The sequence below is a fragment of the Lissotriton vulgaris genome, unplaced genomic scaffold (assembly GCF_964263255.1).
Source record: "Lissotriton vulgaris unplaced genomic scaffold, aLisVul1.2 SCAFFOLD_5947, whole genome shotgun sequence".
Lineage (NCBI taxonomy): Eukaryota > Metazoa > Chordata > Amphibia > Caudata > Salamandridae > Lissotriton > Lissotriton vulgaris.
Window position 1 is genome coordinate 1 of NW_028245129.1, and position 112,000 is coordinate 112,000.

The 112,000-nt window shown below is 44.6% G+C and overlaps 1 protein-coding gene across 1 annotated transcript; it reads right to left on the reverse strand.

The window, feature by feature from the left end:
* Positions 1-56,231: 56,231 nt before the first annotated feature.
* VPS25 (vacuolar protein sorting 25 homolog) lies at positions 56,232-110,387 on the reverse strand. Its single transcript, XM_086949016.1, has 6 exons — positions 110,234-110,387; positions 92,344-92,489; positions 69,364-69,417; positions 62,535-62,623; positions 59,891-59,966; positions 56,232-58,652 (listed from the first exon to the last, which is right to left on the reverse strand). Exons 1-6 carry the CDS (start codon positions 110,278-110,280, stop codon positions 58,540-58,542), a joined length of 525 nt encoding a protein of 174 aa, XP_086805142.1. The 5' UTR covers positions 110,281-110,387; the 3' UTR covers positions 56,232-58,539.
* Positions 110,388-112,000: the final 1,613 nt, after the last annotated feature.

The window sequence follows — 112,000 nt, forward strand, 5'->3', positions numbered from 1 at the left end:
CCTGCCCACCCTCTCCATTCTGCCCTCCCTCTCTATCCTGCCCTCACTCTCCATCCTGCCCTCACTCTCCATCCTGCCCTCCCTCTCCAGCCTGCCCTCACTCCCTCCTGCCCACCCTTTCCTCCTGCCCTCCCTCTCCATCTCTCTCTCCCTCCTGCCCTCTCTCTCCCTCCTGCCCTCCCTCTCCCTCCTGCCCTCCCTCTCCCTCTCCCTCCTGCCTCCCTCTCCCTCCTGCCCTCCCACTCCCTCCTGCCCTCCCACTCCATCCTGCCCTCCCACTCCATCCTGCCCTCCCACTCCTCCTGCCCTCACTCTCCTGCCTGCCCTCACTCTCCATCCTGCCCTCACTCTCCACCCTGCCCTCACTCTCCTGCCTGCCCTCTCCCTCCTGTACACCCTTTCCTCCTGCCCTCTCTCTCCCTCCTGCCCTCTCTCTCCCTCCTGCCCTCTCTCCATCTCTCTCTCCATCTCTCTCTCCCTCCTGCCCTCCCTCTCCCTCCTGCCCTCCCTCTCCCTCCTAACCTCCCTCTCCCTCCTACCCTCCCTCTCTCTTCTGCCCTCCCTCTCTCTTCCGCCCTCCCTCTCTCTTCTGCCCTCCCTCTCTCTTCTGCCCTCCCTCTCCCTTCTGCCCTCCCTCTCCCTTCTGCCCTTTCCTCCTGGCCACCCTTTCCTCCTGGCCACCCTTTCCTCCTGCCCTCCCTCTCCATCTCTCTCTCCCGCCTGCCCTCTCTCTCCTTCCTGCCCCCTCTCTCCCTCCTGCCCTCACTCTCCCCTCCCTCCTCTCTCCCCCTCTGCCATCTCACTGTGTGTGTGTCTGTCTGTGTCAGCCTTCAGCTTCCTCAGCGCACACACCCAGACAGCCGCACCAAAGTACTTAGCAGGTCTTTAAAAGACCATTTACATGTTATTGAGGCTTTGTTGAAGCGCCCCTGCATCTCCACTCTGACCATCACCTCTCGCCCGGCCCCACAGAGCAGAGGCTTTGTCGTATTTCACCTCTTAGCGCCCCTGCATCTCCACTCTGCTTTATGGGGGCCCTGGGAGCAGTGATTGTCAGAGTGGAGATGCAGAGGCGCTAAGAGGTGAAATACAACAAAATCTCTGCTCTGTGGGGGCCGGGGGAGCGGTGATTATCAGTCTCGGAGCCGTCTTAGTCAAGCGCTACTGATTATCAGTCTCGGAGTCGTCTTAGTCAAGCGCTGCTGCAGCGGTGTTTGCTAACATTATTTTTTTAAGCACAGGTATGATTGCAAGGTCCACGGGCCGCCAAGGAAGGCTTGCGGACCGCTGGCGGCCCGCGGGCTGTACTATGAGTACCCCTGCTCTAGAGAATCCTTAAAACTGCTGAAGTTTACTTTGTATGCCATGTATTTTCTTTCCTTATCATTAATGGGATTCCTGACAGTGGTTGAGTAAAAACTCATAGATAAAGGCACATTTCATATCTGCAGGGTAGGGTTTTGCCAAAAAAGGTTAGGTTAATCTCAATATGTGAACCATGATTAGTGAGAACAATAAATAGATCTTTGAGCACTCACCCAGCCCCCTCTAAACATAGTGGTGTAACACAGGCCCCCACAGGCCCCGTGGTGCTGCAGCCCGCAAGCTGCAGGGGGCCCACTCAGCACAATACTCTGGCCTGCGAGCTCTGGTGTGCACACAACATAAAAGAAAATAGCTACTAGCTTTTTTTAAACATACTTTTATTGGTTTTATTCATGTTATCATTACAATCGAGCATAGCATTATTATAGGTTTCAGGAATCATCAACATAATACACAGTACACAGTTGGTCTTCCAATCTTACATTCAGTGACATATGACTTTTCCATTGTACTTGCTATAGTCAAACAGTTCATGTATGTATTTTATGTATGTATTTGGTGTATTTCAATGTAGCTTTCCAATATAGGATGGCTGTTTTGAGCAACAAGGGTATTTTAGAGACAGGCAAAAGCAGTCTGTGCTTGCTCCCATACCCCCTGGCTGTGCTTGCTTCCCCGCCCCCTGGCTGTGCTTGCTTCCCCGCCCCCTGGCTGTGCTTGCTTCCCCGCCCCCTGGCTGTGCTTGCTTCCCCGCCCCCTGGCTGTGCTTGCTTCCCCGCCCCCTGGCTGTGCTTGCTTCCCCACCCCCTGGCTGTGCTTGCTCCCCCGCCCCCTGGCTGTGCTTGCTCCCCCGTGTGTGTGTGTGTATGTGGCTCTGGGTATGTGTGTGTGTGTGTGGCTCTGGGTATGTGTGTGTGTGGCTCTGGGTATGTGTGTGTGTGTGTGGCTCTGGGTATGTGTGTGTGTGTGTGGCTCTGGGTATGTGTGTGGCTCTGGGTATGTGTGTGTGTGTGGCTCTAGGTGTGTGTGTGTGTGGCTCTAGGTGTGTGTGTGTGTGTGTGGCTCTAGGTGTGTGTGTGGCTCTGGGTGTGTGTGTGGCTCTGGGTGTGTGTGTGGCTCTGGGTGTGTGTGTGTGTGTGTGGCTCTGGGTGTGTGTGTGTAAATGCAATAGGTCATGCATTTGCGAGCGATTAACCTATTGGCATTGCAAATGACAATGCCATTTATTTAACGAGTAAGCTATTGGCGGTGTAAATGACAATGACGTTTATTGAAGATTAAAAAAATAAAAAAAATGTCATGAGCAATGCCAATAGCTCTACCTTTAATAATGCCGAGACCATTGCATTGTAAATGCTTGTTCTTTCTGATGCCTGGCAGCTAGAAACCATGAACGTGAATGAGGATAAAAAAAATATATATATTCGGTGGCCTAGGTAGAAATAAAATGCATAGCTCGGGTTACCACCAGCAGTGTAGCTAAATGTATGGATGCCATATTGAATGCCACATTTTGTAACATTTTTTCCATTAAATGGCACCAGTGTGGAGAAAAGACTGAAGGAAGGTGATGAGGGAGTATGTGCGGACCAAGTGACGGACCTCTGCTCAATGCTAAATTTCAGTATAAACAGATGTTATGAGATAATTTACATGTTTTACACCTAGTAGGAATTCACAAAGAAATTTCTGGCAAGCATAAACTCATTTATGGGTGCAGATCTCTCTGTCGTCAGTACAGAGCGCTCTATAGCCACAAATCACACTCAAGTAGTGTAACGTGGTTGGTCCAAGCAGTGCTTTGCTACAGACTTTGGAGACGTCCACAAACTTGTATGTTTGTGGGTCTTTGCAAGAGCTGATCTATCTTCTTTTCATCATGGAATGGTTTGGAGATTTACCGCAGCACCAGTGTGGTGTAGATCCCATAACAGTGTGGAAAGGCAGTGGATCACCCCCAAATTTGCTGGGGCTGTAGGAGAAGGGCTTTGTTAATAGGAAAACATATACCTCACTGTGACAAAGGTGCATTTGCACAGAGGAACCCATTGCCGCTGTGCAGAGTTCTCCTATATAAAGAACTCAGCACAGTGGGAATAGAAGCCCATATAGAAAGTCACATGGCCTTCCCACGGTTAAACCTGGGAAGGTCATGTGAAGATACAGTTTTCTCCTGGGAATGTTTGTGAATAGTAAATTGTCTGAAACATATATTCAGGCAGAGGTGCAAAGCTATGCCTGTATATGCACTACATTTTTGTGACTCTGGCCCTCACTCCCCAAGTGACAATGGACCTGGTACCTCCTAAAGTACTGCGAGGAGAGACAACCTTCACCAGGGTTTGTCTAAATTTGAATAGAATGGGGAATGTTGCAGAAGTGGGCGACAAGATACTCGGAATTAAAGTACAATGAAAAAAGAATGAAGCAAAAAAGAAGCTGGCTGGCTGTCATCTGAACGATCTATTGGGAGTGAGCATTAGAGGCAGGAAAAACATGAAATTGCAACTAACCACTTTCGTCACAAATTGCAAATGTATTAGTTGTGTATTGTAATGTGCAATGGACGTGTCCGTAATATTAGAAGAGTATCTTTGCTCAGAGAGGAAAAAGATGGTATAGGTTTTTGAAATGCAAAGTCTCCCAGAGCATGGAAAGAAATATAAAAGAATAGTAAATAAGGGATAATTTAATCAGAAGAATATTAAGCTGCCTTTTCTAAAATGACAGTTTTTAAATTGGGTCATTTTGCTTGACCCACCTTCGTAATTAAACTGCATATGTGTGTATTGTTTTCTGTATGTTTAAAGGAGCGAAGTGCACCACTAATGTTTCCTACGAGGAAAATTGACTTGTAATAAGTAGATTCAATGTAGGGTGGGTGCGTCTGTGAATATTTTTCGTCGTGCATGTGTCTGTTGGTTGCTGATGGAAAAAGATTGGACACATTGACTGCAACGCTGTGTATGGCTGACTGTGGCAGGCATACTTTAACCCAGATCTTCGCTCTGAAAAATGGGCAATCCCTTTCTTCCTTCCGGGCGAGCAAGCGAAGAGGTAGGTGGAGATACCTAACACTACAAAGAGAAATATTTCATGCCTCAGTCTTGACACAGGTGCCTGCTCCGACCGACCTAAGGAGAACAGTCCTTAAAATAGGAAAGAAAATAACAGCAAAATGTTTACCCTCTACTATTCTTATCATTCACACTACTATGAGGGTACAGGTCAGTAATCAATTGATACCTGCACCCCGATTCTCCAATCCCTTAGTTAGTTAGTTAGGGTAGGGATAAGATTTCTCTTTTACAAAACCATCCCCGGTCCTGATGAAATGCCATGGATCCCTCCTGGACCATTAAAGTGTGGCACATGTTGATCCACACCACTTGAACTCACCACTAAATTGTGTTTCCTCATTGTTGGGAATTTACAATTTAGATATAGTTTTTAACCTTAACAGGGGGACCCAGGGTTAAATCTCACCCGCAGGGTACCTCTGTGGTATTTTATACCCACTGACTCACTTGTTCCACACATCTGCACTCACCATTACGGCGTTCTACTAAAACATCTCCACCAAAGAGCCCTCTTGCTGGGGCCCGTGGGGTATTGCAGCACCGACCCCAAGAGGAGAAAAACGCCCAACGATGAAGCATGACGCCTTCACAGGTGGGTGAGGGCACAACACCTACAAAGGAAGATCCTCCCCCAGTATCAACATTCTTCCTGTATTATGTCACTTCTTTAGGAACAGCTACCCCCGTGTGTGCTACAGATCCCTTTCTTCAGCCTTTGTAGATTGGAGACTGATGTTGGAAGATGCCCTTGAAAAGAAACCACTTCTGGTAGAGGAAAAAGCAGATGGGACCAAAACCCCTACATATGACAGACCAGTAGAGGCTGGACTCACAGAGAGGATCCAAGGGACCAGATCTGGGGATTCCTGGGTGATAATATCGTGTTAACAAGCAGGAAACCCACAGGAGGTTACTGGGAGCAATTGAAAATGTTGCAACACATTCCCCTGCTGGCCCGTCTCCCTTATATACGAAACATAAACTGGAATGGGATATTTAGCTGCAGCAACAGGGGACTTGGAAGCAGTGTTTTACTTGCGTAATTCAGAGGGTGAGAGCATGTGGTGGCCACTTTTTAAAAGTAGTGGTAGGACGGGGGGAGGAAGAGGGGCTCAGTTTAATAAACAAAAAAATGTTCACTTACCTGTAAAGGTCCGCCACCTACCCTCCATCATCCTCTCTTCCTGGTGGAACTACACAGTCTCCCAGACTCCCCTAAGCCAATCATGACACTGCAGCAGCAGCATGACAATGCCGTCGTGATTGGTCTGTGTGGCCAGGTTCAGCGCTCAGACAGGGATTGGGGGCCTGTGCATGTTTTCTTTACCCGGCTGTGCAAAACAGCCAGGTGGAGAAATGCTAAAAGCGCATGGCTGGTTAGCCCGCCCAAGACGGCATGCCAAACCGTCATGTGCACTTAGTGTGCACATTATACCACTGCTCCTCCCTTTCTTTGTGACACAGCCCAACCCTGCCCTGCCCTAACCTGGCTCGGACTCCATACAGAGGAATAAAATTATAATAACGTACTGTTATAAACGTTGTGTTATCTTTTTTTCTTTTCTTTTAGACTCAGTGGGATGACGCTCCTCTGCCTTAGCGGAGGAGCTGCTGCTGGTGAGAGCTCCAAAAAGTTAGTCCTTGGACTGCGAATCATAATAAAATTCAAAATGGCACCCGTACGACCAAAATGCAGAACAAAAAGGAAAAACAGGACCCAAACAGCAGGCCTCCAGCTCGAGTCAACCTGCAACATCCCTGAAGGCAGCCACCACCACAGAGATAAGCTCTGGCACTAGACCTGTGCCCCACTTTCCTCATCATGGCTCAAAATCTCAGCACGCAGTGCATGCACGGCAGAGATGCTGTAACAAATACTTTCTATATAAATTTGCTTAATACAAATAATGACTCACTGTATGAGAAATGACTTCCATTTTAAGTTAAATTAAAGAATCAGGCTGTAATGACTGAAAGTTTAAACACATTGTATTATTGGTCTTAGGTAAGAGAGTTACCTGAAATGGGTTTGCTTTTTATCATGTTTTATCTAACAATGACATTTTATACAGACTAACCCTGGGTGGAGTTCGCGAAACTCAGCAAAGTGAAAAATAATATCTGCTGCACTACGTGGAGCTCCGCAAGTGGCGGAGTACAATACAAAAATGCTGTTCACGTTGATTGAACAGTGCTGGATGCTTGTCCGCACTCTGCAATCATTGCGAATGGCACCATAGACAGTGCAAGTGGTCCCTGCTTTCTTTTTCTGCTGCTCGAGTAGATTTTTACTCGAGCAGCAGCTTTCTCAACGCAAACAGGCAGTTTCTTAACGCGAGGTGTCGCGAGCATTCGCAACCACTCGCAATGAGAAACCTGACCACCCCCGGGTTGAGAAATCTCGCCGAGAGGTTGATTTTCCATGCTCGCGCTCACCAACTTGACATCGATTTCGACCGAGGAAAGATCTCACCAGAATGTTGATTTTCCTCGCTTGCCGTCGCCAACTTGACATTGATGAACATGAGCGAGCAAAAAAAATTTGCTTCGCAGAGCGGAGTGGAGTTTTTCTGAACTCCACGAGCTCCGCGTAATGTGGAAAACTCTGCGAGCAGAGCAGAGTTCTCCACCCAGGACTGTCACAGCGATTCCAATGCTGCCGACGGATGTGTCATTGAACCACCGTCCCGGACCAATTTCATTCATGATTTTTGGTACACATGCCACAGGTCGTACAGAGTATCAAGCTGAGTCCTACCGGCCATGATTCCTCAACTGTCCACTGCACCCCTGTCTTGAAAAAGACCCGCTGTGACCTCCAACTGGGGCACCACAGGGTCGAAACATCGACGCTCCTTCTGGGGTCCAGCTCAGCCAGGATTCCGACAAGAAAAATAGGAACCCTTGGTCAAAAATCACTAGCTGGCCTCCTAAACTGTTGTATATATTTGTACATATGTAATTGCCTACACTGTATGTACTTTTGAGCAATTGTAACTCTATTGTCACTAAACTGCACTTTTTGCCACACATGTTGACAGTCTACCATGTATTGTGAAAATATCATTGAATGACGTAATTCTGATAAAGTGATACAGTATAGTCAAACAGATGATCTTCTGTTTTATTTGTTGAAATTCTATTTTTGCAAATCAAGGTGTATCTGAGAGCTTCCGTCCTAGAGTGCAATTTATAGCAGTTGTAAAAGCAATTTTGTTTTACCCAACAGAACCAACTTTTCGCTTAATCGCATACTACCCAGGTTCTGAGGAACACAGGGTTACCCCTTTTCTTTAATCATACAAACCATCCAGACCTCGACAGCCCGGCTCTTCCTGATGCTCCCACACAAAACTCGCATCACACCACACCTCAGGGATCTCCACTGACACCCTGATACACAAACGCACTCATTTCAAACACACATTCAAGGCACTACACAACTCAGGCCCCACCCACCTTAACAGTTGCATTCATTCCACCAACAATCCACCAACCATTCAGACACCTCCACAAGACTCCTACTTCCACACAGCCTATGCATGTGCAGAACCAGATCAGAAGGATGGACGTTCTCTTACATCGCTCCTACGCCACTGAACGACCTCAAACTGCACACCAGAGCCACCTCCACTCGTCTTGGATCCCCTAGAAGCTGAAGACCTGGCTTTTTAATCAATCAACCTACCCTAGGCAGGGCTGGGTAAACACACCTGCTTAGCATCAGAATACGCTCGCGGAGACAATGCACTTTACAAATACAAATAACATAACAGATTAATCAAAATTAAAATCTTTCTGGCGCCCTCCCCTCCCTCCCATGACCTCCTCCTCAAGGGATTCCCTCACTACCACCCAGCAAAAGGGCCCCTCATCTCTCCATACACCCTCTCTCGCATACATTTAATTTGTTTTAAAGCGCTAGTAAAGGCTGGCTTTACTAATCAACTCAGCTATCGACAAAAAATACATATCTGTTCCTTGCTGCAGGCACATTAACCCTCTGTGCTACTTTATAGTGAGTCAAAGCTGCCACGAGACAAACTTCTGATCTCTCTCTGTGGCAGGATCATTACCACAGGAGTCATCTTGACATTTTTATTGCTGCCTGACATCTGGATGCACAGGACATTCTGCATCAGCTGCTTTTAAATCGGTAGTTACTGCTACACACAGCGCACCCATTCGAAGTCAGTTCCACCAAAAAAGGTCAGCGCCCATTGCGGCCGCACCGGTCGCACTGCCCTAGAGTTGACCCTGCCGAGCTGACCATGTTCACCGTAATAGCACCAGGAAACAGCTGCTCCTTTGCCTCGATAATGCGCTATGCTGCGGAATTCAAGCAACAGCTCAACTAGAATAAAAACACTTCTATTCTCACCTCGCGACACCAATCAAACCAAAATCTAGGCTAAAAGGGGGTTCAGTCTTTCCAAATGAGGTCGCACACTGCTCATCCCATCAGCGTGTGACACCGAGCATGATCAGGCTGCTAACCTTTCTCTGAGCAGGCAGTTCAGGTTTGTGGACGCTGCTGTATGTTTGCCACTAACCATCACACGCACGTGTAAGTGCTGCTCTTTGATAATAATTACTATAAAAGCAGCAATACAATGATAATAATAATTAGCGCGCGCGCTGTAAACAGAACTGCTATTTTACCCACTCTAATGGTGCCTCGTTTATTGACCGCTGAGTCAGTGAGCGAACTTTGTGACCTGCAGATCCGCCCAGAGCCATCCCAGAGGTGAGCAATGCAGCATGGAGGCACAGCGCATTAATTTCACAGGATCGAGAGAACAAGCTTCGATTAAAAGGAGTTTTTGTCACACAGACCTGGGAAAGTCCAGGTAAGAGTGGCAGGACAATTATTAGGGTGGGTTTGTGTGTGTGGGGGAGGGGAGGGGGTGGGACGGGGGGGGGGGGGGCGGGGATAGCCTGGGGACGTTTGTATCAACGCAGCCCTCTGATGGTCCAGGAGAGCAGAGTCACAGACTGTAGGGAACATGGAAGTTACCTACTCAACATGATGGTGCTTTACTGCCGAAATTTACAAACCACGATAAACAAGTGTGAAAGTTAATAATCCCAGAGAATAAAGTAACATTCTATAAAAGAAAAAACAAAAACTGCAAAACACCACTAGTTTAAAAGTATCCTTTGATGGATGGGTCTCTCACTGCTCACCTCCTATTCTGTTGAGAAAACACTGCTGGAGGAAGCTGACAGCACCTGGGGGGCTTAGTGGAAGAAGTTCATGGTAAAGGAGTCTGCTGCCACTGAGAAAGCACTGCCGAGGAAGATGCCACCATCTGCCATCCAGAAGCACCGAGGAGGAATTCATGCGGAAAGGCCACGCTGCAGGGACCCCCTGGCACCGGGAAGGCACTGCCGAGGAAGATGCCACCATCTGCCATCCAGAAACACCGAGGAGAAATTACTGGGGAAAGGCCACGCTGCCTCATCATCCAGTGGATGCGTGTCTTTCTGAAAAATAAATATTTTTTATATATGTACATCTAAAGGTCGATGGAAGAATAAATGAGTAAGTAAGTGTCTAAATAGATGACTTTTTTTTTAAATTGATTGTATAACTGACTGATTAATTGTATCTTTTTTTTTCTTTTCCAAAAACCTTTATTGCACCTGTAAAATACACTGCGGAATGCCTACAACCCTGTGGACCGGCCGCTAAATCAACTCGTGAATCACAATGCAACAGCCTAAAATTTTCATTGAGTAATCAGTCTGTGTACAAATCAAAGATGGCAGTTGCGAAAGTAAGGTGCATCACATGTATCTGTATCAACGTTAGTAGTGGTTTTTAATTTTACCTTTTTTCCAAAGACAACAACAAACAAACTTAAACGTTAGGAATAGTAACGTGATCGTGCGTTGAGCAATACAGTCCGAGTTGCAAATACCACCTTCGAGTGTCCTACTCTAGTCCCACACCCACTCACTCAAGGGGTCCCAGAGGGTCATGTGTATGCACGGGTACAGATCACTCTTAGCCAATCGTACCATGTGATCCATCCCTTGCCTCCCCTCCCAGCAACAGCAAGGAAATCCCTCATACTATCCTTGGCTTTCCCCCTCCCAACAATTCGCACGCAGCTTTATTCCACTTCCTCTTCCTCGTCGGACTCATCTTGGTCATCCTCCAGCAGAGGGTCGCAAATCTCCCCTCTGTACACATTCCATTTCGTCCAGATTTTATTCCACTTCCCCGGGCAGGCACGGTTGGAATACACTGCTCTTTCTGTTATCATCACCCTGTCCATGTTTAAACACCATTGTGACTTGGTCGGCAGTTCCGCCGCACCCCAGCGTTGTGCGATGTCTCGTTTTGCTACCATCAGCCCTACTGTAACCCAGAGCTGCCCGTGTCTAGAGAGATCAGTAGGTTCCCATATGTTTAGTAGGCACCTCTTTGGTTCGGGCAATAACAACATTTCTAGTGTTTGTGAGACTGTGCGTAGTATTTGTCTCCAATAGTCCTGAATCCTGGGGCAGTCCCATATGGTGTGGAAAAACGTACCTTCCTCCCCACACCCGCAAAGACAGTAAGGATGTGGTATCCTGCGTATGTGATGTAACATAGTCCTAGTGTAGTAAACCCTGTGTAGTATTTTCAGTTGCACTAACTGTAGCCGGGCCGAGATGCCTACTTCTTTAGGGGACCCAAGTGCTTCATTCCAATCATGCTCGTCCATTTCACTAGTGTCTCCCTCCCATTTTGCCTTCAATGAGAGTGTCGGATCTGGGAAGTTGTTGAGCAATTTTCGGTACGTCAGCGATGTTGCACGTTCCAACATAAAGTCAGTGAGGAGGCGGTCCTCCAATGGCGAGGACTCAGGCAGTTCTGTGTCCGGGGGTAAGGCTGTGAGTAGTGCGTGCTGTATCTGGATGTATCTATAAAGCTCCCTTTCACCAAGTTCATACAATTCTCTTAGTCGGTCAAAGGGTAAAACCCCATTCCTTTCCCAGAGATCGCCCACTGTGGAAATCCCTATAGTGTCCCAGTGTGAGAATCCCTTACTGTTTCTCATGTTGCCTAACAGTCGAGAGTCCCATAGTGGGGTCATTTTGGTAATTCTCCCCTTCCATCCTAGAGCAGCCGTTGCTGTATGCCATAGCTGCACCGTTAGTCTAGTGGGCCCCAGTAAGGCGCAAGTTTTACGGTGGTCGTATAATGGACCCAGTAGGCTGTTTGTGCCTAATTGTGCCCTATCAGCCTGGTACGCCGGCTCGGTGTGTGATGCGTGGAGCTACTGGTTGATGGGCTTAAGGTGTGCTGCCCAGTAGTACAGTTTTAGGTTAGGTAAAGCGATACCACCATCATACCAGCCTCTGTGCAGTTTGGATTGCGCTATGCGTGCAGGGAGGTTTCCCCATAAGAGGTTAGAAACTAATGCTGCAACCTTCTGGAAAAACCTAGGGGCTACCGGGTAGGGTGTATTTTCAAGGACATACAAAAAACGCGGCAATGGCATCATTTTGTAGAGTGCAGCTCTCCCCAAGAGTGTTAGTGGTAGACCCGACCAGAATGTGACATCTTGTTTAAGTCGTTCTAGGTGAGGCTTCAGGTTCTTTTCCATAAATTCCGTTGGATCCCTAGTGACCTGTATGCCTAGGTATTTAAATGACGAGCCCGCTATCGCCAGGGGGCACTCCGCACCGAGAGTCGGGACCTGTCCCTTCAGAACATACAGCACCGACTTATTCCAATTTAACGTATAGCCGGAAACTTTGCCGTGCGTGTCACAGATATGCAGTAAAGCCGGTACCCCGCTTTCTGGATTTGTTAGATAAATCAACATGTCGTCTGCATATAGGGACAGCCGGTCTTCCCATCTGTCCCTCCATGATATGCCCCTGAGGGGGGGCGAGGTCCGTATGAGCGTAGTGAGGGGTTCCAAGGAAATCGCGAACAGTAAGGGCGATAGGGGACAACCTTGGCTCGTGCCCCTTCCCAGAGGGAACGTCTGCGAGATATGTCCGTTGGCCACCACATGGGCCATCGGGTCAGCGTACAGTAGTTTGACCCACGCGAGAAAGCGGACCCGAATCCCAAGCGCTTCAGTGCCTCAAATAGATATGCCCATTCTACGAGGTCAAATGCCATCAAGAGCTAATATCACCGCTTGCGTGGCGATTGAATCTGCCCTAGCCAGCACCCCGTGCAGCCTGCGTAGATTCAGCGCTGTATTTCTATGTGGCATAAATCCGGACTGCTCCGGGTGTATAATTAATGGTAAATGGGGCAGGATTCTTGTTGCGAGGAGTTTGGCCAGAATCTTAACTTCGGCATTCAACAAGGATATGGGCCGATAAGAGGCGCATTCATCAGGTGGTTTACCCGCCTTGGGAATGGTTACTATGGTCGCCACTCGCTGGTCCGGCGGAAGGGAGCCCTTCTCTAGACATTCCTTAAACATCCCCAGTAGATGTTTACTGAGGGTCTCGGGCACTCCTTGATACCATTCAATGGGTATACCGTTGGGTCCCATTGCTTTACCTGGGTTTAAAGCCCGAATCGCCAACTGGATTTCATCGGCGGTAATGTCCGCTTCCAGCTCACTCAACACTTCTGGCGATAATGTTTGGACCTTGATCGGAGCTAAAATGTCTCTGGCCATCTCGGGTGTAACCACATGTTCCGGGGTGTATACCCGTTCAAAGTGGGTCGCGAGTAGTTCAGTGATACGTCCCGGGTCCGTGTGTACCCCTCCGCGGTCGTCCTTCAAGCTTTGGATTCCCCTAGAATTACCTTCCCTTTTATCGAGCCACGCCAACATTCTCCCAGCCTTTTCACCCACCTCGTAGATCCTATTTTGAGTTTCGGTTATGTGCCCTTTTACTTGGATGCGCAGGTGATCGTTATACAACTGTTGTTGAATGGCAAGTGCGTGTAGAGTGGACGGAGTGGGGTGTTGTTCATGAGCTGTGGTCCGTTCCTGTAAAGCCATTTCCAGGGTAACTAGCTCCTGGGACTGCTGTCTCTTATGGCCCGTGATGGAGTTAATGGCTTGTCCCCTTAAGACCGTTTTATAAGCTTCCCATAGTATCTCGGCGGAACGCACTGAATGGACGTTTTCATGAAAATATTGTGTCGTTTTTTTCAGAGCCTTGCGGACCTGGGGAACCCTAAAATAGGTAGCGTGTATGGGGTATATGCGTTTGCGGGATCGTGCCTGAGAGGAAAGTGTTAGTGTAAGTGGCGAGTGGTCCGAGATCCCTCGAGGGTGGATTGCCATTGTATCTATATGTTGTAGACCGTCTCCCAGTGTTAGGAAGTGGTCGATTCGGGAGAGACTGCCATGCACTGCGGAGTGAAAAGTGTATTGTTTCGCACCGGGGTGGAGATGTCTCCAAATATCAGTTAGTCCCATGGCTGTTAAAAACCGATGGAGGTGGGGGACCCCTCCCGTGCGAACCGGTGTGGGGAATCTGTCGAGTTGTGTGTCCAGAATTGCATTGAAGTCCCCCCCAAGGATGACCTCACCCTCAGGGAGAGTCAGAAGGAAGTCACCCAGTTTTGGGAAGTGTACCGAGTGTAATGCCGGTGGGATGTAAACTGAAACCAAATTGAAAAGTTTTCCCTCCCATTGCCCCTGCAGGGCCGCAAAGCAGCCCTGGTCGTCAGTCTTAGTCTGTAGGGGGATGAAACGTGCATTTTTCTGTATCAGGATACCGGTCCCCCTGGAACCGGACGTGAACCCAGAATGGACTATCATTTTATAGCCTCGTCTATCCAAGGCCTTGGTGGCCCCCCCTATCAGATGAGTTTCTTGCAGTAGCGCTATGGTGGGTTTCTGCCTCTTAATTGCGGTTAACACCAACCCCCGTTTAACCTTGTCCCCAAGTCCTCTTACATTCCAAGACATTAGACGCAATGAGGGGCAATGGGACTCAGGGTCTTCGTCACCCCTTTCAGGGATGGGAACGTTGGCCATTAGCTATTATGGGATCCATAGTGTGTTAGCAATAAGTGTATCATGTGTGTTGGCTACGCAAATGCGCAGCAAAGGGCTGAGGGACCTCACGGAGGCATATGATCATTGTCCGTTCCACCCATCTTGTATTGACTCATGCGGGAACCTGGACATTGGCTTCGACCATGTACATACATTCCTAACTGTAACAGTGCAACCCCCCCCAATCCCCCTCCCTGCTACCCTGCCTAACGGACTTTCAACTGCCCGCCCTCCCAACTGAGCAGAGTGCTTGACCCATCCCGCAACCAGAGTACTTGCGTGTAGGGGGGAGAGCGTCTCCCCAAGCAGGCGGCATCCCTGCATGCCTTCAGGGTGTTCATGCCAGTGTCCATATGCAGCAGTTAAACAGTGTGTGAACGATCAGCGATTGCCCTGTCATCAAAAGCCGGAGTATGGGGTTCATTCTTCACCACCTGCCCCCGCAAAACCACGGGATGGAGAGCCTTCCACCCCTTCTCGACCCGACGTCTGTGAGCCAGTCCTGCTGTCACCTCTTCGATCATGATTAGACCTGTGTTGTCTCCGCTGCCGGTCCACAGTGTGCCATCCCTCAAGCCAGTCCCGGGCTGCGTCCGGGGAGTCGAAAAACCACACTTTTTTATCCGCCACCACTCGCAGCCGAGCCGGGAAAAGCATCAAGTACGGCAGTTCCTTTTCCCTCAAGGTTTTTTTCACCTCCAGAAATGTCCTTCTTTTCCTAGAGACCTCTGCCGTGTAGTCTGGGAAGAAGGCAATTCTCGAGTTCTGAATTTGGATGGCTGGCGCAACTCTTGCGGCCTGCAAGATGGCGGCGCGGTCTCTAAAATTGAAAAGCCTCGCCAGTATTGGTCTAGGTGGCCCACCTGTCTTAGGCTTGCCCCCCGGCACCCTGTGGGCCCGCTCCACCGAGAAAAAGTTCGAGAGGCCTTTAGGCTGGAGTCTGGTTTTGATTATTTCTTCCACATAGAGGTCCATTGCACCCGTGTCTTCAGATTTCGGCACTCCTAAAATTCGTACGTTATTGCGCCGGGAGCGCCCTTCTTGGTCATCCAACTTTTCTCTGAGCAGTTTGTTATCAGTCTGTAGCCGTTCCATCGCCGTTTGTAATTCGGACACATCTTCGACCAAGGATTTGGTGACAACCTCCACCTGTTTTACCCATTCATTCATTTTCTGGAGGTCCGCCTGTATCAGGGTGACCTCCGTGGCTGTTGCTCCCACCGTCGCCTGCACTTGAGCCAGTGCCGCCAGGACGTCCTCTAGTGTGGCCTTCTTCGCCCCCTCGGTTTCGGTCGCTTTCCCCGCATTCTTGCGCTGGTCTTGGGGAGGAGTTTGCCTCTCATAGGCGAATTTGTCCAGTTTGGCTAGGTAGTGCTATTCTTGGGGCCTCTGTTGGACATGGCCTTGTTCTTATGGTCGCCGCAGACTGGCGTAAAGGGTCCGTGGTCGAACCAAGGAGGGCTAATCCTTCGCTGTCTTGCCTCCGTCCGTGGGCCGGACGCGCTAAGTGATTCCTCCCGGGTGGGTGCTCCCGCGGGGGTGGTTGCTGCAAGATCCCGGGGCACGACGCGCAGCCAACTCCCAAGATGGCGGGTCTGGTTTTTCGAGCTTCGGCGTTATCCGCGGCGCTTCTGGGCGTGTTCCCACGAATGCTCACTGTCGCTGGCTGCCACGGGGCCCCGCTTGTGTCACCGGGCCGCCGGAGGATGCTGACAGGCTGTTCAGGCAGTGCGTCCCAGATACCGGCACATCCGGCCAATCGCTGCCGCTAAGAGTCTATTTCCGGCCGGTTCCAAGTTGTACGCAACTCCGCTGCCTCTAGGAGAACAGTAGGCCCCATCTCACACCGATCTCTGCCTTGCGATTTCGAGCTGCGCGAGGGCCTTCGCTGCTTCAAAACTGATCCGCCGGATGCTGCACGGACTCTGGGTCCGATCCACCCCTTCAAGCACCTCGAAAATCAGGATAATTATAACGGATTTCAGTGGGAAGCCGCCTTGTCACGGGAGCCTCTCTAAGCTGCGGCCGCCATCGTTGGCTGCTAGCCACGCCCCCCGATTAATTGTATCTTAGTGAATACATGGGTTAGTGAGTAACGTTTAAATATGTAAATATCTGTATCAGTCTTACACATTTTTTGAATAAGTGGCTGCATGGGTTGGTGAGTAGCTACATGAGTGTCTATATAGGTTATTAGTTGGTGTCTGAGTGTTTATATGGTTTGGTGGGGGATATTACTTAGCACATAGATGCATTAATGAGTGACTCACTGCTTATATGTAGGCTTTCCTGTTTTCAGTTTCTATTCTTGGTAAATTCTGGTGGTGTTTTTTCAGTGTTTTCCACTGATTTCCATACCTCAAAAAAACTGTGCTTTTCAGTGTTTACTCATTTTCGCGCCATAAAAAACAACTGAAACGGTGTTTTGCCGGTGCTTATGGAACGTTTTGCTTTTATTATTGCTTGCTTTCTGCACTGATAGTGCATGGTATAATGACATTGTACATACCGTATATATGTGGCCCAAATACATTTTTACAAATAAAACTTATTGTAGCACACCATACTATGCGTCTTTAGTGAGTATTTGGTCATGAGTGCTTGCTCTTTCCTTCCCATAGGAACTTTTATATGTGAAAGGGCCCTCTCAACATTGCCACTTGAGATGGGCAACGCCAAAACAGCCAGAACACAAATTAAAGTAATAATCAGCTCTTGTTTTTATTTGTTGCCCTTCTCCTTTTATAAAGTTCAGATCTTGAACCCTTTTATATCTTTGTGGCTTAGCCACTGCAGTGCTCCGTAACTCAGTCTTACAGATTGTCCCCTTCATTCTCTTTAGCTGGTCATAAACTCTGGGCCCAGAATGGTGTTGGATCCGGCCAGAAAAGACCATGCAACTCCTGCCTTAACTTCACTACACTGGCTCACTGTTAAACAACAAGTATTTTTCAAACCCCCATGCTTGCTACATGAAACCTTAAATGTTATGTTGCACGCTCCCCTCAGATTGTGTGTAACCATGTACTACCACCCTCGGGCTCTCAAGTCATAAACAAAATGTATCCTTCAAATCTAAAGGGTGAGGATAGAATTGCTAGGTGGCTGGACCTTTTCAGTGATGGTAACTTCCCACTAGTGTAAGACCAAGTTTCTGAACTTTTCTAAAGCACAAAAGACCTTGTTTTATCTTGTTATAGGAGTCTTAGAAAACAGTAAATTGAATTACTTCAAAACTAATTTGCATTAATACATTTGATGGCAATAGTATTACTAAAGCAAGGTTAAATCTCAGGGCCGCTGTGAAGTAGAGGCTGAAAATTGGCTCCCAAGGTGGGACTAGGTGCCTTTTATCTACTGCCACATTTCATGTTTCTAGGAGAAATACATCTTCATAGAAGGCTGGGCTGGCAGGGATTGATGCATAACTTATTCTAGAAAGATTTATGCTTCACGTTCTTTTATTATTTAATGGCTGATGGGGAAAAACATTTGAAGTGAAAGGAATGGTGTGGAAGCAAGACTGATGCATTCCTTAGTTTCTCCACAGAGAAATCACTACCACTGCATTATATAATAATAATTTTTTTTGCACATCGAACCCTTGCTCTCTTTTAAATGATCACCCCAGGTAACAATGAAAAGCACCCTCCATGCCCATCCCATTATTGGCCTCTTTCATAGCGTGCATTCTGAATGCCCATGCCATCTTTTACTTATATGCTGTAATAATAGACATGTAGCACTACCATTCGGATCCTGCATCACTCTGGTACGAACATATTTCACATTGAAAGTATTCCCGTAGTTCCTCATTCACTGAAAATGTATCTATTCCTGGGATTTCCTTTTTTGTAAACAACGTTTATCAAGTGTATTATTCTGGTGCAGTCACATAAAATTAACAGACTCTGCAGCTTTGATCCAGTTTGGAGCTATTAATGGTTGTAAGACCGTTTGTGCACCAGAGCAGATTGGTTTTCGCACCCCAGTGGTTCTTCAGTGACAAAGGTGAGTAACGTAACAAAACAGTCTTTTCGCCTTTCCTAGTAGTCTCAGCCTGTGACAGAAACACTGGGAATATGTATGTCATTATTTTAAACTTACAATACACACAATATAAGATAGGCTGCCACACTGAGCACAAAAAGATCTAGGTTTAAGATAAAAAAGTGCTTACAAACTATAGATCTGACTAATATGCAGATTGCAACTAGTGTAATTGTTTTATAGCTGTCAGTTACAAGCAAGCTCTCCACAGCTCATCAGGTCACCTTATAATACCTCTCAAAAAGAATAATCCTCAAGTGCCTCCATCAATTAAAGAGAATACCGGCTTCCAAACAGCCTTTACATTTACACATTAACTAAGTGCACACATTTACGTTTCTTTCAAGCAGCAGACACCTTGGCAAGATGGCTTGTTTCTTGTTCAGTTGTCTGTCTCTCCCTCTGCACCAAAGACAAGAGACTCTCTCTAACTCTCTCTTCAGCTGAAGCATTTCAAAAGACTGAATTAACCGTCCAGGGACGGTTGGCTTTTAACATAAATTTGGGGAACTGTTTATGTTAAACTTAAGAAAGTATGGGTACGTTGTGCTCCTCAGATCCCGCCCACTTCGTCCTCTGGATACGAACGAGGCTGCAATGACAAAAGTTTGGTCAGCATAGGTAGACCTAGTGGGCTTAAACGAGCCTATATTTTGATAGCATGTATTTATGTGGTATTGAAAGGGCACGCGCATAGCCAAAAGGCAGCTTGCCTCTGTACTGGATCAAAGGCACAGGGAAGAAAGGTTGACGCCAAGAGTAAATCTGGTGTGCAGAATGGGTCTTTCTAAAGTTTGGAGGGCCTGCACATCTCGTTATGCGTAGGTAATGATTTAAATTATTCTGTGACGTTGAAGGGTTGCAGCAGGTTTCTAATCTAGAAGTTGCTTAAAGCCCTATGCATCCACCACCTTACAGTTACTTCTGAGCAATGTACATTATCGGGTTAGAAAAAACAATCGGGACTTTGGTGGGTAGTATTGCAGTATATATATATATATATATATATATATATATATATATATATATATATATATATATATATATATATATTAAACGTGCATAGTAATACACAAGCACAGATTTTCGATTAGCCTATATGAAAAGGTTGAGAGTACTTTAAACTGAATCACTCCAGCCAAGGTAGGGGGCGTTGCTGGGTGTAAGACATTTATGCAAATTGTTCTTTTCACCGCTCTGAAGATTGGCACCTCGGCACAGCTCGCCCATGCCATGCCAAAAGCCAGTCCAGTCCATTCTTAATGTGCTGCAATCAATGTCATTTAGCTCCCATTCACCCCCTACCTAGCCCTCCCATCAACCCCTCACCCTCTGCCGCCACTGATCTGTGAAAAAGGCATACCAGCAAGGGCGGCCTATTTCCTTCGGTCCAAGGGAGTGATCGGGCCGTCTCTGTGTGCACCTCTCAAAATGGGACCCTGTGCGTTTTTTATGTTTTAAACAAAAGCTCCGTATTGTTAACATAATTACATAATTTAGCATCTGCTGCATTATAATTTGATTCTTTCCAGTTTCATGAGATGCAAAGAACGCGGCACTGTTGACCCTTTGTTTTTGATAAGGCACATGGTTGTGCAATTTTCAGCTATTGCTTGCTTCTTTAAGTAATTAAGCAAGTATTAAAAAAGCAAAATCTTTTTTCAGTCACATTATATAAATGCGTGTTTAAGAAAAAAAATATTGCTACAGAAAGAGCCTCTATCAGCCACATTCTTTGAGCATTTGGGGACAATTGGCAAGTTAAAAATTCTGTTTGTTCGCAGCAGTGTTAGCCTTAATGACAACAGTGACCTCCGGGCAAAAACGTCTACTAAAGATGTACTAATCTGATTTAAATGAGTTATTGGATGAAAGCAGCTGCTCAAATACGGCGATGAGAAAGGAACATGTAGGTGAATCTGCCAGCATTGATGAAACATGAGTGAACTCGTCAAAAGGGCAAGGTAGGAGAGTGTGTTAACTCCCGATTTGAGATGCCTGCTTCAGATTCTCGGGGGGGAGAGGGCTCTGAGGACTAAGCCCCCCACAATCCTACCTGCTGGGAGGTGTGCCACTGCTACAGCGCTGACTGGGCACATTAAACACATCGCATCAGCCCATTCGCAATATGTTTTGCACTGCTTTGGCGCCCTCAAGTGGCCAAGCAGTGCAACAACTATAAATGCAACAAATGTAAAAAATCAGCGATACTCGGTTTAAACCGAGTCAGCTGATTTTGAGCCGGTAGGGTACAGTCGGGGACAATCGGTTTTAGCCGAATTCCGGACAGCCTACTTATATGTGTTTTTAAGACAGCATGTGTGCAGGACTGTATGGGTGGATGAGTGTGTGTATAGGTGTGTTAGTGAGTGAATGACTGTCTCAATACTGTTTTGATGACTAAGTTCATATGTGTTAAACTACTATGAGTATTGGTCTATATAAGTGAGTATATATGAGAGTTAGAGATTTGAAGAGTTCCTGTATAACTAAGTATCTGTTTCTATAAGTGATCGTTTAAGAGAGTCAGTATATGTAGGTTTGTGTGTATAGCTGTATATGCAAGTACATTTGAGTTTATTTGCATGTGTGAGTAAGTGTGTAAGTAACTCTATGGATGAGTATCTGTGTGTAATAGGATGTATAGGTGTATGAGTACATATGATGATTGAGTACATGTATGAGTGACTATATAGAACTGTTGGTGAATGAGTGGATGTGGAAGTAGATGTTGGAATAGGTTGTTGTAACTGGTATTGGTATCTCCATTTTCTTGAAAATATTTGTTTCTATTTTTAAATGTGTGTATCGAAGGTTATATTAGAGTGAGAGGAGGTCTGCCACTCTTTCACAAGGATGATGTCAGGAGTGATGTCATTTGAGATGTCATGAGTGATGAACTAACTATAACGGGGGAATTTCAAAGGTTTTGTATGAGTAAAATGACCAGCTAACTATAACTTGTGTGAAACCCATGGTTTTTTCAGTGAATTTCAAAGGTTTTTAAAATGCTAATTCCTAACTATAACGTGTGTGAAACCAATGTTTTTTTCAGTGAATTTGCAAGGTTTTTTAAATGCTAATTCCTAACTATATTGTGGCTGAAACCTATGGTTTTTTCAGTGAATTTCAAAGGTTTTTTAAATGGTAATTCCTAACTATAACGTGGCTGAAACCTATGGTTTTTTCAGTGAATTTCAATGGTTTTGTAAATGATAATTTTTAAATGTATTAATTGTTATATATTTTATACTGATTTACTACATTATTTGGAATTATTTATTTTTAGATATTTTATTTTTTAAATTACATTACATATTTTTAATATAAATTGAAAAAAAATGTTTTTACACCTCTCTTCAACGCAGCCCCCTGACGTGTTTGAAGAGGGGGAACTAATTCCACTTGCATACTGGGGGTCCCTGGGGGCCAACTAGCCCATCTGGAACCTCCAGTATGCGCCAGGGGGCTGCATTGCAGAGAGGTGTAATGAGGCTACGCCCCTTTTTACACCTCTCTGTAACGCAGCCCCCTGGCGCGTTTGCAGAGGGGGAACTAATTCCCCTTGCATACTGGGGGTCCCTGGGGGCCAATTAGCCTACCTGGAACTTCCAGTAAGCACCAGGGGGCTGCATTGCAGAGAGGTGTAATGAGGCCACACCCTTATTTACACCTCTCTGCAACGCAGCCCCGGGCGCGTTTGCAGAGGGGGAACTAATTCCCCTTGCATACTGAGGGTCCCTGGCGGCCAACTAGCCCATTTGGAACCTCCAATATGCACCAGGGGGCTGCATTGCAGAGAGGTGTAATGAGGCTATGCTCCTTTTTACACCTCTCTGCAACGCAGCCCCCTGGCGCGTTTGCAGAGGGGAACTAATTCCCCTTGCATACTGGGGCTCCCCGGGGGCCAACTAGCCCACCAGGAGCCTCCAGTATGCACCAGGGGGCTGCCTTGCTTTGCCCCGGGGGGTGGCGGTCCCCGGGGCAGTGTGGGGGGGATTGGGGCCTCCCCACACTTCTTTATCACTATGCCCCCGTGATTTGTTCCCCCCAGGGGGTAATGTGAAAAAAACAGACCGGGTTTTAAAAAAATAATAATTTTGGGCCTTGGTGGTCCTTGTGGGACCCCCTGAGCAGGCCTAAAGGGTCAGGGTGCTTCTACCCTGCCCCCTTTTTGAGCTCTACACATTTGTTTTTCTGCTTTCTTGTGCCTCGGTCTACCGAGCACAAGATGGCTGCCAACACTTCCTGGTTTGAAGTGTTGACAGACAGTTGACAGCCAATTAGCATTCAGCTTGTGCTCAGAAAGGTACAAAGTACAGTAAGCTTACTGTAATCTTACAGTAAGCTGCTATATATATATATTTTTTCTCTTTTGATTTTCTCAGGAACTACTGGAGGAATTTACACCATTTAAACAAAAGGCCCTACTGCGTACCAGGCCCTACCATTTTGCCAAGTTTGGTGTAATTCCGTTTAGCGGTTCGGGCTGTAGCCGCGACTAATTGTCCTATGGAAATTAACATGGGGAAAACATGTTTGGGGACCCCCCTTTTTTCTCGGCCCCCGCTTGACGAATCCCCCCGACACTTTCAGTGAAGGAGCGGAGCGTAACGGGCCATCTTCTTTGAGAAATTCACAAAGATTCATCCACCGGCGCAAAAGTTATTCCCAATAGAATGTTGTGGATTACCTATGGAAACTAGGTCCTAACTATATATACCTACTGGCGACCGCCAGTAGGTGATATATATCTATATATCCATACTAATATAATAAAGAGAGAGCCCAAACCTTTGAGGCGGGTAATCTCAGGAACTACAGCACCAATCACAACACCCAATACAGCGTTGGAAAGGGCAGTTGCAGCAGAAGGACATAGACTATGCAGACGCCCACCATATACATTTAAAAGGTAAAAGGACCGTGCCAGCAAATTAGTCCCTTGTGGGCGTGTCTGCGTTGTGCTGTGGGCGTGTGCTGGGGGCGTGACAAACGTTGGGGGCATGTGGAACGTTCCGCCCTTCATGCCATGTCTCATATAGTGTGCTAATCCCACCCTGCTCCCTTTAAATACCCCTGCACCCCATAATCATAACCCACCCTTACTCCTTAAAATACCCCAGCACCCTTAAACACTAACCCATCTTAACCCAAAACATATATCTCAGTACCCCAAAACATATACCCCTATACCCATACTTACCTTATCCAAACATTAAAAAAACATGCTTTTACCATTCATGCATTTACAACGAATTTCATTGTAAATGTATGCGTGGTAAAAGCATATAAAATGTAATGCCAGGCGTTATAATGGCATTGCGGAGTCATGGTACTTTTGTAATGAAAGTATGCAGAGTGATGGTATACGGAAAGAAAGTTGCAGAATAATGGGTGTTTACCCTCCCCCGGTAAGTACATTGGTGGCACGGCGGCCCACATCTCCAGCAAGATACTCCTATTTTTTCAGCATCCATTTGAAAAATACACAGATCTCTCTCATTGATGGCCAGCACCGACATACACTTTTAGACACACCTCCCGCCACAAGTTCTAGAATTGCGAACTTTAGAGCTGGAGAGCGTCGTTCGAATCTCGGCATCAGCTCAACATCCTGCGATTCCAGGCAAATCGCTTTGTCTCCCTGTGCCTACCACAAATGAATGTGTTCTTCTGTAATGTAAATTGTGCTCATGCCATGTTGTCGAGTTTGCGCTATATAATATTGCAAGGAAAAATAAAGTAGGGAAACTCGAGTTCACACACTACTGAACGCGCACTCTTAAGTGCATCAGCAGTGCACTGTGAATCGGAGCGTTTCACAGGCCTGTCACAGATAAGAAATGCTATCAAAACGAAATCCTACAAAACAATATACTACTGGCCGGCAGCAATTCATACCCGGACAACGTCAGGACGGGCTGCTAAAATATATATATATAAATATATATATATATATATATATACATTAAGCAAATTTGGTGGCAGCGATTGGACCCAGAACAGCTACGGATCATGGAGCATAGGCATTTAGCAGGAGGGAAGATAAAACAACCATCGATAGGGAAACACAAGCTGTGGAAGGGTATAGCACAACAAATGCGTAGGAGCCCAATACAGTGACAAACTTAGTTAAAGTGGGAGCCATTTAAGAAGCGGAAAGATGACAAGCACCATCTAGCTAATTCATGGCTCTTTTTATAGTGACCAGGTGATTCTGCACTCCCTGACCTGGAAATGTCTGTTCTTAATCCTCAATGAGCCCTGAAGGGGGTAGTGTAAACCTCAACTTCCACAGTAAACTAGTGAATAACAGGATTGGTATTACTAGAACACATACAATTTTATTCCATTACAAAATATTTGTAATCATAGGAAGATTAACTCATTGAGCTCTGATATTGTATAAAACTGAAATTAAAGCAGTGTCTCCTTTAAAAAAATGGTTTAGTGAGAGTGAGGTAAGTGAGTGAGAAGTGCGCTAGTGCTATCCAATATATACATTAATAGTGACTGTGGAGGATGCACAGTTGTTTGATATAAACTTTAACATAGAGTTGCCGACTCCTAAATTACATAATCACAGTACACTATTATGGTGTCAACGCTTTGACCCTCGATAATTATTTGTATCGGGTCATTATCAGGACGAAGAATGGGAAACACCCATTGGATGGTACTCATACAGCAAATGCCAAACAGATCATTCAGGAATGGATCCGCAAATCACAGGTCACAAAATCTAAAAACAGAGAAAAGTCTGATTTAAATATTGGAGAACTTGGTGGGAGAAGGGTCCATTAATGGTCCATCGACTGTGGAATGAGTACCAGGATTATAGGGTAACTTCTTTTGGTACGCACAGAAAACGCAAACATCCGAAAGGATGTGGTATGCTTGCAGGTTTCAGTTTAAGGTCTTGGGGAAGATACCCTAATCAAGGTAAAATCACCATAATATTCTCGGTGCGCTGTGACCCAAGCCAAAGGATCGCAGACTTAATGCGGATTGAATAAAATAAAGAACATTGTATTGTTTGGACCTATCTCATAATTTAGAAGAGCACCACTTCTGTAAATGTATGCAATAGCTGTGGGCAAAACGCTGACAAAAGTGTCCATGCTGCTGGGATGCATTTTACCTTGATTAGGGTACCTTCGCAGAGACCTTACTCTGAAACCTGCAATTATTATCCAATGGATGTTTCCCATTCTTCGCCCTGATGATGACCCTGAACAAATAACCCCAGAGGGTTGAAATGTTGACACAATAATGGTGCCTTATGTTTATCGAATTCATGAGCCTGAAACTCTGTGTTGGAGTCTAGATATAATTATTTTGTACTGGAATAAGATTGTACGTGTTCTAGTAAAACCAATACTCTGATGGTTATTCACTAGTTCACTCTGTAAGTTGAGGTTTACACTTCCCCCTTCAGGGCCCACTTTTCCCTTTATCATTATACTCTGCAGGTCCCAGGGTTACTGGGTTTCCCCTTGTTTTACACATATGTTCTTAATCCTCAGCATGTGAGCCAACCCTCAAGAGCTATTATCCTACAGTTTCCAATCACTACAGGTCTTTTGTGATATTCTAGCCCCAATGCAGGTACACTGGCACTTGTGTCTCCTTCCCAGCCTGTTTCTCAATGAAATCCTGGCACCTACCCTCCAAACCTTGGAAGAAGAGCCCCTCTGGGATTAGCTCCTGAGCACTGTCTGCCTCCCTTTTTTTCTCGGGGGTTCAAACTTTCCATGCTTGTGACAGTGTGACTTGTCATTAACACATGCAGATTCTGTCCCCACTATTACTTCTCCCAAGAATAACCCTAATCACTTCCAGATGGGCTTACTGTGTTAGGAAGTATTTGATGATTCTCCTGCTGGTCTCTTGGCCCCACTATTTTGTAACTGTACTTTAGGTCAATGTTCGCTTGTAGTGTGCAATACAGTGAAGCACTACAGACTTACACTTTGAATGCCCAGTCCAATTACAAGGCCTGCACAGGCTATAACTGATATATTAACCCGTTGGACGCTCATGACGAGCTCAGCTCGTCATGAGCCACGGTGTTCGAGTGCTCATGACGAGCTAAGCTCGTCATAACGGTCCGAATGCTCGCACGCGGGGCTAATTCCACCGCTGTGCTGAACGTTCTATGAAAACGGGTGTGGCCATGACGAGCTGAGCTCATCATGAGCACACGGCCACCATGGCTCATGACGAGCTGAGCTCGTCACGAGCACCGGGGCGCTGTGCGCGCCCCACCCCCAGCACAGCGGGGGAATCGGCCCCGCGGCCAACGGGTTAAGGATCCCATTATCAGCAGTCTACTTGTGTGCAGATATCGGACTGAGTTAGATGTGCTGCAGCCCAGAGCCTCTTACCCCAGCTGCATCCTTTATTTTAAAAGACGGGCACTGGCAGCAGGAAGCTCTCACTCAGAGTCCATTTTAACAGAGGTTACAGTGAGTGAGATTCGGTTATGAGGCACACTCACAGCAGTGGTCAAAAAAGAAAAAAACCTGGGGAAACTAAATGGACTGGAACGCACCGTCTCACAATTACATAATAGTTTTATGTTGGATTGTGGGAGGAACAAGGAGCCAAATAACATCCTTCAAGGTCAGAGATATGTGCTCAAACTTCCTTGGTTAGTGATTATTGGAGCTGTTGCATGAAGAAATGTTCTATCTGGTGTCAGGCTCTGGAGCAAGCAACGCGCTATGTTATCTCTGTCAAAGGCTGACATGACAAGTGCCTGCACTGTCAATTGAACGTTTGTAGAATTGAGGAATTAATTCGTTTTGCTCAGTTATGAAAGCAGGGACCAAGTTGTCTTTTACTTTTTCTGGATCTTGACTTTGATGTATAGTTAGTGGTCAATGAGAAAGAAGCCAATTATTTGGCAGAGGGAGCAAGGTGTTGAAATGACAATCTAAAACAGCATTGTTGAGCCACTCCAGAAAAGGGGGCTTGTAGATTCCTCCTCCTAATCCACCAAGATCAGTCTTTGATAGATTTAGTTTCAAATATACTCCAGGTATCAAAGACTAAAGTAGCATCTAAGGTAATGGCTCGCTACCTGGTGACACTTTGAGATATATTTAGGTGTTGTCAGGGTATGTATGGTTGCAATGTGCTGTCAGTTAAGGAGAATTTCAAGTGGCTCCATGCAAATAGTAAAGAAGTGAGTGGGGTTTGAACCTTGTGGAACACCACGCATGACCAGAACTGGTAGAGGTCTGGAGGATTTCAACATGACAAAGTGGCTAAGAAAGCGCAGTAGGCAAAAGGATTGATTTTACAAGGATTTATAATTTTAAAGAGAGAAGTCTTCTTTTAGTATAGTAGTGACACCACCAATGGTGTGACTGTAGTATGCTCCTAAACAAAGTTTGTTGAATTCTCAAATTGGTTTACATTAGACCACCACTGGTAACCCCAGTTGAGGATTTGCCAAACAGAGAAGCTGGGCCTCATGAAGTAAATCTAAGTATGTAGACAGCTGTACTCACCTCCTCCTTTCACCGTAACATACTGCATTTTAATAAAAGAAATGGCGGCAGCAGCCTTTCTGTATTGCAAGACCTAGCTAACAGATTTAACAAATTGAGAGTGATGGTGATTCCTCTGAGGGAATCAGAGACACACCCTCGGTCATTAGGAGTTGGAAATGCAATGCTCTTATAGTATCCCATGCCTGGTGTGAGTCCTTCATGGAGCTCTGGTTTTGTTTATGCCTTCTGGTACTTGTCGTCCTGCATTTAGAATATACAAAAATTAAACTACAACCATCAAAATGCAAATAAAGTAGAATCAGGATTGTGTGAACTATCCATATTTGGATGGGACATTTGGCATTCCCTTAACTCAAATAATATGTTTGCCTACATACTGCATACTGCAAATCGAATTGCTAGAAAGGGTACAAAGGCTGGAAGTAATTTAATCAAAGGAGGCAGCTAGAACTCAGAACTTGATCAGCTTTTCCAACGTTTCCAATAAGGCTCGGAGTTAGGTCCTACGAAGTGAACCTACAAGGAATTGTTATTGACACTCTAGAGACTCTCTGACAACACTAAGGTGTTATCAAGGCCCTTCCGTTGGCAGACTCAACAAAAGGAATGTGCTGACTGGCAAGTGTCTGCAGAAGGCACCAGTCACAGCGTTCCCTGGGTCTACCCATCTTCTTATAATTCAGGTATTGTGGCAACAACAATTGTGAGTGCTAGTGGGGATCAGGAAGTGGAGGCGAGGGCTGGACGGTGTAGTTACGTTTGAGCCTTTCAAGAGTGCAGTGGTGTTGTAACAGCAGCCAGGCATCAAGGTAAACTACCATGTGATTTTGGGGTGAAACTGACAAGAAGGCTCTTTTCTGTGTTGTTGACTATGTGTGGTGGCCTCCTGTTTTCTGTGGCCTCCCAAGTATGTATTTCTGATCTACGTACCATCGTTTTCAGAGGGCAAGAATGGAGTCAGGCAAGGGCGCTGGTGCATTTGGCCATACGGATGATCAGGTGAATATTCTTTGAAGCAGTCCAGATTTGGAACGGGGCATAAGGCCGAAAAGACAGATCCTAGGAACGTATCGAATGTGTCTCTTCGTAGGAGCATAAACAGTATCCATAACTGAGTTCCAATACTCTTGAAGGACAGGGCATGCCTAAGCCATGTGGAAGAAAGCCGCCTCTTCTGCACTGCATTTGGGGCAGGAATAAGGGATTTCCATATAATAGAGGTACGCTCCCTTAATCAACGCAACATCCTACAATGACTTCAGATATTCCTGTTCCACAAGCCCATGAAACCAGCACATCTGAGTCAAATCCAAACACTGCTCTAGGGCAGATGAAAGTACATATTTCATCATCAATGCTTAGCTACTTTCAACAGGGTGGGCCATGATGGGCCTGGTCTGTGGCCATCAAACAATACAATCCAGGAATAGAGACGGCACTGAGCAAGCTTTTAATATAGCCTCCACCTGAGTTCTCACCCAGCTCCAGCAATTGCAAAGCCTATTGAACTTGTACAACTAGGTAATATTTCTCAAAGTCGGGTGCTCTAATGTCACTCTTTTTAATGGACAAGAATAATTTACGCAGCGTGACTCTACAGCAGCCTGGCCCACAGAAGATGTTGACTAATAAGGCATTAAACTTAAAGAATACGTTCTGCATCCAACTATTTCAGTTGTGGAAGAATTATTATTTTAGATATGGTTAATTTTCAAAACATGGATGTTGGCAGATGCTTCCAAAAACTATCATTACATTTTTCATTACATTTCCTGCTGCAGCCTCGTCCCTGCCACTGCAAACCTGCACTCCTAGATATCTAAAGGTATGTAGCTCCCACTTCAAGAAAGTATAAGCAGGCAGATCTGCTGAGCTGTGATAGTTGAGAGGAAATAGGAGTAATTTGTTATTGTTAACCACTTGACCTCACACAGACCCAAACTTTGTGAGGGCCATGGTGATCTTCAGAAGTGGGTTGTCAGCCATTTCAGTCTTGACAAGCCTCATTGCATGCTATAAAGCTACCAGTTGCCCAAAGAAAACCCTTTCCAGGCCCCTGAAGTAATCGTAATACAGATATCACTGATGTTCACCTTAAATGCTTCCCATTCAATTAATTCATCCCCTGCTGTGCCAATGTTAGTTCAAAATTAAAAAGCAATCTCCTCCTTAATCATGTCCTTGTATACTGTGCCTCTGAGGACAGTGGTTTTCAATCTCCAAGTAGGGACACAGGGGAAGGGGCACTCCTACTGAATCGTGATCCATAAAAGATTGTGATCCAACAGTGTTTTTGCATTGTTTACCAATTGTGGGGACTGCCCGAATAGGTGTGGAGAGCAAAGGAACATATCAGTTCTGGTGTGTAGGTTATGCATGGGAGAAAAGGATTATTCCACTTTAAAGGCTATGTGTCTTTCCATAAGTAAGTCAGCTCCAAGCCCTCTAGTCCACCAGCTAGTGCTGCTGGAGCAGTGCCCCACTGGCAAGTGTGACTTATCCGAGAGCTGAAGTCTCCTCCCACTAGTGTTGGTAAGTTGGAGGTTACTGCAAGGTATGGAGTAAGAATTCCCATGAACATGGCTTGCATGGCATTCAGTATGTATGCTCCTAATAGTAATTGGGGGCTCCCATCCAGTGCACCTCCATCAACACCTTCAACACCTTCCTCATCAACGTGTTCCCTAGAGACTGCAAAAGGGGCCCGGTCTGCCTACAAATGGACCCATCTTCCATACTTTGAGTCTGCTGTGCAATTACACCTGATCCCTTCATCTACGTTTTAGACGAGCACTCAGCTTCAGTCAGCTGTCTTCCCTGCAAAAAGATGAAGTGAACCCATACCTTCTAATGAGTATTTATATATTGTGCTATGTGGATGCCTAGTGCCTGCCTCTCATATTCCAGGTCATGGACACATATTCATGTGATCTACCCGTCTCCATGTGGTGAGGGGGTTTGGTGGACAATAGCCTTGGTTGAATCTCCCAGGGCTGTAAGTAAACTGGGTGCCTAGATGGAAATGTTGCTTAATGTTATTACACTGGATATGCAGAGTTTACCCACGCCTGTCTGAAAATGAAATCTAAACCAAATAACTGTCTCAGGCAGATTGAACAAACTCACACATCAACCAGTCTTGGTTACTGACTATCGGTTCGAGAGTGAGAAGATGTCTTTTAATGATATGAAAGTTAAGATATTAGCAGGGGTGTCATGATGGCATGCTCACGCCTTTGCCATTCACCTCTTAGACATGGAGTACTTGGCATTGAGTAAATATCCATTTACATACACACATTTTACCCACCAATTCACAAGACACCTTTGTAGTGCTAGACCTCATGTCCGGCTGCACTTGCTTTTGTTATGAAAGTACTTGAGATAATATCATCAGCGATTCTTTGTTTAAATGTCAGCATTTACTGTTCCTCTGAATCTGGAAAGACTGATCTAGAGCCCTACCACCCATTTCCTCACCCAGTGATGGGCTTCTCTGGGATCTGTGAAGAAAATAGAGCAATTTCCGGCCAGTATTTTCAGCTTTGCTGGGAACAGCAACATATATCGCGGGTCTGTCCTGCAGGGTTTTAGTTTCACCTCTCAGAAGGAATTGCGTTGATGCTGGACAGCTGCTGTGAAGTCTGGGAATAAGCGCAAATTCACATTGCGCAATTCAAAAGAACCATCTCTGAGTGCTCAATGCAACACCAAGTCAATCCTTGTAGCTAAATAGTTTATTTATCATGTGTCGGCCTGGGTGGTCTGGTGTCTTCATCAGGATCCTGTTCTATTATGAAAAAGAAGGAAACATAGGAAGCCACCACCGTGCTGAATCAATTTTCAAGCAATGATACAATGCTTTAGTCCCTCACTCAGACAGTGCCACATCTCTGAGATAATAATGCCACTCGGTATATTCTGCACGGCACTGCAGGAAACGGATCCGCTCTTGTAGGTGACTGACATTTGTTTTCAGTTCCTTGATGTGGGACTGGAGTGTGATTAGATGGGACTGCTTCAGTGGCTCTGCTTCAGCCACTCTGTCTGACAGTATTCCCAGGTGAGCTCGCAGATGCCTCAGGTCTATACTGACGGCATCTATCTTCTGCTCCAGGTTGTGTATGTTATCATATATAGCAGTCAGAATGGAGTGATGTTTATCACAGGGGTAGTGGATTTCAAGCATAGGTAGTCCCAGGTGGATGTTGCCATCTGCGGTTTGCTGCTCATGATTGTCATTGTCATCTGGCCCTGCACTGAATGGGGTGTGTCTTTCATCAATTGTGGCTAGAGGCCAGTGTGACAGCGTTTATAGGGCAGATCACCACCAGATGTGGTAGAGGTGATAGGACTGCTTGTGGTTATTGAGACAAAGGGTCAGCGAATATGAATCATGGGTGTGGTGTGCGTTGCTTTACTATTTCTGGGACTGGGATCTGGGTTCATAATGGTACCCATTGAAGTGCCATCCCTTGTGCCTCTAGCATACTCAGTACTAGCACTCAGCTGCCCAATGGTGTGGCCAGGCACTATCCACTCCCAATGTTAAATGTTCCGCACACTCAACCAGAGTATTTGCTTTGGTTGCATGTGCCCCTCCAGCGAGCTATACTGTAGAGGTCGCAGCTCAGCATCTTGCTGGAGCATCATCTTGGGTACCAACAGCCCATCCTACATGTCGACTCTAGCCTCCTCCGCGGTAGAGTCACCATAACTCCATGGCCCCACCCATAGCCTCAGGTTGGCAAAGTTGGCATTAGAGATGGTGGTGGAAGCACTGTGGCTCTCCACAGCTGCGCCCCCTCCCCCCGTTCTCAGTTTACATACCATTGGGGTCTCCAGGGTCGAACATGCCACTCGCTGGGGCAGCCATCCTGCTGGTGTCCATGATCTATGTGCATCGATGTTGGGCTTTTCTGAGGCCTCAACATGCGTGCATCAACCGTCACTATCAGCAATCAGGGCACTTCGGGCAGGCTTCATGCATGAAGAATCATCAGCACTACAGGAAAACTGAACTGGTGAAGGGAGGTTGTTGGTGGAGTTGAGCTCGAGCACGTCTCACTTCATCGACCTCAGCTATACCACCAGCAAAACGATCAATGCCCGCACTCAAACTCTGACACAAGCAATAAAAACAAAATCTGCTGCTGTGCTTCGTGTATACAGTGCATTGATGAGATAAATGATGAAATGTTTGATAACAGAGCGTACTTTTCAGATGTAAAATAGTCCCTTATGCTTTCCGATGGCAGAGGAAGGATACACTCAACGGCCTAGAGAAAGAAAGCCAGATTGAAATTCTTCCTATGGACTCAGCCAAGGTGTGATTGACAGTGTCTCAAGACAGTTGCTCAAGTTCCCTGAATCAAAGAAGTCAGTGGCTGAAGAGGACTTTACCAAAGTCCCTTAAAGTATGTACAGAATACAGTGATCCCAATTCACGAAAATAAGGGTGGAGAAGATGTATGTCTCTACCTGAGCGTACTTTTCCATTTATTTCTGATTCCCTAACATACAGGCTGGTACTCCTGGAAAATGAACAAGGCACAGATTCCAGGCAACAGGATATCAGGTGACTTTTTATAAAGTTTCATTTTCTTCTATGTGGAGTTTTGTACAGCAGAGAAGTCCACACAGGGTAAATGTATCCCTTTGTGCAAACACAAATTGTTTCTTTTTTTCTCCTCGGTGAACACCTTTTCCCCTGTGCAGAGAGCACCGAAGGTAGGGATAATCTGTTCTTCGTGCTTTTAAGAGACTCTAGCCCTATTCTGGAGTAAATCTCGGACAATTCCCTGTGTAGAAAGGAGGCGAATTTAAAAATGCCCACAAACGAAAGTTTGCAAATATTCCCAAACTTCAAAGGTAATCCATGACGGGGAACACCCACGTCCCACTCCTTAAGTGGGATTTTTGAGTGAGGATGCCTTGCAGACACGTAGTGGAGACAGCCACGCTCATTCATACACGGGTGTCCTCGTGCTAAGATTTCCTTTGAAAATTACTTGCAGGCAGAAAAACGGAATCACTTTTTTTTAACTTAATTTACCTTTATGAAAAGGCCTCAGTATCTTCACCTTGAATGGCATAAGTGCTATTACACATAAAACCTAAAAAGACATAATTGGGGCTGCACCTATGTGAAGTGAGGATCTCTGCAGTGTCTGTTCTGACACGTTTGTCTGAATGATGAGTGTTCAGTCAGACCCTCAGGGCTTTTTCCTTATTAAATATCAACCAGAAGGCAGCTATTTGGTGGAGCCTTTTCCCCCAGCAGCTTCAACTAATCAGCAACATGCACAGCGGGGCAACTTTTACGCACAGCCATTCGGCTTAGCACCTTCCCGCCCATGTGTTGTGGATTCCACCCACGACTGCAGTCGTTTTGGGGAGTAGTAGTCGGTAGCATGTGGATATCTGTTATTGGTCATTAGAGTACATTAATTTGTGGGGGTGGTGATCTAATAGGATGCTTTTAATGTATTACCTGAGTGTGTGCTGTTTAGCTTTACATTGCTGTGGAGTTTGTACGCGTGTGAATTGGAAGTATTTTTTTTTATGCTAATATCCACCCACTGGCGTTATCTGGACTATGTTAGATGGGTGTCAGGAACTCTGTTAGTTATTTACAGGTATTCTGCAAGACGACAATAAGGCGACCTTTAACTACTTGTGACATTCATAAATGTATCCGACTTGCTGGTCTCTGAATCTAGCAGACAAAGATGGACGACAAAAAACACAAATGTGTGTCAGCAATAGATGCCCAAGATCAAAAGCAGTTATCAGCGAATGTTTATTTTGCCTACAATTATAAAACAAAACATCAAAAGGGGAAAGAAAATAAAAGGCATTAAAGGCGGTTTTTCTCATTGTTGTCCTAAGCTCTCCGGATGTGCGCAGATTCACAGAAATAGATTCTAGTGTGTCCTCTTGCTTAACTATTTCTGCACCAGCAGGCCAGCCTTAGCACATTCAGGCTAACATTACATTCACCTATCCTTAGACACAACTTTTGTTTGCTTCCGCCGCTTTGTCCAATGCTGCATTTCCAAGTTACTCTGCACAGCACTGATTCCTCTAAGCCAAGAAGAGGGAAACTGACTGCCCTCATGCATCCCAAATAGGGGGTGCCAGCTTCCTACTCACACTGTGACCTTGTTGAAACCTTCCAGGTCAATCGATCAGTATAAATCTTTATTCGATCTTAAAAATATCATAAAAGCACAAGATAAAAACAATGCAATAAAACATTGAAAGAAAAGCACAATATCAAAATTTCCATTCTGCAAGGTAAACGGGAGTTTCGTACATCGTAGCAAGGTCCCTTTCTTGTGGAAACAACGCAACAAAGCGGATTGTTGCCAACTCAGCTGGAGCTCTTGTGGACTTAGAGGATAAGAGGAAACATTAGATGATGACGATGACATGGAGGGTGGTGATGACTTGGGTGAAGAAGATCTGAAAGAGGTAGAGGTGAGGGATTACAGTAGACAAAGGGATGGAAGTGGTAATATTTTTATTTTTTAGCTGTTTTATAACGCGCTCTGTTACTACCAGAGTATCCTGGCTAGGACAGAATGGGAAGGTACATGGACATGGTCAGCTGCTGGAGGCATGAGGTAGTGCCAAAGCGCACTCCATTAGCAGGAGTGTGAGTTTGGTGTTTTGCACCAGCAGAGCTTATTGAGGGCTTAAGGAGGGGTGCTAGTGGTAGAGAAATGATGCAGAAAATGGGGGCAAAGCTTCAAGATGGAGCTAAGGTTTGTCTTAAAAAAACTTGGGAAGAATGAGGGAGCTTTTGGGAGGATGTAGTTTAAAAGTGATGGTGTGGGTGGTGCAGATGGTGTTAAGTTGGGTGGTCATGGTTTGGCTGGCAGGCGTTTACGGAGGACGTAGAATGAACCTGAGGAATTAAGAACCATTGTGGTAACGTTGCTGAAGCTCATAGAAGTGCATAGGTAGGAGAGATGTTGACACATGTACAAGGAAGAAAGATGCTGAGGAAAAAGTAGCAGAAAGGGAGATGGATTCAGGGGACCAGGCTAAGAACAAAAAGGAGGGAAAATGTCACTAAATGGTCGAGAAGCATTTGAGGCACATTTGATGGGTCAAGGTAAAGAGTAAAGTTTCCATATCAAGATACAGCACAGAGAGATTAGGTCAAATTAGGGATCAACGGAAGAAAAGTGGGATTTGTCATGGAGACCAAGGCAGCAGAGGCCCCCCATTAGGGGCGAGGAGTGTCACCCCTTTTCTCCCAGTGCAGCAAAAGTGAAAAATAAAACGCGAATAAAATGAATTACTGGTTTCTTTTTTACCGTTGCCAGCCCGAACAGTGTTTGCGGGCGAGGCTGCTGCTGACTGTCAGCAAGGGAGAGGTGCTCACTCCACCAGTTTACACTGTGCAAGTCACTTTGGCCTGCTGTCTAGAGACTGCCAGCCTGACTCGTGCAGTGTAAACCACTCCAACTAACTGTCTCAGACAGCAGGGTAGAGAGCAGGCATAGGCCTCCTGTGCCTGCTGGAGCGTCGAGGCAGCCTGCTCCAGCCATTCCTGGCTCTGCTGTCATGCTGCTCATCTGCAGCATGAGAGCAGCTTTGGGATTTGCAGAAGGGGCTTGCCTAAGGCTGCATGAGGTGCAGTATACAAATCAGTATAGACCCTGCTCCAAAGGGAAGAGTCCAGCCCGAACTCCCAGGCCAGGTCCTCCCTGAACCGGAACACAAGAAACCCAGGACTCGTTTTGCCCTAGTTAATGATGGACTAAGATACATCACTTTTTTGTATACCCAGTTATGAAGCTAGGCTTCTGTTGGTGCAGTGTGGGGTACCTGGGCAGTCAGGAAGGGACTGGGCTTTCAAGGCTGTTGGTGGGCAAGGATCCTACTGAGGTTAATGCCTCTCGCAGCTGTTATTGCCTGCCGTGACTGTGCTGTGCTTTGTGTTGCCTGCTCCAGCGGAGGAAAAAGGAGTAAAGTGGCACTCGCATTGATTGTACCTGAGGCAGTTAGACAGGGGCTGGGACTGCGAGACCCAGGCTTCAGCGCGTGAAGACCGGAGCGCACCTGGTGTCTCTTCCCGCCCCTGCTCCGCCCTGTTTGCTGGCTGCTCGCTCCGCCTTGATTGCCTGCCTCGAGTATTTACAGCTCGCGGCCCCCGCTCCGCGGGTGCCGCTCGCAGCTGTTATTGCCTGCCGTGACTGTGCTGTGCTTTGTGTTGCCTGCTCCAGCGGAGGAAAAAGGAGTAAAGTGGCACTCGCATTGATTGTACCTGAGGCTGTTAGACAGGGGCTGGGACTGCGAGACCCAGGCTTCAGCGCGTGAAGACCGGAGCGCACCTGGTGTCTCTTCCCGCCCCTTGCTCCTCCTATTTAGGACACGCCCTTCACGTCAAGCGGGACGCTTGCGGGACGCCGGTCTAAGCCCGGGCAAAGGGCGGGCCCTCTGTGGCCCTCAGTGGCCGAGGTAGGCTGGGCTGGGCCCGGTTATTTTCATCGTTTGTATTATTGTACTAAAAGTGATTGATCCTTTCTCCTACTGGAAATACGCCTGACTGTCTGCGGAAGAAACCATTCATCTATATTGACTGTTAGCTTCCTCGGACTTTATTGACTTTATTTTCGGACTGCCTCTGTCGCATCTCCAGGACTATTTTATCTTTGTGGTATACTGCACTATTTTTATTCACTCATCCGGAGGAAATTCATCGTTACAACATAAATTTGTGGTCACATTGTCGAAAATATGTCTAAGAAACTCCGTTCTGGAAGGGAAGTGGGTGGTATGCCTAGTGCAAATAATGAAACTATTCGCACGAGAAACAAATCGGTAAATAATCCCCCCCTTAAGGGTCAATGCCATTTGTATGAGCTCTGGGCTTTGCCCTCCCCTAAGAACGCTAATTTACCTTCTAATAAAGCCTCCTGCGCCTCGGCCCAGGAGGTTCATATGCAACCTAGTACATGCCTGCAGCTTTCTTCGTCTCAGCTCGCACTACAATTACCTGTGCCAGTGGTGTCTTCTTCCCCTGTTTTCCTTGAAGGGAATGGGGAAAGCAAACTCTCTTCTTTAGTACATGAGAGGGAATCTACGAATCCTCCATCTATGTCTCAAACCACGTTGAAGGATAAGTTGGATGGTGATTTATCTGCATTACTTATTGATCATGAACTTTGCGGCCGGTATGTAGAGATAGCGAATAGGGAGTCCCCGGCCCCTAATAAATCCCTCGGGGGTGCTACCCCATCTGGTTTAATGTTGTATAGTAGTACCCCCTCATTGAATGATCAGGATATGTCCGATTTGTTAGTCGCTTCCGGGACCCCGGGCCTTAATCTTTCTGGCATCTGCCGTCCATTGGAAGCATGTGAAAAACCTATTTCTGAATCCATGGTTGCTTTGGAACAATTACTAGCCTCTATTCTATCTCTTTTAGGGAAATTTGTTGGCAATTCGGATTGTATTTTGGAATCCGTTACCCAAATACTGAAGACATTGTTACAAAAGTCACCGGATTTGAGGAATGTTCCCCTCATGACCGAACATGGTCGGCCAGGGGGGGAAATAAACGTGGCTTCAGTGGAGCTTGACACGAAAGTTGGGACATCGGTTTTGATACCACATACTGCGGCTACCCCCTTAACTGCAGTGCCGAACTGTATAAATAACTCAGTTCTTGTGATAATGGAGGAAAATAAATCCATGTCTGACCCTAAAGTGGTTCAAGACCTTTTTCCCATCTTCATGTCGGAAAATAAAAAAGATTCTCCCGATGTTAAAGATGAGGCTAAGGCAAAAAATGTGAAATTTAGAAGCAACAAGGGGAATAAAAGGAAACCAACTCGTAAATATAGGAAGAAAAGGCAGCGTCGGATAATTTTCCAAAACTCAGTCTCTGCACTGGAGAATGAAGTGATTGATCTGGAGCCATCTTCTATATCTGGAAAGGCAGAAATTGATACTGAACGGAATTTACCCATTAGTACCTTTTTTAAGGTAGAAAGTGATGTGTGTCCCCCAATGTCTTTGGATTCCATCTCTCAAAGGGGGGCCCTCCTATCAGTCTTCCTCAACCATCAATGACTGAAGTTTCTATACAAAATCCATCTGGGTCCCTTAACCCTTTGGCCTCTCCGTTCTGTGTAGCTTCAGGGAATGGAGATTGCCATCTCCCGGATCGTCCTTTAACAACTTTAAACGCTCCACTTGAAACTCTTGTGTTAGATTTTTTACCTTTATTTGACGTTGACTTGCCTTTAAACAGAGCTTGGCTTCTTAAGCGTTTTAGTGAGATTGATAGTCTACATCATATCCAAACTAGGGATATTGAATTAGTCTCCCTGTTTGGTGAAGTCAATGTAACGAGTATAAGGGTGAAATTTTATTCTCCTATTATTGTAAATCTGATACTACAGCAAGCTGAGAACTTCCAACGTATAGGCATTGATATTCTCCCGATCTTTAACCTTGGAAATAAAAACTCGGCGTTTGGGGAGGTACCCAGAAGGGAGGAACAAAATGGGGTAGCCTCTCCTCTTAGGGACCTGAAGATTTGGGTAGCTAAGGGAAAACGCTTGGTTTCACAAGTGAAGCCACTTCCGCTGACTCAGAACTCCTCTCTGGTAGAGGACAATAATCAGTGGAACTGGCTGCAAAGTGCCTTATCCACTAAATCAAAAGATGATCCAAGATTGTTTCGGCATCTTTAACACCCCACTAAATATTATCTCCTGGAACGCCGCAGGGATTCACAGTAGCCCAGAGAAGTTTGAGTTGCTTTTTTCTCTAGGAGCAAATGTGATCTGCCTACAGGAAACGTGGTGTATTGATTCGCTGAAGGTCTCTTAGGATTACTATGTCCTGGAAGTTCCCGCCGTCCCCTCTAAGAAAGGCCATGCCAGGGGCGGGATTGCTTGCCTATTATCTAATAAATTACATTGGAAATTCAGCCATTACATGGATTCTAGTAAATTGTTCCATGCCATAACCATCGACAATTTGTTTAATAACGGGATAAAATCCCCTATTGTAATTGTGAATGTTTATATTCCTCCGGAAGAGTGTTTTAACGCGATTCTAAAGCAGGTATTTCGATACATTGATCTAATCAAAAATGTCCCATCCCCTCCGGACATTTTGTTGGTAGGAGACCTGAATTGTAAAATTTCTAATTTTAGCCTGGATCTATTTAGGAATAAACCTAAAGAAGAGGCGTATTTTGTTCCGCAGGCACTCTTCCCTGATAAATTAGTGACAAATAAAAGAGGGAAGATTCTGCTAAATGAATTAGAGGCCGTCGATGGACTTATATTAAATGGGAGATTTCCGTCTGACGTGCCTGCAAAATTTACTCACAAGTCTCCGTTTGGGTCCTCTATCTTGAATTATGTTATTGCAGACTACGGTTTGTTTCCTCTTGTTCAGGACCTTAAGATAATATTTACTCCTTTGAGCGACCATAGTATATTGCTTGTTACTATTTCCTTAAAGCCTCTGACAATTGCACCTTGGTCTCTTAAGGGTAGTGATGTCGCTTTTCACGCCACCTCGGGAAGATGCTATTGGAATCCCACCGCCATTAATGGGGTACAGGACTTTCTAGACGAGACCCTATTAATTTTAAATGAGTGGCATGGGAATGAAATAGCATATTTTGAAGAATTTGTACGTAATATTACTTCTTATGCCCAAAAAAATTTTCGACCTAGAAATAGGGTAGTGGTCCCGAGTATATTGCGTAGCCTGAATAAGGAAATAAACAAACTGGTTCGCAAACAATATCTTGATAGAATCATGGATCGTGGTAAAGAAATATCAAGGTTAAAAAGAAAGAGAAGCAGATTCCAGTTAAAATTAAAAAAAGTAAGGGAGGACAATGTATGGATTAATTTGAGGGAATCGGTGGTCCATGGTAGGACTAGAGATTTTTGGACAATAATTGGTAAGGGGTGTGGGTCTAGACTTGGCCCCTCCCCTATCCCTATAGCGGAAGAGGACTGGATATCCTATATTCGGGAACTCTATGCAGGGAATGGGATTTTAAGTGACGATATTGATACCAGTGTTAATTTAGGCTATGATATCGCCATCAGTGTTACTCCTCCGGGTCTTATTAACTACCCCGTTGAGAAGGAAATTGAGATAGCGATAAAAAGCATGCGGGTCTCCGGGGCAATGGGACCCGATGAACTCCCTATGACGGTCCTGAAGTCTGACCCTGTAAGGTGGAGTAAAATTCTGTTTCCCCTGTTCAAAGCATGTTTTATGACGAAAATGGTCCCTGCTTCGTGGAGGGGAAGTATCCTGGTCCCTATTTTTAAGAAGGGAGTTAGGGACAGCCCCAGTAATTATCGTCTGATTGCTCTCCTCGACTCCATCGGAAAAGTGTTTGCGAAATGTCTACTAAAAGCCCTCTCCGGTTGGGTAGAGGAGAATAATATCCTGCCGCTTGAACAGACTGGCTTTCGTAGGGACCACGGTACGTTAGACAACCTTACTGCACTTCATGTGGTTACTGATAAGTATGTTCAGGTGAGAGGTGGGGTGGTGTATGCTGCCTTTATCGATTTCTCCACAGCGTTCGATAAAGTGGACCGCGGAACGCTGTGGAGAAAATTGGCAGTGCTTGGTCTCCCATCCTACCTGTTGGAGCTGGTGCGGGCTCTACATACAGAGACCTGGTGTAGGGTGTTGATGGGGGGCGAAAGGGGTTTATCGGATATAATTCCTTCTTTGAATGGCCTTAAACAAGGCTGTTTGTTGGCCCCCCTCTTGTTTTCCCTGTACACGGTTGACCTACCCGCTGCCCTTTCTTCTAGTGAGGGCATTGCCCCGGTGCTCGGGGGGTCCCCTATATCTTGCCTGATGTACGCCGATGATGTCCTTATTCTTGATTTAACCCCTAAAGGACTTGCAAATCGGCTAAATGCTCTTCATATGTTTGCTGTGGCACATCATATGAAGATCAACATTACTAAAAGTAAAGTCATGTGTATAGCTGGTACGAAGAGGTGCCGCTCTGTTGGTTTTGGTTGGTCTATAGGGGGCCAAAAACTTGAGGTGGTAAAGTCCTATACTTTTTTGGGGAAAATTATTATGGCTAACTTGAGTGAGAAACTCCACATAGAGCATTGTACACGCAAAGCTATTGCCCATGGCAAAGGTTTAAACTCCCTATACCATTCAACGGGGAAACGGCACTTTCCGATTTTATTGGAAGTGTACAGATCTAAAATCCCCGCAACAATATTGTATGGTATTGAACTTATAGATGTGAAAAAGTGGGACTTTTGCCATAAGATAGAGGGTAAACTTCTAAGATCTCTCTCTTCCCTAAACACCGCGTGCCCTTTAGCTGCCTGTAGGCTTGATTTCGGCCTCAGGAGTAGTTGGGTACAGGGACTATCGGCCCTTGTTAGATGGGTGGCCCGCCTTGCAAGATCTGAGGTAGGGACAATGAGAGCTATCCTCAAAAGTGAATTATTGGGTAATTTTAATGAGTTTTCTCAACTTGTGCGTAATTTTAGAAAAGCTGTAATCCTCTTAAAATTAGATGAAACTGCCTTGTTTTTGTATTCTTCTTCACAGTTAAAATTTGTTTTAAAAGCAGCTTCATGGGACTTGTGTTTCCAGACGGATAAAAAAGTAATTTGTGGAAAAAGGAAGGTAGATCATCTCCTTGATTCCTATCTGTGGAAACTCCCTCAACCCTATGTAAGATGGAACCTACCACATGGTATCCGCAGATTTTGGTTTCTTTTACGTTATGATTTATTACCGTTAAACCGACTGTTATCCAAATGGTATGGCTCCTCTCCTCTGTGTAATTTTTGTAAAGTAAATATCCAGGACTGTATGCATGTGTTGCTGATTTGCCCTGCGCTTCGTAAATTGCGCTCTAGATGGTTAAAAGTTATCTGTCTGGATCTTGGCATTGTCACTTTGAACGATTTCCTGTTTGCACTTTATTGCCCTCCCAATGAAATGTTCTGCTTCCATATTTTTAACTTTTTTAAAGGATTTTTAGCTATTTATTAATATGTCTCTGGAGATGTACCTTGACCGTCCGATTTCTGTAGTTTTTTTATATATCAGGATGTTTTAAGGATATATTTTTTCTTTCTTTCTTATGCTGCTTTTTGGAGCAATGTAACTGTTGCGTTGTAATTGTTGTGTGTTAAATTCTGTATATTTTATGTGGCCCTCTTTTGAGAGCCAAAACATAATAAATAAAATTTAATTGAGGTTAATGCGGGCAGATTGGGGCACTAGTTGCTTTATTAGCCAGATAGGTTGTCAGCTGTTGTATTGTGAGAAGGTTTTAATTTGATTTTTAATTGGACTTTAATGCCCTCCGGTGAAGGGATAGCAGGACAATTTGAAGTCGAAACAGGAGTGGCTACAGGTGATGAGGAGAAAGTTAGACATGAAAACAAAGGAAGGGAGATCTGCTGTTTCACTTTATGAGTGGCCGTGTGAGGAGTTGATTGTGTCTCCGTTTGAGGTAGTGTCCAAAACAGCAGAGTTTAGCATAATCCAACACTTGTATTGGTGAAGGCCCACCCTAGTAATCATTTAATTGTGAAGGAGGGTAGCCCTGTCAGATATGCTATGGTTGAGGATGGGATGTTGGTCAGGAGTTGTGGGGCACGAGCAGAGATTAAATCCACTTTTAGTTTGCTCCCCATTCAGCTGGATGATTCTCAGTTTGTTAGATATACAATTTGATGGTAAGATTTAGATAGACCAGATGCTGCCTTTGGTGTGCACAATGTCATGCAAGCCGTTGGTGCCTTTCACCTCTTTTCTAATGGGTGTTCATTCCCAATAAGATCTTGGATGCTTTGTGTGTGGGAAGGTGGCACAGGAGTATGTAGAAGTGTTGTGGCATTTCAGGATTTCATGGATGAATTGGGAGTGTTGTTGGTGCAAGAAGTCCTAGTTCAAATGTTTTTTTATATTGAGCGCAAGCTGGTAAGAATAGCATGTTTGACTGTGGATGAGGAATAAATGCTGTTGCAGTTGACCGCAAGGGTTTATGCATCAAGTAGGTGGAGCTGAGAATGTTGTAGCTTTTGGTGGACCACTTATATTTTGCATATCAAGTAGTGCACGAATGTAAGACGTTCTGTAGAAAACATTCTGTAGAAAGGTGACTTTGGCCATGTCTGGGGCAGTTTTACCACACCACGGGTTTAGATTAAAGGCAGGCCTGTTGGTGTGGGCGGGATTTCTGCAGATTTTAATGGCGCCATTGTGTGGACATTGGGGTATGAAGAAGAATGGAGTTGGAGTGTTCAGATCTATTCAGATGCTGCAGATGCAAGGGGGCTTTGGTTTGCACTGGCAAGGAAAATAATGTGTGGCGCTTCGGCTGGAGGAGTGACAGGCATTGGTTGTTCCTGATTTTGTGTGGATAGACACTAGCAAACAAGGCGAGCTTCAATGTAGAAGACCTGGTGAATAGAAAGATGGTAAGGGATGAGAGGGCGTTAAAGGTCTGGTGTCTGTTTATTGTGGGGTGCATGATCCACAGTATCATTCTTTGTTGTTTGCGGGAATAGAGGATGAAACAGTTGGTGCATTATCTCGCTCAGAGTGTAGGAGCTCTGCGGTCTGGTGCTGGGTCTGAGTAGTAGACTGCTGGGGTGCGCTGTTTGAGCAAGGGTTTTAGAAGAATCCATGTGGAATACATACAGGGAGGTGAGATGGGAATTTCTTCTATTGTCAAAGAGTCCCCCCTTTAGCTTAGAGCCAAGGAATATATGTTTGAGATGTGGATACTCAGTGGTCCTTCATCACAGTGGCAGGGCGGGACCCATCATTTTATGTTACACCACGAGTTCTGAATGAAAGGGTAGGCAGGGAAAATTACTGGGTAAGAGTTTTCCTGTGTGGCATTTACAGTTAGGCCTGGGCAGAGTTCATGACGTTTTACTCCACGGAACTCTGCCGCACTCCGAGGAGTTTCGCCAGTGGCTGAGTCCACTAAGTCACACTACTCACACACATTTTTAGCTCTGAAAGTTTGTCCGATGCTGTAAAATCAGCGTGAATGCATTACAGGCCATGCCAGAGGGTGCTGCTGCTTTCTGCCACTCCAGTAGACATTCTACTCGAGAGGTTGCTTCCTTAAAGCAAGCGCCAGATTTCTCAACAAAAGTGGTTGCAGCCTGTCGCTACCGCCAGAGTTGAGAAATCTCGCCAGATGGATTTCTAGCACCCGATTATTTATTGCGAGTGCTCGCCAGCTTAATGTTGGCGAGCCACTCGAAAGAAAACCCCCCACTTCGCAGAGTTTTGCAGCGCTTCGCACGGAGTGGGCAAAACGCTGAACTCCGCCGGCAGGGGGGGAATTTTCCACCCACCCCTACTTGCAATGCAGAAGGATTGGGGAGGATCCTGGATTGATGAGCCAACACTAGGCAAAATGGGGGAACAGGGGTCGGGCGTGAAATGTGAGGCTCTGAGAGGCTGGAAATAATAAGGTTGGAAGAAAGGGACGAGGATGGGTAAAGACACAGGGAGACCGATGTTTAAGGGTTTTATAACAGTGGGCAATGTGTTGGTGTAATGATGGAGGAAGTAAGCACTATTAATTGCATTAGCGTTTGTTTTCCAAAAACTACTATAGCTTCTTACCTTAAGGTAGAACTTTCTGTATGTCTATCCAGAGTACAAATTCTCAGATTGAGCCTGGACCGGTGCTAGCATATGGCAGGGGGGAAGGGTGAGCACGGGTTCCTTTAAGACAGAGGTCCCTAAAACATTTTTGCTCTGAGCTCCCCTAAGGAAAATGTTTTGAAGTCAGGCCACCCTCCAAAACTTTATGGCAAGACTTGGGGGAGCGTCAGTGGTAAGGCTGAGCACAGGGGGCACGGAGTACGAGATAATTTCAGGCGCACTTTTCTATAGCTCAAATTCTGCACTAAATGTGAGCAGTATAAAAAAGAAAATAAATTACACAAAAACAAAATTGCCTCAAAACCTCTGCCTGCTAAACTAAGGTGATATGAGCCCCTCACACTCCTGAGCCCCCATTGAACTGTACCTGCTGCACTAATGATAGGCTAGCTGCACCCTGAGTAGCAGCCTGCCTCTCTGCCTTTCTCTCCATGCCTGGTCGTCACTCCAATCCTGAAACAGACTATGTCCCTTCAGAAAAAATGAGCCTTTACATGTTGCCCCACTTTTCTGCAAAGGTTTCCTCAACTCTGATGCTAGCAAGACCCCATGCCTTTTTTTGGAGATTAGGAGTTATGATTTTGATGCAGTGGACCCCTCAAAAACCTGGAATCCATTGCCACCTTACCTGATGCACTAATGATAGCTACTGCCTTGCGAAACAGGCAGTCTCATCTGCCCTTTCTCAAAAACATGGCCCAAGTCTTGTCCCATATCCCTTCTGTCATCTCTCTGTGGCCAAAGCGAAAGCGGTCTCCACCTCTTCAATATTCACCATGGAGAAGTGTGGCTCACTGGTTAGAGGAGGCAGACCTGGAAGCAGAGGTCAGCCCGGGACCAGGGTTCAATTCCCGGCTCGGCGGGTCTTGAGTCCTAAAATGTCCACGGACTCGACAATTCTCGCTCCGGTGCCTACTCGATTCACGGGTTCACACTCTGCGACTCTGGGCAATAGCTTGCTTAATCTCCACAACGGCCCCTCGCAGTGGGATGCCTGGCTTTCACCACCCTTTTTACCACCCTTGGGCCATTTAGATGAGGCCAAAAACACTGGCACAGCAAGGGTGCACTGGGGCCTAATGCAAAACAAGGAAGGATAGTATAAAAAATATAATTAGGGTTTAGTTGGCCCTTCACACCCCTGGGCCTCAGTGCCATTGCATCTGTAACACAATGATACCTACAGCCCTACGAAACAGGCTTTGTCTTCTGCCCACTACACAGAACTATTGCACTAAGGCCAGAGGCACAGAGTAGGTTGTCCACCCCTTTGTGCAAAAAAAAAAAGGGAACAAAGAACAAAGCCACACATCTCGCCATCCACCCCCCCCCCCTCTTTCCCTGGTGCTGAGGTCCCATTTCCTGTGCTACAAGGGTGACCTTGGCCCCAATACTAGCATGGAAAATGGGCCTCCACTCCACTTTTTGGTAGTAAGACAGTATAATTGGGGAGCAGTGGCCCCCCCACACCGTTGGTCCCAGTGCCACCGTCCCTGCTACATTAATGGTAGTGCTGGCCCTTTCATAAAAAACAGCCCCCATATGTTACCACCTTCCTCAGGTCATCTCTCTAAGAAGGATCTGTGTCTGTCCATTTGTAGATTGAAACATTTGCTCCCACATAGCACTTCTCCTATGGGCCATGTCTTTTATTCCAGTTTATTCAGACAGATATACAACAAGCAGATATAGAAACACACATTGCACATTTCATTACCATTCTGACATCTAACATGGGGGAACCCATAACAGTAAGCTATGCAGTTCAATCACGGTATACATATGTAAATTGCAGGGATCGAATGTGTCTTCATGTATATTGGAATAGTCCTATAGGCAATTGCCTTAAGGCTTGAAAACGACAAATGTAAGCCGAGTGGCCTGGGGGTGTTATGTCGCCGGAGCCAAGGAGAGAAAATATCTTTCGGTCGAGATGCCATAGGCATGAGGTCCCAAAAAGTTGCCAGCTGCTCTTGACAGTAGGCTATGTCTCGGATTCACTCAGGGAGGGTACCTAGGGGCTCCCCAGTGTATAGCCAATCTACGCTTTGCGAGCAGTAGCAGCATAGCTGTGAGGCGGCATGACTCAGGCGGGATCTCCTCAACATAGCCAAGCAGTGCCACTAATGGAGAACATGCCAGCCACAGTCCGGTGATGGCATGTATGGTGTCATACACCTCCCATGGGGCATGTCTTTGATGATATCCATGTATCTTTCTCTCTACCTCTTTCTCCTGGGCCATTACTTGGAAACCCCAGAGGTCCGGATGATCAGGGCTCTGCTTCTGAACGCGACCCTCCCTTCAACTTACCTGAAAATACATCTGCATGTTGAAGTGGGCAGGAGCTATCGGGACCAATGTGCCTGTTTTTTTTCTTTCAAAAAAACAGTCCCCATAACTTTTTGTTAAACAAAAATCCCTGGATAATGAATGTGGACCGTGTGGTGCCTCTGGCTGAAAGTGAAAGGGGATGGGGCTTCCATGTGCTGTGAAGCCGAGCGCGGGACCGAGACCAAGTGAGCAATTGGTTAATCACCAAATGTAAGGTTGCTTGGGACCCAGTATAAGCCTTAATAGATGGAGCCACTTCAAGTTTCATGATGACCAGCGGCATAAGGGTGTCTAGTTATGGAAAGTGTACTTTAAATGGATTCTTACAAAAATGCTGTCACTAGGTACCGTCTGATTACATATTACTTAATATATGCTTTGAAAGCCCTTATTTTATCTTTAAAACTAAACCCAGAGCCACTGTTATACGATTGTGGCTTTTTTTGCATAAATATCGATCTGCCACATAATCCATTGTCTGGTGCATAAGCTGCAGATTTGAGAGAAATAGTTTCTAGCTCTAACAGATCAAACCCCCTGCGGACCGGAATTTACCACACATTTTCCGTTAAACATTTTATTCCTGTGAGTGGTTTGTTTGTTTGTTTTATTGTTTTCTAGAGCGCGAACTTGACCCGTTAGGGTATCAGAGCGCTTTACATGTGTTTACATTTAAATAGCTCCAGATAAGGCCCCAGACCCTGCCCCCAAGGCTGATGCAATGTCTTATGAACCAGGCAGTCCCCTGTTTACTTATTTATTTGAGTTTTGTATAGCATCGAAGGTATCAGAGTGCTTTACAACAGTAAATGTTCACATCAAAGATAACAGTCTATACAGAGCATCTAAGTCCGAGCGCTCTACAACAGTAAATATTCACAACATAGATAACACCTATATGAACGGAGCCTCATGCTTTACATTCGTACTCCTCCCACGTGCAAAATCTAGGAGCCGGCACATACTGGACCAGTAAGGACCAGCAGTCTCTCCACGTACAAGCGGGCTGGACCCCAGCGCTTTCCAAACCCTTGACGTTAAGGAAAACAAGCATTTACAATGCAATGGTCTCGGCATCATTAAAGGTAGAGCTATTGGCATTGCTCATGACATTTCTTTTTTTTTCTTTAAATCATAAATAAATGGCATTGTTATTTACATTGCCAGCACACACCACTCTGCACTCAACAGCACACACCACTCTGCACTCAACAGCACACACCGCTCTGCACCTGCACTCACTGCTCTGCGCACTCACCACTCTGCACCTGCACTCACTGCTCTGCACACTCACCGCTCTGCACCTGCACTCACTGCTCTGCGCACTCACCACTCTGCGCCTGCACTCACTGCTCTGCGCACTCACCACTCTGCGCCTGCACTCACCACTCTGCGCCTGCACTCACGGACACGGAAGCTTGACGTTGTAACAATATTAAAAATGTATAAATGCAAATGTTATCGCAACGGCACTATTCTTTTTCACCAATACAGATGAAATCTAGGCTGTAACCTTGTGGTACGTGTGCAGTGTCACTGTAGAGGGTTTCACCCCAGCGTTACCCAACAAAACTATTTGCATGAAGAGATGGTGATGTCTCTCTCCCCTTCTGTCTCTCAATCATTCTTCTCACATATCAATCCACTCGTACCTCCAATAACTCTTTCATACTCCTCCATCATCCATTCAGCACATCTGCATTTATCCATCTAGCCATATACTCAAGGATGCATCCATCCACTCATTGATCCATCCAGCCAAATCACTCCTGGCCCACCACACATTCGTGCACTCATTTTATGTAAGCACTCACACATCCAGCTATACATCCATACACAAACCAGCCGATTCATCCATATCTCTCAACATCCATCCCTCGATCTAATCTCACGACCATCCCCCAGTCTCTTACACACACATTCAACCTTCCAGGTACTCATTCACCAAGTCATCCATTTAGCCGCCCATCTATCTAACTTCAAGTGCTCATCTATCTAACACCAGGCAAAGCACTAATGGGCCGAAAGACTCATTAGCACTGCTCAGGAATAATTCCATTTGTATTTCGTTTTAATTGCATGCAGTAGGTGTCCTTTAAATGTTTGTCCCGTGTGCATTAGATCCAACCACGGCTCCTCGGTGCAGTGGAGTACATCGAACTACAGTGACTGCCCCGTTAAAATCACGGCTCTGCGCTCTGTGGAGAGTGTGACCGTGTGCCAAGAACCCACGGCTGCGCTCGACACTACAGCCCAGATCTATCACTGGAGGCGGAGGGAGCCTGCGGGTAGGGCAGAGGGAATGGAGGGAAACGGCTCGTTAGCATATTCGGCCCCCTTCGCTGCTTAGCCACACATTGCCTCTTTCCTCGCAAGCACCAAGGTTAGGATAAAGCCCCTCCCCTCTTTCCTTATCGCTGTACAAACACTGGGCCGCTGGGATTCATCCACCGCGGAACACGAGAGGCAGAAGGACAATAGGCAGCGCGGACAAAATGGGGGCGGAGCCGAAGCAGGCGCAGGAGTCTTTGTCTTCCGTCTGCTTCAAGGGGCTGGGGCCTAGAAGGCATAGACACGCACAGGCATACTCGAGGTCCGAGGAGGCGTACACCATGGGTTCACGCAGTCACAAACATACAAAGACGTGCAGGCACACTCATGGGTTCACGCAGTCACAAACGCCACATGGATGCAAACAGTCACACGCATATGCACAGACTTGAGACCCACACACATACGGGTTAACGCAATAATAAAAACGCACATGGGAGCATGCAGTCACAAACACATAGATGCGCGCATACACACGGTTTCAGGTAGTGATAATTATGTGGATGCTCATGCAAAAGCGCACATAGGCGACAGCAGACACAAATACACACTTACATACACATGAGTGCACAAAAACCTTTGAAAACAAAGGAGCCGGCCCAGTAGCGAAACAGGGGGGTTTGAATACACATCTCCAGCTGGCTCCATTTTAGAAGGCTTACTGGACCCAACAGAGGCTCACGAATCTTCTGTGGTGATCGCCACACAGGGACTGCCAGGTGAGGGGCCCAAAGGTCTTACACAAAAGGCTGGTACCCTAAGACCCTGCAGACATAGGTTGGTCCTTTTTTGTACTTAGCCGATTACCCATTAGGCATCGTACATGTGCCCGAACCCCACAAACAATCTGATTTGTGAAGGGCCCCATGGCTGAACGTGTTACCTGGGCCTCTGACACTGGGTGCAGAGTACTGTGGGGAGGGCAGAGCAGGACGACGGAGCTGCGGGCGGAGGGAAGGGGGGGGGGGCAGAGCAGGACGACGGAGCTGCGGAGGGAAGGGGGGGGGGCAGAGCAGGACGACGGAGCTGCGGGCGGAGGGAAGGGGGGAAGGGGGGCAGAGCAGGACAACGGGGCTGCGGGCGGAGGGAAGGGGGGCAGAGCAGGACGACGGAGCTGCGGAGGGAAGGGGGGGGCAGAGCAGGACGACGGAGCTGCGGGCGGAGGGAAGGGGGGAAGGGGGGCAGAGCAGGACAACGGAGCTGCGGGCGGAGGGAAGGGGGGCAGAGCAGGACGACGGAGCTGCGGACGGAGGGAAGGGGGGGGCAGAGCAGGACGACGGAGCTGCGGGCAGAGTGAGGGGGGGGCAGAGCAGGACGAAGGAGCTGCGGGGGGAGGGAAGGGGGGGCAGAGCAGGACGACGGAGCTGCGGGCGGAGGGAAGGGGGGGCAGAGCAGGACGACGGAGCTGCGGAGGGAAGGGGGGGGGGCAGAGCAGGACGACGGAGCTGCGGGCGGAGGGAAGGGGGGAAGGGGGGCAGAGCAGGACAACGGAGCTGCGGGCGGAGGGAAGGGGGGCAGAGCAGGACGACGGAGCTGCGGGCGGAGGGAAGGGGGGGGGCAGAGCAGGACGACGGAGCTGCGGGCAGAGTGAGGGGGGGGCAGAGCAGGACGAAGGAGCTGCGGGCGGAGGGAGGGGGGGAGCGGGACCGGGACGAAGAAGGGCTGCGGGCGGAGGGGGACGGAGCTGCGTGCGGAGGGAAGGACAGAGCTGGACAAAGGAAAGCGGAGGGAAGGGGGGACGAGCAGAGCAGCTCTGGAAACAACCACCGTCTTTCTCCGAGGCAAAGCAGAAATGCCTCGGAGAAAGCATGGTCATTTTCGCATTTGGGGGCGTGTTTTGCTGTTCTGAGTGACGGACAACGTCACTGTCTAAAGAACGCAAAAAATCACGCCCCCAAATCCGAAAAGGACGGGGCTACATTGGAGTGACTGATCTCTCCTCCAATGGCTGGCCTCCGTTTAGGAAGCCAGCCAATGAGGAGAGGTCAAGTACAGAGGCGGGTTCAAGCTCCGTACTCAAAATCATTAATTCTCTGACCGGAAGCTGGCAAGCCAGCTTTTCCGGTCCGAGACCTAAAAATGCTCATGTACCCTTCAACCATACTCCTCAAACAACACTCACGACGCACGCCTAATGCAACGGCGCCCTCTACTGGATGAACGGGTCTTTTTGAAGTTCATGCAAGTCAGAGTTCTGTCGTCACTGATACAACCTGTGGCGCAGGAGGCCAAGGCTTCACTCTCCTATTAACGCTATTTAGCTAGCTCAGATACAAGTTACCTCCTTGGCAGAGATCTAAAATTCAAGTCTGAAAAAGTTAGACTATTATTCAAACTTCTCAAAAAGATTAAACCGAAAGATGGATTTGATATCATAACAAACGCAACAAGTGATAAAAGACAATCAATACCTCTGAAATGTTAAAAAGGCCATGACATCTATCTATGGTGGAAACCCTGGGACAAACAAAACCTCTTAACACCGCTTTGGTCAGCCTTGTGAACTCTTTCAAGAACTTGCAAGAACTTGTTTCAATTAAAAATATATATTATATTGCTTCTCTTTCAAAAATCTAAAGACCATAGAGTGAGTATATGTTGGCAAGTTTGATAAGCTAACTAGTTTGCCCCCACAACCCCCCGCCCCCAAGGGCATGTACGAACACAACCACCTTGCACATTTTTCTTTTGTTAAGGAGTGACCTCATACTGATGGTAAGACACAGGTCAGGTGTACCCCCGATGACCAGGCCCAAGACATGGATGGACAACGTGTGGGTCGATTACTGCCATCAGCTGATGGCACAACACGGATGGCTTCCACTGGAGCGCTGAAGGTTGAGCTATACCATCTGAAGAAGGCAGGGTATGGATGGAATACGCAGAAAACGAGTAGATACGGACCCAGCCACACAATCAGGGGTTAGAGCCAGCGTGTGGAGTTTGATGTCAGATGTATTGTTCTGCTGTAAGCAGGGAGCTGGTGAGGCAAGCATGCGTGCAAGTCTTGTGAGGTAGGATGCCTCTATTTTCTCTTTGTACTGCACACCTGTGAACAAGGCTGCTTTTTCAAACATTTATAGAAGCAGGCTCCAGCCCTGCCAATACGTCAATCTGGAAAGGCTACAAGACTCCACGCACACTTTGTATCTCATCGTCGTAAGTGGTGTGAACGTTTGTTCCTGAGGGTCACAAGAAAGCTATGAAGACTGAAACCCCCTACAAGCTGAGCCTTACTGATAGCTGTCTGGAAAGAACTACACAATGACACTTTCATTATATTTGAAGCAGTCCGTCATAGGCGGCCAAAACAATTTGAACTTGGGTTACTAAGAGAAGATGGGGAATTTTTATGAAAAATGTGAGATATTCCAGATTAGACTGAAGGTACCGACATACTTGTATAATGCGAAAACAGACGATCATGTTTAAACAGAAGAGCACAGAGACATTGAAGGTAAATAGATGCAGGACAAAAACCTCACATATACTAGTCTCTAGGTCTGCAGTTGGAAATACGGACAGGCAATCAAGACCAGGGTGTTAATATATGCAGCTAAATTCTCAGAGACAGAAATGAATTGTGTAGGAATCAACAATTTAGTGTTAGGAAATGGAGCCTGAACTTACAAACTGTTGTAGTTTAAAGGAATCACAGATGATCATTGAATAAAATTGGAGTAAAGGAGGGATGAAAATTCATGGTTAGGATAACAAAGAGCAAGTACTGTGCAGACAAGGGATTGAGCAACAAGGCAGATAAGTATACAACAAACAACAAAAGTCGGTGGCAGTGAGAACCCAGACAGAATTCCATGGGTGGGGGATATACTGTTACGAGAGGTGGAAATCTTTTAGTAAAAATCAAGAGTCGTTCAAAGCTTAGTTTTAACATCCAAGACACAAACATAAGGAACATCCTCAAACATGTCGCCATCTGAGAGCTTGCCGTTTGGTTCAAAGAATTTCTTAAATTCCAGTATCCATGAAAGGCTATTTCTCAGGCATCCCACTATCATTGCTAAACATGATTCAAACCTTTAATGTTAATGCAGAAACCAAAAGCTAGATTCACAGTGCCTTAAGAAGCACATCCCGGCCCCTTACAAGGCATGAAGGAGGTTTGGGCATCAATGTGATACTTTACAGTGAGGGATGGCTGGACACCATGTACCTAGCATTGATCAAGTCCTCATTCACTAAGGAATATGCTGCAAACGTAAGATGAATAGAGAGCACATATTGCTTTTACTATGAGCCAATGAAAATAAGCTCTCCTGTCCATCTAATCTATTGCTCTTGTGGTTTTAGGCTGGCCAGTTCCTTTGAATGGTTTCTTATTTGTAGAACAACAGTTCGCAAATGTATCTAAGGTATCTCTGAGCTGACGGTGAAAGGAAGGGCGCCAGTTTTAAGAGCTGGGTAACGCTGTGACAACACGCAGGGTCTCATTAGCATGCAAACCCACCTTCCAAACTGAAACTGTGGTTGGCTCTTTTTCAGATGTGTGGAGCGCTGTTCTCACTTGCACTCCAATAGATATGCGACACCACCCACCCACACAACTTCTACCAACACCATAGCAACCATGTCTCTATATTCCCAAAAGCGTCAACGCTTTTCCACCTCGGGCAGCTAGTGACCCATTAGACATTTCAACACTTCTGCACATATCAGAACTCTTTTGAAAATATCTAAACCTAAAGTTAGAACTTCAGTTCTCACTATAAATATTTTGAACAGTGTCATTTTTGATAAAGCTTGCAACAAACTGCTGCTGACAGCTAGCTGCTTCTCATCCTTTCCAATGTACAAGTGACCTGCTTGTTGGTGGCAGTAATCTGTCAACTGCACGATTTGAAAGTTTCAAAGTGATAGATTGTCTCACTCTCTGAAAAGGGAAGAGTTTAGGTCAGTCTATCCTCATTATTCAACCTATGATGTGTTACTTACTGCAGTTTGAGTCGCTTTTGAAAACTATTCCTTCATTCCTCCAACAGAGATCTCAGCTTTTCCTCCAAGTTATTCAGTTTCCAACTCAACCGAATTCGCCTCTCTTCTTCTTATCTTGAGACCGGCCTTTCATTTTTATTTCCATTACTAACCATCGACCTTGTGGCAGTAGAGAAGGAGCTGCTGAGAACATCCCAATGTCCTTGTATTTTAGCAGAGTACCATGGTCGTCGCACTGGCTGGAACCCTGAAGTTGAGCATTTAAAGTGAATAAACGAACAGCCGCTTTCTGGGTTTCAAATTGTATCTGCAGTTGAGTAAAACTTTAGATATTATTTCTAAAAGGCTGTTATTTTAATGCAATTAAAATAAAACAGCAAACACAAAAAGATAAAGAATAGACCAATCACAGACTCGCTATTGTAGAGGCAGGGATTCGCGACTGTACTAAGAAACTGAATTTAAGCTCACAGCCCCTCACTCTTCCGTCATTTTTAGGTGGCGATTGCATCTCAAAATATATTGCCTTACAATCGCTCTCTGTAGCTGTTACGGCTTGAAACCCAAATGCCATTCTCTTGCTGGTGTACGAGACATTTTGATGTTTGCATACATACCCCTTTGTCCACATCACTTGACTGATTTTTATAGGGTTGTCATCATATGGACTGCCTTCTGAACTAGACTTCACTCAAAAATGGTTTTAAGTACACTTTATTGTAAACAGCCATGTGCCTTCTTTACGTTTTTGGTTTCAATTGCAATTTAAATCCATATGACGGCACCAATCTAGAATGAACGAGACACACAAACGCGTGCATCTGACAACAAGAACCCTTATTTGTGATTGTATAGCTTTCATGGGATGTGTAGAACATGTACATTATGACTGACACACATATGGAAGTAAAGAGATAAAGCAATACGTCTAACCTTCTCTTATAAAAGTACTATACACTGTGTAACTTTCAGAAGAGGTAAACCATTTTATTTTTTTAGCCCTACACAGTAACATTTTATGTAAAAGTGCACATAGGATATACAGTATCAAAAGAGGAAAGAACAAGTACAGGTCCTTTCAGTTGAGGTTTGAAAAGCTTTAAAGCAAAAGTCCGAAGTCCAGCTTTGAATCAATGTCCAATGTTAGCCTCAGTGAAGGAATGTGACGGTGCTTTTATGATGGCGTAGAGGTAAGACGATGGGCTCAAGTAAAGACAATCCAGAGTTGCTTCAGTCACTCCAGCCCATCATTCCCAGCTGATTGTTTTACTGCTAGAAATGTTAGGAGGAGAAACTCTTTGTGTGAGTAGACCAGCCAAAAGGTCTGACACTTTTCATTCGTTGGTTCGTCCAATCATGCCACTGGAAGACCACCAGAATAGTGGCGGTGTCATCTACTTTTCTTCTTTGACCCAGATGCAAAAAAGAAAGGCTGGCCTGCTTTTACATGATAATGCATTCTCTACCGTACAGTGGCTACTGTTTATTATTTTGATAGACAAATGCATTATTAAACAATTTAGAAGTCTGGCTGAATTCCAAAATGAGGGCGCTGCTGTCCAACATATTACTGTTGAGCTGATGAACACTGTACACAATCGGAGTATGACTAGGACCAGGTGAAGAGTGGGTACAGTAGCAGGTCAATCCAATAAAAATAATTCAGATAAAAGTTCAGTTTTGTATCTGGGTTCAACAAATGCCTATTTCTGCAATATATCTTCCTTTGATTATTACCTTTCCCATGATTACTATGTCGAGAAAAACACACAAACACAGTGCAGTAGATGTAATAAGATGTCCTTATTGTTACAGAGAAGTAGGCTTTTCAAGAGCTTCTTCTAAGAACAGAAAACTCCATTGCTCTAGTTCTTCCAGAGCCCTCTAGGGACAAACACAACCACTCAGCTCAAATTTAAAAAAAGGAGGGGGGAAGACACTACGAAAATAAAAGTCTTTACCTCCCCCCAATACCCTGTGTAAAATATTATTTTGTCACTCTTTTATGTTTTCTCTCTTCAAGTAGTGTACAGTCCTCAAGACTCCAGTAACTGCACAATGTATGCATTTTTCTTTTTTTTACAACACGCTATTTAAATATATACAATGCAATGGATGGACATTCAGTTTGTAAACAACAATTACAAGGTAGTATCAAGTACCTGACCCTTTCTTTGCTATGGTGGAAAACAGGTATAAATGTAGAGATATTGTACATACTGACAGCAGTTACAAAAAGCAAGGCAAGTAGCAGCCGGGGAGCCTCCTGTTTAGCATAGAGGACTTGATCTTCATTACTTTGGGTCATGTGAGAAAATGCTTTAACCTATGGATGTTCAATGCAAGTAGAGGAGGGGCAGCTCTAGGGAACATTCTCAGGACAACAAATATGAGTTTAAATTTACTGTACGTAAATGTATCGTTTGTGGATATCCTGACTGTGTAATGGATACAGCCCTCCAAGAAGTATGTGGGATATCTCTACTTTACATCTTGAGCAGGGTTCTCACAGTTCTTCAACCCTTTTCGCATCTGTCATATGTATTTCTGATTGCTCAAGCTACCATCAACAACAGATACTGACTCCCCGATGAAAGCCTTACAGCTCCACAGTTCCAAGACAAAGTAAGAAGACAGATACAAACATTTCTTTGATCCCAAAATTTAGACCCTGGGCATTTTCTCAAGAAGAATTGCATGTTAGAGCACAGAGACCTTGAAGCATTTCCTACTCATGCGTGCCTGGCTGGATGGGTCCTCTGCCTTCCTGTGCACACACTTTGAAACCACACCTTTCACATGCCATGTCTCACTTCAAAATACATGTGTAAAATTGTTCAGGATTCGCTTCTCATCTGCATCTTGCCCTGATGGTCAGGAATCCTGATTCCCGAAAAGAACAGAATCCGTCAGATCTAGATTTTGAACAGAGAAAACGTCGAAAACAACAATCTGAAGAATTCTACTGCGCTAGACATTTTATTTTATTTGTGGAGTCATTACTTGATTCTTTCATACAGCAGTTATAATCTGCAGACACGCACCCACAGACACAACCAAGGGGGAAAGAAATATATATATAAAAACAGAGGACCTTTGCGAGTGTATGCACAGTAACAACCTTCAAAGGGCTCAAATTTATGCCCCATTCTTATTAATGCCAACATGTGTAAATCACACCACACACCCCTGGTCCTGATGCATAGTCTTCAAAGCTATAAAAAGTATATTTTCTTTCACTGGAACAGTCACAAGAGAAATGTCCATCCATCAAAAGAACTTGACCCCTTTGCTGTCATTGAGCATTATGACTTCGGCCTTGTGTTCCAGCTGGAGGTTCTGCAGAGATCGAAGTAGCATAGACTCGTCTAAGCCATGGAATTCTGTGGAGCGACAAAAAAAGGTGTCAACGTACAGTTGTGCAGGTGCTCGATCTGTGTGTGAGGGTAGACAAGGTGCTTTTCAATGTCCTTTTGTTAGCACATATAATGGCGCTACTTCAGCCAGTGGCCATCTGCTCTCATGTCCTCTCTTGCAAACTGTTAAGTGATGCACTGTTTCAATAGGACTTACAACAAACATGGCAAAATGTATGATGTGACTCGCAGATGGCAACGTGTTAAGTTGTATATTGGAGATCAACAAGATCTGGTGTAAAATGCTGCCCTCATTCTGTAACTCAGATTCCCTTCTGGGAGGGAGACAGTCAAGTAACCTAAATGACTAAAAATGCTCCATTGTTGCCGGTGTTCAAATGTGGGTAGCCCAATATACTGCCATAAAATTACGTCGATTAAACCCTGCAAAGAATGTTCAAATATGTTGCTAGAAAATATTCTGCTCAATTAGGTATCAGTTTTTACGACTGGCACAGCAAAAACAGTTCCAACCAATAAAAGCACTGTTACTCAACACTTTCAAGTATATAAGACATCTTTGTGCCTGCTGTGCCAACTGCAGTGTCTGACGTCGGAGACAGGCTTATGCCCACAGAAGCCTTTCTACATATCTACCATCTTTCTCAGACACACCCTCTCACAACTCCCACCACACCCTTGTACGATGAAACGTCCATATCTTTTAGGTTAAGATATAGTGAACTTTGAAATGTAGATATTGTCTTGTAACTGATTTATAAACCGAAAAAGACCCTTTGACATTCACCTTGTACCCATGTCACCGAAAGACAATGCCTATCTGTAAAAACCTGCAATAGTTGCACTCATGTTTCAAGAACCGTCATTGCTGTACGCAAACACTGGATATATTGTACTATTTGCTTGAGATTTGACCTGACAAAACTACAGAAACAACCTAGTTAATCGTAAGATAAGAGCAGCAGATTGGCATGCATCATATTAATTCATATTTCTTTTTACACTGCTGCAGATGAAAAATACTTATAGTTCCCAGAGCTTCTGATCTGAGTCCTTCTGAAAAGAAAGGATGTTCGGTTGTTGCCCTGTGAAAAAATATCTTGTAAGTGTATAAGCAGTCAATTTCTTGCCTTAATCTCCAGACATACATGGCTTTCAACAAAATGTTAGAGTTACAATGAGCTTGAGAGATGCAGACAGGAGCAAATAAATAAGGCTTGAGAAAACGTAGCCAGGGGCTTTACCTTCTTTTTCAGTGTCATCACCACAGGTCAGCTCGTAAAAGGTGAAGACGGAGTTTGCCATTCCATTCTTTGAAACCTAAGGAAAAAAATGCATTCAGAAAATGGCTTCTATAGGCAATGACTCAGTATTGTATGCTTGCTTGTCACCATGGAGTCTAGATAACACACTTGACTTCTCTGAGACCTCTGCATTGACAGTGAAAGATAGTGTAAAATTTGCGGTCTGCTAGGCTTCAAGGAAGGGGATAATCATCACGCTCCGGCAGCCCAGTCCTTAGCTCATGGGTATACAAACAGGGAAGGTTGGTTTTGGCATGGCTGAGTCGACCACCTTCGTTACTTTAACAATAGCCCATAAAGATTCACTTAAATTAGCTAGATGAACAGCACACTAAAATGCGAGATCTCGCTGAAGGGCTATCTTGTTGTCAATCAGTCACTCTTTCGAAGTGCTTTGGAATATGTGCCTCAAAAAACGAATAAATGGGTCTCTCTACACAGACAATTATCATAAACATGTAAATGGTTCTGGAATACATTAGAAAGATCTGTGCCTTTTCAGTCCTATTTCATGTTTGTACTGTCTGATATGTAGTCAACAGGTGCTTAGCTCATAGGAGCAAGCTTCACAGCTTTTGGGCTTTAATACGTGATGCTCCTTGTTAGGGTCATATATTTGGCCCACAAGGACCTTCAGGGCAACACACCATTTTACTAAGGGCCATATTAAGAGTTTGGCAGTCCATGGACTGCCGTACCCACAGTTGTGGTCCGACTGTGGCATTACGAGATGGACAGATTGCATCCGGAAAGACCGTGGCTGAACTGCTGACACCGCCAGCACACCCCCTGGGTCGTAGAAGAGCAGCTTCCATAGGGCAGTACAGGGGCATTTTACAGTCGTCCATATTACGAGTTGGCTGTTTGACAAGCTGACTGCTGTGGTTGAACTGCCAGTTTGAAGTCCGCGGAAACTAAGGATTTGGGGTGCGCACTAATCCATTTCCTGTTCTTTCGGTCAGAGTTCGATGTGGATCCCTTAGTTCAGGTCCCCACTTCACACCAGCATCTTCATCCCAAGGACTACGGCCCTATTTGTGGTGATATACACATGAGTACTTTTTGTACCATATACCCAATGCCTGGACTGCCCACATGTGGGACAGACTCCGGCAATGAGTAGGTGGTATTTTTCCACATGTATCATGCATATGTGTGCATCCGACACTTATGCAGTTGAAATGCTCACACAGGCATCGATACATATGGAAAAGTAATCACCACTGCCACAAGATCTCTGCAGCCTCATCACGGGCACCGTGGTGAACTCGAAATACGGCAGTCGGAAGAGCACTGGTGCTGCGGCTTCTAGAGACAGCAGTCGCAGTGGTCGGGGAGTCAGACCGCCAAACTCTAATAAGGCCCTAAATCTTCTCTGCAAAAGGATAGATTAGCTATTTGAGGCATCATTTGTACAACTATTAGTAAACCCTCTTACAATGTTATAGTTTTAAATGCCTGCTGCCTACCTCCATATATCCATTTAATTTCTGCACATGAAAAACAATCCCACAGCACCACCCAATTATCGGCATTATGTGAAACTAAAGAAACAATAATCAAAAAAATATGACCACAAATCAAAATTGAAGGAATCCTATTATCAACAAAAGTATTATAAAGCAATAACACAATGTTCATTTTCAAAGTTAAAAAAGACAAGGCAATGTAACATTAATTAACAATGACTAGCAAGGTCAACAGTACTGGATGCGTTTTGAGATCTGGCTAATGCTAGGAAAAGGCAAAATAAGCAAGCAATGGAGAAGCAAGCAATGGAAAAGCCAGCAGGTCAGGTGCCGGCTGCAAATGTTTGGTTATGACACCGTTTCTGAAACGTTTTTGTAAACATGTTCAAGTGGGCTACTTATTGTGTGTATGTGCACTCTGTGCAAGAACAGAATTCCGTCACTCCCAGGGGGGTAACCCAACAGGTGAGGTGGACGACCCTGTGCTTTACGCTGTGTGTTGCTGTGGGCATAGGAAAAATGTGCATGGTACACTGACAAACCAAAACCTGAAAACAGCTGTCTGAAAGACCTGTAACTGAGTATATCATGTATATTATTTTATTAAAAATCGAACAGTTTTAGCTAATGCCAGACTTAAATATCATTGTTTTCTCTATACAGTGTATCTACAAGTTAAAGAATGTAGTCCTTAATAGATTTGTGTACTTTTAAGCTGTAAGACAGTCTCCCAAACACTGCAAAGGAAGAACTTTGTAGGAGGTGCATGGTAGAATGTTAGAAATAGTATATGCCGAGGCGTTAGCATGTTCTGTTAGGGGTTTGAGTACTTTGTTGGCAAAAGTTGCTGGATGCTGCTGTAGGGCCCTTTGGGAACTTTCTCTTGAAGTGAGTGAATAATCAACATTTGACTCACAGTAACTCTCAGCTTCAATATATCCTAAATACTCAGCCCTCACCACATGCAGGAAAAAACTGGATCTCCAGAAAAAAAAGCTGAGTTGCCCACAAATGCAATAATTGGAGAATTCCAGAGACCTCAGGTTATAAGTAATGAACGTTCTGCATGCAGAAATTGTACCACTGTACTACACAAAGGGACTACTTGCTCTTACCCATTGATAAATAAGTTTGCCCCATTCTTCTGGTCTCCGCCACATGATGAGAAAGCTGCTTTTAGTTTTATCTAACCACTCCAAATTTCCTGAAACAAAACAAAAAAATGTTTACGCCAGAACACACAAAGACAGACCAATAACAACTGTAACGAATGTGAAACAAGAAGGTTTTAAAAAAGAAGAATTACATACTTATCCCTGGGCAGAACATATTCTAAATCCTTGAGCACAGCAAAACCATTCATTCATAAGACAAAATCAAGAGATTAGTGGGCACCTCGTTTTCTCTGAATCGTACAGCAGTTCTCAAGAGAAATAAAAGTAAATGTTTCCTAGGTAGAACAAATAAATGTCTGGACCCAAAAGCAGTCAGGCGAGCACACAGGCCATTTACAGGATCTTTAAATCTAGAAAACAATGCTTGCAGTATCTTGTCACATGCCAAGTCTGATGACTCCTCAACAAAGCCTGAAAATAGTCCCTAGAAGATATAAAATGCTGAGGACGCAGCTAAGGTGGCAAGACTGCGCCCTACATGCACCATCACTATTCAGATATGTTCGGATCTGACCATCCTCAGCACAGCGCCACTAAAATGGCTCTGCAATTGTGGTCCTTTATTGAACGAAGATGGCTTTGAAGGAAGAAAAGAAAATGTTTCACTTACAGGACTTCCCAGCTATAAAGATTACCACATGCAACAACGTTTTTAAAAACGGAATTATTTCACTCCACTAAAATTCAGCTTTGGAAAGAGGGGTTAAAATCAGAGGACGAAGTATGTGGGACTCAACAGGAGCGCTCCTACTTTCATTTTTTATTTTTCTATATTTCCACTACTTTTTGCAACCTTTTTCAGTTCCAGTACTTTTCACGACTTAACCTTTTTGTTTCACAAATTTCTCCCAAAATGATTCTCTCTCACACTGGTATAGAGTCCCTGTCGCTAGCTAAACTGATGTATGACTAGTACACTTTAGAGGCTATGCCAAGACCTTCTTTTAACCACATGGCTGCTGCGGGGATTTTTGCGCTGTGCTGCAAATTCCTCTTTTTCTGCTTTCATGACGAGCTCAGCTCGTCATCAGCACACGACACCCGTGGGTGATGACGAGCTGAGCTCGTCATCAGCATCGAAAGGGCTAACAAAAGGTGACAACAGCACCACAAGAGGATAAGTGCCAAGCATATGGTTGACTTCTTTAAATAACTCCCTAAAGAGCCTTACTCGGACCTAAATTAATTCACTCTCCCATAACTAGCCACAGTAATCCCCCTGGCCACTTGCAGTGCTTGTACACTGCACAGACTCAAAGGAAGGCCACTGGTACTGAGGACCATCAGACTGAATCTCACGGTCTTCTGAACGTGTCACTAGAAGCATATCTATTGACTAAATACAGCACCTTGCTGCTCTTGGCGTTTCACCTGGAGGGTTCAGAGTCCACGAGGGAGGGAAAATGTTAACACAATATAACATCTGACAGCATCTTAGAGCTATATAAAATAAACACACTCGTGCTCATAATGATCTGGGAGGCCTCCACATCCATAAGCCTCATAAATTCCAGGATCCTCCATTGATCTATTGCTTCCCAACTAGGATGAGACCAACTCTTTTTAGGTCGAACCTACCAGACAATGCTAATTAAATGTCTGGTAGGAAAAGACTTGTTGTAATCTTACGTAGAACATACAGGGGCTTATATACCACACATTGCTTACCATTAGTTGCCTTTATTGTCGCTTTCATCTGCTTATTTTATTTATTTTATTTTAATTTCTTGTATAGCGCAAGAATCGACCCCATACGGGGTATCTCCGCGCTTTTGCTCGCAATGAGGTATGGCAGGTGTTACCAGAGGGTGGAGTCGTCGACTGATGATTAGATATTTATTCTTCCCGGAACAAGCAAGTTTTTAGTTTTTTCCTGAAGGAGGAATGGTTGGAGGTTTGTCTGATGCAGGGGGGTAGGTTGTTCCATAGGTTGGGTCCTATCAGAGAAAAGGCTCTGCCACCTTGTCTGGTTTTTTTTACCAGTGGGGTTTTTATTAGTAATTGATTGCTAGACCGTAATGCTCTGTCAGGTTTGTAGAGGGGTAGCTTTTGGGTCAGATAAGTGGGGGCTTTCCCGAACAGGCATTTATGAACAATGCAGCAGATTTTGAATTTGATGCGTTGTCGTATTGGCAACCAATGGAGTTCTCGGAGCAGAGGTTTGGAGGGGGTTCTGGGGGGGGCGTTCAAAACCAGTCTTGCCGCTGTGTTTTGGACTACCTGGAGGCGGTTTATGGCATCCTCGTTGGCTTGTATCAGGAGCCCGTTGCAGTAATCAATTTTACTTATCACCATGGTCTGCACAAGGGTCTTTCTGTGGTTATCAGATAAGTATGGAAAGACTCGTCTTAGCAGACCAATTGTGTGGAAGCATGCCCCCGCAACTGCACTGGCATGTTCCTTCAAGGTTAGATTTTGATCTAACTTCACCCCCAGATTCTTTACTGTGAGTTTTGGGGTGGGTACTGGTCCCAGATCTAGAGGCCACCAGTCGGGGGACCATAGTATGGACGCTTTTCCAAATAGCATTAATTCCGTTTTTCCAACGTTGCATTGGAGACGGTTGACAGCCATCCAGTTGGAGATGGCCCTCATGCCTTCCGCAAAATTGTCCCTGACATTGGAGTTTAGGGAGTGGAAAGGATAGAGGAGTTGGGTGTCGTCAGCGTAGGACACCGGGGTGAATCCATATTTTCTCACAATCTCAGCAAGGGGGGCCACGTACACATTAAACAATGTGGGGCTTAGGCATGAGCCCTGTGGCACCCCCTTCGTGAGCGTTCTTGAGGGGGAGCGATACGGTCCCAGGCTGACGGATTGTGAGCGCCCGGACAGAAAGCTCTCCAGCCAGGAGAGGGCTTGTCCTCCTATGCCTACTCCCTTTAGACGGCTCACAAGGATCTTGTGGGACACAGTATCAAATGCGGCCGACAGGTCTAACAGCACCAGAATCATAGAGCCTCCTCTATCCTGTGACATCTTGATGTTATCGGTCACGGAGAGGAGTGCGGATTCGGTGCTGTAGTTGGGCCTGAACCCAGATTGTGAGTGGTCCAGGCCCCCTGTCGCCTCTATGAAACTGGACAGCTAGGTGTTAACATGCTTCTCGGCCAGTTTACTGAGGAGCGGCAGTAGGGAGATAGGACGGAGGTTGGAGAGCTCTGTCCAGGGGGAGATGGAATTTTTCCGAATAGGATTCACCACTGCCTCTTTCCATTGTTGAGGGAGTTTACCTTCTTTGTAGGAAAGGTTCAGGATTTTTTGGATGATGGGGCAGAGAGCAGTGCTTAGCGTATTCATCACTCTAGGGGGAATGAGGTCCAGGGGGGACCCTGTTTTTATTGTATTTAATAAGGATTTTGTGTCATCCTCGAAATTTCTTACTTATTATTCAATGGCTTCCCTTGTACAAGCTTATTCATTTTGTGGCTGTGCCTCCCTGGAGCAAAGCCTCTTTACCATCCCTCTGACTGACAGGCTTCTTATCCTTCCACTGCTCACTTTTAAGGAACTACTTTTCTCTTTTTGCTTCAGCACTCCATTTTGTGCTTCTTCTCCAAAATGCTCACCCCAAGTGATCAATGTTGCTGTCTCCCTTGTGTTGTAAGCTCTCTTGCGTACTTCTCCCCTGGCAAACTCCCTCCCTGTGGTGCCTTCTTGCTCGTGTGCTTCGCCGCCTGTTTCCCTGTTGTTCTCCTTCATGTGCGGCTTTTCCCTTCCCAAGTCAACTCCCGGTTGCTTCTCCATGAACCCCCACCATCTTTTTTTCTTGTTTTTTTTGGCGAGTGGGGGAGGAGGGGAGAACCGGGCAGGAATTTGCTGTTGGCCCCTCTAGCTTAAATAAAACCCGCTTTCATACCACTTAATTTTCATTTTTTGATTTAGATCCGTCTTGGATAGGTACATAAGAAAAAAATAGCACCCCATGTAATTTTTTAGGATTATATCTGTTATGAGCATGTGCACACCTACAAAATAATGCAACCGTGTTTTTACATTTATTTCTGGCCGTTCTGCATGACATATGCAATACCTTTTGGCTTTGAGAATGATTGATAATGCGATTATAATTACTTATCACTTGTCTATTGTCCTTTAGTTCTTGAGTGGACATTTATTACATGCACACTGTCTAAACCGCTCTGTGGGTAATCAATTATGCATGGTGGAGCACGACAATATGGGACTCATATACTCAGTCAGCCAGGGAACAAGTTGGAGGTACACGTGGTTAGACAGCACCCACCCACTATTTTCACAGGGGGATGCCATCTACCCTGCCAAGAAGTTGGGCTTCGCAAAAATATGCTGAGATCATCCTGGTGTAGGTTTCAGACACCTGGATACTTCCAGCAGCGCTGGTAGGTTGTCTGCTTCCATTCCGAGCATCAACATGCATGTAGGGAGGGGGCCTTTTTAAAATGCATTTATTGATTTGTATACATGAAAAGCCATGTCAACAACAACACAACATCAAGGAAAGCACATCATACAGAGGCACAGCAAGAATCTAGCAAGGTGCAGAGGTCACCATCATGAACACGACATAGTCAGGAGCATGATAACATCAGCATATACACTGTATACATGTAAATAAAAGAACATGCCATATCCCAGGCAAAGGCATATGATGCAGAGTGAAAGGGATGGGTCAATGAGATGATCAGGATAGAAGCAGTGATCTATCTGGAGTATCAGGGTCTAGGGTGAGGAGGTAGTCCGTAGGGACTGCCAAAAATCTCTTGGCCGGGATGTGGGTGGCTGTAGCTGTGCGTAATCCCCGCTGACAATGTCGCAATATGTCATGCTTTAGAGTTGGGCTGTGACAGTAGCAACCTGGCCCCTACCCCAATGCACAGTGATCTCGCACTTTGCAAGCAAAGTGCTACTGACATGAGCCGCCGAGCAGGCCTAGGAATATTGCCAGTGTAGCCTAGGAGTGCTAAGAGGAGGTCCAATGTAACTGTTACCTCCGTCATGACTGAGTTGTTGGAAAAGATAGGTGCCCAATAAAGGCAAATCAGTAGGCAGGTCCATGTCAAGTGTGCGAAATCCGCATTTGGGGCTGAATTTTTGGGGCACTGGACAGATCGTGCAGGGTCGAATTTTGTCAGAAGGGGAGAGGTAGGCTTGGTGTAGAAATTTAAAATGTAGCAATTTATGTCTGCGGTTGACCAAGATACGTTGGGTTTGTGAACAACAGGAAGAACAAATTTTGTCTGTGAGTGGGGAGACCTGGACCACACCCCAAGTCTCCGGGACACGAGCCGTAGTGCCGTGCTTCATTGCAGTGCATAGTCGGTATAACCTGGAGACCGACCGGTCTCCATCAGTGTCTGAGATGGCAAGCGTCAGCGGGGGGAAGTTGTCCAGGGCTACAGGGTAGGAGGGGAGAAGGGAGCGTAGGGTATTATGCTGCCATTGAAGCACAAAGTGATCCATCTATGAGGCATTTTGAAAACAGCTATTATCTGCACGAGTCAGGACATGGCCGTCAGGGAAAATGTCACCCATGGTATGAAGATTGTGTCGGTCCGTTGTACTAGCTTTTCATATGCGAGTGGGAATCGGGGGTGGGAGGGGCTTCCTTTTTTTTTTTAATTCCACCTGGCCCAAAACAAAAAATTAAGTTAAGGGGCCATCAGGCCTCCTTTCGTTTGAGTATCCAAGCTGGGAGCTATCTAGAACCTCAAATCTAAAGGCAATGGAGGGGAACAAAGGCGCACAGTATGGTATCACTTCACAAGCACCTAATAGAGGCATACTTTTGACTTTCTGTTCCTGTATATAAAAGAGAAGCATTCACTGTAAGAATGTCAAATATGTTGGTCTGTCCCCTGTATTGAAAAAAATAATTTTAATAGTACTATTTTGTTTTATTTCTTTTATAGCTCTACTCCTCCCAATGCAGGCTGTCAGAGCACTTTCAACACACGTAAAGATTATACATTGACAATAAATAATATGTGTTTAAAGCAAAGTACAGGATGTGTGACATAAGACCGTGAGGGTTACATGGTGTAGGAGTCACATGCCCTTCAGAGCTCACTGTGCTATACTAGAAGGCTTTCAATGCATGAACTACAAGTAACAAAAGGATCTCTGTGTTAAAAACAGTAACTCTTCTGCATGTTACTTTGCTTTGCAGGAGACACATTAACTCCCTATGCTACTTTGATTCAAAACTGGTGCTCGACAAAACACTGATCTCTCCAGTAAATGCGTTAACTTCCAGAGTTATCTCACCATTATTATTATTCTCTGATATTTATTGGGCACACAAACATCTCTGCAGCAGGTGCCTTAATCTCATAAGATATTTTAAAATGCAGACTTTGCAACCAATTAGGCAGAACAGATTTACTGCCACATTTCTCCTTGCTGCCAATTTCTTTGTGGCAGAGTTTTGAGAAAATAAAAATACAAGTTGAGGCCCAGATTTTGTGTCCGGGTTGCGTCACTTTTTTGGTACAACCTGCCACAAAATCTTACTTGTTAAATCCCGTAATGCCCTCCAATGTACTCTTGATGGAACTGCTAAACATATGTCTGAGGTGTTAAGTGCTGATGACACTTCCTGGGAGGTTATGGGTTGTGATGGCACTTCCTCTGAGGTCATGCGCTGTGATGTCAAACGCCATGATGTAACCTGCATACTCGCTAACTTGGTTAGTCCCTGCACAACTTTTTTTCAGGACTTGTGCCCTGCAGACAGATGAAGGCCAAACTCTTCAGAACACTGCATAAAATTAAAAAATGTACTACCCACCTTTTTTCCTGAGTTCTTCTAAAACCACCTGGATTGATTCCATGGATAATTTACCTGTTTTGCATTAAGGAAATCTGCAGTATAAATCAGGCACAATCAGAGCATTTTCAATTCATTCCAGTTTATAGACCTCTATTACGTACAGGCAGATTCAACATCATCGCCAAAACAGACTACCCTTATGATACACATTTATAATCTATGTGAACTCATGAGAATTAGCTAAAATGATATAACAGTATTTCTATTCAACTAACCCTATGCCGTTTAGGTGCTCGCTAAAATGGGCAGGAGGCAGTGCTTAATTTGTGCCGGTGCTTTCCAGTGCTTAGCACCAGCACTTATTTTTCAGGGCCGGGTCTACACGCACGGCAGGCTGCACGTTGACACATATAATGACATGATTTAATAATACATTAATTACCCATACTGACTCTGACTCGGAGTGGGCGCACTGGTGCCAAGTGTTGTTCTGGGTCTCCTGCGTTCAGTGTGTTGAGTGTGAATGTGAGCCGAAGCAACATCAAAGTAATTACTGCATCATCATTATTCTAATGCTACTGATCATGTGATGACGTCATCTTGGCGGCGGCGGCGCCCGGGCACGGCCCTTTGTTTAGTGGACTGTTGCTGGTGGTGGGGTGGGCGGGACTCGGAAGCAGTACTGGGCGGGAGTCAGAAATTAATTGGGTAGCTTGGATTTGACTGTGTGCGCGCGCTGCGTGCAGATTTATTATTTCCGCTTACTGCTGCCACGCTCTGAATGGCACACCCGCAACCCACGAGTTAGAGAAGCCCGGCCACGTTGAGAGCAGGCAGCACCACCAGGGGCCTATCAGTTAGTGAAAACAGTGCCCCGCAGCCCCGGCCCACGACAAGTGTAACTGTCTGTAAGTATATATTAAAGTAATAACTTAAATAGCAGTCAGACTCAGAGACGTCATGCCACATACTACGACATGCCCAGTGGTGGCGACGCGTGTCGGGCACCGAGGTTGTGGTAGCTCCGGCTCCATCCACAAGATTCCATGACGGCGACACACTCCCAGTACTGCGCACTCCACTGTTCCTGGCCCTGATCCGGCCCACGGTACACGTTTATTTTATTCATCATTATGTCAGGATAGGTTAGTTAAGTTGTTAAAGATGGAAAGGCCCTGCTATCCTTCCTCCCAACTTTTGAATTTGACAATAGTGCATGCTCCTGCCTGGGCTCAGTTGGCTTGGCCTAGTAGCGGCCGCCAGCCGGACCTGTGTATATATAGCCCGGGCCCACCCCACGGTACGCATAAAGAAATTTGTTAAATGCCAGTATGACGAGGCGGGGTGTGTTTGATTAAGGCGGCTCTCCTCACACCTGAGATCCCCTCACTCTCACAAAGTTCATTTGTGCCCACTCTCTGCCACGTGCCTTTGTCTCTCCAGTGTGTTCTTGGCAGAGCCTGTCACTTCCCTTCCTCAATTGTCCCTCGTCCCACGCACCTCACCCAGAGAATGCGCTGTTTTCTTGAATCCCCCAAAGTTGGCATTTTTGAGTGAGTGGGAGGGATGTGAGATTCTAAGCAGGAAATTAAAGGGGCTGTGCAGCAGGCAGCGTGGCACGCGCATATTTTTTTCCAATTGCCACGCCCGCATCCCACGAACCATGATAAGCATGACGACATTGAGGGTTGAGGGCAGCCAAGGAGCAGTAACACGCGCAGCACCATTACGTTATTCTGATGGCAGAGTAATAGCTCTTGAATTAAGAATGATTTGTGTAGTAGAAGTGTTCCATAACTTTTTTAGAAAAACGTTTTCGGCTAAACTAGGGTGCATGCTGCTGTATCATTTCCTCCACGTAGTTTATTTGAGTAGCATTAGACGACATTTAAATGAGGTTTACATTTGTCACAATTTAATTTACCACGACGAAGAACGTTACAGAATATTTAACTTGGGTATAATGACTCAGGTATTTTCGATGCTCAGTTAGGAAGAGACCACAGGTCTGAATCACAAATAATTTTTTCCTTTTCCTAGAGTAAATGGTACTTGGAATAACTGTGAAAAACGACCGGAAAAACCATTGACAACTTTGCACATTACCTAAACAGCACTAGGCGCTACAGTGCCTCATAACGAGACCATTTACTGTGCCTTCACTCGGAGCTAGCTTCTAAGCTTACACAGTTGTATCTTTGTAATGTGGGCTCACTGATTTAATAAACCATACTCAATTTAACATTCGCACGTTTCTAGTTTTTTTTAACCCTTTAATGAAAGGAACCACGCCCCCAGTGTCATGTAAAAAAAAAAGCAGTTATGCTGCTACCCACTGGAAGCTGGTCGTTTTATGAATGTGTTAATGAGCTCAGAACTTGTGTGGCAGCTGCGGGTGTTCATGTTATCTTTTTTTTCTTCTGCAGCCCTTGAATAATGTATCTGCATATTTTCAAGCTGTGCATAGTGTGCAATATGTATTGTTGTGATGCGCTCTGTGCGACCAGTTGTGCTCACTATCTGTCAGCATTCACAAAGTGATGCTTGTCCTCACCGGATCAGGTTTAACCAGGTGTTTAAGCTGAATTGTAAAATGCAAACTCTATAATTTCCTTTCTGAATAGATTCCACTATCTGACACATTTTTTGCGAGGGTCTGGGTGCTGACGAGGCGGGAGGTCTTTGATGAAGGCGGCTCTCCTCACATCTGAGATCCCCTCACTCACACAAAGTTCATTTGTGCCCACTCTCTGCCACGTGCCTTTGTCCCTCCTGTGTGTTCTTGGCAAAGCCTGTCACTTCCCTTCCTCAATTGTCCCTCATCCCACGCACCTCGCCCAGAGATTGCGCTGTTTTCTAGAATCCCCCAAAGTTGGCATTTTTGAGTAAGTGGGAGGGATGTGGGATTTAAAACAGATTTAAAAGTTATGATTCCCTTCCCCAGCCACCTGGATGGTAATAGGCTAAATATCAAAGACCAGAAAATGAGTGTAACAGATCTTGAGCGTTATATTTTTTTAACGTCCCTTTTCTATGTCAGTAGACTTTTCAAGGTGTCATCGTTCTGAGCATTGCTGAAATTCATCTGACTTTTCGCAGTGCCAGTTGAGGATATGGAAGAAGCTAATAGAGTAAGTGGGTGGAGCCAGCAGACGAAGTGGGTGGAGCTGGAGAAAAGTAGGTGTGGCCTCCGACAAAAATTTGAGCACCTGCACTTCATATTTTACAAATTAAGCACTGGCAGGAGGAAATCAAAGAGCAGGACGTAAAGTGAGCTCGTGTACGCTCCTGTGTAAACTGAAAACCTTCCAGAGAACAGGACAGACAGTGTAGGTACGTAATATTCAGCTCTGAAAGAAGTAGTCTACTGCATCACCTGGCTTTAATAATGTTGATACTTTGAATAATGCGTACACACACACAGCATTTAAAATTAACAAAAGTCCCAAGTCGGTGGACAGAAAGGATTGTGTCCTATTTTAGTGTTGGTCATATGGGCATGGTAATTGTAGGAGATAATATTGAATTTGAAAATTTTTGTCAAATGGGATGGGCGTAAATTCCGCGGGAAAGGCAAAGGTACAAACTTGTGTGATTAGTTATCCATATACAGAAATTACGCACTATAGTCTCTGGAACGGGTATTGACAGATTCTACGCAGTTACTTCAGATACCCTCAACAAGTATTACAAATCTAATTACGACTTTTCAACAAGTATTACAAATTTAATTAAGACTTATCACCACATGTGTTTGGTAACGATATATACATTTTATTACACTTTATCAATTTACAATTTCTGTTAAAAACAACTTTTAAAAACATTTAGCAATAGACATGATCATCACAATAGTTTTTGATAAAATATATATATATAAGCACAGAATCAAAAGGTCGACGCGGCGTTTCGGCTTTCTTTAGTACACCTTCATCAGGACTGATTCTAAACAATTAAAATAATAAAAACACAAAGTTACCAAACAATTTTGATTGGGTGCAATCTTGTTCATCTGTATATTATCACATTTTGTTTACCCGATTTAGTTTACTGTTTTCCATATTGGTATGCATCATTGCCCATCATTAAATCCACATGCTCTGTATCTGCGTTTTCTGTTTACATTGCTTTAATATTCACAATCATTGTTTACACATTATTACACACCTCATTTGCCTTCCCCTTGGAAATATGTACAATGTTAGAACGGTCCCCATATTACCACCACTAAAAGCAGTACGCTATCTATTATACTGTCTGCATACCTTGTTATTCCACATGGAATTATTGCCCATGTGGAAGGAACTCGTTGGTTCAACTAAGAGTCCTTTTTAAATACGGACGGTTGGTAGATCGCAAATTGCTGGTAGTTATGTGCAAAGTTGCGCTGTCTCTAAATAAAGACATATAAATGCCAGTGACTTATACGTGTTGATAGTCATACTCGAGATGCAGTTGGTGATAAATCTCATTAGTACATACCTCGTATCATGTTATGTTATGTTATGTTATTTTATTTTGTAAAGCGCACGGATGCCGCAGCCAAGAGGCGTCCCGGCGCTTGGGAGAAGGTAAAAAACACAACACGGGAGCTAGTGGCTAAAAAAGACTAAGCAGTAGAAAATAAAAAGGTCTTCAGAGCTTTTCTGAACGGGAGCAGATCAGGAATGGAGCGAAGGGAGGCAGGCAGGGAATTCCAGAGAGCTGCTGCCATCACAGCAAAAGAGCGTCCGCCCATCCTTGCTTTTTTAAAACGTGGCACTACAGCAAGATTAGTCCCTGAGGATCGGAGGGCTCTGGATGGCTCATAATGACAGATTAATTGGGACAGAATAGGGGGGGAAGCCAACTTCAAGATTTTAAAAGTTAGGCAAAGAGTTTTAAATTTAATTCTTTGCCCCACAGGCAGCCAGTGAAGATCCTGAATAGTGCGACGCACAGAAACAAACTTCGGAAGACCGACCAACATCCTGGCGGCCGCATTTTGCACCCGCTGGAGGCGCACTAGTTCAGCTTGATTGACGCCTAAGAATAAAGAGCTGGCGTAATCTAATCTAGCCAAGACTGTGGCCTGGACAATGATCTGTCTCGTGTCAGCATCAAAATACTTAAAAATGGGTCGCAGACACCTCAGGGCACCAAAACAAGTTCCGGCAACCCGTTTAGTGTGGGCGGTGAATGAAAGTTTATCATCCAACCACACCCCAAGGTTCCTAACTTCAGCCACTGGGGTGGGAGCAGGGCCTAATTCAGATGGCCACCACTGATCGCCCCAAAGCTCACTTTCCCTACCAAAAATAATAACCTCGGTTTTAGAGGCATTCAGTTGGAGGCGGTTGTTCGCCATCCAGCCCGCCACAGCTTTTAGCGCGGTCTGAAAAGAGGCAGCATCCATGTTGGTCTCTCCGTTAAGTGCCACCGCCAGCTGCGTGTCATCGGCGTATGACACCATGGAGAGACCAAAGCTATGGGCGACCTGAGCCAACGGTTGGACATACAAATTAAATAAGGTAGGGCTTAGGGCCGACCCCTGTGGGACACCCTGCAGGATCGGACGGGGAGCAGAAACAAAAGGGGGAGTGGATACTTTAAAAGTTCGATCAGTAAGAAAAGATCGAAACCACTCGAGTGCTCTCTCTCCAACTCCGGCCTCCTCAAGGCGATGGAGGAGGATCTGATGGGACACCGTGTCAGAGGGGTAAATTCAATTTCCTCTAGTTTGTGAATACTTTATTTATGCATATCATAGGGGACTTGATTGCCACTTTCTGTACCTGTTGATATAAAAAGACAATGTCCAGGGTTGTTTTAAATTGTTCTTCCCCTGTGCTTATATATATATATTTTATCAAAAACTATTGTGATGATCATGTCTATTGCTAAATGTTTTTAAAAGTTGTTTTTAACAGAAATTGTAAATTGATAAAGTGTAATAAAATGTATATATCGTTAACAAACACATGTGGTGATAAGTCTTAATTAAATTTGTAATACTTGTTGAAAAGTCGTAATTAGATTTGTAATACTTGTTGAGGATATCTGAAGTAACTGCGTAGAATCTGTCATTACCCGTGTCTATTCCAGAGACTATAGTGCGTAATTTCTGTATATGGATAACTAATCACACAAGTTTGTACCTTTGCCTTTCCCGCGGAATTTACACCCGTCCCATTTGACAAAAAATTTCAAATTCAATATTATCTCCTACAATTACCATGCCCATATGACCAACACTAAAATAGGACACAATCCTTTCTGTCCACCGACTTGGGACTTTTGTTAATTTTAAATTCTGTTTTCCCCACGGTCCTTCATAACTCTGTGTGGGGTCCTCCTTATTTTTTTCCCAATTACACACACACAGCACCTGATCCGAGAGATAGGTTTTGTTATTCTTCGTAAAGTACACTACAACACACGTCATGAGTGGAGTGATATATCCTCTTCTCCCTGGTGCTACAAGATACAGCAAAGACAGTAAGAAGGAACACTTTCAGGCCCCCTGGAAACGAAAGCCACAAGACAACTGTTAGGTGCTCCCCTCACTCTCAAACTCTCATGACCAGTTCTATAGCTTCAGCCCACAAATGAATCAGCGGTCACAAGGAACTCCTTCAAACAAGAATGCAAGTGTACACCTTGTGGGATATATCAAGACACCTATCTTTAGATGGCCTGCGGCCATGTCATGGGTTCAAATGCTACTCCCTGCTCATCATAAGAGTTACAGAATCTGTCTCTGATGCTCCTATAGCTTTACTGAACTCATTCTAATAAGCAAGCCAAATGACCGGCTATGCACCTTGGCATCATTTTAGGAGATGGAACGCAATGAGCACCACAAATTCAACTTGTAGGTAACACCTATAATGGTCAATGCATCTAAGCAGTCAATCTTTTGCAACATGCATTCAAGCAACTCTCAACTTTGTATGTCCATGTCCTATAAAGAATAAGGCGACATAAAAGAATCTTTCGATTCTTGTTTGCTGCTAGTGCTTACTTTTCAAGACAGAACAAAAATGTTTTGTACATAACCTGATACTGTTCACTGGTGAGCCCAAAAGAATCAGATTCTCGCCTCATTAAGCTCTGAATGAAGACGGCAAGGGGCTAATGGTAAGCAATTAAATTATTTGACCTAGTACAGGACCTTGGTGGTCTCCACAGGGATCAACATCAGGTATACGGAACATGTAGAAGTAATGGACCCACCAGGATCTATATGGTAGGCCATGCTCAGTCAAAATCCTTCTGTTTCAATTGCCATCCTGGGTGAGCATATGACATAAGCATATGTCATTCCATGATGCCACCCAGAACCCAGCCAGGAGAATGACTGAGATATCACCAACATGGATTATTCATCCATGTGCCAACTCTGTGCCATGTGTTAAGTACTCTAAATGTCCTGCTTTCCCATAGAAACTAGGAAAGGAGCAACAGTGTTAAAAAGCACCCTGTGTAGTCAAGTCAAGTCAAGTCAATAAATTTGTATAGCGCGCTACATACCCAGAGGGTCTCAAGGCGCTTGAAGAAGGGTGGGAAATTATTTGTCAAATATCCACGTTTTAAGTTGTTTTCTGAATGCTAGGTGGTTCTGAGTGAGGCGAAGGTGAGTGGGAAGTGAGTTCCAGGTTTTAGCTGCCAGGTAGGAGAAGGATCTACCTCCCATGGTGGTTTTGTTGATGCGAGGTACAGTGGCAAGGGCTTGGTTGGAGGATCGTAGCTGGCGGGCGGGGGTGTAGAAGGACAGTCGTGTGTTGAGGCATTCGGGTCCGATTTCGTAGAGTGCTTTGTGTGCGTGGGTTAGGAGCCGAAAAGTAATCCTCTTATTGACGGGGAGCCAGTGGAGGTTTTTCAGGTGACCAGAGATGTGTTCTTTACGTGGGATGTCTAGTATGAGCCTGGCTGAAGCGTTCTGGATGCGTTGGAGTTTTTTCTGGAGTTTTGCGGTGGTACCGGCGTAGAGGGTGTTTCCGTAGTCCAGTCGGCTCGTGACCAGAGCGTGGGTGACCGTTTTTCTAGTTTTGTGGGGATCCAACAAAATGTTTTTTTGAGCATGCGAAGAATGTTGAAGCAAGATGAAGAAACGGCGTTGACTTGTCTGTTCATCGAGAGTGAGGAATCCAGGATGACGCCCAGGTTCCGTGCGTGGTCTGTCGGGATGGGCGCTTTTCCAAGGGCCTCTGGCCACCAAGAGTCATCCCAGGCGGAGGGGGAGGTGCCTAGGATGAGGACTTCTGTTTTGTCTGAGTTCAGTTTCAGACGGCTGTGCTTCATCCAGTCGGCTACTTCTTTCATTCCTTCATGCAGGTTGGTTTTGGCAGTGTTAGGGTCTCTGGTGAGAGATAGGATCAGTTGAGTGTCATTGGCGTAGGAGAAGATGTTGAGGTTGTGTTACCACTAGATACCCACACAGCAGCATGCAGGAATCCCACTTAGTATCAGGCAACCGTGGAGATGGGGCACCAGCATGCAGAGGGTGCTTGCTGAAGCTCATCAGGACATTAGCTTTTTATTTTAATCTGTTTATTCGCATTTAAAACATGTTAAGTTATGCAATACAAATAGCAGAGAAGAATTAGAACCGAGTTTTTACAGCAACGCCCTGAACCAAAACACTCAGTGAAAATAATTCTGCAGCAGTATAGTGTAGCATCTCGCCCCACAGGGAGCAACCAGGAGTGACCCATAATTCCCTGGAGGGGGTGACACAGACAATTACATTCTCACATGAACGAATGTACCCAAGTCAAACCATCTCTTGTGACAAAAATCAAAAGGAGGGGACGAGGGGCACCTCCCAGCACCCCAGCTGGCAACTACTACAATTTAACACACAACCTCGAAGCCCCAGATCCATCTGGCCTACACCACAGGACACGGGACCCTTCCGGGTCCACTAGGGTTCGGCCACACATTAGCAGAATTTAAACTATGGCAGGAACAAAATCTTGGCACAAGGCTTCCTGAAGGAAAGTTTTTTCTCCGTACTGCCACGGTGAACTCGGATTTAGTGATCTACATTCACACCTTCTTATCCCTTGCTATGTAGCTATGGCATGTTTTTCAGGTCTACCAACATCGTCAGACCAATCAGTTATCCTAACTTCTCCTGCCCCACTGACTCAGCTATCCTAACTCAAACTCTGCCATTGTCCGGTAGTCGCACTGTCAACAGCCACAAGAACTTTAAGAATCACATCCTTGCCACCCTAGATGGGTTTATTCCTTTAATAACAATACAGTAACAAGCATTAAAAATGCAAAAGGTCTCGCCTTTCATTAAGTTAAAGCCATTTGCTTTCCTATACAATACCATTAGCAAAGCAGATGGCTTTAACTTACTCAAAAGCGAGACCTATTGCATTTTCAAAGCTTGTTTTTGGATATATTCCTTTTATTAACAATAAGAGAATTGTCTCCTTTAAAACAGAGAGAAAAACAACTGGGAGGGGTACAATCTCGTGAGATGCCAATCCTTGTTTTATGATGGCCGATGTCGGACAGTACATGACACTCACGCACGCTCATCCAGTAAACAGTGCAACATTTTCTGGTCCTACCCTGGGCAGGTTCCAACAAATTATTGGTGACCCCAAATTTCACCAGCCCATAACCTGATGCCATAAACCCATGTGCACAGCGGGCTGTATAAAACAATAATGCCGCAATGCCGGCTATCATGAAGCTGAAAACCCCTTTCCGGAGCAGCGAGAGCGTTTTTCCGGTCCAGCACTACGATTGCTTGAGGTGCAGCAGCAGGGGCGTTCACTTGGATGGGGGGTGGGGAATCTTCTGGCGGGTCTTTTGTACTGTCCAATCACATGATTTAGACTGAAATTACAGCCACAAAGACCTGTCTAGTTCCGCACTTAGCTTGTCATTCAGTTCCAAAACAAGCCCTCTGATTGCTTCTTTTTTCTTTCGCACATTGAAATTTAGAGTCTGATGTACAAGATCTTCATATAGGAGGTAAGTCTAATGCCCACCTCTGGTACCTTCACATCTGAGGGTGGTATACATGGCAGAACGCTATACCTTCAATACATTTAGCTCGTTTCCCAAACGATAATAAACGTGCTTCCCTCGTGTCTTCTAATGTTTATGTGTAACATTTCGCTGAGCACTCTCATTTCCTTGGTCAGTAGAGAAGTTAGTCGTCCAGGCCAAGGTTTTTTCTTTACATGGTGAGACCTGTAGTCTCCGTGTAATACCGACATAAATTATACTGCTAATAGAAACAAGCTCTCGGCTTTGGCAAAGGCAGCCGCTTGTTTATAATTGCAATGCGCTTTCAATTTAAGGGAAAGCATGATGCAAAAATAAACATGCGTCTGCCTTTGCCAAATCCGAATTATAACAAAAAAAGTGCGATGCGGCTAATTAGGAGCCACTGTCTCCCGTCGCCAGTAAAAGATGCAATCCCGGTGGGCGGGCCAAAAGGAGACAGGGTGGTAACCAGGAGAGACTAAAAACCCTCCTGGACAATCAGAACACCCGGTTTTGCATAATCGGTGACGCAAAATGACGCGCACAAATGCATAACACGGGCGGAGCAGAAGCCGTATTTATTCCAATTAGCCCTCGTCAGGTCGAGACCTAAAATATTACCTACTATAGGTTTGTGGCTAAGTCCGGATTTTTGGGAATGTGCACAGGCCTCAACATTGGTCAGACTAAGATTTCAAGAATTTCTTTGTGGAGAAATAGGCTATGAAATATTTCAGCCGATTTTCATTTTCAAGCCAGAAAGAGCACCACTTTTAAAGACCATCTATGCATGGAGGAGTTGTCTTGCAGTCTCTATGCCACCAGCCCTGTAAAGTCTCAATCTGCCAGGCATTTTAAGTCATGATGTGACACTATCCATACCTACTACGACAGCATGTTGTTGGTCATCCACCAGTCAAGAGCTTGTGAAAGGAGTGAATGAGTGTGTAGCCAGTGGCTGCAAGAGGAACAAAGTGGATGCAAGATGCAGGACTCGTCCAGGCCTAATAACCGAAACAATCTTTTGTAATTAGGAGGAGAACTTTGACTGATGAACAGGTTGTCGTTGTCTTCTTGGAGATGTTAAAAACACAAACAATCTGGAGATGTGACAGCGGATGCTGTCTGCATTTCTGATTGAAGCTTCTACCCGCCTGGCCCAGCCACTTTTAGGAGTACTTAGAAGGACTTGTGATCAGCTCTCACAAGATGGGATTTAGATCCCTCCAGGCTCACTCAGGTCAAAGCTTTTACACAGATTATGTCACTGTCAGCCTCCCTCTCTCCATCTCTCCCCAACCCCCACACAGGCATGTCTACATGGCTTGTCCCTGTGAAGGCTCTGATTAAATCTTTATCAGTGCTTCCCAAACTTTTTAAACTCACAAACTACTATTTAGCATAACAAGCTTTCACAAGTAACCTAGCTGTAATGGACAAGGCGGCGACTTTTTAATGCAACTAAAGCATTATGTGGTATTGCCATTTACAGACAGCATATTTTCCATTGAAATTGACAATAATTTGCCCAGATATGTAGTTTTACTGATAAAACTATAATGCACAAAATGATGTGTTGAAATCGGGCTTCACTGAATAGTTATCATTTGCACATCACCAAGAAAAAGTGTCTCGTTTTGCTTTGATCCTATTAATATCTTTGTTTCCATCACAATTTAGAATGACAAAAAGAGCTTCCTTTTTGCTTTCCGAATAGCTGAATGTGTACAGATCATTTACAATTTGTTATGTGTTTAAAAAAATTCATTCTACACTGTTTCCTTTGACACTCTCTGTGTACTCCAGAAAGATTGCCACATTTTTTTTTTTAACGGAGTCTGTAAATTGCGAGAAATTTGTAAACACCAATTCCCATCTTTAAAAAATGAACAGCAATTTGTAAGAAGACATTGTCTGACATTTGACCTCTGTCAATGAAGGGCAGCAAATGCGACAACATAAATACAGAACTTGAAGTCATCTCTATTTAGGGCTTGGACTTTTACCACCCACCAAAAATCAGCTTGCGGCCCACGGTTGGGGAAACACTGCTGTAGATAAAAGGATGCCTTTTCTCGTCACATCTACACCTTCTAGGGATTTCGAGTTATAAAAAGAGATATATTATGTTTGCCGTTATCTAAAACATGAGAATAGGAGGGTAAATACAAGCAACTAACAAAGCTCATACTAATGAATCAACATTTTACAGTGGAAACAGAAATGGCAAATGCCTGCTTGGGACTCAGCATTCAGGGTACTTATCGAGTTCACATAGTCACAAAGTGGAAACACTGAGGAGACACATCTACTATACACACTGGGGTGACACATCTACTATACACACTGGGGTGACACTTCTACTATACAGACTGGGGTGACACATCTACTACACAGACTGGGGTGACACATCTACTATACAGACTGGGGTGACCCATCTACTATACAGACTGAGGTGACACATCTACTATACAGACTGGAGTGGCCCATCTACTATGCACACTGGGGTGACACATCTACTATACACACTGGGGTGACACACCTACTATACACAGGGGTGCCGCTCGCTCTGAGGAGTCCACTGCCTGAACTGTGCTCGTTGCTACAGGAGTAGCCTTCAAGTTTTCCTGCTCTTTCCCTGACCGGCGTGAGGAGGTGACCATCAGCGAGGCCGCAGAGGAGGCGAGAGGTGCGGCCCCGGGACTGCGAGGACCAGCATACAACATCAACAGCTGTGTCCTCTTCCCGGGTGAGCCGCGCCCCCTCCCAGTGCCCGCCCCCACCAAAGCGCTCTTTACTCCTCGCGGCCCCCGCTTCGCGGGAGCCGCTCGCTCTGAGGAGTCCACTGCCTGAACTGTGCTCGTTGCTACAGGAGTAGCCTTCAAGTTTTCCTGCTCTTTCCCTGACCGGCGTGAGGAGGTGACCATCAGTGAGGCCGCAGAGGAGGCGAGAGGTGCGGCCCCGGGACTGCGAGGACCAGCATACAACATCAACAGCTGTGTCCTCTTCCCGGGTGAGCCGCGCCCCCTCCCAGTGCCCGCCCCCACCAAAGCGCTCTTTACTCCTCGCGGCCCCCGCTTCGCGGGAGCCGCTCGCTCTGAGGAGTCCACTGCCTGAACTGTGCTCGTTGCTACAGGAGTAGCCTTCAAGTTTTCCTGCTCTTTCCCTGACCGGCGTGAGGAGGTGACCATCAGTGAGGCCGCAGAGGAGGCGAGAGGTGCGGCCCCGGGACTGCGAGGACCAGCATACAACATCAACAGCTGTGTCCTCTTCCCGGGTGAGCCGCGCCCCCTCCCAGTGCCCGCCCCCACCAAAGCGCTCTTTACTCCTCGCGGCACCCGCTTCGCGGGAGCCGCTCGCTCTGAGGAGTCCACTGCCTGAACTGTGCTCGTTGCTACAGGAGTAGCCTTCAAGTTTTCCTGCTCTTTCCCTGACCGGCGTGAGGAGGTGACCATCAGCGAGGCCTCAGAGGAGGCGAGAGGTGCGGCCCCGGGACTGCGAGGACCAGCATACAACATCAACAGCTGTGTCCTCTTCCCGGGTGAGCCGCGCCCCCTCCCAGTGCCACGCCCCCTCTCCACCCAAGAGAATATCAGCAAGCCCAGTGACGCGAACCGCGGGACGCGCGCGGGTCGCAGCCCAGGGCGAAGACCGGGCAAAGAGCGGGCCGTTTGAGGCCGTTCGAGAACGTGAGGAGGCCGGGCCGGGCACTCCCTCTAAGCTCCACAGCAAACGTACTTCTACATCAATTCCTGCCCACCAACGCAACAGACCTCCGCGAACCACTCCCTTGAAAATGAACACCAGGAGTAACAAGCTGAAGAAATCAAAAAAGGGAGGGATTGGAGAGCAGCTGTTAGGCCCAATGGACGATTTCATCACCAAGGCAAACACCTTCATTGATCAAAGTATTAGTTTGATAGAGGGTAGAGTATCTACAGACCTCGCGATTGCGAGGCGATCCTCTATGGGACCATTGGCTACAGCAAGAACTCCAGAGGTAGAGGGTCCCCTAGCACAATCACTGCAAGGTAACAAAAGGCTTAGTCTCCCGAATATCGTAGACCTCTCAGCCTCCCAACTTTCTCTATCACTTACTAACTCTGATTTAGAAAAAACACCTGAAATCCTACGCAACCAAACTCCAGAAGAAGTAGGACAAGCAAGAGGGAGGAGGGAGGGGGCCGTCAAGAAAAGGAAGGATAAGGGAAAAGTAGACAAAGTCAATGGTATTGAAATGGCTGAGACAACTGATCCAATTATGCCCCCAAACCCGGCTGGCCCCTCTCCAAAAACGGCTGATATCACCAATCATCAGGTTTTAGTGCATCATTCTTCACCTAATAATAATCCAAATACCATTGTTACAGGTTCACCCGTTATCATTCCCCACAGCAACGAATCAGATCCCTTGGATCTGGTAAATAAAATCACCTCAGTACTAAAATCTTTTTTCCAACCCCTTGAAATCAGACTAAACAATATCGAGAGTCAATTGTTAAAAATAACTAAATCCTTGCAACCCAACCCAACCCGTGAACCCCAAAAAAAGGGAACAAACAACCAACCTGTACTCGTCCTACAAAAAAAATCACCCAAACCTGCCCTGCAATAAACCTACAATCAGTAGCAAAGGATCCTGTAGCGGGAAAACCGCTCCCGGAAACAACAATATCAACTCCTAGCTCCAACACACTCCCAAAAGCCCCTGTCACAAAAACAACTACCATAACTACGCCAGCCCTGAAAACCCCAGCCATCACAAACACTGCCCAGAACAAACCAAACCCAACAGTGAATAAAGGAACCACGAGAGGAGCTTTTGACGGCAGATCCTATATGAATCTGCCACCTGAAGCATCACCATTCGTGGTTGTGATGACGGGGGTACCAGAATTAACGGGGGAGACAACAGAGCCCAATTGGTCCTTAAAAAATAAGGTCCAATATTGGCTAAACACAAATTGCCCTTCTCCCCCCAACTGGTCCAGTAGGATAGCAACAGTAAGTAGGACCCCATGGGTGGGACACACAAAAAAAGTAATACAGGGAGATTGTATCGTGATCACCTTCGAGGACCCCGGAGTTGTTGAGTATATATGTTCCTGGGAACAACATAACACAAGTGGGGGAATAGACACAAAGAGTCTTTCCTTTTTCTAGCCTAAAAAGCATTATAACAACCGCTTTAACGAACAGGATAACATGTGGCGTAAAGCAGTCCCACAGCCCTGGGATTTTACTACCGCTAGACCAAAAATCCCCCCACTACAGAACGGCCATGAGTCCCCCTGGTGGTCGGTTGACCCCAATTACCACCAACAGGATGGCCCATGGCAGATAATGGGACCCCGTAACAGAAGAAGAGACTGGGAACAATGGGGTGTACCACCGCAGCGGCCATTTAGACCCAGCTATAGAGAAGCACCATACTGGGAAAACTGGCCGGGCATTCCAACTATGAACCGGTTTAGTAGCCTAGAAATGGTCGATTGACCATCACCGGATTCCACCAATGATGAACAAATCACTTCATCTCCGGATCCGGAAAGGAAAATGATTATAGGCCAAGATAACAGGACACAATCTCTGTCCGTTATTTTTTGGAACATAGCGGGTCTTCGCCCCAAAATAGAGGATGGTTCAGCAGCTCAGTTTCTTGAAGATGGCAAAATAATATGCCTCCAGGAAACATGGGCCACAAAAGAGCTACACATTGCGGGCTATAAAACTCTTTTTTCCCCAGCTCTCCCTAGCACTGCGGGTAGGCCCAAGGGGGGTTTGATTACATACATAGCGAACACAATTCCTAGCCTAAAATTACTTAAAACAGAAAATACACCAAACTTCCAACTACTCTCCCTTTCAGCCGGCAAAGAAACTATTGTCATCTTAGTAAATCTTTATAACAACTTAGAAGAGGACCATTTCATCAAAACTCTTCTGACAATTCAGGAAAAAATTGCCAAATATAGCAAATCATACAGAAAAAAGGCAACTGTCCATCTATTATGGGGAGGGGACTTTAACCTACACCCCTGCCCACGTTCTAACAATCATAACTGTGGGATAGTGGATGAGCACGATAATCCCCTTGCCCATTTCTTTCACGACGGAACAGGGGAAGCAATGAACAATCTCCTTACAGACCTGGAATTGTCAATAATAAATAAGAAAAATCCGGCTAATAATACTTTCTACCCCACATATTTAGGGAGGGGACATGAGACCACTGTCAACGGATGGGCTGAGACATCTAATCACGGACTTCACTTTACTGGCAAATAGCTTAAGCGATCACTCAGCGCTCAGAGTGGATATGGATCTTCTAAACCAACCAACGCCGACAACCATAATCGCACATACTCTATCCCAAAACCGGTTGGAAATAGGCAGAGTAAATGGATTTACGGTGAAATGGGGGAAGATAGATCCAATCCAACTAAGCAACAACATAATAAAGGCTTTATACTCCAACATAATAAAATGCCTAGACTTGGAGTCAGATGATAATGCCATCCTCGAAAATTTCAAGATTATTCTGGACAAAATAAAAGTAATGCTGACCAGGAAAAATAAGTCAAATAATGTAACAACTCCAGGCTGGTTCAACCATGACTGCACCATGTCATTAACTAAATTGAAAGAGGCCCTCAGACAACCAAAAAGAGACCAACAACTGATCAAACACCTAAGACTCCAGTATAAAAAGGTCAGGAAACAAAGCAAACAGGAGTTGAAACAGACTTTATGGAACGATTTACACAAAAGCACACTCACAAGAAATAGCGAGTCCTTCTGGCGGATTGTAAAAACCCCTTTTCTTTCCGACTCTAACAGACCTCAGATCGACGTAGCAATAGAAGAGGAAACCTGGGTAAAACACTTCTCCCACATATTCAAACTAACATCACCAATCGAAGAAACAATCCACCCTCATCCTCCCGTCGACTTTCCAATTAATATACAGTTTGATATTCTCAAGGTACTGCAAGCTCTGAATTTAAGTAAAGGGGGCAAAGCGCCTGGACCAGACGGGGTCCCTGTGGATCTCTTCAAACAAAATCCGGATCTCTGGGCCCCTATACTTACTAGAGTATGCACTGCAACAGCGAAATTGGGCTTAATGGAGCCCTGGTCCAACTCCATTATGGTACCTATTTTTAAAAAGGGGGACCGCCAAGATGTCAAATGCTATCGACCGATCTCGTTATTAGATTTCGTAGGAAAAGTAGTTGGCAGAGTAATCCTGGAACAACTCCAACAATGGGCAGATGACAGTAAGATTCTATCGGACTTACAATTCGGTTTAAGAGAAGGGTTCGGAACCGTAGAACAGGCCCTCAACTTAAGTCTAATCACGTCCAAGTACGTCCACGCAAAGCAGGGGACAATATACATGGTGTACGTGGACCTGTCCTCTGCTTTCAACTGCGTCTCCCACTCAAAGCTATGGACCCTTTTGCGAAATATGGGGGTGGATCCCCCACTCCTGGACTTCTTAAGGGAATTATACACGGACGCTTCTGCGAGAGTGCGCTATGGGACAAAGGGAGAGCTTACTGCGTCATTCAAGGTAGAGCGAGGAGTCAGGCAGGGGTGTGTCCTAGCCCCCTTCCTCTTCTCCCTGTACACAAACGGGCTGGAAGAGAAGATGCTGAGGGGGGGGCAGGATCTGCCAAGACTAAAACAACGCATGATTCCGGCACTGCTCTACGCGGATGACGCAGTTATTTTGACTCGTACACCTATAGAACTTCAGAAATCCCTAAATAAATACGCCGAATTTATGGGCGCACTAGATTTGCACATAAATGTTAAAAAGACTTTCGTAATGGTGGCTGGTGGAGGGAGAAAACGAACAAAGAATATCATCTTAAATAACCAAAAACTTGAGAGAACCCCACAGTATCCCTACCTGGGCATAATGATTGACGAGAGACTAAATTGGAAAGCAGCTATTGAGTCCAGGAGACATCTTTTTAGGAGAGCCATCACTGCCCTGATTAACTTCTCACAAAGACTCGGAAGGAGACCACCAGTCGAGATGTTACAAATCTATTCTGCAAAATGCCTAGCCATCGCCTTATACGGGGCCGGTGTCTGGGGACACGCTGACATTGGATCTCTCTAAACAGCTGAGAACTCGTTCACGAGATTTCTTCTATCTGCCCCAAAGTGCTCATCTACATATGCATGTCATATGGAACTGGGAATCCCCTACATAGAGGATCTAATAAAAGTTCAGCCACTGCTACTCTGGAGGCGTATTTGGTTATCTGACAAGAACATGTTGACCAAGGCCATTCTAGAGGATTCAATGGCTCTGGATCATGCGCACAGAATAGCCTGGCTTACCTATGTCAAACGGTTCTTCACTGACATGGGCCTAGAAAGATTTTATCTCACTCCACTATCTTTGACTGAGATAAGCAAGAAAGAGCTGAAACAGAAAGCAATGAGCCACCTAGAGACACTCAGAATTACTCTGCTTTCAAATAAACAATCTGTACAACACGCAAATATGGTACAGTTAACGCCACAAATTCAGCCTTACATTGCACTGGAAATCAGCTCATACGACAAAATGCTTCTGACTAGATTTAGACTCAACCTTTTTCATAGGTTAGTGGCCTTCCCGCAAACGAACACTTGGGAATCAAAATTGACTTTATGCCCCTGTGATGAGACTTCCTCACAAACGTGCATGCACACGATACTGTTCTGCAAATACTTCCATCCTCACAGGAAAATCTGGTTATTTCCATTACTAAAACTTTGGGGTTTCAGACAATGCCGTCCGGCCATGATTTCCTTACAGATGCTAGACTCCGAGCGCACCTGTTACCATATATTGAACTTTTTAAAATGTATTATTAGGCACCGGAGGAATCTTTAAAAACTTTTGAGTGCACTTTATTCTTCCTTCAGATATCTTTTTAAAAAATGTACTATGCTGTAATTTTATATTGTTGCTTTTATGGTTTTATAATGATAAAAACCGAATAAAGAATTTATATGTATACTGTACACACTGGGGTGACACATCTACTATACACACTGGGGTGACACATCTACTATACACACTGGAGTGCCACGTCTACTATACACACTGGGGCGACACATCTACTATACACACTGGGGTGACACATCTACTATACACACTGGGGTGACACATCTACTATACACACTGGGCTACATACCAGCTGAACCGTTATAACTTAGTAAATACTAATTTTCAAATATTCTGCATGTACCCGGGTGCACCGTACATATAACACAGCACCACTACCTGTGCATGAGTTGGCACCTCAATTAGAGAGCTGCTGTCAGCTGAATCACAAGGATACATGTGGTGAGGGCAGGCCCGCGGTGTGTACACACACGCACAAGCTGAGACTTAGCACACAAGCATGTAAAAGCAGACACAGCATGCAATATTTCATAATACACAATGGGCGTCCAAACGGCGCGAGTAGATATTCTGTATACAACACCTGAGGCCAGGCATATCTGGCACAAAAACCGCGAGAACAGGCATACCCACTTGGCTTCGTGTATAATCAGTGAAAGTACATATACTCCGTGTGAAAACAGAGAGCTGAAGCTTGAGCCGTGATGTAGCAGAGTCACTAACACTAGGAAGAGGCCCACATGCTCTGCCCGTGACGGTGTCTGTCACAGTCTGAGGCCAAAGCTCGCCAGACTTCCCTTTCTAGGGTGGTAACAAGTGCCGCGCGCCAGCCAGAAAGAAAAGGCGGATGATTATAGTCACAAACAATGTGCTGGCACCACACCCAGTCTGACAAAGATAATATTACTGAAAACAATGCCTGCCCCAACCGTGCTCGCTGGGCACTGTGGCACCTTCCGGAAATACCCCATTACGGCAGACGAGATGCAAGGGTATCATGGACGAACTGAAGCAACTGTCCCTATGTTATCGCAACTGGGGTGAACTAAATGGACTGCAACATAAAAAATAAAAAAACTTATTAGTACAGAAAATGGACTGAGTGAAAGAGAACTCAACATCTTCCTAAACAAGAATGAAGCTGATGGGGTGTTAAAACAGGGAAGACAAGCTGAGGATCGCCGGGCGCGATACCGAAACCGCGGTGGGAGCACACGAGACGTCGTCGCCGTGAGCGTGCACATCGGCTGTCCCGGCGCAAGCTGTATATCGCGGAGAAGACACGCCGAGCTCCGACTCTGAATTGGAGCCTGCTGCCGCGAGAGTGACCCGCTGCCGAGGGGGGAGTGAGGGGGGGTAGAGGGAGGGGATGTGTATGTGTATGTGCGTGTGTGTGTGAGCGCACGCGCCGGCGGCGGGGGGTTCTCTATGTGTGAGTGTGTGTGTGTGTGTGTGGGTGTGTGCGTGTGTGCGAGAGAGAGAGAGAGAGCCAAGCGAAAGCAGGGGCTGTATGTGTAAGCGCATCCACAGACCACAATCGCTGCGTGTGCCCTGGTCTGTCTCCCTTGAGAGGCATCTCAACAACAATAGGTCTCGAGAGCGAGACCTAAAAAGCACACATACACATACATATATATGTCACTATTTCAGCTGAAGGAGCGTTGTGTATCTTTTTGCCCAATGTACAGATGTGACTTCACTTATTTGGAAATCAATCTGTTTCAGTTTGCTAGAAAACTCAAATTGAAAAGTTTTTTCGCTGATTATGACAGGCCTGTTGGCATTGGTACTACTACCATTAAAGATTCTGAAATGTCAATTAATGACTTACGCAATACTCATTTACTATTGTCCTCTACTGAGGGTGAGGACTTGGAGGGAAGATGAAGTTGCATCATTGTTGAATATAGCCACAGATTACAGTTTCTCTAGTGGCCTCCGGCCCAAGTCAAAATTCATCCCACAGGGAACTCAATTTACAGCAATTGATTTATACACTAAAAAAACTTTAGAAGAGTTTCTTAAATTGCAAGATCTCAGTCTCAGTAAGAAACATAGGTTGAATGACAATTTGACGAGGGGAGAGCGTGCAGCATTATTTAATTTGAAATCAGATACCAGTATTTTAATTCAGCCAGCTGACAAAGGTGGAAATATTGTTGTGATGAACCGGCTTGATTACAGTGGTGAAATTAAGCGACAGTTGCAAGATACAACATATTATGTGAAGTTACAGGCAAATCCAATAATTGAAGCCTCTGCACGGATTAATGACAGATTGTTTACATGGAAGGAGGAGGTGATATTGGATGAGGCAGAATTTAAATATTTTAAGATTGTCAATCCCACTTTTCCTCTTATTTATGTTTTGCCTAAAGTGCACAAGTCTCAGACCAATCCACCGGGGAGACCAATTGTCTCCGGTATTTGAAGCATGACGGAACGTTTGTCCGAGTTTGTTGATGCCTTTTTAAAATCCCTAGTGATCAATCTACCGTCCTACATTAGGGACACTATGGATGTCCTCAACAAACTAGAAGATGTGACTTGGGAGAAGGGATACACCCTGGTAACTATGGATGTGGTAGGGCTTTATACATGTATACATCAGGAGAAGGGAATTCAAGCAATAAAACATTTTCTAGGCAGCAGGAGTGCGAGCCTTAGGGAACACTCTGATGTGCTGGTAGAAATGGCAGGCTTAATTCGGACAAAAAATGTTTCTTATTTGAGGATTCTTGGTTTCATCAAATTAGGGCTACTGCAATGGGCTCTAGGTTTGCTCCCTCTTACGCCAACCTTTTTATGGGTTGGTTTGAGAGGGAGCATGCTTAAAAACAAACTGGTTCAACCTTTCCACCATTTGGAAGGAAAATGGATAGATTACTGTGATTGGTTCAGTTCATACACAGGAAACAAACTGGTTCAACCTTTCCTCAGTTTGGAAGGAAAATGGATAGATTACTGTGATTGGTTCAGTTCATACACAGGAAACAAACTGGTTCAACCTTTCCTCCGTTTGGAAGGAAAATGGATAGATTACTGTGATTGGTTCAATTCACACAAGAAACATATTGGTTTCATTTTGTCTCTGCTCTTCAAGTAGGCGGAGAGTAGTTGAGGACCAGAGAGGGAACCGCTTGGCTTGGAATAGGAGTGTGGTGATTGGCTAAGCCTACACTGGAAATACAACTGCTTAACTTTTTATTGGACGCCAGATAATAAGTTTTCCTGGATGGATTTTATTGGTTACCAAGACTGGCGGACCCAAGAGAAGACTATGGTTGCTCTGCGAGGCGGGAATGATTGCCACCACTGATCGGACAGCCTTGTATTTAAAAGGAGCTCCCGTGACACCGACCAGTGCACACGGGATTTGGAAATGCCTAGTGTCGCCGGTCTGGATCACGCTTGGGAGAATACCGGTTTGGAATAAGGTAATGGGAAGTGAGGACTAGTACAGGATTATACTTAGTCTGGGTGGACAGTTTTCGTCTATTGATGATTGTCATTTTTGCATTTTTACAGGCAGAGAAGAATATTGGCTTTTTTGAGGTAAATGGCAATGTAGTTGATAGTGGAACTTTGGGGATAAGCTGCATATGACTGACGGATCATTTCTATGATTACAGGAGATGTTTTGATAATCATGATTTGAATTAAGTGGTGGGGTGGGGGGACACAGATCCTTAAAGTGGATGCACAAGACCTACAGTACTGACTTCGTTGTTACAGTAGAAATATCAAAAACATGACCATTCCTGAAAGGTGGTTCTATACTTTGGCCATTATTCCTGTAAATAAGATCATTACGCTTTTGACGGGCCTCTCGCCTCCAGATCTCCCTTTTAAGTCTATCTTACTATCTCAACACAGTTAAACAGAAATATACTAATCTCATTCACTGTGTTTAAGATTATATGTACTTACTTTCCTGTACACCAATGTGCCACTCATCTCTCATTTGTCACTCCTCTCCTCCAAACCATGCAGTCAAGCTTTGTTTCTTAGAACCTGCTTAGGTGATGCCTAAACTCTCAAGTCCCTGCTCTGAAGCCATACCCAGTTATGTAAACAGAAAAAGATACGTTGTATTTTCTTGTTGTTGAAGATGGGACTCTCCTGAGCTTCCAAGATGGTCATGTTGAAGAGTTTGTTGTGTCGACAGTAAGAAAGAACGAGGGAGCACCATGCTGCTAGCTGCTTTTGCCGGGTGTCTACATTAGGCTGCAAACTAGGGGAGAAAACAGAGAACAGTCATCTTCCAATGCAGATCCCCTGTTTATATAATTCTGAAACACAGCATTTTCTTATTTTTAAAGAAGCGTGCACATACTCCACAGAATACAACATACGGTAAAGAAATAGTCAGGAGACAACAATGATTGTAGCTAAAGGCCAATTCACAGTCTCTGAATAACGGCATCTGGTACAGCACTTTTATCAAACGTCTACTTCAAATTCTGCAAGATCCCTTTTCCAACCTCATCAGCACATAGGTACAAGCCTGCACCATCAATATCACGTCAAGGCAAAATGTTAAATTCATTAAGGATGGTAAGTGATGAGTATGCTTATTTCAATTTCGGTCCCACCTTCTACAGTAAAGAAATGTGATAAAAACAACCCTTCCCTTCAATTGAGACATATAATCAAGCAGCCATACTCTGCCTGAACCTTAGATAAATTGACCACAAACACAGGATATACCTTCAGGCCCCCACGGGAACACAGGATCAACTCCCACAAAGCATGCTGTGACTTAGTACTGCAGACTGAGTCAAGAAAGGTTTCTCCTCTTACTCAAATGCCATTCTCTTCAATGAATCTTGTGCAGGAGGGCAGAGAGAAGCACCATAGTAGAGGTAAAGGCCTGTGGCCTCTCTTCTGTAACCCATTAATATGGAACAGAATCCTTACTTGGAGAACACCTTGCTGCGAGGTAGCCACAAGGCAACATGCTTGAGCTCAACACAAAAGCGAAGTGAATCAATCGCCTAAAATGGGTAAAGCACCCTTCAAATTATGTTTTAAGTCTCTATTAATGTGAATGACTCTACAACATAAATATACTGGATAGTGATGAAATCATGGCATTGAAAAAGAACCCCAAAAGTTCGCAGTCCTTGCTGTTTTGCATATGACTGTTACAGGTCACCATACAAGACGTTACTGGGGATATGTAGGCTCACATAACTGGCTGGGACATAATCTGTCAAATTTTCAAAGTTGTCTAGGTCACAGGTTATTTGTAGCACATTTACAATATTTTAAAGTCACTTCAAATGAGACTAAAAGCAAATATCCAAGAGTATATCAGCTCAACTTCCTTGTTATGTTTGATTTCTTATGCACCATTATGATTTGCGGCTATTCAGAGTGATTTACAAAGCAGTGACATTTGAAGGGACAATGGTCGTTCGAATCCAAATTCGGAACTAATGTACTAATAATTGTTAGCAAACATTCTTTTTTTAATCAATAATTCTATTGAGTTTTAACAACCAGTACAAAAAAACATCTGTCACCAAGTACAATAACCATCTGTCACCAATTATACATTTGAATTTACATGACCAAGCTAATTTCCTTTCATGATAGCTAGCGGCGAAGATCCCCGATAGTATTTCCATGCTGACCAGATTTTCTCCCATTTCTTGGGGCAGCCTCTACTCTCATAAACCACCTTCGCCACTTGAATGCACAAGTCCATTACTTTTTTCCCATCTCAGCACTTCTGGAGCCTACGGGGAGCTCCCATCATCTGGCTATGTATCACTTTGCCGCTATTAAGCCCAGCGCAATCCATAATTTTGGATATTTTTATATTGTATCAATTCCCTATACATTCTGTACAAACCACTTGGCAGTTTCAACAATAGCAGGCCTGCCACATTGTTAATACAGTGAGAAAGGGAAAGTCTTGACCCTTTCGGTCAGTGGTCACCACCTTGGGTGTGGTTGCAAATCACACATCACCAACACAGCATTTCACTGAGAAAGAAGGAACACAGATGTAAGATACCAGACGCTCAAGTTGGAGTGGCACTTTATTTTTCAATTGACAGGCAGAAGAAATAAATGCACATCAGTACTTGCTAAAATGCACTGTCCTAAAAATGATCCAGACTTCGCCCTGTCTGGAGTGAATGATAGATGACAAATGCTCAAAATATCTCAAGGCAAAACAGGAATAAAACATATTAGAAGAACACTATCACAGATGATTATAGATCCTACGCTACTGAGTATAAGGATATAGGAGTCTAATGCCCAAGGGCAGAATAATTTAAACATTTCTATCAGGACCCTGAATCTTGTGGCCAAGGTGAAGAAGGAGCCAGTAGATTTAACTAGACTAAGAAACATTTTGCTATTAATTTCGGTGTCTGGTACTATCTAAGAGTAAGATCAGTCTCCTAATGGCTGAGAAGTCTACTATACAGGGATCTAGCTGCAAAGAGAGGAAATTTAAGGATCAGAGATCTAGAGATAGAGAAAAAGGCTATCTGCCCTGGGAGATCCACAACCTGAGTGAGGCGTCGGTGTCCCAATTCAGATAACTTCGGCTAGCCGGAGAACAAACCACGGTCATGCCAGGCATCCGCAGGAGAGTTCTGGTTTCAGATTTGACGGTTGGGCCTGATATACCTAAAATTGAGGAACTAGGGTTCTATGATGACGCTGGCCTACGCCCTTTCAGGGCAGGTGGTTTAACCACAAGTGTTCTAGGACACCGGAAGGAAATCTTCTCAGAACATTATGTTTCGTACATTTTCAGAACAGAACATCTTGTACCTTTGAAAGAGAACATTTTCGTCACTTATTTCTAAAAAGGGAACATGTTGTACATTACTAAAAAAGGGCATTTTTCTGTCACGTACACTTCTACATATCTGAAAGTGTGAACCCTTATGATAGGTGCTGTTTATTGCCAGAAATTGCTGCTTATACTTGTGCAAGCTATGTTTCAAAATATAACGTTAGCAAGGGTTTCAGGAAGCTGTACCTTCGGCGTTGTCGAGTAATGCTGCAGTTTCGGGCATTCCCACACAATATGAAAGAAGAAGACAATCTGACCACAATTTCTGACGCCCATTTGTGTGGAGACTTTTCCCATTTTGTTGAGGGTCGTTCTCGGAGTTGTACAAGTCTGAATCCTGTCCTTAAAGCGATCTCTCTTGGGCCCCTTAGAGCCTCCTGCCACTGCTCCACTTCAAATTCATGTACATCATGTTCCCAGTCACCTGTTAATTCCCCAAAGATGTCTGAGGGGTTATTGAGCAGCTTTTTATACATGAGTGATGTTGCCCCTTTAGCGACAGAATCCGTCAATAACCTGTCCTCTAGTGGTGTCGCTTCTACCAGTGGGGTACCCTTTGTTATGTGTAAGAGCAGGGCATGTCAGAATTGGAGATTTTTGAAGTAATCAGTGGGCGCTAGCTGCTCATCTGCCCTGAGTATTTTTGCAAGCGATAACATCCCCCCCCCCACTCCCCTCACAGATCTCCAAATTTTTAGATACTGTTAGCATATATTCTTAACACCTCTCTGTCAAATGACTGCGTTGCCAACTGAACCAAAGGTTCAGTTTGCACCAACCATTCCATACAAGCCAAGTTCCAGTGGATATTCAAAGGTGAGCACACACACCCAGCATGTTCTGTGGCTGGGCTGCATCAACTGCAGATCCGCGCTCTTAAAATTGGTACGAAACACATTTGATCATACATAGAGCACAAACCATTATCCTACCGCATATAGTGTAGTGTAAAACACATGACACCACTAAGCAATTTGCCAGATGCTAGGTACAGAGATATCCAAACTCAGTTTCCTCGAACTACATCCACCTCTGTCTCGGAGAGCAATCACTGGAAGAGACGGTCAACTTGGAGAATTATCTCATCACCATTAAAAGCTCGTCTTCATGCTCTCAAAGCCAAGTACATTGAAACTGATTAATTACTGGTCTCCCGAGTCTCCTCTCACTAAACCACCTGGAATAAGTTGTGAAATACACTCACAAATGGAATTTGGTCCTGCCCATAACCGTTTCCATCCGATCTGTACGGACACCCATGCAGTTTCGCAAACCACACTGAAAAATGTTCTCAGGCTTATCCGTTACAGCTCCTTAGGAAAAACAAACCACATTCTCCCACTCATATGTCTTCGCCATTATTAATTGCTGGCCATGTGAAGAAAAAACTGCATGTAGCACAACTCTATTGTGGGTCTCTTCATCTTAAAATCTGATGGCTGTCTAATTTCTTTTAGGAAATGTGAACACATCTCAAGTGGTTTAGTCAAATTCCCGATGTTCCCATTTACTCCTGAACCTAATGCTAAGTATATTGCAATTTTATTACACTAGCTTTAAAGAAACTAAACTCAATTAGCGTTAAGCTAGACAAGTTCAAAGAGGACCTGCAAGTGGTTGCGGACTGGATGGCGGCAAACTGCTTGCAGTTGAACGCCAGTAAGTCTGAGGTTTTATTGTTCGGGAAGGACCGGGAGTTGAGGTCCGAGCAGTGCTGGCCGGATCGTCTTAAACCAGCCCCATCGCCCAAGGAGGCTGTGAAGAACCTGGGCGTGTGGTTCGACATGGGCCTTACTTTTTACATTCAATCGAAAGCAGTTTCAGGGGTTTGTTTTGGGCTGCTGCGAGGCTTCAAACCTTTATTGGGGTTTTTCCCTCCTAATGTGCGTCAAACCATTGTCCAGGCGACAATTTTATCTAGACTGGACTATGGTAATTCCCTCTATCTTGGCGCTAATAAGTCCAGTATCAGGCATCTGCAGAGAATACAGAATGCAGCGGCACGCATTTTGGTGCCACTTCCGAAATCTTGCTCTGTTTCCCATGTCCTTCCTAAACTACGCTGGCTGCCTGTTGAAAAGCGCATCCATATCAAGACACTTTGTGTGTCGCACAGGATTCTGACCCAACAGGCACCTTTAGGGTTGGCCAAACTGTTACAGTTTTACGTGCCTCGGCGCACCTTAAGATCGGTGACCAAGCGTTGGTCAGTATTCCTCCAGTTTTTAAAATCAGAGCCAGTGGCCGTTCTTTTCGCAGTCTTGCTGCCAAACTTTGGAATTTGCTTCCTGTTTCTATCTATTCAGAACCATCTTGCATTTCGCAAAGCCATAAAGACCTGGCTTTTCCTGGCCTAACTCCTTAATCTTCTACCTCTAGGCTGACGCTTATGGTCTTTGGTGACGCTGGTACGCCCTGTCGCTGGGGCAGCCATGCGCAATACAAATCAGACTATAATAATAATTAGGAAACTAGCTTTCAGCCAATATCTGGAAAAATATACTCTAATATTATATTCTATTGAAAAGAGGCAGCACAGAAGAGCAGTACTGGGGGTTAACTATTCTAGTGTTTGTAATAAACTGAAATCGGCAAATTCTGCTTTATACTAGAAGGACTATGGAGTGAGTGGGGGGACCCTTCCTGTTGAGTTATTAGCTCGTACAGAGGACAGCACGTTTGATACTTTCTTTTACTATGTGCATGCATCGCTTGATGATCCTTACTTTATGCAGCCTACTTTATTATAACTATGCCAATGGCTCTCGAGAGATTTATAAGCCCTCTCCCCCAAGATATGAAGACAGAAACAAGTTTGGTGATCAGCTGCTGAATACGGATAGGTGGATGAGTGCAAATCACTTAAAACTGGATCCAACCAAGTCGGAAGTTAGGTGATCAGTGTGATTCTAGGTGTATGACCCAAGTTAATACGACCATTTGGGCAACCTCTGCTGAAGTCAAGACAATAAGCTCTCAATGAAGGGATGAGGTTTTTGTAGTATTGACTTCTGACTGTTACTATTATACTTGCTAAATTAAAAATGTATACGTTTTGAACTTTCCCCCAAAAATGTAATTCTTTATAGCGACTGAAAGTTCAGGTCTTGACTTATCAAGTAGTGTCTACCTGGAAATTGATAGCAACTGGAGATGTGGATTGCAAAATCTTCAGAATGCAGCAGCGCACGTTTTGTTGCACTGGCCAGCAGGACCATGTGCCTGCAGCTATGAATACCCTGCACTAGCTTCAAGTGTTCAATTTAAATAACTTTCTTTGATCCACAGAAAAGTTTCTGGAAAAGGCCCATCTGTGTAAAACATTGATTTAAAATATGTCTTCCCTAAAAAGTGCTGCATTCAGTCCGCTAAGTCTGACATCAGATGCCAGAAGTCAGAGAACTAGATAATGTGGCATGTGCATTTTCGGTCTGCAAGGCAAATATTGAAAGTCTCCAGTCAGCCATAAACTACTAGGAGGATCTTGCAAAGTTTAAAAGATTACTAAAACTCATCGGTTCTGCCAAGTATACTCAGGTTCTTACTCACTTTTACTATCAGGGTTTAACAGTTAATTTGGTAGTTTAAATTGCACTTTATAAAAAACTAACATAACTCCTGCACATATGGTGGAGCAGCATCAGATTAACAGTGATAGGTAAAATTTCCACCCAAAAAATCGGTTACTCCATTTATTTCTCTTAACAAAATCAAAAACGCGACCCCTACAGGGTGTATAATCACACAGTGATAGGAAGGAAACATCCACAACCCAAGCACTATAGTTTGTGAAGATTTGCCACGTTACTGCGATGGAAAAACTCAGTTGTCTAGCCGGAATTAGTAAATATTCAAAGCAGGGTGATGCTTATCTATAAACTTATGAACTAACACAACCAGAAATCTTCTGTCCAAATAGCTTTTGCTCACTGCACTTTCTGTGATCTAGCCAAATGAACCACTCCAACATAAGAGGGACATATTAAACCAAGAACTGGCATAGTCAATAGGTCTGGCCATGGAAAACCAGCGATGTTTTCATAATTTTTTGCAAACATATGAAATATACATTAAAAGTCATACAAAGTAAACTATGCACTTTGAAGATGTCAGGCACGTTAGCCACCATTAGGTGAAAAATGACCCACTGCAAAAAAAAAATATATTATATGAAGGCAGAGATTTGCCTACATGATCTAACAGTAAAATGGACAACTTTGTAGGCAGAGGTGCACATGTGTACAAAGAAACTACATTACTCGCAGTGAAGAAAGCCAATGGCAAAAAGTGGGCTGAAATACTGCCACTTGTGTCTGCTTAAAGTGGGGTGCGGGGGGGGGGGGGGGGGGCAGAAGTAAACTGCGAATGGCACTTGAACATACCAATGGATAAAGAGAGCACATTTCTGTATATAAATACACATATATTCATATTATTCTTTTTTAGGAAAAATGGAGCTCACGAAACAACTAACGTGGTCTCTAGGCTAGACCCAAAAAAATCCCAAGGAACTGGTAACAAGATGCTGACATTTCAAAATAGCCAAAATATAGAACTGTTCTGAGAAGAATCGAACTGTATAATCAATTGTTTCACAAATGCTAATGAAAATTTGCAAGACGTTCTTTTGTATCCTGTTTTACATTTGCGCTACATCAATGTGCCTGATAAACAAATAGGCAGATGCCTGTGTGTAGCTTGCCCTGAAACAGAATGGCTGGTGAACATTCTATGTGGTGGAGGGTAAACTTTTTTCCTAGGCTGCATCAAGCTAGCATGCCTCACCTACTTTCAAGGGGAACTGGACAAAAGCCGCAGGTTTTACAAGCAGTTCTGGAGAGGCACTTATGAGATATTTTTAATTCTTTCATTGATGTTCAGAATGAGACTGATCAAGGAACTGTAGGGTAACCAGCACATTTCTGCCAGCAAACTCCAATATACTTGGTAAGAACATTTGGGTTATATCTTGAAGGAAAGATGTCAGCCATGCCACAACAGTGCTCCCGCCCCCTTCCTCAGCCAGTCTCTTAGCTAGAGTGGGAGACAGTGTCAAACGTTGCGGGAAGATAAACAAGAAACATAACTGCTGATCATCCTTGATTAGATAAAGATCATCTAGCGCTGCAGTGAGCACATATTCCGTGCCATGAACGGTGGAAAACTCACCTGGGAAGGGTCCAAATACTATCAGACTCAATATATGGCGGCAACTGAATGGTCAATATTCGTTTGGTAACCTTGGCTGTGAAGGACAATAGGAGATGGGACTTTCTTCACCAATATGGTCAGACTGACTGCAGATTTCTTGAGAAGGGACATTATAGTTGCCACTCTCTGTGATTTGGGTCCCTACGTCTTGACAAATAGAATGTGCAACTCTGCTAAAATAATGCTAATCTCTTTTTTTAGCCAAGATAACAGTGTTGACTTTACATGCAACAAACTCAAAGTAGGAACTTTGGGCAACTCCTCGTTAGAGAGGGTGATAAATTAGAAAATCTTCTTGCCTGGCTGGTAAGGAGGGATATGACTAGTACTTACATCACCGGTCTGCAAAGTCGATTGGGTCCACACAGCTGTAAGCAAAAGGACATTTATTTTAGCTGGCTTTTTCTCAATGTTCCTTCCCTATATCCATTGAGTACATAAATGAGTGGGTGGATATGAGCCGACTCACAAAGTTATACAGAAAACAAAGAGATATTCGGGACATCCCTGCTAGCAGAAAGGAATTAGCCTCGACTGCTAAGACTACAGCGGCTGGAAAAACCATGGGGATTGTGGGGGCATGGACTTCCATAACGGCACTGTGGGACATTTTGTGAAATCTTTATGTATGGCTATTTTTGGTCCGGAGGAAAGTATAAAAATTGGACGTTTTACCTAATTACATGAGAAAACTGGAGGTCAATAAATACTCAAACCGTAATAAAGAACAGACAGAATATATGGGACTTCGACCCTTCCCCTGCCTTTAGTTATCTAATAGGGGTTTGCTGTTCCTTATGATATGGTTAAAGACGACATGTTCAAACCTTTCACAGACCTACAGAGTCACACCTGCATCGTTGTCAGTTCAGGTGGCACCATCAATTTGTACACAGCTGAAGAACAGTCTGGGCATTACATTGTATACCCAATCTCCTTCTACAATAATGGGGTATAACAAGTGCATTGTTTCAGGCCTGTATATTGCCTTGGTTTACGAACCGTGCTCCAAACCTACTGACTGTATTACTATATTCTTTTGCCAGACCCGGTTGTCTAGCACCCTACATAAGGGTACCTCAATATTGCATGTTTCTTGCTGCTGAGGCATTCTGTGTTCGCACTCCTGGTATATTTTTTGTATGTGTGACACTATGTTTACTTCCTGTTATTAATAGTATGGTGGGTTTCCCTCCCCTCCTTTCGGCCCCTCCCTCTAGCCCCTTTATTTACCCCCCCCCCTCTTCTTTTGCACTGTATCCCATCTCCACATTTTTACAATTTTGCCAGAAGTTCTAGGACGTGGGCCAGGATGCATATTTTCATGCATGACTGAATGCTTTGTTTAAGATGCTGTGTACACATTTTGTCCTACTTAAGGTCTTGTATATTGTCTCATCTGCAACTTCCCCAAAAAATATTTTTCACAAAAAATGATTATTCAGCACAGTACTTACAGGCTGCTAACATATTACAGTTGAATGTGGTTATATTTCACATAAATCCCCAACATGAATATAAGGAGTGTGTTTTGGCATTCCAGATGCTGATGTAGGCTATAGCCCATGATTTATTAAAGCTGATTTAGGCAATAGCCCATGAGACATCAAATTGGTAAAATTGCTCTAGGCTAAACCATTAGTTAGCTCGCATTGGTACTAGTGTGCGGGTTGGTGACTCCTGGGAACTGATAATGGGACTAGGCAATTCTGTCCAACTTCACTCACTTTTGGCTTAGTGACAGCACACTACACCTGTTGGCCGAGTAGAAAGGATTGTTTTCGGTGGTTGGATGACTACAGAGACTAGGTTATGACACTATATGCGGGCAAGATGTTGTTTTATTTAAATGACCTATATCGTAGTCTAGAGTGCCTAAGAAGTGAACTGGCAAGGGGTCATGGGCCTTACTGGAAGGAAGAAAAATACCCCACACCTCTCAGCACGTGGTTGAGTAGTAAAGGCAGTGATAACGTGGCTAATGTGGGCCCATTTTCCCCCTGGGCACTAGTCCCACTTCTGCAGCATAATTTACAGCTATGCTAGTGTGCCTAATTTATTGGGAGTAGTCAGAGTTTCGGTATGCTTTCTAGCATAAAAATGAACTGGGACAAGTCTGTTCTTTTCTTTGTAAGCTCTCTAGCCTGGGTTGGGAGAGATGTAGTTACTATTCTGCCATTATCATAGGAAACGATTGTTCATGGTTTTCCACTCAGAAGAAAGGTCCTGTAAATTAAACGTGATGGTTTAAGGGCCGGCTTGAGAAAGTCTATGGACTTCTAGACAACCCTTGAGCTATCTCTTACAAAAACAATCACAATTGCTGATCCTACCATAATAATTCTATGTCTATCAGGGTTTCGTGTATGTCTTGCTGAGAAAACTACTTAAGAAATAGATAGCATACTTACGTAACTACTAGGGGGCTCACAGGGGAGACTCGAAACGATGAACCGGAGATATGAGGATGGTGCTTTATTGCGCAACTCCAATTTACTGTTTCCTTTTTCTCTTGACTACACTGTTCAAGAGTTTGTTAGATGGAGGTGCACTTGAGGAATAATCTGTGATCCTCTGACACAGTTGCATTTTCCACTCTGCATCTTGTTACATTAGCTTGTAAATGCCATCAAAGGCAAAGCGTCACCAGGCTGTGTTGCTGCCTGATCCACAACACTGGAAATCATTTTCCCTTTCTGGAATAGGAAGAATGGACACTGCCCCAGAATAGTATCCTTTTCTTCACTGATAAGTGAAAGAGCCCATGATAACAGGCAAAGCTTTTGGTTTGGAGTCTGTTCAGTTTCTCAGCTCAGAATATTGGTGAAAGTCTCCAAGGCGACATCAAGCTCATTCTCAAATGCTCCCTGGGTCTCAAATACGTTGGTGGCCCGGCAGGCAGGAACTAGGTCAGAGAGTGAGGTTTCTGTGTTGTGTGGGATTATCCACTCATCTTTCAAGATGAAAACTCCAATACTATTGGCCTGTGAGGTGACACACTATTCAGGGGAGATCATAGAAATATTATGGGCTAAAGCATGGACATTCTTCAAGAAGGTCTGAAGAAATACCAGATTCAAAGTCATACAATTTATATTTGACCCCATGCAAGCTGCATAAAATAAATCCCTCCAAGAGCTAATGGATGCTCTGCGTTGGAGCACAAAAAGCCACATTTGAACACTCAATCTGGGACTTCTAAAAGGTTTTAGAGAACTGGAAGGCTATTGTTAGTAGACCTGGGGAGGGGCAGGTTATGGCAGTACCATATAATCCACAGGTGTGCCTCTTAGTTGCACACATTGAATCAAAGAAAAACAAGGTTTGAAAGAATTCGAAGGCCTTCACGTTGGTCCTAGTAGGGAAAGATGAGTAGCTCACAGATGTATCAGAATGGGGAAAGCAGAAGCTATTCACATGTCACGACAAGACGAGGTAGTAAACTAGAGTCAAATCCGTCTGACTGGAGAATGCATGTAAGAATCTGCTATAACCGCCTGGTACTATGCCAGCATAGAATCTAGGCCAAATTGTGTGATTGTTTATTAAGTGATATATTTGACTGTTATCAACTCTCATACTGGTTACTATTTATACTGAATACTGGAAGGAACACAATCTTTGCTGTCCGTTATTGATTGTAGAGTTTTATAACTTTGTATACTGATAAATGCATTTCCTTTTGTTTGCTTCCTGCTCCTTGACCAGGGAAAAACAGTTTACTCTGCATAGTATTAGTTTAGTTTTTTCTTGCATCCTTCTCTGCAAAATTAACAAAAATATATTTTAAGAGCTGAAACGACAATGAGACAAGCTAAACAACCTATACGCAAGACAAACTGTAATTTTCTGTTTCTCACAAAAATACTACTTAGTAGGAAAAAGTACTATGTAAAACAAATCAGAACTCTCTAGAGATAGACTACAAAGTGTGGGAAATGGAGAGAGGGGAGTAAGTGGGAAGGTCAAGATTAATACTGAGCAGACACAAATTTGAGAATAAAATAAAGAACTGTGAGAAATGTAAACAACTGACTTCTGAAGTGGCTGACAGAGAGCTGGCCTGATGGGATATGCCTAAGGGGAATAATAACAGATAAAGGTAATTGAGAGCTTATTGGCAGGGATATGGAATCATATGAGGAAAAATTCATAAAGATGAAAACTTTAATAATATGCTATCTCGTAAGAAAACAGGTACTGAGATAAGGGGATTAGCAATTTGTAACTGGCATTAACCATGTAATTTGTGGAGGTGGGTATTTTAATTGAGCTGATTACTAAGGGCACTGTGAATTATTAAACACATGTATTAAAATATGTAAACATGGATTTCATAATGGTCTCATATACACAGACCAATCAGATTTTGCTAAGAACAGCACAGCGTTAAGAAAAATGTGTAGGATCACATGGAATATCTTACTGGCTGACCGTTTCAAGCTAGAATCTGAAAAGGCTTTTGACCATAGGACTTCAAATTTGGCTTTGGCGTAGTTCTAAAGTTCTCCATGGTTTTAACACAAGGTTTGGAAAGGTTTTATTAATGACATACAACAACAGTTGTTTTGAATGCTGGAACAACACAGGACTTTGAATTAACAAGGCTACTAGTTAGAATATACAGCCAGTACTCGGATTTTCAGATATAGGGGGCTAAACTGTATATTCCAAATATGCCTATTATGTGTTGTTCTGGTGGGATGGCATTCGGTTTATCCCTGAAGCCTTGGAACTAATTGTCAATTTGTATTCAGCTCAGGTTGTAAACACAGTAATAAGAATAATTTGGAACTGATGCTGAAAAACTAAAACGGAACATTTATTTGTCTGGTCCGCCTTCTTTTAGAGAGTTGGACATAGTAATATATATATAGGAACTTAGTTCTCCTCAAAACTGGAAAAAATGAATTAATCATTAGAAAAAAACAAAACGTTTGCATTTTACTTTATTATTAAGGTTAGGTCAACACAGGGTGTAACAAGCTGACATCAATGATACCCAGTTTTACCAGACAGCAAGTACTGTTAAGAGCATGCCTGAAGTCATGCGCATATCCCCAATTCTTATAGACATATCGTCTTATAGACATATTTAGGTACCACCCTGAAACACAAAATGTTGTTTGGAAAATCTCCAGTATACCTGAAATATTGGGTAATTGCCTATCAGCAAAAGAGACTCCTGCTGTCAGTAATAAATCCTTACTAGTGGTACTTCAATAAGTGTGTAAACAGTGTGGAGGAATAAACGTCTTGTTACCACCCTGCAATCTTGTCAAAAAGTTTCCGAATGAATTACACAACCAACCGTACCACTTTATCAACATGCTGATAGAAAGCAGCATCTTTTATTTTTATCTAGTTGCCCTACTCCAGCTGGACATAGTTATTGCTCTCTGGATGTAGAAGGGATTCTTAAAATAAGCCTTTCGTTGCACTGGGAGTCATGACAATATTTTAAAAACTGAGTTCCACTGTCTCTCATTCCCGTCATATCCCGAAACATTCGAATTCTATAGTCTTACCAAACTGTAGAAGAATATGATACTTTTCTACAACTTCTCCATGCAACTTCTGGTTTCACTTTTCTAAATGTTTATAGTATGAATACCCTTAATTTGACTATGTTCTGCATTTACAGTTTAGGGCTTAAAGTGCTATATAAATGACTAGGGATGGAATTGATTTGAACGGTGGTACTGAAAAGATCGTCTATAAAATAAATATGTCTATACATCCGGAGATGTAAATTCTGTTTGATTACCTATTTAAATTGTCGAAATTAATTTGGTTAAACCTGTATCTATTAACTCTGCACCTCTTGCCAATCTCTCAATGAGGTGGGGGAGACACAGAATCCCAAAGATCACACCGGTACAAACATAACTACATGCCTGGGTTAGAGGGCTGACTAAACCAGCAAACAGTAGTGTCCATTTACATCTGATTTAAGGATTCCCATTCTCCAAGGAATCCCATCTTTTTATTAGTTGTTAAAACACATATGCACAGCATAAAAATTTCATTTCATAGGTATCTGTACAATGATTACCTGAAAATGCTTACAGGTAAAGGTTTTATGTTTGAAATCCCTAATCCGTCCCTACTTTTATTCTTAAAATAAGTCTTTCGTTGCACTAGGAGCCATGCTAGTATTTAAAAAATAGGCTTGCACTATCTCAGCTCCTTCCATAATTTGAAAAATAAAAAGTCCATAGTGTTTTTTACAATAGTCTACAGGAATGTAGTAAAATGTTTTTTTCTCAATGTCTATGAGCAACATGTGGTCTCACTTTTTTAAATGCTTTTAGTTTGAATATCCTTAATCAAACTATGTTCCTCGTGTATAGTTTGCAATTTATGTTTACTTGTAGGTTCATCGCTAGAGTTCTTATTACTTACTGTCCACTAAAAATATACATACTGCACAGCAACGACAATAGGGCAAATATTAATGTGATATACAGAAAACATTTAAAAGTGAACTACACTTCCTTTTACTAGGTGTCACACCAAGGAATGCCACCTCCGCACTGATTTCCTCTATGGGCTGTAAGATACAAGTATTCCACGTGGGTATCTGCATCCTGCATAGCTTCTTGCTGCAACTAGAAATTAGAGGAGGGTGTATCATAATGGGGATTTTTTCTTTTCTGCTGACCAATAGTAAATGTTATCCCCTTTGTTTTAACTTGGATTTCCTACTTTATATGCAAAAATGCGAATTCCACACGCTTTGTTCAGAATTTGTAACATGTTGCTTGAAATGTTGCTTTATGGAATTTTATTGAGAACAGCTAAAACTGTGAACGGGGAACTAACGTCATTGAATTACTGTACTTGTGTACTTATTGCATGAAATTCCAAATAATTAAATGATATGCAGCGGACTGAAAATTAAGTTTTAAAGTTCCAAGTGGCGGGCTATCGATTCACAATGTAGCAAACCCAATGTGAGCAGTTCCGTGGACAGAAAAGTGCACTGGGTTTATGCTGAGCTCAACTGAGTAAATCCAATGTTATGCGCTGATACGTTCTGTTTGTAGAGATACTTATGAAACCCTGAGATCTAGTGAAAGGGCTCCATCCCAGACTTTAGTTTATACTTAGGCTGGTAGACGCCTGTTTTGCCTAAGTATGGTGTTACACCCTCCTGGCATCAGTGCTTTAAATGGGCCGGTACTCACCGGTACTGAGTACCGGCACTTTTTCATTTTCTCCTCTTGAGTACCGGCACTTTTCCTAGCACAAAGGAGAGTACCAGTACTCATGGGACCCGATCTTAACCCAGGCTGCGCTCCTTTCATCCGTCAACTAATACCAGGGCAGCCCCTTTAACGAGCACTGCAGGGAATGAATCACTGGAGTTCTTGTCACCAGGACCCAGCGTGAGCTGCTTTGGAAGTCTTCACAGCGGGGAGGGAGGGGGGTCTGCAGAGTGGTTATCTTATCCACTGATCTTTCACAGTGGGGCTGAGAAGGGGCTGTACAAACAAATGGGTGGCGGTGGGACGCACTGTCTAGGATAGAATATTCCGTGGACAGAACAAAAGAAGGTTTGCTAATGCTTTCACTATTGCCACACATGTGAATTGCCTACACTTTGTGTGTTTGTCTGTGGTTGAAAATGTTAGTTATCACTGACCAGCAGGCAGCGTTTCTTTTAAAAGTGGGTTTATGCTCCAACGGACCCACATGTTAAAGCATCGCACACCAAGCTCGCGACCTGGTGCTCACCTTAAAAGAGGTAACTGTCGCTTTCTTTGTGGACTGTGAATGTGACACTCTTCACAACCTCATGAATGGAGTGGGTGGGGTGAGAGCACTGAAGATTCTGAAATAGGCATTCATCCCGAGTTTGTTTTCAGCAGCAGCCATTTCAAGAAGCAGGTAGTTTCAAGGATTCTAGAATTTGTTGCATAATTTTTCTAGTCTTGTCATTGTCGTGTGATAAACGAAAAAAAAGAAATTAATTCTGTTGTCCTGCGCGGCAGTTACTAATCGAAAGAGTTGCACTCAAAGTCGATATAGTGAGGGTTTAAAGCATATTTGAGGGGTGCGGAATGAAGGCTACTGTGTTCACGTGGGCATGTTTTCAGCAGAGTGCGTCCTATCAACAAACTATTTGACTGGAAGAGATAGCAAGCCATTAAATGTGTTGCATGGCTAGGTATGTGCGTGTTCTTCACACTCATGGTTGCAATTTATTGCACACGGTGATCGAATGCCAAAAGCAGGAAAACGTAATTTTTTTATTTTGTTGTGTGCTCCCAGGTGATCGTCTGTACAATTTATGCGGTACAAGCACAGAAAACATATTTAAATTGTAATAAGCTCCATCTCCTAACCAGGACTTTGCATCATTGGCCATATTTTGATTCAGAAAGACCATCTTGCCATTTATAACGTGATTTAAAAGCCTTTTCTTTTTAATATTTATTTCATCCACAAATGCTAATGTAAGAATTAACTTGGTATTTAGTATAGCAAGTATATGAGGAATATAATATCAACTATTAGCTGAATTAACACACCTGGGATCATGGTGTGTATTTTTATTACAAACAGTGCAGCCAGATCAGCCCAGTCGATACTTTATTTTTTGGGATATCCCATCTGCAGAGTGTTTACTCCTTCCACCACTCCTTTTCAACCTCATAAATTGGAATGTTGAAAGGGTGAGCCACCAACTGCAATATCGCTAGTATCTGTGTGTCAGCATTTCTCATCCAGTAGCAGGGAGATAGGGAGATAGAATATGCTGCTCACTAAAGTTATACACAGTATGTTTCTAAGAAAGCAACTCTTGTTTCCAGGTTTGACAGAAACACCCACTAGTAGCGAGAATGAAAATAGTGCCAGATGAATTCCTCCCTTTTTGCAGGTGTGCATTCACCAATCGTGAGAACCAGAAAACGGAGGTCCTTCCCATAAGTAAGTGAGCTCGGTGCATCATAAGTACCAATAAAGTGGATAACTCTGGAGGTTAATGCACTTGCTAGAAAGATCTGTGTACATTCTAACCAAGGGTTTAACTTACCATAAAAGTGCATAGAGGATCAATGTGTCTGCTGGAAAGCACAGCATGCAACATGTAAGTCACAGATTAGTTTTTTTTTAATGTAGATAGCTTAGTTTATTACTGCTTTTGATACATAGAACCGTGTGCAACCTGCAGGTCAAATGTTAACATCTTTGTAATGTAGCTCAGTGAGTTATGAACCTGCAGCAAGGACCTGCCTGCAAACAGGAAGGCACATATTTAGAACCTTGCTAGTTTTTCCTCAATTTTTCTTATTTTGAGGATGCTAAAAAAGGCTTTTTTGGGTAGTAATAAACACTTATTACTAAGTGCCATATATATAGTTATTAGTGAGATAAATAATGGACATACATATCCGACTTTCTAACATATGCATGCAGATTTAGTGCATACAACCATGGCAAAGTCAAAAAGCTAACCCCGCCCCTTTTTGCACCGTAGCACCTCCCTAAACTCCGCCCACTGCTCCTTTTGGTGAGTACCTGCACTTATTTTTTTCCATTTAAAGCACTGCCTGGCATCTTATAGCATATAGGGTTTCAATCCTTCGGTGTTCCTAGGAGACGGGCCTATAACTACTACAATGGAGTGTCCCCAAAGCTCCCCAGCGATACGCTCCTTTTCAGTTGTTCATAGATTGACCCATCTCACTTAAACAGAAATTCCCCACACTTTTACACTGGGCGTCACTTAGAGCGTACTCGGGGATATACCCAACTTATTGCTCTGTCACTTACTCAGGACTCCCCTACTATCATGTTTAAAGGGGGCTGTTCTCTGTCACTTCCTGGTTGAGAGGACAGGGTGGATCCGCCCTCTCCATAACGAAGTAGCCCTACCGGCCCGAGGGTCAACTCAGGGTCAATGTGTCACATGAACTCTCCACCCCGGCACTCACGTGAAAAACGGGGGGAAGCTGTACTGCCAGGGCCACTCAAACCCCATCTCCGCCCGCCGCTGGGAGCTCCCGGAAGTGCCCCGGACACAACGGACCACAGTCGGAGCTTGGGCTGGAAGGTTCCGCGAACAGTCGGTTCCTACCACTTGTGTGCTGCAATGGACACCGACGAGGAACTAAACTGTTAACACGATAAACGTCATCCCAGCGGCCATCTTGGAACATAATTCGTTACGGTCTCGGAGAGACAGTGCCTTTAGTTTTCCACCTTTCATGTTCTCAGTCTATAATAAATGCAGCATGGGATGTTTATTTAATCAGTAGGGGAAGCTGTTCAGCCTCTTTCTCTCTCAGTGCGAATAACCATTGCCGACCAAATTAAATTGATTTAAAAAGGTAAATCAAAGCGAACAATGTATTACATTACCAATACTTGGTATAAAGGAGGCACAAATATGAAAAATGTAAGTTATTTAAGTTGGTAACGAACGCCAAGTAACATTGAACAATGAAAACTATTAGGCAATGCTAGTTCCTAAACCGGTAGGTAACTTGGTGGCCATCTTAGAACGACCTTCTCAGGGAAGGAATGGTACGTGTAGAACCGCACCTGTAAAACACATTTCCTTTTGGTTAGTCTGTTACTTTTCTCACGTATATGTAGCGGTTTTTGTATAAACTAAATCACATTCACCTTTAAAAAAAGAACCGCATATATTCAATTTAGTATATTGAGTTGAGGGAGGTATTTTACTGGATTACAATTTCCCACCAATGAACTCGACAGAGCTGTCATATTCAAAGGCAAAAGGATGCTTTTCGCTCCTGTTTTAAACATACCAAATTAATTTAGCTAACAGTTCTTCGCATATTGGTTACGGGCAGGGCACAAGCCACAAAAAACAAACATTGACATAGCCAATAGGTCTCACCTTTGGAAACTTATAAGTGTTTAGCTATGCAACACTTGATGATGTTGCACCAAGGATATTGTGCTGTATAACTAAACACTTATAAGGTCCCAAAGGCGAGACCTATTGGCTATGCCAATTATGCTTGTCCTGTTGTACTACTGGGAACTGTGGTCGAGCAGTGCAACAGTAAATGGGCATTGGCTGGCAGAATTATTGGTGGGCATTGGCTGGCAGAATCATTGGCAAGCACAGAGGAGAGATGCCTTGGGTGTGAAATGGTGTGTTTAATCTGGTAACGCAAGATGTAATGTGTGCATGCGTGTATTCAAAACGTTTCCTTTTATGGCACTGTCCCCGTTAAACAAAGGGTATTTTGGGTCAATTTCTTTAGACACTAGGCCCATCCTGTGATGTAGCCCCTAGGCTTGCTTTTTTTTTACGCTAGATTAGTTAATTTCTTTTCATATTTAACGACCATTCATTGCCGCTCATTTACACTACAATTTCATGAATGAATAATGGTGTGGTATGTTATATATGCCCACCATAGAGGCAAAAAGAATGCTTATCCTAATGTTGATTTTCTCCACTTTAAAAACAAATTTTGCATTTGGTGTCAGTCTTTTCTTAACCGCATCGCTGCGGCGCGAATTCCCCGCCCATGCTGACTCCGCCTTGCGCGGGCGGAGTCATGACGGAACCGTTCCGTCATCCGCACAGCTCAACCGACGTGCATGACGGAACCGTTCCGTCAACAGCATCGAAGGGGTTAAGGTAGAGGGCGTGCCCATGGCTCTGTCTAATCTGTTATCCAAATGTGCTTAAACAGCAATAGCAGTGTTTGTAAGTTAGT

Coding starts and splice junctions, on each gene's coding strand:
- VPS25 (XM_086949016.1), bottom strand. CDS start 110,280: ATGGGGTTTGAGTGGCCCTGGCAGTACAGCTTCCCCCCGTTTTTCAC. Junction 69,418..92,343: donor CAACAACAAGAAAATACAAC/GTATCTTTTTCT, acceptor AATGCAAAACAG/GTAAATTATCCATGGAATCA. Junction 58,653..59,890: donor TGATGACACTGAAAAAGAAG/GTAAAGCCCCTG, acceptor GTCGCTCCACAG/AATTCCATGGCTTAGACGAG.